Genomic DNA, 142,225 nt, shown 5'->3' with positions numbered 1-142,225 from the left:
CAGCAGGCAGGTGTGTTTTAAGGTGTGACATGGTGCTGAAGATAAGCAATAAAAGAAAAGATTGGACTTCCAACCAAGAGTCTAAAGCCCTGTAAACACCATTAACTGGTGAAACAAAAGCCATTACCAAATTCAAAGAAAGATAAAGGTACGGGCACTTGCAGTCGTGCTGTACAGAATGTATCGACAGAGTAAGGATGGATTTGTTGTCAGTCATAATGTTTGAAGACATGAAGTTTACATTCTTCAGTTAAAAGTTGAAAACCACTGTTTATTTTGGATAAATTGTATACATTAGTGGCAATGCAGAAACTTTGCATGGCAAAAAACACACTGTGGCTGGTAACGTGTGCACAAACTACATGTGTACAACGTGTGCAAATCTAATGTCATAATTAGACAGCTTAGAGTTTCTGACTGTTCCCAAAATGGATCATGAAGTATTTCTTAATTTCCCACAGTGTTCTGCACTTTTAATTCTTACCTCTGTGTACTCTTGTTCTGGTGACATAAAGTCTCATTAAAAGAAAGATTTTTTTTCTTAAACTGAAGCCTTTTTTTCAGCATGAAAAACACGTTTTGTTTTGGGTTAGTCATTTGGAACTGCATTTTTAAGTTTGCATGTATGTGTGTGAGACCACGAATGAAAAGAAAGATTCTCTGAATAAAAAACAAAGTGTTACTTTTAATTACACTTTTTTTTAAAGAGGCACACAAACTGCACTGAAGAAAATAAAGTATAGGGAGAAGCACAAACAAGGCATCAAATAGCACCAAATAATCAGAAAGAAATGCAGTTATAAACAGGCACACTCACACATCAGGATGATTGGAATGCAGCTCATTTAGCCAATACACACACTTGAAAACACAAGGCTTTTGTAGCTGCTTCCAATAGCCCTTACTGTCATGAAAATGTGTTGTGGCACAACAGTAGTCCATTGTAATTGAAGCTGGTAACTGTCCAATGTGTCTTGGAAGGCTATTACAATCAGAGGGGTGTTTGTGTGTATCTGTGGGTCACTGTTCCCACATCAGGTCCTGCTCAGCAGCATTTTGATTTCCCTGTTGAAATCACCAGCTGTACCTGCTGAGCAGAACACACTCACACACACTTTGTGTTTAATTGTAATGGGATGTTTTGTGAGTCACAAAACACTCTCTGTCTATTCCTCAATCGCAACTGAAATGAAGGTTGTTGGTCTGTGAAAAGAATCTTTGTTGCGTGTATTTTTTTTCTCTTGCTGCTTAACATGACTTCACCCTTTACATTTTTTTTATCTACAATATTTTTTTTTACCACTGTAATATACTAATCTTTATGATACATCCCTTCATAGTCTTATGCAGCCCAGACTCACAAGAAAATATGTGAAAGGTATCTGCATTTCAAAAAAGCTGTCTGTCTGTAAAAACAAAGAGCATAGTTGTGGTATATATACATATATATATATATATCTTGACATGACATTCAGTTGTCTTAGAAGCAGAGACTTTCAGTAAACATGTAGCAAATCATCAATACCTTATCCATAGTTTTTGATGTACAAAGAAAACGACATTGTCCCTTTAACTAAGTGGATACGACAAATTGAACTGATGATTTGTTCTGTTTTTCAAAACAGACTTCTTTCAAAAATTTCTTGACCACTTGCTCTACCTTATCTCTTTTTTTTTTTAACTGCATTTTATTGATCCAGTTGACTAATTTCCACAATAGAAAGACAGACCCTCGGGCCATTGATAAAGCTAAAACCTTTGCTTGAGATACCCTGACCTTTAGGGGAGAAACACCAAAGATGAAGAGAATTAGGGAAGGTACCATGTTTTTCTCTAAAAGTCACAACAGGGCCTAAAAATGTTTGTTTTTTTTCCGAAAATTACTTAGCCTACAGTGGATGGACCTTGATGGTATTATTCGCGTTGGGCTAATATTAGGATATACAATCCCAATTCCAAAAAAGTTTGGACATTGTAAAAAATGGGAATTGAAACAAAATACAGCGACTTGCAAATCTCACCAACCAAAATGTGTTATTCACTGTAGGACATAGAAACAACAAAACTGTCAGGTCGTAGCAAAAGGGGTCTTTCATTAATAATATCATTATTACTGTTGTTGTAACTGTCCACCAACCTGTAAAAGGTAAACTGTCTCCTATTGTTGTTATTATTAACGAGTTTTAGGGTAAAATATTCTCCCATCCAGATGATGCCTTTTTCAGGGAGAGTCTTGTATAGTTCAGCTAAACAAGGCTAAACCATATTCTGAATCTATTCCAATATTCATAGTAGAAGAGACATTTGGCACATCATGACATCGTCTGACCTCCAGAAGAATTTAAGGTTGTAAACATCTTCATGTGAAAAGTAAAACAAAATCAAATAAAACAGCCAAGGAGCAAGAAAAAGAAAAAAACTCACTGCCAGCTGCTTCATTTGCCTATGTAATGTCAGAATCTGATATATTTCAGTATTCCTCACCAGGCCATACAAACTCCCTTACTTTATTGGCTTGTTCATTTGGTATTGTAGCTGTTACGTAAAACCTGAAGCTGAAGTAGTCAGGCATTACACCTGGATCCTGTTTAAGCCCTGCAGTTTGTTTCTGCCTGAGTTACTTAGCTTTGTCTTTGTTTCTTTTTCCCAACAGATGGATCCAAAATGCAACAGGACACAATAGAAGAGATGGGAGAAGGAGAGAAGAGAAGAGGAACAGAGGCAGGAGTACTAAGAGTAAAAGAAGGAAGAGCTTAGTAGACAAAGAAAGAGAGAAGAGGACAGCAGAGCTGCCTTGAGGAAACAGAGGCAGAAAGGCAAGAAAAGAGCTCAGCTTGTTTATAACACCCTGCAGCTATTGTTAACGGGGAGTTTCAGCTGCCTTAGGTATGATTTTACATGCTCTAGCAAGTCAGTGCATCTTCAGGGTGTGTGTGACTATGAACAATCACTCCTGGTTGAATAGGGTTAAGAGACCTTGCAATTATTGTGCATTTACTGTACATTCTCAGCATGCATTCTCAGCATGCATTCTTGCATGCATTCTTGCATGCGGTAACGCAAAGGCTTATGTCTGTTATTGAGTTTTGCTGAGTTTTACATCACTGAGGAGCATCTGTCCAGTATTATATCCACCTTAACCTATGTTAAAGGTCATGTTGTAGAAGCTAGTCACTAGCACATCACAGGACTAACATAGAGACAAACATCATGAACACTCACACCTACAGCCAATGTACAGTCACCACTTAGCGTGCCTGTACATGTCTTTTAAATGTGTTGGAACCACCTGCAGAAAATTTATCTAAAATTCTAGTAAAAACTTTTTAAAGATTCCATACAGAGCTTTGCAACAGGACGTCACACTACCATTAAGTTTGGTGCTTGATGGGTATGAGGCGCAGTAATTTAAAGCATTGTTACTGACATTGGTATGCCAGCATAAAAAGCTGGTTGATTTAGTTTTGAATTTAGATGTTTATCTGCATCGACAGTACATTTAAATTGGAGAACAGACTGATGTTGTCCGTAGACCATCAAGATAAAAAAAAAAAAAAAAAAAAAAACAGACATTACCTTTAGGAGGTTATATGCTGCTTTCAGTTTACTCAAAAAGTTATGTACTCAAAACTCTAAAAGGTTTTACAGACGTTGGAGTGACATCTTTTACATGATGGAAAGTCATTTCATCATTAAAGATGACATATTATGTAAAAATCTAGTTTTTTCTATGCTTGAGAGGAGATATTTGGATGTTAGTCTGTACCAACTTAAAAACACAACCCGTGGCCTTGTCTTTTATGCCCCCAAGGTTTGAAAATGTTTTAAGCAACAAGCCATTCAGACTTTCATTATAAATAACTGTTTTTCATTAAGTTCCCCCCACCATCTCTGCTAAGCCTTGACCTCTGAGCTCCACCCATTTTGCGCCACTTGAGGCGAGGGGGCTTCACTCCCTTCCACCTTGATCTCAGGCCCTAAAAACAGCCTGGTCTCAGAGGTGTTTCAGAAGGGGTGAGAGAAGTGCTACTCTCCATAAACCAACAGCTATTTTCACCAAAGCCAGTGTCATACATTTCAGTGGGACCCAGGAAATTGTGTCAGTTTGTTAAAAAAAAAGGGCATGATGTGCCACCTTGAATGCTGAAATGTAGATTGCGCCAGTGTTAAATTGGTATATCTAATGTATTGATGTATTTGAACAAAACATTCATAGCCTTTGCTCCCATAAATCTTCTGTTTGGCCTGCTGTCGGCAAACTTGAAATAGTCATTGTTGTTGTGTAAGGTTGCTTTGATCAATTTAGCATCAATGCCAACTTAAAACCACTATTAAAGGAAGTTTTATTTCATGAGGTCCTGGAAGTGTTATTGCTACTTTTATTACTTTTCGTCTGCTGCAATCCCCTGTGTGTTGAATGGGATTGACCCCTTACACACTTTCTGAATATACAGCTGCTGGAGTTTTTGCTGAAACAGTGCGATGACAACACAGCACTCCTGTTCCGACTCAACAATAGGCTACCACTGAAATGGAGAATTGATTTGAAACTAAACTTTTTTTTTTTTTTAATGGTCCCGATGGACTGGTTCCACAATGCATTACTGCCTGTTCATTCCACATCTTGCTTATAGGTCGCTGACTCTTCAGTCGCTCACTGTTGCCTCAAAACCAATGGAAACCCGTTTTTTTCTCTGTTACAGCCCATTCAATTGTCTTTCATCCTTTATAAAGTTTAATCCCACCACTGACAACATTACATCAGCCTAAAAGACCCACCTGTTGCTTTTCTTCCTTTTAGTTTAGCCTGAGGTTTCCTCGTGGTAAGGTTTTCTCTCAGTATATTTTAATATCTTCGACTGTGTTTTTATCTGTTTTTACTTTGATCTTGTCTTCATTATTTATTCATCATCATCTGATTTCTCTTGTAATATTCCCCATAAGTATAGTATATATTTCTTTTATTAATCTATTTCATCTTGGCTTTATCTTGTTCACGTTGACATTTTTTCTGTCAGCTTTGATGGAAGAGTATTTTATCGACTCCCTTTGTCTTTGTCTACATAAGATAAAGTGATTAGACTTATTTTTCTGTAGGAAATTTAGATCGTTTTGGACTAAGTGATACTGGTATGAATGGTGATTGTTTTACATACTAACTTATCTTTTCTGCTCTTTAATTAGCATATCTTCATTTATTGTCATAGCAGCTGTCAAAAAACATACATAAAAAAACACAATATGAAAAAAGGCATTTACTTTTCAAACCCACATAACCTTGATTTAATCTGACAGTTCCAGCAGATACATTATAGCCTAAAAATCCCCATCCTGCGTGTGTGCAACACAACCTTCAGCATAACAGTTTACCAGCGTAATAAAGCATCTGCTGATGTTACCTCTCAGAGCTGAGAGATAGTGCTGTCACGAAGCACCTTCCCTGACAATCAGACCCAGGATAGAGGTGTCAAGTGTGTGTAAATTAATCATGATGTGCTCAGATATCTCATGGTATATTTGTGTGGTATTACACATGCTAAAGGCTTGACAACAACAAGAATGGCAGAGCTCTTTGCAATGTCGCATATTAGCTGCTCTCGGAGTCAAAGAGACGAGCGAACAGAAAATCATACTTTAAAAGTGAGTGAAGTGGTACCTTATGTCCCGTGTGAGCTGTTTGGCTCAGAGTTCATATCGCGTCAGGTTTTTGCGCTCCAATAGCAATTTGGGTAATTATAAGACTCCACCAGGTCTTCTTTTGGAAACAGACACATTGACAGCTAATGAATATCTCCAGAATGAATATCTCTTTCTTTTTCCTATGACTTTTTTGTTCTCACGGTCTCTTTCCGCCCATTTTTTCAATCTTTTTCATTTACTAGCTTGTTCAAAAGCACAATAAGCAAAGCTTTGATCAACATAAAAAAGTCAGATACTGGGGTTTTTAAATATGCATTTTGCTACCACTCTAGCAGCTTTTATCAACTCTTTTCCATTACCTTTTTCTACCTGTCTAAGTGATTGTTTGCCATTCCTCCTACATTTTTGTCTATTGTCTGACTGATGCCTTTTCTACTTGCTCTTCTACCTGCCTCAGCTTGATTCCCTGTGCTTGTGATGTCTCTTGATCCCCTGTGCTGTGGCAGACATCAGAGGAGCCAGAGTTAAAAGGAACGAAATCAATGGGTCACCCCCCATGACAATTATAGATTCGGCATTGTCACGATTGGCTTCTGAACTGTCATAAAACAAAGGGGCATCAAGGCAACAGAGAAAAAGAGGCAGGCAGAGAAGGAGACAGTGATAGTCTCACATTATCCAAACAGAAAATGTTCTCTTCATCAACAAAGTTTTGTATTTATAAATGCAGAGTTGTAATTATTAATCTTTCTAAATATACTCTTGATGTCTCCAGTCACCAGTAATGTTTGTTTTTCTGATGAAGACACTATTCTATTCTTCCTCCAAGAAATGAAACGGAAACATTTTTAAGGAAGCAAAGACAAGATACCAGACATCATTGTTTATGCAACAAAATCTGATTTTGATTATGAGCTTGGAAATTCATTCTTGACCTTTTAAATTTCAGTTTGATGAATCGCAATCATCAATGTAACCACAGCTCAATGATGCATAATCATTCGCTCAGTGTGCTCTTTTCATTAATTAACAGTGACAATCACAGTGTAAGGCAGAGTGAGAACTTGCATGTTCCTCAACTTTTACATGGCATTAAAGCTGATGAGTCATCGTATAAAAAAGAGAAATATTGTGCCTCGATCTGTTCACAGATATGACCTTTAACAGCTTTTTTTCCTCTCTTTATTTTATCAAGGGGCTCAAACCTTGAGCTACTTTTATTTTTCAAAAAACATGTATTAGAAATGATGAAAGTAATGCAAAGTAATTAAAAAAAAAAAACACTTTGTGCACCACTCATCAACATGACCACCTATCAAATATTGAGTTGGCCCTCCTCACACAACCAAAAGACAGAGGACAAAGAAAATCCGATGGGGTCTTGATGATAGCAAGATATTAGCAATAGATCTTTTATTCTGTTTAGGTAAATGTCAAATGGTCATGGTATTATTTGTAAAAATAACATCCTGGTTGAATGCCAGGATGCAAGTTTTCCCAACAGAACATTGCATTTTAACCAAATGCTCAGACTTGGAATCTTTTTCTTTTTCATGTCTAACCTGTCACGCCTGCAGTTTAAGTCCTACCCAAGCACAGAATTGAGAGGTAAATGTAAAAAAGAAGACAGAAAAGTTTGACGCTGACAACTCTTGTTGCAATATTTATGAGAAAGGAATTTGAAAGCTTGAAATCCAGGCCCCTGCAGTAGTGTCTGCTTTCATTTGCAGCAAGACTGCAGCCAGCTGAATAAATTGAACCCTCAGTGGACATTGAAACTAATTAAGCAATCAACATGTTCAAATTATAAAGAAATAGGACAAATTGTTGATGGAGATTGGATGAAAGTTTTGGTTGGGATTTGTTTAGCATTTCTTCTGCCATTAGCTAACACTCAGACACAGCAGTGCAACTGTATTTGCTATGCCCTGGTGGAGGATTGACAGGCTGGTAGTCTTAGAAGATGGATTGAGCAGAGCAGGAAATAAGGGCGAGTTTTACATTTTGTGATGTAGGTTTTTCTAAAAATAATGCTCATATTCAGAACTTTGGACTTAGATTACATTTTTATTTGTACTGTGAGACTTAAATTCTGAAAAGATATAGATTAGTACTGGTACTGAATTCTAAAAGGACGTACCACAGTCAGTCTGTACACATGATTTTGCCAATCACTATAAAACTGCTTCACAGCAAGGAAAGCTCCTTCTCTGAAGGAGGAGCTAAAAAGGAGTTCTATGAACCACACTGTGGACACAAACAAGGAGGACTTCCTCTGATAGTTATTTAATCTATGAAAAGGCTCATGTGGTATGAAAGCACCTTATAACTATTGTGATTACAGGGTCACAGGACTGAATGCTTATTGTATCGTTTTTCCTCTGAAAACAAATCCTGATGTTTGTGGGTGTTAGTGGGTTTCATAGCTGATACAGCAGCCTTCTAACACTATGAAGTCTAGTTTCTTGAATGCTTTGCAAGAGTTCAAGTACTTAACAGCTGGTGAAGGATGTGGTTTCTTTCTGTTTGTTGTCTGACCGATTGTCAGTTTGGCACCATGAGGATCGATGACTAATCTGCAAGACATTGTCTAATCAAACACACACACGCACTCACTCCAAAGCATGGACTCACTGCATCACACACACCATAATTGTCATTGATTACGTTTGGATACCTGCCCATCCTGCCACTGATTAATACCGTGGCACAAATAGCTGTAGGTTCCCTTGTTGCACAAACCTCCAACATATCAAAATACTCCAGCATCTGCTATGTTGTCATTCTATCTGACTCTTTGGCACTGAGATATTCTGATTATGCAACAATGTAATAAAGCAGTTATAATCCCTGAGAGAGCGAGAGACACATAGAGATGGGGACAGAAAGGGAAAAGAATGGAATTTATCCTCCATTAAGATGCAAGTAGCTCCAGCTCTTTTGGGAGTACAAATATGTGGGAGAGGCAGAGAGACAAGAAGGAGGAGGAGACTAACTAATGAAGAAATTAAATGAGAGGACAGGAGAAGATGGGCTGCTTGCACTGATCAAAGTGTGAATATTCGCAGCACTCTCCTCTCCAAGATTAAATTCTAATAACTCTCAACAGCTGCTCAGTGAGCTCGCTAACCCTCATTACCGCAATGTTCTACATGTGTACCACTTTAGGAATACAGAGTTCAACAGGAGGAAATGAAAGCGGCACCTTCAGTGATTCCTGCAGGAAAACTAAAAACATTATTGCAAATATTTTGTTACTTCTTTCAGGTCCTTTATTAACTCAACAATAATTAGCTATCCCATATCAAGTGATTATTTAGCTGTTATTGAAAGTGATGCAAATCTGTCAGCGCCATCTCTTTGTGAATTAGAATGTTCACTCAGTAATGTGACTGACTGGTTTTGAGCTGCATCTGAAAGTTGATTATAAAACTCTATGAACTGCATGCAGTTTTATTTCTTAATATTTCTACAAAGTCAGTCTTTTGCTGTAAAAACTGTCATTTAACCAATCAGTGACGACATTTTAACATTTTGATCTCACGCTCTAAGGAAATGTTTCCAATCTATGGAAACATTGAGCCAACAGAAAAACAATCTTGGGCTCTTGCTTCATACTCGGGCTGTCATTATATCTGATTTTCACTACTCGCTGCGTCATTAACAGAAAATTCAAAAAGTGAAAATTGCCATTGGACTAATTTCATTTTTGAAAGGGAAAAGTTTTTAGTTTTTTTAGTTTTTATTTTTTTATTTTTTTTGTCTCCATTTTTGGCAACTGAATACACTCAAAATAGAGGATGTGCAGCACTTTTAAAAACTATACAGTCCTCTTTTTGAAAATGTTATACTTCATCAGCTGAGATTAAATCACATTAATTAACATCAAGACAATAGTGATGTTTAAAAAAATGTATTATCACGATTAAAACCAACATCTGTATATTTTGACTCCCCTTCAAACTGTAAGTATCAAGTAAGGCTTCTGCATACTGAATCATAACTACACTTGACTGTTTCAAGAAAATGTATATTAATAACTAGAAAATATTTTATCTTAACCACTCGATCTCACTGTTACAGAGAACAAATCTGATTCTTTCATACCGCACACTCATACCGTAACTCCAAAATAATTCTTAATCTTATAGTTATTGATAGGCATATGCATTGGAAAATGTTTAAGGTAGCAGAACAGTTAAAGTTGAAATTGCAGCTTTCTTTCAGAAGCATCTTAGTTTTGTATGTATAAACAGCTGTTAAAGCACACTACTGTATTAGGGAACATGAAAAATAGAGAGTTGCTCAGATTGTAAATGTATCATTATACATGGGGTTGTTTATATCTAGCCCTTTTCATACTGGATAAAAAGTGAACACCCTCCAACAAAGGAGTCAATCAACCATTTTCAAAGGCTTTGCCTCCATTTGGGAAAACCTGTAAAACCTAATAACATTATTAGGGGTAAATCTGAACATAATCAACTCCAGAATGTACAACACCACTACTCACAATTACCTCAGTAATATATCGCTATTATAACAGCGCCAACAAAAGCATATTACAGGTCAGTTGGATTGGACTGCAATTTTAATGATTACTGAGCAGAAATAAACAGCTCAGCTGGGAAGGGGGTGCTCTTAAAAGGCCAATGTTGAGGGAGATTCAAACATTAAAGTGAGCTGTGAAATCCAAAAAAAGCTTTGTGGGTCTTTGGTGTCGACTCATCGGTGGTGATCATCAGCAAACTCCCACGAATAAGCAATGTTTCAACACGATCATATTTTGCTTTCTCTATTGCATGCTTGAGATCACAGCAGATCACACCAACTATATCAGTGCTTAATCAGAATTTGTCACAGGGTCCTGATGTGCAGAATCACCATAAAACATTATTAGCACTAAAAGAGTGGGGCAGGTGGGGAGAGTGTGTCACACAACTGCATTCTGGAGAAAAGACCAGGTTTTATACGAGCAGCAGAGTGAGACACAGTGTGGCTGAAATAGATGGCTATGGCTAAACTTTCATCATTAGGGGAACAGGAGTCTAAAACAAAAGTAAAAGGTCAAAAATTGAGGTTAAAAACATTTCACAGAAGCATTTTAGATATTATCTTTATTCACCATATGACTCTCAGTCATTTTATCTAACTGAATTTGCTACTGTTTATCGTGCTGCTAGCTAAGACTGTGACAAGTATCCTGAGTGCATAATGGGTACAAAGCAAATGATGTGAACGTGCTTGTATGTGTGTCAGGAATGCAGGGAGTACTGCTTTTTTGTTTGTTGTAAGACTGGCAGTCAGGCACCATAAGAACTGACGGTTAATCAGTGCATCACTTCCTAATGGACTAAAATCTACACACAAATACACAAGGCACACTCACACAAGCACAGCAAGGAGCATAATTGCCTGTGATTGCATTTGGATACCCATCCACACCCGTGCTGATTGGCTGCATGACACTAACAGAGAAAGAACTGTGGAGTGAACAAGGTGGGGAGACAGAAAGACAGAGAGTGTGAGCGAGGAAGACTTATTAGATGGCACAGTTGTCCACATATTGTCATTCATGAGAAGTTTAAAGCAATTAAAGTGAGTTTGAGACCACTAAACAGCTGATATATTCACTGTGGACGTATTAACACAGTTTCTGCCAGATTTAAAGCAGAAAGCATTCATTTCATTTCACATACTTTTTGGTAGATAGACTCAAACATATAAATTGAATTCAACTGAACTAACAGTTTGTTAAAGAATAAAGAATCAATAACTATTAGTTATTAACTATCTTTAAAATTGAAAAAAAAATTAATAAAAGAGAGAGTAATTAGAAAAAGTTATTCCCATGGACAGGAATGATGCCCTGTAATGTTCTTTGTTGCAGCAGAGCTGAAGAAGTCTCTGACTGAACACCCTCAGATGTTTTAAGGCATTGTTCTTCTTCTTTGCACAGCGAGCTCCAGGGTCTTCAGAGAAGTTCACAGCACAGACACAGCCTTCTTTATCAGTTAGCTTTAACAGATGGCTGCAAAGCAGATTGCACTCTTCACCACAGACTTATAGAGAATATGCAGCATTTTCTCACCAACTATGAAGGATCAAAGCTTCTTTGAGAGGTAGAGTCCGCTCTGTCCCTTTTTGTAAAGAGTATCAGAGTTGCATTCCACTTCAGTCTGTAGTCCAGTTGATCTCCCAGGTATCTGCAGTCTTCCAGCACTTCAACTTCTTTCCCTGGATAGAAATAATGTTTGGCTTATTCCTGGTCTTCCTTAAATCCACAATCATCTCCTTTGCCTTGTTTACATTCAAGCTAAGGTGATTGTTCCCAACCCATGCCACAAAGTGGTCAACCAGTTCCCGGTACAAAGCCTGTACCCCTTTTTAACGTGCAGGCTAAACATTGTATATTTTGTATTAGCTCTCATAAGTTTTTTGTTGTCTGAAGTGAACCACTTGCGTTGCCTAAATTAAACCAAATAATGAGTGAGATCAAACCAGAAAAATCAATGGTGTCACACTGGACTAACATTGTCTAAGGCATTCTCACAAGGAAGTCTGACAGTGGAGAGCCGCTGGACTTATCACCCTCTCACCCCTCCTGTCCCTTAAAGTATATTTATCATGCATCAACAAAGCATCCTTACACCCTGCATTTGACTTTGCCATTCCTGGAACATCACAGCATGAGCTCTGTGATGTTCTCGGAGATGCCACAATCATAGACAACTGGTTTCAACCAGCATCTTTCTTCTGTATTTTTGGGTTTTTGGGCTGAACTGTTTGAATGTGAGTGACCGAGGGTGAGGATGGAAGGGGGACTGGGCAACTGAGCGAGTCCTGTTTATGTAGAATTTCAGAGTCCCACGGATTTAGTTAATTGAGCAGCTCTTGGCCCTTCGTAACTTCAGTAAACCTACTAAGTCTGCTATTGAGACAACTTTCTATGCTTAGCTCAATAACAGCCATCAGACCATGAAATACTCCATTGCCAAATTCTAAAGTGCATCCCCAACATAGCTAACAAATCGAAGCAGAATAGCAATGAGCTTCAGTGAAAGGCCACAATCACTGAGCTGAAACACTGTCTAGAGAGACACATTTATTGGAGGTTTATATACATTTTTTCATTTAAATAGTAGCTAAAATTAAACTCTTAGTGTGAACCCCCTGCAAGCCACACCACACTTTTATTCATTTATTTTATGCCTGTGTCAACAATAAAGCTCATGTACTACCCCAAGAATCTCTTCCCCAGTATGGTTTCATGTACAGTTGATACAAGCTATAGTTACAGCTCAACAGCCATTTGATGAGATCACCTTCCTTGTCCCAATGCACATGCACAGAAGGAGAATTAAGTGATTGACGAACATGATGACTGATGACACAACACTGTGGACACAAATTTTCAATCACAATTTCTTTTAAGCTATCTGTTTAAGGAAGGAGAAAAAAACATGTGAATGAGAGTAGCTTTATTGGAAATCTAGCTGCATTAATGTTATGATAATAATGATAAACTTAAGAGCAGGAACAGAGCACCTAGGCCCATTTCAATCCAGTTTTAGCAGAGACGTACAGAAGTGATTTGATCTCTAACCACGTTATCACGGTGTGTGTCCAGTTTAAAGAGCTTTGATCTCGTACAATTTTAGCTGGAGTAGCACAATAATTGTTTTATTTTTTTCTTATGCTATGTAGACCTACTTACTGTCTCTGCAAGGTTAACCTGGATGCAGAGAGGCACAACTTAAACAGTTTAAATGTTCCTGTTGATGTCCATTCACATCAGTATTGAAAATAAAACCAAATAAAAATCAAGTTCAGTTTATTTTCAGCAAGAAAAAAATACTAATTCTGGCAAATCATGGCAGTGCTGACCTTTGAGGAGACTGAGAACTATAGAGAACAAAAAGAGGGAAGCGCCATTGAAGCTGATCCTTTATCAAAGTATAAATTTTACCATGAAAGTGCAGTGGATGGTGTAAATATGTCTTTGAACTAATTGACCCATGAACAACTGCAGCCAGCTTGCCAATTTCGAGATGTTTCTCTCCTCTTTAAAAGCTCTTTAACTAAATTATGTACAATGTTAGGAGCAAAGAGGCCACAATGACAAATAACACTGCACGGACTGAAATAAAACTGAAAAGCTTTTGCTTGGCTGGCGTTTATCATCTTTCTGTCTAGGTTCTCAGTTGCAGTAAGTTCCATTCTGGATTCCATTCCTCAGCATGCTCACCTGGAGAATGATGACATGTTTCCATAGTCAAAAAACAGCACTGCGTGTAAATTCTGCCTTTTTATATATATTTTTTTATCTTTTCTTTATTTGACTGAAGATACTGTTGACAGTTGCATCACAAATGAATGTTGCAGGCAATCAGGCTGTCATAAGCACCCAAATTAAATCACCAATCAGGCCCAGGAGGTTTATTTTTTAATGCGCAAGGCGTATTGAAATGTATCATTATAGCTGATTTATAACTAATGATCATTAATAAGCAGATCCTGCAGCCAGCAACTCTGTAAACATTTTTCACTGCAGTCCCTCTCAGTTGATACCATGAAAAAACTGAAGATGTCTCGCTCTTTCAGTTTATGCAGATGGTGAGAAGCAGGAGATTGAATGAATGAGAAGGAGGGAGGGCAGAGAGGAAATGGGAGAAAATGGAAGTGGGAGACATAAAGATGAGTGGAGGAAGGGAAACGGTGAAGATGTGGAGGTGAGGGCGAGTGAGCACAGTGGGAGTGACAGGCTTAATGTGTGCATGAGTGACAACCATGTACATGTATTGACAGTGTGATTAGGGAGCAGAGAAGATGGGGCTGAAATTGCTTTTTAAGCGGAGCTCCTAAATACTGGAAACGGATGGTGGAAATGGATGGAAATAGGAAAATTATCAAACCAAACCAAAATACTGATTGTAGGAGGGAGAAAGTAAGAGGAGTTGAGTGGGGATGAATGTGAGTAATGGTAAAGAAACATTGCCTTAGATCTCAGGTACTTTTCAAAACACCAGCATGTGTCACTGTACTGACAAGCTTAGCTGTCCCTGGTGAGCATGCACAGCTGTTTCTCAGGATCCCTGAAATACACATTATCACCAGCAGGTATCAAACATATAAGGTCATACAAATGACTGGTTTACTGGTTTGGTTCTATAGGTTCTATAGCTTTAAAAATGTATAATTTATATTGTTTCGAAATTGCTGCACTCAATCTATAAACATTGCAGCAGATGCATCAGTAACCTAATACTGTTCAAACACCCTTTAATACTCAAATGATCACAAGAAAAGAGTCTTGGTTGCCCTTTTCAGACATCCTTACTGGCATTCTGCTTTTCTGAATAGTTTTTCTGTAAAAATACGACTGCACAAGTCTGAACTGCATTTAGTCTGATTAACAGAAAAGCAACACTTAGAAAATCAGAAATAATTACCAAACAAAAACCATTGCTTTATCTGTGCAGACAAACACTAACCATCATTTTTGTGACACCCAACATGATTTGCAGATAGAGTAGGGCTCATTATCCTGGTGAATTACATAAATTAGCTAATGATGTCAAAGCCTAACATTAAGAAAAATAGTTCTGTGTGTATGCAGAAGCACAAAAAAAACCCCTGAAAAATATCCCTCCAGCTCCAGTCAATAGACTGCAACACTTTCATGAATTGCAAGGAGACAAAGTCATAATTTCACAAAGATCTACTTTTTTGGGGAAATCCCTTAGATCACATCATTAAATAAATACTAAAAATAAATGCTCCATGCCTGATCTGAATTCAGAAGGAGAAAAACTTTAGTTAACATTCTCTGCTATGTTTGTGGCATCTCCTCTCCGTCTGACACACTCACAGCAGACAGAAAAATATTTAAGAAAATAAGTTTAACAATCTTTAACGTGAAGAAAAGCTATCATTTCAAACCACTGCTAACCATCCCCATTATGTTTTACACAACCACAGCATGTTTGTTAGGCTAAAATGGTTTCTGATGGCTACAGGACTAATCTAATGAGACACTTTTCTGTCATAGAAATGTCTGAATGGCATGACATAAAAGGGACATACAGTTTATATCTGTATGACTAAATTATATCTCCTTCATAGATTAATTCAGTCATTATTGTTAGCTATCTGACATTGTCACTAATGGGGTACTATACAATTCAGTGTAATTTTTCAGCCACCATTGCTTGAGAATTGGTAGAAATGCTGCCAGTGTTGGTGTTCTCTTTGTTTGGCTCAGTCATTTACGTTCTTAATTTGGTCTTGATTCTATCTTATTCTATCTTCTTAAGTATTTACGCACTAGTTTACTTGGCTACTTAAAATTAAAAACATTCAGATTCTATGGCCAAATTCATATCCTTTAAAACCACTAATTTCCTTTTAATTTACAGTATCCAAGTTTAAAATTCCCATATCTACCACTACTGGTAGGCAGTGGGTTAACCACATGACATTAATGTACAGATGTATGGGCTAGAACAAATAAAAAAACATTTTTATCTTATTTTCATGAACGTTTTTTGTAAAAGTATTAAGTGAGATCCACTTTGTCTAGGGCTCCATTTCAGTAGTTTTCATAAATTCTCACTAATTGTTGGCCAACACTAAACTAGAATACTTGCCATGAGCAGTATTAATCTCCAAAAAATATTTTCTTCATGTTTACAGCATTTTGGGCAACTTGTTGGCAGTGGGGTGTTTGAAGCATCTTAAACTTATTCTTGGCAATATGGATTTTTTTTTTCATCACTTTCGACTAGTTTCTGGCAGTGCTGCAACTGTTATTGGGCAGTGTAAGGCCACGCTAATAGAAAGTGGTTGCATGCCAGTTTTGGCACCACGTCACATATCGACAGAGCAGTGGACACTTTCTCAACTCCAAATCCTTGCTGCAGGACTTTTTCTGGCGGAGAGATTTGACTTTCCAAGCAAGACAGACACGCACATAGCCACACAAGCACGAACAACGCACAGACCCACATACGCATACACACATGCTTGCACTTGTAAGGACACAAATGTGTTTGCAGAGAGAACAAATGTGGCACAGACTTAGAGGGGGTGGGTGGTTTAGGTGTGAACATGTAAATGACAGGCGTATGGGCAAGAATAACCAGCCGGCATGTCCCTCTGTTTTCTTCCATCATGTCCATGAATCAAAGATTGACAAGTGTGCCTTACACCCATGCAGATTGATTTAGTCAAAGAGAAATGATGTGCCTAATTTAGACCTTTTAGATCCTTCAGTTAGTCACATAGTGATAAACTTTAACCATTCATCTGCGCCACAGACACTTGTTATCATTAACCTCCTCTAAATTTGATGGATAGACACTATGGATACTTGCACTGTGACACTTAGTGTATTTTATTTCCTGTGTTTTAGTTGACCATTCCTCTGTTGTTTATGATGCAAACATCATAGCTGTTAGCTAATTCAACTGAGACTATTCTTCGGTGGCTGACGTAGCAGTTAAAGGAACTTGTAACTACATTAAGTTGGCTTTGAGGTTTTGAAAACTGGACGTCACTTTTATTTTGGCGTCATAAATGAAAAGCGAATACTTTATGGGAGGCCAAATAGGTATTTTTCTACTACGTACTCTGGCAAATCTGTCAATGATAGGTAACTGCTTGTCCTTTCTTTTAACACACTGCAATCTGATTCTAAAAGGCTTTGTGCCACTGTCCATATGAACGCTCGAGTGCCAAGGCAACACATCAGTCAGTGACTGGTATGAAACTGGTTTAGTTGGGTGGAACTTATTGTAATCAGTTCAAATCAAATTAAATGTTTTCCATTCGACAGTGTACTTTAACAGCACTCTCTGCCTCCTGTGCACTGCACTGGAAATGTCAGCAGAGAACTTCACATTAGAATATTCCTATTTTGGGAACACCCTTAAACAGCACCAACAAGCACAGCATTCTCTTTATGCAGTTATACTGGTCACCTATTCACCGGAGACATCTGGTCCTGCTGCTGTCATAATTTCAGCACCAAAAGTTGATGTTATCTTTTCCACAACTAGGCTAGCCAAACCAACATAAACTTAACTTGCTAGTCGTACTAGCTACTTGCTAGTTTCAATGTCAGTGATACTTGCTTTTCTAAATATACAAGATCATTTTTATAGGGTCGTTTATGCACACATCCATCCAGTGATGTTTGTAAGAAAAAAAGAATCATATATTGTTCAGTTTGTCAATACACAGTTCAGTCTTTCCTTTGGATTGATTTGCAGTCCACTTCCCAGGGAACTGCCAAATCAGAATACAGTAACAGCCTTTATTTTCAAACATGGACTTATTTTAGCTCTGCATCTTACATTTAATGTGTTTAGTGGTTCATTTCTTCAATTTTGTGTAAACCCATTTTCAACCACATGCTGCTTTATGTTTCAAAGCCAATCAAGCCAACTTTACCCCTTTTTTCCATGCAAATGCATTAGTGTTGAAGATATAATAAATGTAACCTTATCCTGATATCTAAAACAAGTGGTTAACCTCATATGGTCCAAATTTATGTCCCAACAGTGGAGCTGAGTTCCCAGAATGTGGGTGTGTACCCACACTCACAAACACACACACACACACACACACACACACATATTTCATCCTCCTGCCAGAAATCACATCTTTACAACAGACTCAGTTGTGTGCCGGTTCTCAAAACCATTTTAACATTCCTGCCTCACTGAAAGCTAATGAAGTGGCTTAAACGTGATCTTTCATGCTGGGGTGCCTCATCTCAGATGCACAGTCCAGACAAAATAGGAAGATCAGTCCAGATGACAAACATTTTTGACCACGCTGGTTGAGCTGTCAGGGGCATACAGACATCTCTCCTTTTTAGAGATTAGTCTTATGGAAGAAATAGAAAAGTGGGAAGAGGGAGGAAATTGTCTTTTAATGAATGTCTTTATGCTGTGTTTGTAAAATGACTTAGTAAAGTAGTACAGTGAGAACAACTATATAATTTCAACAGCATAACAACTGAAATGATTAGATTCAGCAAGGCGAGGTTAGAATTTAATTATTAATCAGACTATCATAACCAATACCACTGGATCCTGTTCAAATTTATATGCACTTAACAAGTGAACTTGCCATCTGATGATCTAATCTTGTCCAAAATATTTTTAAAAACAAGTATTCTAAGTTTACAGACTTGTACATTTATTTGTGTTTTGTCCTAGTGGGTCACTTTTAAGACTTTTCCCCCTTTGTGTTCACACTTACTTTGTGTTTTGGAAAAGGCAGTAAGTAAGATCAACTTTAAACCTTACTTACTGCTTGGTTAGGGTTTGGAACTGGTGACTGAGTTAGCAGGTTTGACAAGCAATCTCAATTTACCATCAGAATTCTGCCACCAACAAAACACTGTGCTAATTGACTATCTATAGTGCTCATTGCATTTACTGTAAATGTCAAGGGTTCAAACTTTAAATATTTGGACTGAGAACGATGAAAAAAGCAGGACGAGATATATTCTCTGAGTTCTCAGATAACAGAAAACTGTGTTATCAATCACCCAGCCAAACATAAAAGATTAGAATAATAGCTGAGGATTTAATACTAGGTTATGAGGCCAGAAGAAAATAAGCAGTGCTTTCTATTCTAAGATGCTGGTGATACTGGGGATATGTTGGCTCATGATACTGACTGACAAACCTCAGATGAGCTCAAATTAATTGTTCTAACTGGGCAAACAGAACTGAATGTGTTAATGTTCCAGTTGTAGTCTATGGTACCATTTAAACTTAATTTCAAGTCTGTTATATTTGTATGTGCCAAATCACAATACATGTTATCTCAAAGCACTTCAGTGTTACAGTCCAATTCAAGCCAATAACAATCCAATATACCAGCAACCGTAAATTGTAAATAATCAATGGTTCACTCCTAAATAGCACCTTTTTTACCTGAGGTAGCTTCAAAAAAGTGCTTTAAAATCTGTTTCCTATTTACCAATTTACGGACATACTGTAGAGACACCAAACAGAACAAAACATTAAACTGGGCAAAGGCAGAAAACTTAACAAGACTGATGTGGAGGAAAGGGTGTAAATCTAAAAACAGGGAAGAAAGTCAAGCAGGAGCAAAACATGTTGTTTGGACAAGAATCTGTCAAAGAATAAAGATGATTGGGTTTAGGTTATGCTGACATCAGTAATCACAAATGAACAGATGGTGGCAGTCAACTCAGACCAGGGGTGAAGCAAACAAGGCAGAAAGCAAAGAGGGAACGAAGGAAGGCAGGTTCAAAATGAAACAGGAACTGAGGAGAACAAGACAAACAACAAGCCAAAAGATCAAATCTAAACAAACAACCACAACCAGAGACTTTGAAACAGAGACTTTGAAACACACTCGTACAGTATTTTGTATGCACATTTTTTTCTCCATCAGTCCTACACACCAATGAGCACACAACATGAGATTCAGTGTCTTGCCACATCAACCTGTGGCAGGGTTGGGGACTGAACCCCAAACCATCTGATTAGTGAATAACCATTCTGCCACCTAAGCACACAGGGCAGCTTACACTCAGTAATGGGCATGTCCTGCTGCTGATGCAGTAATAAATGTCTGCACACTGTGAGGATGAATCTCTGTGATCACTGTGATCTCTGAATGTGTGAAACAACCAGGTGAAAAGATGGACTGTAAAAAGCCAGGTGTTACGTCTGTAACTACATTTTTCTGAGTTGCATATTCCTGTTGCATTTCTGCTATTTGTTGCGTGGCCCTTCAACATCCACTGTGCTGTATTTCCAGTTGTTAGACTCTGAGATGAAATAGTTAGCTATTGCATTCCTGTATTTATGACATCAGAGTGTTAGGGTTTGGGTCTTATCGAATACATCCCGTCTTGCCCGAGTGATGATCTGAAATACAAAGACTGGCAGTTACCGTATCTAGGATGGCGTATTCTCTGTATGACTCACTAAATCCATCACATGACTTTTAGAAACATTTAAAATGCCTCTCTTTCAGTGCAGGACTGTGATGGATCAGATTAGCCATGATCTGACATTTCCAAATTAAATCCAAAATGCAGTAGATGTTACGGAGAGATTTTCTGGAGGGGAAGTAAAGAGCAAGTTCGAGATGAAAAGAGAGATGAATATAAAGTGTGTGAGAAAGAAAAGCAATGAGAGATTCAGGTAAAGCACAGGGGGGGAAAAATGCTTAAGTGCGGAAATTAAAAAGACAAATAGTCAAAGGGAAAACGGAGAAAGTTATATAAAAGTGCTTTAAGGAGCTTCTCGCTCATATGATAATCATCATTCAATTTGATTGGCTGACAGATAGAAGGTCAAAAAGGCAACTACTCATAATTGCGCCTTCCGGCTCAGCCCGACTGCGCCGTTTTAGGCACTAGGTATCGTGTGTGTGTGGCGTTGTACTTCTGTCTTTGTGAGGACCAATTTCAATTATAAACCTTTCGAATGAAGACATTGGAACTCATCACATTTTGGTGTTTGGGTTCAGGCAAAGGTTAGGTAAATGCAAGCACTGAGAAACAAAAGTATTTATTTATGTGATAGAGAGGGACAGTCCACTACATAGAGACAGAGAAAGAGATTAGATTAAGTCCATTTAAGCTGTAGTTGACATTACCATGTCAGAGATTATTATACAGGAGGTCAATTCTTGGGTAACTGCAAATATACTTGCAAAACAAATTTCAGTGTCTGTGTGATACCACCTTTATGGTATGTAGATTTTATGTTCAGTATACATTGTGATTCATATGAATGGAATGACCCATAGCTGTCCATAAGAGGATTGTACTGTAGCGAGATGATCAATTACACACTTCACCTTTTAGTGGTTGTTATGTTGTGGCTTTATTACATGAACATCTCACGGTTACTGCTACTTGATGAATAGTTGACCCAACATAAGTTCAGCTGAAGTGAACTTTAAAAGTTAACTTTACGAGTTCAGTGTGTTTTGTTTTGTGCCACTTTCATATCAGCTTTTCATGCCCAGTTTGTGTCACGTGACTTCACAAGTCGAAACAGTTAGTTCTTTATCCAGATAACATTTGGGACAAAGAAAAAAATGGATTGGTCAATTTATTAGTGGAAAAAGAACAATTTCTTGGAATAAGCTGTGAAATATGTAAGAAAAACACCAAACACAAATAGAGCATTCTGCAGTGGGAGTCTGTGTATATAACAATGACACAAAAGAAATATGATATCCTGTTATATCTACTTGGTCTTCTGAAATATAGCCTTTTTTCATCATGTTCATCACTCCATTTTCCTCTACTAATGTTCTGAATAATATGCAGGAAACAAGTGAGTCTCGTGTGTTACTGATAACAACAATGTTAAGCAGCAGTTTCCTCTGGTGACTTATTACCAGCTGCAGCGGTGTGAGAGTTGGTTTGTGTGAGAGAAATCTTCTGCTCATCTGAAGAGGCAAATGAAGACTCAGAGTAAGACAAATACCTGATGACGGCCAAACTGATGGGAAAGTACATCTTTACGCTCACTTCATAGTTTTTAGTTTGTTCGCGCGCAAACGTGTCATCACAGCAAAAATGTTGTCCAGAAATAACAGGGTTTAGCAGAACCTTCCACAACAGTGGATTTAAGTGCTTTTGTTGGTAAGTATTTGTCTGTGTGAAATTTTGTTGATGTTTCACATGTGTGCTGGTTGTGGTCATGAAACTGAAATCAAAATGATGAGATCAGCACATTTGATTAAAGATGGCTGCAGATATATTCATATTAGGTATTTGTATCGTGTGCATAGGTACATATAATTATTGGTTTTCATACTGTATACATGTGGAAGTGTATGTGTGTCATCGTGGTAAAATGCGGTCAGAGACTACAGTAAATGTTGCAAAGCCAATTTTGAGTTCTTTGGCTGGTGCTTACATGTCTGTCTGTCTGTCTCTGGCCAGGATTTGCCAACATAACTGCATCTTATGGAGTCATAGATCTTGTGATGATGTTGAAAGACGGTTTGTAAATGTTTTTAAAAACAGCACAATGATGTTTCAACTCAAATGATCTCAAAGCACAGTTGTCCTAATTCTCATTAAGATTATATCTGTGAGGAGAAAAAACTGAAAAAAACAGTTAAATAACATGTAGTTAATGACTTTTTCTTTGATACGGTACATATAACTTCTTCAACAACTGTTTTCAAATGAAAAGCAGCAGGTGTTTAAATCTCAGGCATTGGTTTTGGTCTTTGAAAAATGCATTTCTCTTATTATGCACCTTGAAAAGACACAGCAGTGCGGTGGAATCCAGGAGGAACCAAAGCATGAAGTATTGTGAGTATACTGACTTCAGCAAACAGAAGCATTTGAATATTTTTGTTTAATTTAAAAAAAGATATGCTGACAGGATGCAGGAACAAGACATGGTTTTCTCTCCATTTCCAGTTTCAGTAGGATCATTTTTATGCGAAAAAGATTTTAACTTTTACAAAAGCTTAATGCTTTCCTCAAGTCTCCAACAGTTTATTTAAAGCACTTTGAGAAGAAAATGGCACAAGTGGCACAAATGGCACAAATGGCACTGCATGTGCGTGTGTGTTTGGCTTGGAGAGAGGAGAGGCGCAGGTGGTGGGTTGCAGGCATTGGAGGCCTTTGGAGGCTGTGTTCAAACCAACAGGGACAAAAAGAAGAACATTTTTACCTCTGCTTTTTCTGTTTGTTTGTTTTTTTTTTATCTTGTTGCTGCTTTCTCTGTTTATCATACTCTTCCTCCGCTCATTTTTCCCCCCAACATCTGCTTTATATGCTGTTTCCCTCTCTCGCTCTCCACACAAACGCTGTCTCTGTTGCGTATCTCTATCTCCATCTAGTGCCAGTTTTTGTGAAAGTCAGTTTACAGTCTCATTCAGATAGTGATCTGAACATTTTTAAACTTACGTAAAAACAGTAACAGTAAATTATTTTTTCATCAGGCAGGATCTTCAACTGTCAAGCATCTTAAAATCAGTGTTGTATAGCTTTGTGATAGTGATCATTTTCCTGAAAGTGAAAAGTTATAAATTGATCATAAGCTACACCTATGCAAAGCTCAATGATCTGGGCCTGCTGTCATAAGTACCTTTTAATGTCTGTGATAACAAGGTTTTTACACATTTTAGCTACAAGTTGTCTAAAACCTTGATGCTATTTAAAATACCCTGCCAGTGTTCCATGCCACTATTGTTATTTCATATCATCTTCAACCCTGTTTTTATCACAGCAAACAGGTTCAACAACTGTTAAACTCACATTTCTTACATTTTCTTCTTTTTTTAAAAACTTTCAATTTAAAATACTTAAAGCTATTGAGCGTAATTATTCTTATTTTTTGTTGTTGTTGTTTTTACTCAAAACTATAATGACACAAAAAGGATGATCAAGAGAAAATTGAAAGAAAAAGAATGCAAATCAGTGTAATAAGTAATAACTTAAGGTGTAAAAACCTGAGCTGAGGTTGTTGGTGGCACACGGACAGTACATCAGTTTTACTGCAGGATAAGCACAGGAGGGATAGCATTAATGACTTGGCTTGTTCTCTTCAGTGTTCCAGTAAATCATAAATATCAGCTAGAAACCACAATAGCTGGACCGGCCCTAAATTGAATTTAGCCATTATCAATACACAACGAAAGCAAGAAACAAAAGGAACAAAATCACTTCAAATGAAAACTGGAACTGGAGCAACCAGACAAGAAACAAGTGTGTTTTTCTTGTTGGAAAAACCTCAGTCAATCTTTAAGCATCAATCTTATGGACATGATTAAGGAGCAAAGTGCATAATGCAACATAAAAACACCCTCACAAGATGAAATATCTTGTCAGACAAGAATATGATGGTATGATTTTAGATATTCCATCTTTCTTGAATTTCATTCTTTTGTGGTGTGTGCCTGTGCATTTCCTGGGGTCAAGTTGAATAGTCAAAAAACATTTAAAGATTTTTTTTTTAAAAACATTATCTTCTGCAACGTCTTTCCCAGGCTCTTTTCTTTGACCTCAATGAAAAACATCATGGGGTTGTGGAAAGATGGTAGGAAAAATTCCTCAGGACTTAAGAACCACACTTACACTAAGCTGCGATGTGGGTCTGCTGCACTGAAACTAAAGCTGTTCAATAAATATTCAACAAGGAGTGCTTTAGATGCCACAATCTTATCATCAACTCATCACGCACTGTCACTTGGTCAGGAGCTCTTTGTGTTGCTGTTGACTAAAGAGGGTACAGCCAAAGAGTCACTTTTGGACTTTATTTTCCCAAGCAGGCAACTTAGTAGTTCCCAGTTGTGTTAACCGTGACAATGTGGACAATGTCTGTTGTGCTTTTTGTATTCTAACACTTAACCATGATGTTTTCCAACCCCGAGTGTGTACTTTAATGCCTACTGAGGTCGTAGGTTCACATAGGTAGTAGGAAGTAAGAAAATCAAAATTACAGCTTGAAGTGAGAATAAAGACCACAAATAGAAACTGAAAATCAGCAGTCTCAAGCTTGGAGTTGGGTGTCTGTCACCCCCCTCCCCTCTAACACCCTTGTTCTGTGTTAATAGTTGACACCTCAGCACTATGTAGTATTTTTTTCCCGTCACTGTTTGCCATTACAGGAGCAGATGCATCACTGCTGCAGAAGAATGACTGGTTTTTAGAACTGAAGCAAGGAGCTGAGAATGTGTCATTCAAGCACTACTATGCTACAGTTTTACAGAATGCTGTTACTTGTATATTCCATAAACTTTTATGGCACCCAACTTTTTTTTCCTTTCTTTTTCTGAGTGTGTTGCTGGCATCTGATTTTGAACTGCAAGTAAGTTGGGCAGTGAAGACACTTTTGTTGTATTTCTGACTGTTAGATAAAGGTTCAAACACATTAACTAGTTACAGATTTATGTTTTTTTCGTTGCCTTTAAGAAAATTCCCCAACTCGGTTTCGGTTGAGGTTATTATGTCTGAATGAGGATTTAAGTTCAAGAACAACAAGGCTTACCATTTTAAAAGCTTTGCATTAAGACTGGATGCAGAGTGGGTCAAGGGGCTAAAACTTGTTTATCAAGTTTGGCTTATCCAAGGATCAAACTAATTGAACTGTCAGACCCCCAGGCAGAAAATTCTGAGGCCTTAACACAGAGCAAGATTTCAGAGAGATTTTCTGGAAGGAGCTAGGCTGACTGCATCCCAGTACTGAAATGTCAAAAAACAAGAGTAATTGTGGATAATTTATTACAGAATGGTGAAATTATGTTCATCTTCTGATTGGAATAATGTCCTCTCTTTTTAAAAGATATGTGGATCACGTAAGGATGCATAAAACATCAGCAATAAATACAGAAAAACAATAAGTTAAACCCCAACATTATTAAAAGAAATTCTAGATTAAAGATGATTTCTCCACTGCTCTTAATTCCTTTTCTTTGTCTTCTCTTCCCAACTTCCCTTTCTTCCACCTCACCACCCTTGTTTTCTCCACATCTCTTCTCTCAGTTCCCCAACTTGCTCTCCTTCCTCTTTATCCCTCCCTTGCTTTCGTTTCCTCTCTCTCCCTTCTTACTCATTGTCTTGTTTTTCTCCCTCCACCTCCACTGTCAGCCATGGGCAGTCTCCCTCCCTTAGCTGTGATGCCGTTTTAGATTCACCGCAGACAGTGTTAGAGCAGATAAGACTCTCGTCTTCCACTATCAGAGTCTCTGTGTGTGTGTGTGTCTGTGCATCACCTGAATGCCCCAGGACTCCCCAATTCGTCGAGGCATGTGTGTATTTTTGTGTTGCTGTGTCAGGTGCTTGCCCATGGGTTTTTTTCCAAAGTACACGCATGTACATGTATGCATATGTGTCTGTCTGTCCAGCATCTAATTGCTGTTTTTAAGTTGCTTCAGACCTGTGGATCCAGATTCTGTTGACCCGTGACCCCTCTAAACAAGGCAATATCCACTTGTGAGTAATTCTCTTTCAGCTCCACTGGGCTAAATTTCTCCCATATTTTACTGTCATTATTGGTCTGTCACTCATCCCAGACTGAAATATCTCAACAACTCTTGGGTGGCAATGATAAGACTTTGTAAACACGTGTGGTGCCCAAGAGAATGAGAGTTTCAAAAATGGAACTTTCTGTGTTTTTTACTGATGTCTATCAAGAACAATTGGAAAGCTTGTCATGACATTTGGTGCACACATTGTCTAAAACCCTGCATTGGATCCAGAATCTAATTTTTTAGTTATAACCTTGCCTATTTGATAACATTCCCTGATGACTTTTTTATTCAACGTGTTAAATCATAACATGGTAAATCATTAGAGAATGTGTAGTTGACATGCATCAGTTTGTTTAGACGTCTTATTGCTTTCTCGCTTGCTCTGCAGGTGTCTTTTCTGAGTACAAACCCTGAATTTTAACTTGAGGATGCAAAGGTGTTTTATGATCAAAACTGTGGGATCAGCCTCCAAAATCATATTTCATTCACTCCTCATAACAAATGCTAAATTAATTTCCCCCTGTAAGTTAGACAAAACATGTTTCTAATAGGTTTCAAGATTAAAATGCATTGTTATTTTTAGAAAAAGAAAAAACACTGTTGACTGTATTTTGGAGTGTAATAGTTATATTACATGGCACAAATGGCACAAATGGCACTCATTATTATAACTATTATATATAGTAAAAAGAGGAGTCAGATTTAGTTTGGGATCAGATTTTTTGGCAAAAATACCGGCTTATTAATTAAAAAATCATGCATTCAGAGCACAATTCAATCACTCCTGGTTAGGTCAATCTTCTGTGTCTGTTCTCTTTCGGTTAATGTGAAAAAAGATCAGAGGAAAGTCTTCAAGCCTCCTCAGCAAGCCCATGTGAGGGTCGCAAAACCTCTGGTTGGAAACAAGAGTTTAGACATTAGTGTGTCTCTAAATTGTGCCAAAAGTTAAAAAGCTTGGAAAGTCTGAGTCTTGTTTCAACAAAACAATGTTCTTGAGGAGAAAATTAGGTCAACAATGAAATACTTTTGGTTCTACTTGGTTATAGGAAAGATCAGTAATGTGCCAAGAGAGCCCTGACCTTCATTTATTAAACACCTTTGTGATGAAGGGGCCAGACCACGTCAATTCACCAACACTACTCATATTTTAAATACCTGGAGCCAGATACAATAATCTTGTTGAAATAATTTCCATGTCTATCTACAGATTCATACCAACTCAGTCAAAAATGAAGAGTCAAGATGATGGCTGTTTTAGACTTTTTTTTCTTGTTTTTTCCCCCCACGCTCCGTAACTCTTAATGTCATAGAGAGGGCTCAACTTCCTTTGTAGACTTCAGACCAAACTTTTATCAATTCAGCGGATGTTTATATCATTAATGATTTTGCTCCCCATTACTACCTTAAGGTGTTTCATGGGACTGAGGTGGAGGTTTTATGGTGAACACAGGAAATGTCCACTCAAGATTTACAACACTCACATGCATAATCTTGATTTAAAAAAAGAAGAATAAAAACAATAAAAGTTATTCAGATACAAGACATACCTCAATTACGGCAGCTCTTTCTGTTATCTATTGATTTTGAATGAGTGGGTTTGTAAGAAACTTAAAAACTTAAATCACGTCATTTATGACCTGATACAATCTGTGACTATTTTGTGGCAAATGTCCCAGTAACATGTAACATGTAACTGTAACATAATCCCCCTAAAATGCAGACATTTGCTTAATGCAGAGGGTTTTGAATGTTAAAAATAAAGATTATAGAGCTAATACACCTCTGGTTTAGTCTTGACCAAAATGTTCTTTTAGTTTCACAAAAGTCAGTAATTGTTCCAAAGCTATGAGACTGCATTTAAAATGGTAAGCCTTGTTGCTGCATTCTATATTAAAGATATGTTGTGTTTGTCCCCTCCTCCGTGTCAGTGCTGTGTTGTAATTCGTGCAGCTTGTATACCACAGTTGCAGTGGTCGCGTGTAGGAGAGGTTTTGGGTTTCCTTGCAAGCCAAGGGACTCATTCAGTGTGAAGATGCTGCCTTCCTGGTGGCCTTTTAATCTCATACTTCAGAGTTACAGTATAATATTGACTTTTGTGTGTATATGATTAAATATCTCATAAGATAAATAAATAATCAATCATCCTCAACCCATCTATCTGTATCAACAGCTTGCAGTTGGTTCTAAAAGAAAACAAATACAGTAGTGAAATAATATACATTTGCTTGAAGGTGCTTTTAGTGATGTTACTATTATAGAAATCGTACTGTATATTTGATAGTAATGCACCAAATAGCATCAAGAGTCAAAACAAAACATTTGAATGTCATAATAATAGGTTTGTGGTTCACTACAGAAACGAATTTCATTTGTTCTATCAAATTGCATATGTCTCAGTCTTTCAAACTTCCTAACATGTTGTTATCGTTTCAGATATCACATGGAAAATTATCCATTCAAGTATTAAAATCTGGCAGATGCTCATTATATTCCATTATTATCTTTTACATGGAACGTTTAATGGCTGCTAGATTGGCAAGGTGCTGAGTTTATACATGGCACATACCTGCTCGAAATGCTTTTCTGTGAACTGAAATACTTTCTCTAAAGGCCTACTGGTGAAAAGGTTAAACAAAATTGACGTAGAATTTAAAATATTTTTTCCCTTCTCAATTTATTTCTTAAAGAGGAACCAAATCAATTAGAACAAATAGATATTCGGATACTTGGACACATACAAATGGAAGTTGTCGATATTTCCTACAGTTCCCAAATGCAGCATGAGTACAGTGGGAGAGGCTGGTTTATTGACTCTGTCTGAGCTGCGGCTACCCTGTTGTAACCACCAGTAAAGTAGCACTCTGTCAGAGTTTAAGCAGTTCAGCTGACAACATGTCAATTACGTGGCTGTCGTTATGCGTATAGCCAGTGTTGTACTTTAAGAATATGTCCATTTGCAAACGCATTTTGTGTTATCGGGCCAGTTTCTAACCAAGCCTAGATTTAGCTAGCAGTAGCTTGAGTTAGAAGATTGACAAGATAAACGGTCGAAGTTCCTCCGGAGTGAGATGGCTAATGCTAGGCTGACCAGAGGTAGCTTTTGTAGCAAGTCGGCTGACTAAAACATGTAAATATTAATATTTCCACAAGGACCGTAGATAAATCGCACTTCATCCAGTCACCTATCGAGGAGTCAGTCATTAAAACGTCAAGCAGCAGCGTCTGGCTGCAGCTGAAACGGTCTTTGGTCCTGGCTGCACCGCTGGCCTTAGAAGTTAGCAGAAGGCTATCTAGCCGCACGCCTGGCTCATCTACCAGAGTAAGTATTTACACTCATTAAATATTTCATTGACAGCTTTTATCCAGTTTACCGTGGAAAGTGTACAACTTAAAACCCATAAACTTGGGGTCGCTCCCAAATGAAATATTTGCATATTCAATTCACACATTGTCAAATGTTAAACGTAAATTGGTGGGTGTGTGAGGTTGCTAGCTTTAAGTTATTATCTATTGGAGCTATAGCTAGCCATAGCACTCAAGACCAGGGCCCTGATTAGAGTATTCTGCAGCTAAGTTTGTAATATTTGACCTGATGTCCCAAATGTTAGCGTTGATTTGGGAGCATGTTACTCGACATAGAAACCATTGAGTGAGTTTTAAGCCCTCCATACCAACAGATAGCCTCTTGAAAGTATAGCAGTGTAAAACTACTCCAGTCCAGCATGAAATACTCTAGTTTAGTAAAGGTATAAAGGTTTTAGTGTCACAATGTTCATAAAGCATGAAACCACTATTCGGTCCCTCTGAGAGACTGATTACAGTTTCAGATTACTCATAGTGATGGACTGTGTTACCATAAGAACTGAATGGTACACATCTGAATATGGCACATGTTTGGAGTAGTGACTTGACTACACACTACTCCTTGTAAGTGTTAAGAATCCAAGTATTTTGAAACCACAGGTTTAAGATGTGTTCTGCAAAAAAAGTGAAAGTAACTGTTTTTTCTTCTAGAAAGTAAGGGTAGAACAAAAAACACAAAAGTGTAAATGTATGTCGGTAGATAATTCCCTATTAAAGCTGCTTTTATTCTCACATGTTGCTGTCTCTCTTGTGAAATGGCTAAACGCTTCAGAAATTGTGATTGAACTTCAACTTTTTTATCTTGTTAAAAAAAACACAGATATGACACGAACCAAATGTTGACTCGAACATTCTGACAGATGTGCGTTGCAGGATGGGGCCTTGTCGTAGATCTTTCCTGTTTTTTTTTAACAGTTACCACTGATATTTTGAGTCGGACTGCTTGTTCGCTATGTCATTGAGTTGGTATGTCACTCTTAGCTCTAGGGCAGGATGCATTATCATCCTGAAAAATGACCTCAGCATCACCAAACCTCCATTCAACTGGTGAAATGAGTCCACCTTTGCTTTTGCTGTAGAGGTAATGACTGCTTGTTTTCTTCAGGCAGCCATTTAAATGTTTGACATTAAACATTTGACCTTCACCAAGGAAAAGTCCCATCATCATCTCATTGTCCCATACAGATTGCTGATTCATCACTGAAAATAACTTCCATTCAATAATCCACAGTCCACGGCAGCTCCTCTTTAGCCCGCCTGTAACCTTGTGTTCGTCTGTGTTTGGCTTTTCTGGATGTAAATGCCATTTCCTTCTGCTGGTTTTGTACAGAACAGCACAAACACTGACTCCTGTTTTTGTTTGCTTGTTTTTCATTCTTCCGTTGTGCATTTTCTAATTTTCAAGGCGTGTTTCCTGATACTTTCTCGTCTTGCTTAGTCGACCTTTTATGTTTATTTTAGACTCCGTAGTAGACTTGTTGTCTGGAAACAGCCGACATTTTTTGTCACATTTCGAGTCGAATTTGTTTTCTTGCCTTTCGTAATCCTTTTCACTTTTTCCACTGACGGCTCACTTCTTTGGTAACAACAGCTCCTTAAGCTCTGCGTGCATGCTTTTTGAGCTGCACCATCATTTGCTTATGTGGGTTTGTGCAGGTGTTTGTTTTAGAAATACAAATTATGAGGTGATTCCATGTTTTTTCCTCCACCTCATCTGAAAAAAATATGCAAGAAATTGCGAGAATTTCATAAAGAAATCTTTTGGCAAGCCAGGATGTTCAATGGTTAAACAAAATTGTTTTGTGTGGCATTAGTGCTTTACATTTTTACAAAGTATAAAAGAGGCTTATTCCATAACTTACTGGCGGTTCAGTTCACTGTGTAGGTACTAAAAAGAATATTTGAAAAACCGATAAAGGTACATTATGTGATGAGTCTGTTTAAATGTTAAATATTTAAATCTGGGAAGTTTTGCAAACTTTTTTTTTTAGCCTGTTTTATTTCTAAAGATGGCTTTGCACATACATTGCAGTCTTTTCGGAGATGTTTCAGAGGGGGTAACAATCCAAGTGTCCTCAACGTGGAGCCCTACGTCATAGCCTGACGTGCACCTCCAAAAAATTCTATATAAATAAATTCTATATATCGCATTGATGCGGACCGTAAGGGCTGTGATTGGTCCGCTCAGAAGGTCAATTCCGGCAGTTGCTTTCTCCGGTCTTAATGACTGTACACGGCGAAGAAGCTCGTCAAATCGGCCCGTTGACATTCGAAAATACCGAAAGTGCATTTGTTGATCCAGGTGCTTCAGTGGGTGAACCAGTGTTATAAATTCACCGTTCCCAGTCTCGACCGGTCGTACAGACCACCTCCACAAACATCTTCTGTCGCCAGCGCTTCAAGCTCCAACTGCAAATATAGCTGCTCCACCTCGGTTGCCATTGTTTACTGTTGTTAACTGTGGCTGGAAGAAAAACTAAGGATTTGGCTATAACCCCTGAAACCACATAAACACACAGCAACTTTGAATGCTCAATGAAGGCGTCTCGTCTGCGCCATCGACGTGACGGAGAAGCATAAACTAAGCTTAAGACAGTCGGTGAATGTAGCAGTTAATATTCTCAAGCATTTACTGCAAGTGTGTGTGAGTGCAGGCTTATAAGAAGTCACTCTTCATACTACTTTTCTTTTTTTATTTTGTCATGGTCTGCTGCTTCCTCTGCGCTACAGACACCATGTACATTTTTTTTTTGTTTGTTTTTTTTTGCATTTCTAGCCGCGAGAGCACGTCTAGATCAGAAAATCTTCCACTGTGAAGCACGTGTGAGGAGCGGCTATGGACAAAGTTTTGACCAAATTGTCCATGTTATCCTGAAAATCCCATGAAAATTTCACGTGTGAAAACATCTTAAGAGAAGTTGCTGCGTGCCCTAGTTACATATGAAAATGCAAGCGCACCCATAAATAATGTGGCCTGTGAATTGGATTATTGGTGAAAGAAAAACGTTGAGGACCTTCTCTGTACATGGGGCTCCACATCAGTCAGATGAGCTTACGAGTGCCCCAAGATAATGATGAATGAAAAAAAACAAAAACCTTTGAAACTTAACAGAATAACATCACATGTGTGTGTTAGAAAAATATCATGAGGATATACTATCAGAAAAGAAGTACTGTGTGCAAGAATGTTTGACGGTGTTGGAAGATTAAAGCTGAGCTACAAGAGGCCTCCTATCTTGTTAGTTTAACGCTGTGTCCTGAAGAAGGCCTTCTATCTTTGCTCGTTCTATCCTCTATATGAACCTTGATCTTCTGAACAAAGACGTCTTACGTGATGTTATGATATTAACTACTCAGTACTCCTCTAACATAATGATATGAGGGAGACAGGAATGTCTCATGACCTTATGTGGCTAATGCTTCAGTAGTAGAAAGTATAAGCGTGTGGCTAATGTTTTGCTACTAGAAAGCATAAAAAGCAGAAGTATCATTTTCAAATTTGGACAACTCGGTGCCAGCTTTGTGATATGTTGTGCAGACTTGTCTCCTCTCTGCAAGCTTAAACCTTTGTGTTAACGGAGTCCAGTGACCCTGTGTCTCATTGGGAGAATTTTCTTAATAGTGTGTGTTTGTTATATGATTTATAACCATCACTCATGGAATTAGATTTACAGATTTTATAACCTTTTTCCATACAATGGCTCCTCTGTACAGCAGCTTTATGTAACGCTTTGTTACAGTATGCAACGGTTCATACCATGTTCCGTGATCACAATATTTAGGTTGATGTGAGGGTGAAGTACAGCTATCATTCATACTGACATTTTGCTTTTTATTTCCTTACATGTGGCTGATGACCTCCCTGCCAGCTATGGACACTGTGACTGACTCATGCCCTGCAGTGCACCAGAATGGGACCGCCCATCGGGAATCTCCAGACACAAGACCTGCCACTGCTGTTTTGAGGCTTCATTACTATCGCAGCAGCCAGGAAGCAGCTGACTCAAGCTTTCTCAGCTACCCACCTGGGGATTATGTGGCTGAAGAGCTGTGTATAGATGCAGCAAAGGCATGCAGTGAGTACTCAGACTATAGAAATCTGCATGAAGCAGCCCCAATTGTGCCGTTAATTCTAACTTTTAAGCATATTTCTCCAAATAAAGTTATTGCTTTTACCATTTGTCTAACTTTCTTTAATGTGTAAGGCAAATGGTTTTTATATTTGCTGAGGTGTGTTTTATTTATTTATTTAGTCATTGTAAATGTGACATAACTAATTCACGGCAGGGCAGTGTGGGAGTGAGTATCCAGACTCGCCTGCATGTTATGTGTTTAATGGCAAACCACAACACAGCTTAGAACATCTTTATTGACTCACCTGTGTGGGTACTAAAAACAAATAGTATGTGCCGATCTGTAGTCTCTTGCAGTACGTGGTATATTGTGGTCTCTTTTGTCACTTGACTCGTTATAAGCTTTCAGAATGTCATGTGGTTTCTCATTCTTTGAATACTGCAGGTATATCCCCCATGTACTGCAGCCTTTTTGGTCTCTTCCGAGAGCAAGACCGCATATGGTTTTCACCCAACCACATCTTCCAGCTTGATGAATCAGCATCAGAAGATGTGTATTTCAGAATACGGTAGCGTGCATTATTTGCATCAGCTTATACCCTTGAATATTTAGTTTTCCAGATTCAAATTTGAATATCATTGGTATTCTGTTTTCTTTGATACTCATTACCACAGGTATTACTTCCCTGGGTGGTACAGTAGTGGCGCATCCAGGGCTTATCGGTATGGAGTCCAAAAAGGGTCAGAAAGCCCCGTCCTTGATGACTTTGTCATGTCCTACCTCTTTTCTCAGGTAAGCACCATCCACATAACACTGTTTTTGTTACTTAACCTGGTAAGAAATGGACTCTTTCTTTGTGGCAGTTTGGTATGTTGCCTTGAAGCCAACTGTTGTAACATCAGAAAACCAGCAGTTTATATCCTTAAAGTGCCATGTCAGCAGTTTCATTTAGTAGAGCTTCTGGTTTTAAGCACTGCTCAGATGCTTAGATATTGATATATAAGAAACTATAACAATTATAAGTTTGTATTTTTGTTTTTTCTTGTGTTGTGAACTCAATTTCTATGCAAACAAGTGAAACGGGTACTTTGAGTTAGTACAGTTGCAGAGGGGGGGAGCTCAGTCCCTGTTATAAATGTCGCTGCTTGCATACAGCAATACTCCTCAGTGTGCACAGAAGTTGAATGTGTAAGCAAAATCAAACCACCTCTCCTTTGTGTGGTCTCAAAGACTTCCCCTGTGCTGCCATTCTCCAAATACGTCAATGGTTCCTTTCTTTGTCTTTGACAGTGAAAACTGTCACACAGATTTTTCCTCATACAAAAATAGTACACCGAGTATGTGAGGCAGGCTCAGTAACTGACATGACAAAGCAGGAAGCTTCTCTGCACCCTCAAGACTTTGGAATGACCCAGGAGTGTTGTGTAAACTGACAGAATTCTAACAAATGCAGATTTTTGCTTAATACCCACTAAGAGTCTAATACATATGTAATTCACACACATGGCTGTGACATCCATGTGCACAGATGGAATATCTGTGCCCCCCCCCCCCCCCCCCCAAGTCTGTGTGCACAGTTTACAAGTGTGTGGGCACGGATTTGTATGTTGGATTTCAGTACAGCTGCAGGGAAGTGGTTGTAAAAGGATTCTCTCTTACCAATCAATGGTCTGCACTGTTTTCATGTCACTATTAAGTATGAGCTCAGCGTGCTTCGGACTTTGTCGAAGATAGTACTACGTAACGTAACTGGTACCAGGAAGAAAGTATGAAGGAGAGTTGAGTCGACTTAATGGACAAAGGCCAAAAGTCCTCTGTGGGTTTTTTATTTTTTTTATGAATGTTTTTAGATATTGTCCTTTTTTCCCATATATGTATAATAGTGTAACTCACTCTAGTAATGAGACTGAAGTTGACATCTGCATGAACTGAGGGATTATGTGGAATTAGGCCTGTGTGAATCTACTCTGTCTTGGGAAAAGCCTGAATAGCAATAGATTTTAGCATTTTGGTTTCTCTCTTGGCTTCTTATTTGTCCGTGTGATTCTGGTCTAAGACACTTTACTAATTATGAAATAAAACAGCTCAGAACAGGAAGAGAGAAGCAAGATCATAAGAGCTGTGTATGACTCCTATCAAGGAGCGGGCGGGGTGGGGGGTGGGGATTAAAAGAAACAGATTGACCACAATGCAAATAGATATATTGTTGGTGCATGTGGCTCCACTAACTAAAGTCAGAAATAAGCCTGGAGTTGACCTCTTCATGAACTGAGGGATTATGTGTATTTATGCCTGTGCAAATCTGCCCTGGCAGCTTGGGAAAAGCCTAAAAGCGAGAAGGGAAGCAGTGCTCGGGTAGTCATTTAAGCACAATGTGTTTGCAGCCATTAAGCCAGTCCACATGCTTGCATTCACTCTGGGCAGATGTTGTTCTTACTTTTGAAAGGATTCGTTGGAATTCCTTCAATCTAATCAGGGGCTGAGGCTCTGTGTTTGAGATAAAAGCTGGCTATTGTTTCTTGCACGGGCTTTGTCTCTGCATTTGGAGTTTACCCAACGCCAGCAGTAATAAATTTAAAGCTTTCTTCTTTCTTTTTTTTTAGTACAGTGATAACTGATAGAATTTGTGCCTCAATTCTATTGAAAATGTCTGTCTTCCTTTACCTTCGATGCACAACAACAAAAATATGTCAGTTCAAGGATAAATAATATCACAAAATATGCTGTGAAATGATATAAAGGGTTTAATTTCCGTGCCTGTGCCTTATACTCATTGCATGATCAAACCAAAGCAAAAATGAATGAATAAATGGATGCCATGAAAAAACAAGATCCAATGTAACCTTGCAGTTTTGATCTGTTTAGTGTGTAAACTGACTTATTCAAGTCAAAACAAGAGTTGCAAACCTGACGTCAGATGGACGTCAGGTTTGTGAGGAAGGAAGGTCGTTGGGTGCTTAGTTGTTGTGAACACCCATTCTGCATCATCACTCCTGTATGAACCTGCAGGGGAGTATGAAAACAAAGTTTGCTCCAGTGACTGTAAGCAAGCCGTGTAGTACCTACTCCAAGTTGTTATTTATCCATGCTTGAGTTCACAAAGAGTTTAGGAAAATGGCGAGGAAGTGAGTTTATCTGTCTATCTTCATGAGACACAAAGAGGGATAAGTTGAGTCTGTAAGGACTGTAGCATGATGACTCCTTGATCAATAATTAAATTTTAATCTCATTTCAATCTATCAGGTGTTACACATAGGCAGTTGACCATGACTAAGCCATGCCATAGTTTTCTCAAAAACAAATGAAAGAAAATGTTGTGTGTGTGTTGTAGTTCAGATAGGAAGGGTTTTTCATGCTTGACAATTGAAAAATACCAGGTACAAACACATTACTTAACTGTGGGCCTGCTAAAATATTTCATCCTATGCAAAGAATTCAGAAATTGGTATAATTCACATGTGAGTGCAAGGTTTAATGGATATTCTTCCAAATTATATTAAAAGATGGATGAACATAATTACGCTGACAGGCCCGTTCACATGCATCTGCTTAAAGTGTGATCGGAAGGGTTCATGTGTTGTAACAACCACATTTCTGTCTGCAGTGGAGGAGTGACTTTGTGACTGGCTTGGTGAAGATTTCCAACTCCCATGAGACACAGGAAGAGTGCCTTGGTATGGCTGTGCTGGACATGACGAGAACAGCGAAGGAGAGACAGATGTCCCCTCTGGATATCTACCACACTATAAGGTACTTAAACAATAAGCTACTATTCATTTGAGTTGTTGAAAATGATCTGAAATAAGCACTAATGATTGTTTAGAAAGGATACCAAAAGAATGCTTAGTAAGTGTTTTAAATGTATACTATTTTATTTTGCACAAAGATGTTCAGAAGGGCCCGTGGTTCTCATTGTGAGAATGTCACAATATGAGATTTTCAATAGAGTTGAGTTGCATTACGCTGATACAAATATCATCTGACTCTCTTCTAGTTACAAGTCCTTTTTGCCTAAAGACATGAGAGCTCAGATCCAGGACTGCAATTTCTTGACACGAAAGCGAATCCGCTTCCGTTTCAAGCGCTTCATCCAGCAGTTCAGTCAGTGTCGGACAACCGTCCGCGATCTTAAGCTCAAGTATCTCATCAGCATTGAGTCACTGGAAAAAGCCTTCTACACAGAGACCTTCCAGGTCAGAGACCCGGCCAGTGGACAGCTCATCATCCTGGTTGCGGCTGACGCTGGAATACAGTGGTGTCGAGAGAAATTGAAAGATTCTGACCAGGTTTGTATCCATCATTAGATTATTGTTGTCCATCTGTACATCATACTGTTAAACTGACTTTTGCTTAGAGCAATATGACACGAGTGCTTCACCGTGAGCCTTCATTTCCTACATCAGAAACATGCAAAAACCAAATGCCTATAATGTCACCCAAAGAAGCTTCACATATTGACATAAGAGAGTTATTTGAGTTGAACACAATACAAAACAGCCCAAAGCATGTGCAAATTCTTAGAATAAAATCGTTATGACTATTACACCTCCAGTTACTGTTGTTTTGTTAAGAGAAATGTTATCTAAGTAGAAGTATGATTTTTATGTCCTTGTCCAGGAGCTGCAGACTTTGTGTGACTTCCACGATATCACCGACGTCAGCATCAAACAAGCCAGCAAAGAGGGCGCTGCAGAGAGCCGGATAGTCACCATCAACAAACAAGATGGCAAAAATCTGGTGATTTCTCCATATAGGCGTCTTTCTGCCTCACTTGTCATCAAACAAACCCTGAAACCTCAGATTTCTTCCTTGTCTGACAAAATTCTGTGGATGTTGGCTGTTCTATGCTTCTTATATTTCAGGAGCTGGAGTTCCCCAGCCTGTCTGAGGCTCTCTCCTTTGTTTCTCTCATTGATGGCTACTATCGACTGACCACAGATGCACATCACTACCTTTGTAAAGAAGTGGCACCTCCTAGACTTGTGGAGACCATCTCTGCTCATTGCCATGGCCCCATTTCGTAAGTAAAGAGAACTGGGTCCAGATTTTCTAATCCATTGGAGTTTCTTGGTTCTTCTATCAGTGCTGACAGGTGCTCGCACTGATTTGGAAATCGACCATTTAAAACACGCAGGACTCTCAAGTTTTCTTTGAATGTGAGACTTCAACTTTTTACACGCTTTCATGCCACAAAATTCCTTCTTTTTTTTTAACACTGTGAAAAGCAAATTCCAAACTTGTAATGCTGTTGCAAATGCTGTTGGAAAAAGGCACTGCAAGTGTTGCCAACTATGTGATATACACATCCACCAGATTGAGATCTCACCCCCACAGCAGGAACACCTCGCTCTGCCTCTCCCAAATGTAGCTGTGCCTGTGAACTGTGTGAGACATCCTGTTGGTTCAGACTTTCTCTCTGGGACACCATAGTACGCCTAAATGTAGCCACAGTCTTTATTCTTTTTTTCTCTGATGACAGGGATTGTGATGTATGCTGTTTATCAAAGCTGAATCGCAGTTTTCCAACATTCTCTGAGTCATTTTGTGTCAATTAACCTCTTTTCAGTAAAAATTTCATATCCGTTTTGCAGCCAGATTGTATTGATATCCTCTAAATGTGAGCACAGAGAGAACCAAACATCTCAAAGCCTGGACTCTTGTACCCTCGACACATGTGCTACGCTTCAGCAGCATAATTCTGTAACCAACAGCAGATATCCTGCATTGTGATCAAATTAGCATCTCATTGGCAGTTATTTTGATGCTGAAAACCCTATGTAGTATGCTTCCTCGGTTTCTTCATTCCACATGAACATGTGTTTGAGAAAACTGTTGCTTGTTTTGGACAGATGCAGATGACAAAGGAGAGGAGATTATGTGTGCCATCTTGAGTTACTTGTTCTTGTTCACAACAGATTTATCTCTTACTGACCAATGGGGGGGGATAGAGCGGTTGTCTTCCAATCAGGAGGTTGGTGGTTTGATCCCTGGCTTCTCAAGTCCACATGTTGGTGTCCTTTGGCAAGACACTGAATCCCACTTTGCCCGGTGTGTCAGTGTTTGTAGGATAAAGAAAAAGGAATGTGGCTTGCAGTGTAAAAGTGCCTTGAGTGGTCTATAAAACAAAGCGATTCCTATTTAGATCCATTCCATTTGACCATCAAATCGGTGATTCGGTGTCTTGACTCAGTTGGAAAGCAGCTCTGACTAAGTTTGACAGCTCTGACAGTGTGTTGCAGCTCAAAAAAGACCAGGTTGATGGATGTTTGACTTTCCTGACAGCCGATTGTTGGCTTGACGTATGACGTCCTCTACACAAGTGGAGAATGGAGAGCGTGTAGGCATGTTATGTTGAACTGACTGCAGGCAGCATTACATCAAAAAGTCTGCTAGCAAGAGCATCTCTCTCTGTCCGACAGTTTTGTTTTTTTTGGGTTCTTTTTCCTTGCTCGAGTCTCATCTACAAACTATAAAATGTCTTAATGTGCAAAGTGAGCCTCCTTATTCAAGTTGTATCATCTGATTATAGTTATTACCAGAACTGTGTCAAATTTGGAATGCTTAGGACTATTAGACACTGTGATTTGAATTATTTCAATCCAGTAGATAAGAACTGGATAAGGCTTCCATGCAGTAAGAAACTCTTTAAATCTCTTTAAATGATGATGTTAGTAAAACAGATACAGAAATGCAAGATAGTCCAGTATAGCTGTGTTAGATGTGTTTTGTTCTCATTTCATCTGCCTGTTTTTTTGGGTTTTTTTTGTTTGTTTGTCTTGTTGAGGATCCATTGACCTCGACAGGAAAAGCACAGCCCTCTTCCAGAAACCAATCAGCAGATGTATGTTAATTGCAGTTTAGCAACAGACTCTGAAACAGCTTCTTTGGACAGGGCTAAAACAAGGTGTACACCCAGAGTGAACCATCTGTGTGGCATTTTGAGCTTAAACTTGAAATGCACATTCTGCAGACATGTGCAGCTTGCAATAAGTAAGTGCAAACAAAAGCAACAGGGTCCAGTATCGGACATTTAAGTAAAGAATCTCAGTGTTTCATTCACTTCTGTCCTTGGCAAGCACATGAATGCATGCAGTTACTGTTTTTTTAAGGTGGTACTGTTTTGTGACTCCACTAATTGTTTAAATTATTTTGTTGCAGAATGGAGTTTGCTGCGAACCGACTTCAAAAGTGTGGAAACAAGCGCGGGTTGTACATTTTGAGATGTAGCCCCAAAGACTTCGACAAATATTTTCTGACTTTCCCAGTTGAGGTGGGTAACATTTAAGGACTGATGGTTAATTTGACCTTGTTTACTGATATGACTGAGAGTTTAAACATTAGAGGGCTTCTTTCCGTTGACTTTACCAAGTCACCATTATTGCTTTCATGTATAGTTAAGCATTTTTAAGGAGCTTTTTGTTTCATTCCCTGTTTAACTAAAGCCTTTTTTACACTGATCATAACTCTGCAGCACATCTGGGTTTATATCGGCTCCGGCTCAGTGCCACATCAATGGGAATACAGCTCCTGGGTGCACATGTTAATTTTCAATGAATACACTTTTGCCGGGGCTTCAAATTGTGGGCATATAGATTATTTTTTTCTTTGCTGAAACACTAGATATATTACTGAAATGTCTGGCTCCTGTTCTGACCGCAACAACTGACAAAAAACAAATTAGATCATTTCTTTATTTATTTTTTAATCATGACTGCGAGACAGCTGGCAGTTCACTTAGGCCCACTGTGTGGGGCTGACATCTGCGGCCCTGTCAACAATGATAAACAAGCCTAATTATTTGAGAAAGTCATGCTTATCAAACCTTGTTGTCTAACACAGCCAGTAGGCAGAATAACCACTTGGGGGTGTGTGAACTGTGCTATCCCACTGGGCCTTGCTCTTCATAGGCCAACATGAGTGATCAGATCTATATCTGAAACTTAGGACATAAACACATTAGACATGTGTCATGATTTGGTGATCCTTAAAGGGAATGTTCGAAAGGGAGAAATTAAAGAGATGATATCTTTCCCCACTGTGAGATTGTGTTCAAGGTCCAAGGTATTCCACGTCCTCAACGTGTAGGTCCACATGTAGGTCCATCTCACATGATGTCTTTGTTAAATGCACATCACCTTACGTCACACTTAAAACCTTACCGAAGTGCAGTGTAAATAGTGGCATTCCATTTTATGCATTTCCAACGCAGTGCTTTAGTTTCTGCGTGAAGAGGATTTTGGCTTTGCATGATATTTGCCTTAAGGGATTGCATCTGCTCGTTAAATTAGTTGTAAAGAGTGCTTGTATCCACGAGGGAGGCTGTTTTAAAACTAATCAGTCAGCTGTTTGCACAGGTGAAGATTATGGTATTTTTAAGGATCCTTTTTGTTATTGTGATCATTTCATTTACAAGTCTGCAATCCCTTTTTCAAAACTTTTTCCTTTTTGTCGTTGGATTATTTAGTGTATGTCCTCTGCATAGAGAAAAAAAGAATCTGTTTAAATTGTTGGGACATAAAAAAAAATAGAAAAAAGGCAAAGGGGGGTGACTTCTTTTGCAAACCTCTCTTCCCCCCCAGACCACCATAGATTTGAGCTTTTTAACTGAGCGCTGATAAAAGCCCGAGTGATCCCTCTTCTCTTTAGTACAGACAACGCTGTGTCCATGATTTCTCTCGTGTTTTGCCTCAGTCCACTTTAACGAGCAATGGCTCAGAGAAGATGACTGTTTTTGGATCATGTTCACATATGGCTTCTATCTAGCATGATAGAGCTTCAACCTGCATTTATAGATGGCTCTGTGAATTGTGTTCACAGACAGTGATTTCTGAAACTATTCCTTAAGCTTATGCAGTTTCCATGACAGAAAAATAACAATTTTCATTGCCCAAGGAGCCAATGATCACAGGCATCTAATACTGGTTTTCGCCCATGTACTTTGCACACATATGTGTCTTCAGATTGTCTTAAGCTTTTGAGAATATCATGTCCTGTTCATATTTCATAATTCATATTTTTCACGAGTAGTAAAATGTCTCACCCGTTGTTTTTGTTGAGTTTACCCATGTTTAGAAAACCAGTTTAAACACTGTACATGCTGTAAGGGTCACTCTCAAAATGAGACTTGGTGTTGATGTGTTCCTGTCATTTATCTCTATCGAACCCAAATGATTTGCATTTTCACTGTCTGAACTCTTCCTCGTGTCTTCAAGGTGTATGATGCTGTGGATTACAAGCATTGCCAGATAACCAGGTCTGCAGCTGGAGAGTTTAACCTTAGTGGAACAAAAAGGAACTTCAGCACCCTGCAGGAACTACTCAGCTGCTACCAAAAGGAAACCGTGCGTTCAGACAGCATCGTTTTCCAATTCACGAAGTGCTGTCCTCCTCAGTCCAAAGGTAAAACCAATGCCCTTAGTACACACTAACTGCAGTATGTCTGTGCTACCACTAGATGAAAATGCAGAAAGGGTGGACATTTGATTAAACATCTAGAAAGTCTATGAACTAAACAAATGATGAACTGATAATGTTCCCTGTCCTGGGAAACATTGCATTTTTATGTTTATGCATTAATTGGCAGACGCTTTATCCAAAGCGACTTACACTGGTAGGCGGGTAGGGTAAGGAGGTAGTACCTTTCATGCAGGGGATTTGAACCCACATGAAAGATGGCAATCTTACCACTACACTATCCTATGTTAGTGGGTTGTCAAATATATTATATATATTGGAGCAGTCGTTAGTATATGTAGGTGGCCCGCCCAACAAGTATGAACGTTGTGTGAGGAAACCCTGCAATGATCAAATATGTTTTTGGTAACAAAAAGCCATCCTTGTATTTTGTCATAATATGCTTGTGTTTTCTAACCTTGTAGGCAGAGAATAACAAAAAAGCCATCCTTGTATTTTGTCATAATATGCTTGTGTTTTCTGACCTTGTAGGCAGAGAATAACACATCTGCAGTGCTGATAGTACAAGCTGTTTATGTGTGTAATGAAATCTGTCTGTTTTCTATGTGCAGTCGAAGCCTGGTCAACATTTTTATCTAGTGAAATGCTTTAGGTTATGCCTTCAAGGAGTCTGCAGAAGTGGCTATGTTGTTACAGGATTCACTGTTTAACATGATGCTGCTGCATGAACATGGCAGCATTAAGCCTGCAGTGTGACAGTTGCACTATATTACCAACAGTAGTCACTCACCCATCCAAATAATTAAATTCAGGTGTTCCAATCACTTCCATGGCCACAGGTGTATAAATTCAAGCACTTGGCATACAGACTTCTTCTACAAACATTTGTGAAAGACTGGGTCGCTCTCAGGAGCTCGGTTAATTCCAGCGTGGTACCGTGATAGGATCCCACCTGTGCAACAAGTCCAGTCGTGAAATTTCTTTGCTACTAAATATTCCAGTCAGCTGTCACCAAGTGCAATGCAAAGCGTCAGATGCAGTAGTGCATAGCATGCCGTTACTGGACTCTAGAGCAGTGGAGACACGTTCTCTGGAGTGATGAATCGCGCTTCTCCATCTGGCAATCTGATGGGCGAGTCTAGGTTTGGCGATTGACGTTATAGTCTGAGTGTTCCTGGGGCTGCCCAGTGATATGCTTATAAGTTTCAAGCGACTCATTTTTTAAGAGCTGCTTAAATACTTGGCTATTGTTTTGTTTTAGCTGTTACATTTTTCATTACATTTAATGGCAAGCAGTAGACCACAACTAATTGTATTCACCTGCTAAGAAACGTTTGCCCCACCCCCACCCCACCCAAAGAATGCATCAGCTGACCTGCAAACTAATGCTAATGCAATCTAGTTCTATTCATGTACACAGAACTCAGTTTGTATGTTGGCCAGTCACTAATAGTGACCTGCTGAGAAAAACAACCCGTGGGATCCAAACTAGCTGTCAGGATGACTCGGATGTGTCCTTGCCTTCTTTCATCATTTTACCAGAAGTGATTTCCACAGAAAGTGATGAGGAAATAGTGCACAGCTTCTCCAGGCCCTGACTCATCCTCAGCTTTCACACTCCGCTCTCCGTTAAATCCTGTTTTTTCTTTTGCAACAAAAAGGTTGAAGAAAATGTCTTTCAAATCTGGGATTGTTTTCTTTCTGCCAACAGAAAAGTCCTGCCTCCTCGTGTGCAGAAGCAACAAAGGTTCAGAAGTGCCTCTGTCTCCATCACTGCGACACAACGTCAGTCAGATGGTGTTTCACAAGATCAGGAAAGAAGACCTGGAATTTGTAAGCTTGGTTTGCTTGTTCAGATTGATGACACCTGTGTGCTCATTTATTCACTCCTTACATATACCTTCATTAAGTTCTGGATTGTACAGAACAAGATTATTCTAACATTATTATATACTGTATATAGGGATGTTTTATGTGTGTGATGTAGTGTGCAGCAAAATTGAAATACGGTATTCACTCGTTCAAAATGGGAGTCTGGCCTTCATGCAACTGTGATCTACCTTTCAGATGGAGAGTCTCGGTCAAGGGACTTTTACAAAGATCTTCAAAGGGGTCCGAAAGGAGCTCGGAGACTATGGATGTATGCACCAAACAGATGTCGTCATGAAAGTTTTGGACCTGGCACACAGAAATTACTCTGAGGTTTGTGGTTCTAAGTTAGGCACTGGCTCTGAACCAGCTCTGGAACCACTTTGATTGAATAACCTCTAAGGGGCTTCTATAAACTGCTGCTGCTCCGGCTGTACATAAAAAGAAAAGAGAGGGTGCTTTCTTCTGTGATTATAAGAACTAAGAAAGAGTTAATTTGGTCTGAAATGTATCTAATGACATTGTTGATATGTCACAATGGAAGTGTCATGACAGCATTACATAGCCTTATTGCTTTTAAATAATCTATTAGCTGTAATTGAATAAGTTTTTTGATGAAAAGGTGTTATTTGCAGAGAGATGTATGTGAAAAGTCACTGCTGCTGAATGTGTGAAAGTTGGATTAGCTGGTGTGCAGAAGTATCAAATTGGATGTCGTTGGATTATTTGCTTCACATCCATTTTTGTGTCCACTTTGTCCTATAAATGTCTCAGATTGCAGTAAATTAATTCAAATGAACAAAAGATGGTATTAGAAAAGTGATACTTGAGCTCATCCTGCCAGAGTCACATGTTGTCACCCTCTGGTCTTGGCACAACTCGGACCCACACAAAACAAGCAGTTATGGCCCTTTAATCAGCCTGTCGTTTTTTCCTTTTCATAGAATGTTGAGATAATTAAGTTGTCTCTCTCTATCTTGTCTTACAGTCTTTCTTTGAAGCAGCCAGCATGATGAGCCAGTTGTCCCATAAGCACCTGATCCTTAACTATGGCGTTTGTGTCTGTGGAGAAGAGAGTAAGTCTGCTTCAGAGAGATGTACAGCCATGTTTTGTAACTGTAAGCTTACTGTGTGATCCTGTACAGGGCATATTCATTTTGCAAACATGTGCAGTTGTAATTGGGGTCTCCTGATGCCCACCGTGCCTCACTGGAATCTTGACCATCCTCTATAGCCCAAAGCTGAAAGCAGCGATCAGTTTGTGAGTGCATTGTGGTTATTCTTAGAAGGATTACAACACCTTTCACTCGTGTCTCCTTCACCTTTTGAGACTTCTGCTGCTGCACAATGTGCTGTGGGCATCTGCCTCAGCTGCTCCTCTTTACTGTTACTCTTTTACTTTTAATGTAATGTAGCAGTTAATTATTCAATTTTATCTTCTCTATAACAGAACATTTTACAGCTAATTTTTTTTTTTTTTATAAACCTTAAGAGTGAACTCCACCGTGTATATTCTGCTTTGAGACATCGATTGCAGAGTTCTCAAGGGGCAACTCTTGGTATGTTACAGTATATTAGCTGTACTATTTCTTTTTTTCTTCTAATAAAAGAAGGAAACTGATATTGGTTGAATTCACTGAAACTAAATTACAAACTGGACCAGAAATAGTTAAAGACGTGAAGTGTTTGCTGAAACAGGACCTTAACCATAAGGCAATCTCCTGGAGATTGTTTCCCAAATATGATGCATAAAAACAGAAACACGGCTCGTATTGATATTTCACATTATGCAGCACGGCATTGTATTTCAAGCTTTGTGTTGTAATCTCAAAACGTTTGAGGCGATTAATTTTGAATGTGAAACATTTCCGTTGCAGACATCATGGTGCAGGAGTATGTGAAGTTTGGCTCACTGGACATCTACCTGAAGAAGAACAAGAACTCCATCAACATTCTGTGGAAGCTTGAAGTGGCGAAGCAGCTGGCTTGGGCCATGAACTTTCTGGTACAAATCCATACTCCAGAGTCATTGGCCAGTCCCTTGCAAAGTTTTGATGAATGTCCCCGTCTGTGTTGTATATCTATGTATGCGCTTTGGCCTCGTTAGAGTTGACACATTTAATTGAACATGTAAATTTTAATGAAAAGAAGGAAACTGTGGGGAGTCTGATTTATTTTTCAGTGTTGAAAAGCGATTGATAAGTCTCCTTCCTTTTGTACCTGCAGGAAGAAAAGCATCTTGTTCATGGGAACGTGTGTGCCAAGAATGTTCTGCTGATAAGAGAAGAGGACCGGAAGGCTGGAAACCCCCCGTTCATCAAACTCAGTGACCCCGGTATCAGCATCACTGTCCTGCCCAAAGAAAGTGAGTTTATGTCTAAGCTCACCTGAATAGTTCTAATCCTCTCTGATCAGCGGTAGCTTCCTACTTCACCAGAGAGGAGATGAGATGGATTATTTTGACTTTGTGTTGTGCTTAGATGAATAAGCAAATAAAAAAATTAGTCATAAAACACTGAGCTGTTGAACAAGGATCAATTATTTCTCATCAACAGTTGTCTTTTTGTAATTTAAACATTACCTGAAATTAACAACTGTGATATGTCAAATGTTTTTGTTTGCAATCAGTCCTGGTTGAGAGGATCCCTTGGGTGCCCCCTGAATACATCAAGGAGCCTGTCAAACTGAGCCTCGCAGCAGACAAGTGGAGCTTTGGAACTACATTATGGGAAATCTGCAGTGGTGGGGAGAAACCTCTCGCAACTCTGGATAACTCTAAGGTAGCTTGATATAACCTAAAAGATATCCTGTATCACAGTATATATATATTCAGTATTTGAAGCTGTCAACACTGTCTAAAGTATTGTGTGAGTGTGTTTTAAAAATTGTAAAAGATCAATTCGGGATGTGAATCCCTGTGTCTCACAGTTCTGCCGAGTTAACTGTGGATCCGCTTTCATATGTTGAATTTTTAGTCAGACACTGTATGTCTGAGAAGAAGTAGAATCACTGTCAGTCTCCCAATAACAAGATCATGATGATTGTTGACCTCAGGAAACATGGCTTTATTTGAAAAAGAAAGTTTTGCAGGTGTCTGATCTTGAACTTGAATTAAGTAAGTTAACTACCTAAACTTAACATGTCACAAGTGGAGGCGCAAAAGCCAACACTTTAGGTAAGCTGTAAATGAACACAAGAGAAAAAAGGCTTTGTTGCAAGATCTTACATGGCACAGTAAAAGTATCTTCTAAATCTGATCAACATGTGTGAGCGTGTCAGCAGTTTTTTCTCTACACTGACTGGGGCAACGTTATGTCTCTCTCTCTCTCTCTCTCTCTCGCTCTCGCTCTCGCTCTCGCTCTCGCTCTCGCTCTCGCTCTCTCTCGCTCTCTCTCTCTCTCTCTCTCATCCCGCCCCATCATCGGCAGCAGGGTCTTGTTGATGGACTGTCATATAAATTTACAACCACGCTCTTACATTAATCTTGAATCATGCTTCACAGAAAATCCAGTTCTACGAGGATCACCAGCACCTCCCTGCGCCAAAGTGGACCGAACTAGCTAATCTGATTACCAGCTGCATGGACTACGAGCCCACATTCAGGCCCACCTTCCGAGCAGTTATCCGTGACCTCCACAGCCTCTTCACACCAGGTATGTGTATACCTCTCACCATACAAATTCACCTTGTGTTTAAGGTCATGAACCCAAAACTTGTAGAACCTCAAATATCTTCAAACACAGCCAGCAGAATTATCTGCAGAATTGTAATGTGGGCTTCTGGAACATGTTGTTTATTCATGTTTTCAAGAAATGTTTTCCCTCTGGAAGTGAGTATATTCACTGTATGAATTGCTTGTCTTTGTGACCAGTACAAATGCTTGATTTAGCCTAGAGGAGTCATCATTTATTTCGAAATGCCACAACAGGTTTGTTCAGTAGATGTTGACTTTAGTTCTCTGAGCAGATAGTGGTTTAACAGATACATTTGTTCTATCGCTTTGATAATTACAGTAATTATCCCCTTATGTTCCTAGACTATGAGTTGATTATGGACAGCGACATCCTTCCAAACAGGACTGGTGGCTCTGGCTGGACAACCGGAGGTTTTGAGAATCAGGAGCCAGCTCAGTTTGAAGAGAGACACCTCATATTCTTACAACTGCTGGGAAAGGTAGGAAGTGGGCAGGATTAAAAATAAAGGGTTGATGACATGTATGATGTGCATCAAACAGGGTATTGAAACAGAGGAATAGTAAGTGTTACAATGAAAATTAGCTCATCGTATCCTTATTAGTGAGCTTTCGCTGTGCTGTTTTCTCGTTATTATCAGAAGGAAAATGTCACTTAGAAATAGAACGTGACGTGTCCTCATCTTCATATTAGTCTGTTTCTGACAACGTTTCTTTGTGTTTTCAAAAGAAGGAATAGATAGAAAAGTGCAAAGTCAAACGATGAAGGCTCACTTATGTTCTTGTCTTCAAGGGAAACTTTGGCAGCGTGGAGATGTGTCGTTATGACCCGCTTCAGGACAACACGGGAGAGGTTGTGGCTGTGAAGAAGCTCCAGCACAGCACTGCGGAGCACATACGAGACTTTGAGCGGGAGATTGAGATTCTAAAATCTCTCCAGCATGAGAACATTGTCAAGTACAAGGGTGTTTGTTACAGCGCAGGTATGTCTTACATTTTAAAGGCTGAATCTTATTCTGCATCCTCAAATCCTCTTTCACACAGTCGACTATTTACCTCCATTTATGTCATTACTGCCTAAAGAGGCAGTGTGATACTGTAGATTTAAAGGGGACAGGAGGTTACAGGAATTTTAAAGCACTCTTCAGATTGCATAATAGTATGAGAGACATAAGCAGGCAGTCATGAGCAGTCAGCAAACTCACCATCGACTCAAAGTACTCCTGAAAAGAAAGGGATATCTCCATCAGAGGGAATTACCTGCAGTCTGATAAACTTTGATTCTTTTATGTTGGGGTTTGGTGGCAGCAAACACCTGTACCACAGTTGCGTAGAACAGCAGTTTCTGTATTTATGTCAACTTCCAGACAAAGTAAAAGAGAAATGGTAAAAACAGTGTTTTCAGTTCAGCTCAGGAATGAACCGCATTGTGTGTGAAACTACACTCATATAAACTTTAACTTGTGGTGTCCAGCAGCAGCTCAAGTGGGAACCAGTTCAGACAGTGTAAGGGTATAATACTGACAGACTATAGCTCATTCTGTTTCATACTGGGGGGCTGCACATGGTGTGGTGGTCGCCTCACAGTGAGAGGGTTCCAGGTTTGATTCCCGGCTGGGGCCTTTCTGTGTGGAGTTTGCATGTTCTCTCCGTGCATACGTGGGTTCTCTCGGGGTACTCTGGCTTCCTCCCACCATCCAAAAGCATGCATGTTAGGTTAATTGATGTCTCTAAATTGTCCCTAGGAGTGAGTGTGAGCGTGTGTGTGTGGTTGTTTGTCTCTGTGTGGCCCTGTGATGGACTGGTGACCTGACCAGGGTGGACCCTCCCTCTCTGGGCGAGAGGCTGGGATAGGCTCCAGCACCCCCCCCCCCGCGACCCTACAGTTGGATTAATCATGGTTCATTTTGGTCCACTTGTTTTCAGATTGGCCCCCACAACAATGGGAGGATTTTTTTGCAAAGTTGTTGAGGTGTGACTGCATGCCAATGTCAGGTGCAAGGGCCCCAAAGCAGAATTCTTCTTCTGAGGGACACAGGGAAGCTCAGAGATTCACCTTTAAAGATGAAAAGAGATGGGCTTGGATCTGCTAAGTGGGGGAGAATGGTTCAATGTGGAAGTTGTCCTGTGCTTTGGCATGATGTGCTACTAGAGGACTCTGTATTGCAACATAAAATGAATTGGAAATTACTTCACAAAGAAGAAGAAAGTAGATATTCTAAATAAGATGGTTCAATGTGTTTGTGAGTGTTTTCTTTTTGTTTTTTTCTTTCAGGGCGACGAAATCTTCGTCTCATCATGGAATATCTTCCCTTCGGAAGTCTGCGTGATTACCTCATGAAAAATAAGGAGAGGATTGACCACAAAAAGCTCGTCCATTATGCCTCTCAGATCTGCAAGGTACCGCAGCCTGTCCGGCATCATGAAATACCATCTGGAGTGAAATGATTTATTTATTTTTTTCATGTCTGCAAAGGGAATGGAGTACCTGTCAAGTAAGCGATATATCCACAGAGACCTGGCAACGCGGAATATCCTAGTTGAGAGTGAGCTGAGAGTGAAGATTGGCGATTTTGGCCTCACCAAAGTTCTTCCTCAGGACAAAGAGTACTACATGGTCAAAGAGCCTGGCGAGAGCCCAATATTCTGGTCAGAATTTTTCCATATTCAAACCTTCCATCCATATATGGTATTGCAAGAATATTGCTTGCTGTAATGATTAATCCTATTTCTAATGGACTTTATCAGTGTGGGTTTATTAACTGAAGTGACTGTTTTCCAAACTGAAAGACAGAACCTTGGTAGTCCTTTAAGGAAATTTTGCACAAAAGCTACTATTAAATGCAGCAAGCACATAATTTACGACTGGCAGTTACTTGATCATTATTAGATAACAGCCAGCTATTGTTTTATGCTTGTTTTTGTTATATTGCTTTGTGACTCGAGCTGAGATCCCTGCAGCATATGACCACCTCAGGGAAGCAGAGCTGGTATATTCAGTCACATGTGTGTTTTGTAGGTATGCTCCAGAGTCGCTGACTGAGAGCAAGTTCTCTGTGGCGTCAGATGTCTGGAGCTTTGGAGTTGTGCTTTATGAGCTCTTCACCCACAGCGACAAGAACTGCAGCCCTCCTGCAGTAAGTAATGAAATGCATTCAGATGCACATGCTGGCTTTTACTGCTTAATTTAATTTCACTGCTTTTGTGATAATAAAACACTGAGGAAATTACTTAAAAAATTTAAAAGCAACGCAGGAGTGAACAGAAAGCCGAGTGGTTGGGGTTTGTCTGCATGTCATTCGCCGGCTCTCCTTCCCAGTAAATCTTATGAAAAATTGAGTTATCATTTAAAAGCTGAAATCTTTTAAACGAACGGAAAAAAGGGAGTTCAAGAACTATTGTTGCACCCAGTTCAAATAGGTCAGACACAGTAATGCGACACTTGCTCTCAAAGAAGAATGATCATCATCCTTGACGTGTAACAGATTTGAACGAACAAAAAAAATTGTTATTCCATTCACGCTATAAGTCGTGTGTTTAAGTAAGTTTTAAAGGTTGGTACACACTCAGAAAACAAACCAATTGAATCCTTTCCCATTGCCAGTGTTTCTGCGCTTACCCTCAATATTTTAGAGGCCACACTTTACTCAGAATCTGTCCTCTTGCAAAGGTAATTCAACTAGTTTGTCTATTTTTAATTGGACCATTAACTTCAGTCCTGCACTCAGGGCTTAGAGTGAGCTGCCAGCTGTCTTGCAGAAAGGATAAAAAATTGATAATTTTGTTGTTCAGAGCCTCCGCATGAGACATTATGGTGAGTATTGTGCAGTATTGTGTAGCCCGGACTGTAGTACCTTTTATTTAAAAAAAAAAAAAACAGTCATTGATCACCTTCTTCATCTTCCTCCTGCGCACTATAAACCATCAAAGTCATCTTTCTTCGGTGTCCGAACTGAACAGACTCAGAACTTCCTCACTTCAGTCTCTTTGTTGTCGCTCTCACAATCTCATCTCAGATTGATCGCGTTCAATTTAAAAGCTGCATCATCTGCATTTCTTCGTTTGTTTTCCATGTCGAGGGTGAGTACAAATGACCGATTTACTATAATTTAGCAGTGTAAGTGTGTTTGATTTATCGTACAATTTCACTGGAGCACTGTGAACTATTGGTTAATTTTATTGGTCTAATGTTAAGAATTAAAAAAAATAAAATGAAACAGAAACTGACTCATAACAAAGTGGTTTAATAGATGGTCATTTCTAACTCCTCATTATAACCTTCAAGCTGAATCTATAAATCTGTGTTAAAGGTATTCAAACCTGCAGGGGTGAGGCGCAAAGATTTGGAGAGAACTACAATTTACTGCCTGCGTTCTCCTCTCTGTGTCTCTAATTCTTGTGGGTTTGTAATAGTGGGGAAAGAATCATGCAAATAACTTGGCAGTCAACTCTTTCTCAGAAACAGACCTCTTTTAAAGTTGCTGGTGGCAATTGGCACGCCAAATGATTGATTGGTACAAAATCTGCAGCTGTGCAGGGGTGGTTACAAGACAGTTGGAAATAACTTAAGAAGCGAACCTGGATTTATCTCCAGCTGTGTAAGTGGAAATTCACCCAGTGTTGCTCTGTATCCTGAATTAGACCGTCACCGTTGGCAATATGAATTATGCAAAATATACGTCTGGTCTTGCAGTGGGGATGAAATTTTGCTTCACCGTTTCTTTAAACTATTTTTGCCCTCAACAAAATGCACATTTCAGTGAATGCCGGGTTGTTACTATTTGTTATCGCCCTCAAATAAAAGAACGTCATTTCAAAAGTCGTCTAACTTGGAACACCCTCTTCTTTGCATGTTTTTCCCCCTTCCTCGCCGTATTTTCTGTCTCCTCTCAGTCTGTCAGAAAATTCCTTCCAAAAAATCCTTATCTGAAAATGTGTGCAGTTTGTTGGTATAGCTCTTTATGGAATGACTGCACAGACTATGTTTGTACAGTTTGTAGAAGAAGAGTAGGAATCTCCATAGGAAAGAAGACGCGTCTAAATCCTTGAATCCCTGAGCAAACACATTAAGCAGAAATTTGTCTTGTCAATTCAGTTCAATTCCATTTTATTTATGTAGCGCCAAATTACAACAAATGTCATCTCATGTCAGTGTACATAATATTTGAATTTGTTTTTGGCATCAGTTCACAATTATTCATGTTCTGTAGAATGAAGAGACGAGCCCTGACACATGAACCATGACAACAGTTAAAAGATTGTTTGACTGCCTCAGGGACTGCACCCCCTTACTTGAACCGTCCTTACTAGCAATGTTCACTTGAATGCTTGATGTAAATACTTGGGTGTCTCTCACTTCACCGTGTACGTTTCCGGCTGAACATCTTCATCCAGGGAAGCGTGATTCACTTCGCTTGACGTGTAAAAGAAAATGGCAGCTGGAATTACAAGCTTCTTTCAGAGAGGCACTCCCTTTATAATCTGACAATAACTGTCTTCATATCATTAACACACACCCAGTGCACTTGTTGGAAACTGTTTCATCAGGGAACAAGTCTTAAGTCAAGTCACAATATCAATAGAAATTAAATTACATAACTCACAGAGCTCTCTCATCATTTGCTGGTGGTCACAAATAAAACTTACCTTTTTCACATCAGCTGACCAAATGAGCATTAAACGTGCAAAAAAAAATCATTTTGAACAACCGCCACTTGCTGGCGTTTTGTTCAGCAAAATGCAGCATGTTTGTTCGCTTGCTATGATCCTTTTATGAAAAACGGCTGCGTTATGAGAACACCAAGGGAATGGAAAAGCTTCACAGCAGAAGGGGGATTGTGAGCAGATGAGATTGTCCCGGGGCTGCTGAAGGCTCTGGATACTGTGGGGCTGTTTTAGCTCACATGCTTCTTCAATGGTGGTCCCCCTTTTTTAAAAGCACCAACAGGAGAGTGAGCTCCAACTGTCAGGGGCCCCACTACTCGCTCTTCCTTGGAGAGTTTCTCTTCAGGGTGTTTGAAAATTAGTCAGACACTCCTTGCATGCCTCAGATTCAGTAGTGAGCAGTGAGGTTTTCGTCCAGGTCGTGGAGCAGACCACATCTTTACCTTCACGGAGCAGCTGAGGGGGTCATTGTTTTTCCTTGAGTTAATAGAAGTTAATGTAATCCTACTAAGCCCTCAGACAGAGTAAAGGAAAAGTCCAACGTGGACTATTTAACAAGCTTAAACATGTGGGAAAATGTTCCACCACCACTGCATGTTGATGCCCATTGTTACGGTGACATGATGTGCTGTTGAGTGAAAACTGTGACTCAATAAAGACTGTTAGAAAGCATTTCTCTAACTTCAATCTTGCACTAATTGCAAATGTCACGCACACCATGTCATCCCGGCACTCTCGCAGGCATGTCTGAATGAAGCGAGAGGGACATTCCTGGAAAGGGAACCAGGATGTGAATCTTGTGTTAACACCCCAACAGAAGTACTAATGTTACTGACCTTATGTGTGAAAATGCTTTTTGAATGTTCCCCATCTCACATGCATGGTCAATAATTGTGTGCATGCAGTGGCTCTGTGTCACAGAAGAGTGAGTAAAGAACATTCATGTAAAAGGGATTACTATCTGACAGACGTGTATATAATAATGCTTTAAAGGAAACTAAATATTCATTTCTAGGCACAAGCTGATACCATTTCCTGAGGTCTTGATAAAATGTCTGTGACATGCAGATGAGCGCTGCCTGTTTTGCTTTGTGCTTGTCTCAGCTGTTGCATATTTACATGTCATTAAGTGCTGTTCATGTACCCTTGTGTCACAATTTTCTTGCACTCTGTCAACCTTGTGGAGTGTCTTCCATACCAGTCTTTCACTTCACTGTAACCATTGTCTGGGTCTCTGTCCTATTCTCCTGCTCAGGTTTTTATGTCAATGATGGGCAACGACAAGCAGGGGCAGCTGATTGTCTATCACCTCGTTGAGCTCCTGAAATCAGGCAGCAGGCTGCCTCAACCCCTGGAGTGCCCTACAGAGGTAGGAACAGCTAATCTTTTTGTCCTTCTAAAGTCCATGGCATTGTCTGTGATTGACTGTTCACACAGCGCTGACTTGCTTTCATACTGTCAAAACAACTTTGTAAAACCAAAATCATGATCAAACAAAATTATGAGGTGAAACCTCACATCATATTGCTAAAAGTATTCACTCACCCATCCAAATATAAAAAATTCAGGTGTTCCAATCACTTCCGTGGCCACAATTGTATCAGTTCAAGCACCTAGTCATACAGACTGCTTCTACAAACATTTGTAAAATATGGGTCGCTCTCAGGAGCTCAATGAATTCATACCATGATAGGATGCCACCTGTGCAACAAGTCCAGTCGTGAAATTTCCCGCTACTAGTCAATCGCTACAGACCTCCAAACTTCATGTGACCTTCAGATTAGCTCAAGAACAGTGTGTGGAGAGCTTCATGGAATGGGTTTCCATGGGTTCCAGAGCAGCTGCATCCAAGCCATACATCACCAAGTGCAATGCAAAGCGTCGGATTCAGTAGTGTAAAGCACGCCGTTACTGGACTCTAGAGCAGTGGAGACGCGTTCTCTGGAGTGACGAATCACGATTCTCCAGTTGGCAATCTGATGGACCAGTCTGGGTTTGTTGGTTGCCAGGAGAACAGTATTGGTCTGACTGCATTGTGCCAAGTGTAAAGTTTGGTGGAGGGGGTATGCGCACCAAGCAAGGTCCATAAAGACATGGATGGGGGAGTTTGGTGTGGAAGAACATGACTGGTCTGCACAGAGTCCTGACCTCAACCTGATCGAACACGTTTGGGATGAATTAGAGCAGAGACTGTGAGCCAGGCCTTCTGGTCCAACATCAGTGTCTGACCTCACAAATGCGCTTCTGGAAGAATTGTCATAAATTCCCATTAAAAACACTCTTAACCTTGTGGAAAGGTTGCCCAGAAGAGTTGAAAGTGTTATAGCTGCAAAGGGTGGGTCGACTTCATCTTAAACCCTATGGATTAAGACTGGGATGTCACTTAAGTTCATGTGCGTAAAAGCAGATGAGTTGATACTTTTGGCAAAATTATGTATCTCTTTACAATAGTTTGGCTGTCACTTTTGTGGTGTACAGCAGCTGCACCCTTGTCAAACAAGTTTACTCATGTTTTCTTGAAGGCTTAAACTTAAAAGCCTTTCTAACCACCAGGAATGAGAAAAATTTAGTTGCCGTCGCTGAAGTATTCATCAGCTAAAAAGTGCTTCTGACAAGGGCTGTGTTTTGTTGCTCTTCGGAGGCCAGGATGTGACTGTAAATGTTTCCAGATTATATCGAGTCCAGGCCAGTGCAGTAAAATTTAATGAAGGTTTCTTTTGGCCTCATTGCTCTAAACATTTTTTCGCCTTCTACCTTTCAGTTACATGAGATCATGGAGGAGTGCTGGGATAAAGACCCCACCTTGCGTCCTTCTTTCAAGGAGCTGGCCCTGCGCATCGACCTGTTCAGAGACAGCAAGGAGTTTTAAAATCGCCCAAAGTGCCATGCTCCTCTTCAATCAAGACACTCGGGATTGTTGTTTGCTCCCATTGTGGCAAAGGGAAAAAAGGCAAAAGCAAAATCCCTCTTCTACGAGGTGCCCGCATTATGAAAAGCAGCATGCCTGGAAAGATTGGTGGTTTGAAATGAAGTTTTGCTCAAGAACTGTTGCTGAGGTGCCTTTCAGCCAGGCACTTTTCTATTGCAGGTTTGTGGAAATGTTTGGCTGGTCAAACTGTTGAAAGCGATGGTGCTGATGGAGAGAAAATGTTTGGTCAAAGTTTTAGAAGAAGACTGGAAGAGTTTATAGTGACTGTGACAAGACTGTTGCTAGAACAAGTTGTGTGTGTGTGTGTGTGTGTGTGCGTGCGCTGTGTGTGTGTGTGTGTGTGTATTTTGTTCATACAGCTAGCTGGGCTAGCTCTTGCCACCCCTTTGTGCTGTCAGCTGAAATGAAAATGGACTATATTACTGCAGTATTTTTGTGTACATATGTGCAGAAATTTTATAATTTTATAAAATTAAAATATGGTGAATACTATATTTGAAATACCAGCAAGATGTTGTTGTAAATTAAGTACATATGAAGGTGATTCTAAAAATCTGTCTTTGTTTTCAATGTGAGAGGTGGTGTGAAAATTAAAGAACATATCTGTGAAACAAATTGTTGTGGCGCATCGCTTTGAACTTCCTCGTAACGTTATAAGTCCAAATGCTGCTGACACGGAAACCCTCAAAACTAAGTAGTGCTTTTAAATCCCAAAGCATCTGTCTTTACTTAATCCAGGAGTTTTACCTGGTAAACGGAGAGCTTTTTTTCTTTTTCAAAAAGGAGCATAACGACCTGTCATCGCAATTTGTCAAAAGTGCTCCTGAAGATTTTGACATCTCTTGTGCCTTTACAAATGCCTTGAGCTTGTCCTACAGTCAAGAGAAAAGGACATGGCACACCCTCTTTCAATTTTAAGGTTTTAAGACAATTCATCTCGTCCGTCACAAAATTAGGCAAATTAGCCTCAGATGAGCAACATGACATATTACATCATCATTATTAATTTAACGATGGGGGGGGGTTGTAGTACACCCTCACTGCTGAATGAAGTAGTACCCAGGCACTGCTGAGCATGAGCACTTGATTAATGAGCAAGTGTGAGCATCTCTCCAAGTTTTCCCAGTTAGATGGTCTGGAACATGTCGAGGAGGAACACATCAGCTACGATCATAGACGAGCAGTTCTCGCTGCCCGTTAATCTGGGAGGGGTTATAAGGCCTTTTCTAAACAGTTTTCAAGTCCATCATTCTACAGTGAGACTGATTCCTCACAAGTGTGAAACATTGAAGGCAGCCGTCAGTCTTCCCTGGTGTGAACATCCCAGCATCTTCACCACGAGGCCAGACTGCGATGCTGAGAGAAACTGCAAAAAGAAACCCAGGAGCAACATCTCAGGACTCCACAGGCCTCAGTTAGCATGTGAAATGTTAATGTTCAGGACAGCAGAGTTAAAAAAAGACTGAACAGGTATGGCTTGTTTGGAAGGCTTGTCTGGAGAAAGCCTCTTCTCTCCATAAAGAACATGGCAGCACAGCTTGGTTTGTTGTTACGCTCGGAAACACAACAGAACTTCTGGAGCAATGTCCTTTTTGAAAGATGTTTGGTGATAATGCACAGCAACATGTTTGGAGAAAACCAAACGCATTGGCAATAATTGGCACCTACGCCTTGTCGAACACAGTGGGGGAAGGTTGATGATTTTGGCTTGTTTCCACCCTTAGGAGCTGGGCACCTTGGAGTTTTCAAGTCAAACACAAACTCTTCTGTATACCAAAGTGCTCAGGTTAAATCTGTCTGACAGCTAAAGCTTGGTTGAATTTGGTTTGTGGAATAGGACAGCGACCCCAAGCTCAGCGTCAAACCTTTAACAGAGTGTCTGGAAAAAGGAAGGAATCCAAAGTTCAGACTTAAACCTTATTCATATGCTGTGGTGGGAATTTAAGAGAGCTGTGCACAAACAAATGCTGCAAACCACAATGAACAGAGGCAACACTATAGATCCCAAATTCCTTCACAAGTATGTAAGAGACAGATAACATCATGGAGAAAACATCAAGCTATTGCTGCCAGAGGTGGTTTTTATAAGGTACTGAATCATAGGGTGTACCGCCTTTTGGCCAAGTTCCTACTTGACAAAATAAAAACAAATTTTAAAATTATTTCGTGTCATGTTTTTCATCTGTGGTTGTATTGAACCTTTTTTTTTTTTTTTTATTTAATCAACGTTCAAGAAAACTAGACTGTTGTAGGCTTCTGAGCTAGACACGCATTTAGTCAAGTAAATGATGCAGGTATACATGGTCTTTCTTACCATTTTGGTTTAAAATGGAAGCGCAATTTATGTATTTAGAAGCCCATTTCCACATATTAAAGTCATACGTAAAATAATTCCGTTGATTTATTTAAATCTATTTGTCAAATATATACGTGAAAGCTTTTCGTAGATGAATCCGCGCTCACATTTATGCACAAACTTAAATCAATGACGCTATGTTTTGTGCCCCGGATGTCCTTTAGCTCAAACTTTTCCGCAAACAAATTGCTCGTTGCTGCTCTAATCGAGTGTAATGATTGTGTTCTACAGCATTTGTTCAATTAAGATAATACATTAGCTCAGTCTTAAGACGTAAAACGCTCTCGGCATAGTGGCATTGCGATGAGGTTACCGTAAAAATCCAAAGAGAAGCGCACAACAGTTACGGGCGGTGGCGGAATATTTGACTGCGCGGATGCATCCTCGCCTCAGTACGAGGTGTGCTGGCGGAGCACTACTGTTCCTACTGTACTGAAAGAGGACATCAGGAGTTGGACTGACTGCGACGGGAAGAAAATGTAAGCTTGAAATTTCATCTTTTTCTTTTTTCCCTTCTCTTCTTCAAACATTTTGAAAAGTTTTTTGTTGTTTTTTTTTTTTTCAATTATGCGTTTCGTCGGTTTTAAGATTTGTATTAAAAATTCGTACGCGATGTAACCAAAATAAATTGCTGTTCAAACTTTACGTGAAATTTACACTTTCATTTGCTCAAGAGATTTAAGGGGGAGTCGAGGTTTTGGCTTTTTAGGTGTTGTATTGAGCTGTTTAATGTCAGTATATCTCAACAGTCTGGGCAGGGTTACAGGGTCTCTGTTTAACTGGACACAGCACTGTCAGGCACAGGGAGAGCCAATCTTCATTTTGGTTTCTTGAATTACAAACATACGGGAGCATTTGGGTAAACCTGGACACATGGACACTGTTTGACAGTTGCTCTGCATTTGTGCATTTTTAGAGGTGCATTTTCATGAGTCCTACTCACATGGGGGGAGGGTTATTGCAACTGCCTCCCAGTACAGGCTGGAGAACAGCCTGCTGAGCTGTTGAAGATGAAGTCCAGAAGAGCTGGACCTCCTGATGGGGGTTACGGTTGGGTGGTGGTCACATCAGCCTTTTTCACCATGGGTCTTACCGCCGCTGTCCTCAAAAATTACGGACACTTCTTTCTGGAAATCCAGAGCCACTTTGGAGTCCTGACCAGCACTACCTCCTGGGTTACATCCACAACAATTGCCATGTTTCACATCGGAGGTAAAGTCTGTCATCTGCCTTTAATTTCTTGTCCGTGTGAAAGCTGAGGTCCTTTTGTAGTGCTTTGTTTTTTGTCTGTCCGCAGCTCCAGTAGCCAGTGCTCTGACCTTGCGGTTCTCTCAGAGAGTGGTGATGGTGGTCGGAGGCCTGCTGTGCACTTTGGGCTTGTTGTTGGCATCTCTGGACCTCAGTCTGCCTTGGCTCTACCTCACCATGGGCTTCCTGGAAGGTAACACACTCAGGATACACTCAGAAGCTTGGGAAGCGTTTCCGTTTTTTATGACATTCTCTCTCGGGTGCGACGGAGTTGGTCACTCTTTGTGGAGTCACCTTTTTCTGGGACAGAAAGGAGAAAAGAAAAACTTTGCTCAGATTCCAAAACTTAGATTCTTTGTACTCCATCCAAACATGTTTTGTTTAGCTGTTTTTTGTTTTGTTTTGTTTTGTTTAACAAGTGAAAGAAACTGCCAAAGAACAGATTTGACTAACTGCAGAAAATGCTGAAATAGCTTGATACACATGTGCAGAGAATTAAAAAAATCACTCAGCCTGGTTCCCTTTTTTCTAGTGAATGTGGGGAAATCCCATCTGTACTTTTGAGGCAGAGATGATGCATTCGGCCCTTGTCTATTTCTTAAACCACATTTTGGGCAGCATAATGAGCTCATGTTCTTTGTCTGCCATGTACAGCATTTTGCAAAGTAAATTCCAGCACGCAGCACAGTCTCTGGAGTTTTTCTTAAGAAAAAGTGAGCTGGTTAACAAAACGGGACTCCCACCTGTTTAGTTATCAAAGGTAAAGGTAACCGCAGTTTAATACAGAGTAAGAAGCAAAAAAAACCACGTAAAAACAAAACATGGCTGTTGGATTTAATTTCATATTCTTGAGGAAACTGGTTTTACACTTGTTGAAGACAACTCCTGTAATGATTAGTAGAATATATGTTTTTTTATTGTTATTATCATGGTGGACCTGAAAGGCCAGAGTGACAGTTTTCATCCTCTTTTTCCTCTTTTTTTCAGGAACAGGCATTTCCTTCTCATGGATCCCCGCCATGAGTATGGTGAGCCACTACTTTGCACGATGGCGTCCCATTGCCTATGCCATTGCCAGCTCAGGGGAGTGTGTCTTTGCTGTCGTATTCAGTCCCTTCTTCAAGTGGCTCATTGAGGTGTACAGCTGGCAGGGTGCTTTACTCCTCATTGGGGGCCTTCAGTTGAACATCTGCGTGTGCGGTGCGCTCATGAGACCCCTGGAGACGAGCCACAGGACAACAGAAGAAAGCAAAGCCAGTCCAGAGGATGATGCCGCTGCGCTCCCATCTGAAAGGAAGATGATCTTCCAGTGTTCCCTCCTGAAAAAGCCTGAACTACTTCTCTATATCCTGTTTGCAATCTTTGCAGCTGCAGGGTTTTTCATCCCCACTCTCTTTCTGGTTCCCTTCGCCAACAGTTTGGGAATTGATGAGTACTGGCCAGCCTTCATCCTGTCAGTGCTGGCAGTAGCAGACCTGGTAGGGAGGTTGTTCTGCGGGTGGTTAGCCAACATGAGGTTTCTCAGGAACCTGCAGCTGCTCTGCATCGTGGCCACTCTGCTCGGGGTCATCTTACTCCTGTTCCCCGTCAGCCACAACTACTGGGCCATCCTGATCTTTGCCTCACTCTACGGCTTCCTGTTCGGCTGCGTGGTGGCCATACATGTCACCTGTATCGTGGACATTGTGACCCTGGAGGGATTCGACAGTGGTCTGGGCCTCTTTATGCTGTTCAGGAGCATCGGAGGCTTCATCGGTCCACCTGCAGGAGGTGAGAAGTTGCTGTGGCTCTTTCTTGTGTCTTTGCTTTGACTGATGGAAGCTATGACTTTCTTCTATTCTGGCCTGAATATAGTTTATATAGAATAGTTATTTGACTACTGACGATAACTGGCAGCATCAGATATATCTAATAATTTATTTTGTTTTAGTCAGGATCAGGTTTACCAAAAGAAGACCCATTCATACATTTTACCCCTGCATTTATTTGATCGGGAAGCTTTGAGTTGGAGTCCTCTATAGGTGGCACCAAATTACAAAAGATTTACCTTAAAACTTGCCTGGAAGTTATTAAGGAATTATAGGCCAATACAGTACAGTCAAAACTTTTTTTTTCCAACATTTTTATTGGAAAATATCTGAAAAGAAAGAAAAATGGATTTGACCTTTAATGTCTGACATTTGCTACAACGGAGAGTACAACCGTTGCAGCCCTTGACACGCACTCCGGAGAGGAAAGATTGACAGCAGTTTCAGCTGACATAAAGAAAATGGGTTTAACTCCTCACGAGCCATTTAACTAAACCTGACCATTATGTCCATTATTCATGCAAGACTGACCTCCCAGTGTGCATAGTTCTCCTTTATGCACGGCAGAAGCTCCACACGCTGCTGCGGGATTTGAGAGATAGACTTTGTGTGAGTCACATGGACAAGAGGAAAAGCCCATGTGACTCTGCACGTGGATGACAAGCTGTCATCACTTTAAAGGGCCCTCAGAGGAACCTCACTTTATATCATGATGTAGCATTTTAGCAGTTCAGTGTCCCTTTGTTGGTTCTTCAAATCAGTCCAAAGAGAAGCCTCTGAGAATAATAGGATGAGTTATCATGATGTCAGGTAGAAAAGTCCATTTCCTCCTCTTTATTCATATGAAAGTAGGTAATACATTGCTTTTAATTAACTGTTACCATGCCTATGGTAAACATTATACCTAAGCTTTGAACTCGAGCTCAGTACTTGAACTAAAGTAAAAACTCAGAATTCCAACTGCTCGCTTAAACAAAGTGCAGATCTCTCTTCACGCAGGTCTTTTGACCTATAGATATTTAAATCTGACAAGCAGTACTTGTACATAAATTCTTTTACAAGAATGACTGTCATCTTTGTTGTTCATGTCAAACAGTACAGTGTTGCCAGGTGGATGCTGCACTCCCATAGGCCTATGTTTAGAGAAGGAAATGTCCCATCACCAGCAGGTTTGGCTTACATCTTCGCATCAGAAGCCACCAAATTCAGCCTAAAGATTTCTGACACTGTTCAGACAGGACAGATACGCCAGTGTGCACAGCTCTGGTCTTCAAGCTCCTGTTGTAGTTTGATAGATCGACTTTGTCGGCCATAAAACCCACATGACACTGCATGGGGATTATGAACCGAAGCTGGCATCGCATCAAAGGGCCCTCAAAACATCATCAGTTGGGATCATCGTAAAACAGGAATTAATCTTTGTCAACTCTGACTGATATTTCAGTTCTGATGGCATTTATCCCAATGAAAAGGACAAAAAGTCAAGTGAAATATTCTTATTCTCTAATGAGTGCTGAATCACCAGTGAAATAGTTGTTGATGTGCTAAAGCAAGCTGGTTAGCGTGATTCATATTCTAACTGTTGATCATCATTACAAGCTTCTTGGCAAACAGCACTTTCTGCTGACCAGCAGTAAATTGATTTGAGGCAGGGGGCTTCATCTTATTCACAGCCCAATATTTTTTCCCAATATTGATCTGTTAATGCGATTGGTCAAACGATATTTATCCCAGGTTCTCAGGTTTCGCGCGGGTTGGAGTCCAGAAGGTGTACAATATCTGTCAGCAGACAGCGAACGTTGGGTCCCTGACTTTCAGTCTTAATTTGTCAACGGTAGAAGAAGTATCCAGAAGCTGAAGTACTAATCCAACACTGAACAAATACTTCTGTGGAAGTTGTCCCTGTGACGCCTACACTGCTACATTAACACCATCGCATTATGTGCGCAATCATGTAAAAGTAAGGAGAAAAGATTTTGCTGTTTTTAGATGGAGGCGGGGCTCCATTTCTCAAATTGAAAGTCATCGATTTTGAGGATATTTGTTCAGTTTGAAAGTCGGAAAATTGTCTCTCTTGCGTTTCTCTGAGACACATCACAGTGTTCGTGTCGTACAAAGAGAAATGATTTTAAAAAGTATGAAGCCAAGCATTTAAGCTGGACCTCTGAGTAAGAAGCCTGCTTCAGTTCTGTAGTTTGGTGCTGAGCTTAACTCAAAGAAATAAAGAAGATTATGGTATTGCAAGTGCAGCAGTCTCAGCAAAAAGCTTGTTTTCATGGATGACGACCGGGGGGGTCTCTCTACTTATCTTAAACAGAAGGAACAGTATTTTCTCTTTGTTACTGATCTGAAGGATAAACAACCAAAAAAATGCTGTTTTTCTGGCTTTTGCTCCAGTGATCAGCGCTTCATCTCACACAAAGTTCCTCTTGTTCTTTGCCTTTGCTTATTGAATCATCTGTGACAGGAGGCGTGTGTTATGGTACATTGACGTTAGTTTTTGGGGGTGAAACTATGCGGGATTTTGTGACCATGAGGCCTTGGACGAGGAGAGCTCCAACACTTACAAGAACCATCTGATTGTTGTGATGGCAAATGGAGTTTTGTAATGAAATGCTTTTTTTTTTTTTGCTCAGAAGAACAAAAAAATATTTCAATGGTTCACATTTGTCACCCGTTTTTCTCTTGTAATTTCCCACCTGGAGAAATCCCTGGAAGAGTTCCTGTTTTTACCTGTTTTTAAACCCATGCTCCAGATATCGCACCAGTATAAATAATTGTGGGCTTCACTGTAAATTACAGTAAATTAAAGCAAATATTTTTGCATACCTCAGCTTTGGCTGCAGACCACACTGCTCATTCATTCCTCCCATTCTCGTGAATACCACGAGGGAATTTCTTCAAGTCTGACACAAGGATTCACTTTTTCTCAGTTGACTGAGCTGTTGGTGAGTAGTGATCTTGAAGGAGTCTCAATGGTAATAGACCTTTTGGAGGAAGCAGATGTTATGTAAATAATGTTTTTCCTGTCACATAGGTGCCAGGTAGTCTGAGTATTTTGCCTCCAGAGCTCAATCTACAGGAAGAGAGAGCATGCTTATCATTATGCTTTAAGCATAGACAAAGTGATGGAGCAAAGCATTCTGTTTACATCTTGGGTTAAACACCCTGGGGACAGAAGTGCCTCTCCTGCTATGCTGTTTTTCTACATCTGTTTCGCAGACTGCGTGAGTACATCTGATCCCTCTTTATTTAGCCACGGTCTCACAAATTTCCTTAAAAATTGCTCAGTGAGCTTTTATTATCATCACAACATTCCACGCAAATCTAATGATAAAGTAATGTTTTGGGGTTTTTTTCTATTATTTCCTAAATGTAATCGTGTCATCAGAGCATTCTGCAAAAACCATCCTCTGGCAGTTGTTCGGAGATTTAATCTAATGATGATTCGGGCGGATGAACTTTTAATCAAGCAGAAGAGATCCATCCGTTTTCCATACCCACTGAATTCAGTTGAGTCCAAGTCACGGGGGCACTGGAGCAACCACTGCACACTCACACTCACTCCTAGGGTTCATTTAGAGTCACCGTTTAACCTGACATGCATGATTTTTGGAGGGTGGGAGGTAGCTGGAGGACCTGGAGAAAACGCCCAACGCACACATGGGGAGAACATGCAAACTGCACACAGAAAGAACCCAGCCGGGATTCAGGTAGGAAGAAATGTTGCGGTGTAAATGCAGGGAAAAGGTTGACCTGCAAAATCCCATAATATCCCACATGGATGATTAATTATGCTCATTTGCTGTCTGTGTGCCTGCCAAATCCATTTCCTAGATGTTGAAGCAAAGACTCGGTAATTAAAATGACATAAACTTAACATGCCAGAAGTTGTTTTGAATTTAACTGACCGAACTTCCTCATATTTGTTTTGGAGGTGTGACAAGAGACTGAAAGCGTTACAAAGTGTTACATAATGTGGTGAAAAAAAGAGCCCAGACCAAACCTGTATCAACAGAAAGTAAAAACAGAAAGTAAAAATGAAGAATTTTCCTGAGCAGGCTAACTTACAGAAATGAGGTTGTAGAAGGAAACCACAGATTTGGTGGACCAGACGAAATGAGGAACGCTTCTCCAAAGTTTAGGAGCCCGGTTACCTAAGCAGGTGTCTCTGGCCTGGTGTTTTGGTGCTGTTTGACCCGTTTCCTGTCTTCTCAACCCACAGCCAGTCCTGTGTCTGGATCCGCTGGCAGTTTCTTCCCGTTAAAACAGAGCCTTACTCTCCATTGTCACATTGTGCATGCTCAGGACAGCCAAAGGAATCAAAGAGATGATTGGATTTGAATTCATTTCTTTCATTTGGATAATTCTGACTGTATCTTTAAAGAGCCTAGAGATTGCTTTTGTGATTTGGTGCTATGGAGATAAAACTGAACTGAATAGGAGGCCTTGCTGTGAAGCTGCACGGTGCAGAAAGAGGCCAACCACTGGAATAGGGCCTCAGCAGAGCGCCTTATGTATAAGTAATGAAACAAATAAAAGTCATTTTTAGGAACTAGAACGTGATCATTTTCTCTTATAAGAGTTGAAACATTTGAAACTATCCCCCCACCCAAACAAGCACAGGGTAGCTGAAGGGGCACGGATCATCTCCGGCACAGGGTGTGATTTTTCTGTTTCTTTTTCTCCAGGCTGGCTAGTGGACCAGACAAGTGACTACGGCTCTGCCTTCTACCTCTCAGGCTTCTGCCTCATTTCTTCAGCAGTGTTTGTCCTCCTGGTGGACTGCCTGATTCAGAGGAAAAAAGCTGTGGAGGATGAAGTGTATCCGGTGGCCAACCAACAAGAGGACCTGGAAACAGGAAAAGCCCAATGAAACACACTTATGTAAGAATTTTCACTTGAACTCGATGTGCAGTTAACCTGCAAGCAGCTGGATGATTTGGGCTAGTTTTATTTGTGGGGCAGGTTTAGGTCACTGAGTGCATATTTTTTAAGTGGTGCTCAGTAAGCTTGTATAATTTTCTGTATTTCTGCATAAATATACCCTAAAACTTCATCAGATGTTTGCACGACTAAAAGTAGGTCAGGTGACTGCATTATCCGATATTGCATATCTATGAATCGGGGGGGGGGGGGGGGGGGGGGGGGGGGGTGACCTGATTGAGCAACAGTAACATTTCTGATCATCACATCCTGTTTAAATCTTAGCTTAAAGGAGGTTTAGGCCATTCCTCAGTGCAGAACATCTTAATTTCTTGCTTTTTGTTCCATTTCCTCACATGAACTGCTCCCTCCTGCGTCCTTCTACATCTTTATAGGAATTTATCTGCTTCAAAATATTTTTGACTCGATTTTACAGTCGTCGTTCTGCTCCACGACCAAGTTTCTTTCTTTACCAACAAAGAAGCCTCACTTAAAGCTGTTCCTTATTAGGCCAAAAATGTACCTGGAATCTTCTCCTTCTAACAGAAGCTCCTGCACAAGACTGATATTCATTGAACCGTTTGTGACACACCGACGTCTCACTGCACTACAACTAACAGAAACTCAATGAGTCAGAGGGTGAACTTGGTCTGTTTGATGCTCATTGTGAAATACCCAATGTTCAACACAAACTTTGGGTAAATAGGCTTGAAAAGATGGAAGGGGAAGGCTTATTTGCTGCAAAGGTTAAAGTGGAGATATGTTGACACAATATAGTTATCATATTATATATTAGTTATCATGTGTTTTTTTTCTCCAAATGTCAGGCTTCTCATTTAAAAGAAAAGTAACGTTTTGGTCTCATCTGTCTCACAAACCTGAAAATCTGCTCATGCGTCCTACATCTGCAGGATGACAGTAAATTCAAACTGTTTCTAATTGGCTTCCATTATGCATCTCTTTTCTTCAAATCCAAATCAAGCTCTTATGTTTTCGCTGCATCATATTTGCTGCTATCAAGGACTGAGTGTGTTGTTCAGGCACGCCCAACTCTCCCCCTATAGCAACAACAGACAACCTCAGGAACAGGTAATCCCAAAAATCAGTCTCTTAGGACAAATGGAGCCAGTTCTACAACTAAAACCACAACGGGAATGTGTTCTCAAGTCAAAAGCTGGTAAAAGTGCGAGATGCAAAGACGAACCCCAAAGCTTTGAACAAACCTGCCGCTGCAGACACATCGCTGTGACAAACCTGCTGCTGAGGATCAATAAGCTGAGAATGAGCTGACACTAAATGGAGTTGAAAGAAAAAGGGCTCGATTTCACCACCAACAAATCCCATGAAATGATTTAAAGCAGTGAGGTGTTAGTCAGGAACTCGTGCCCCAAACCCAGTGGTTCCCACTGAAACTGTACATCTTCGGTTTCCTTAAACAGGTGGAAACCATAAATATTTGTACTATTTCAAGCTGCCAAACTGTTGGAGTTTGAACTGCCACAGAGTGATGTGTAGCGTTTGAACTTTAATGTTCATCGTAAAGTCATGTCACCGACTGTTTGGCTGTCTTCTGCTCTGATGACGAAACTGTATCAGACTTTAGGAATGTTGGTTTGGATCCTTTTTATGAAATGTGTCGACACTGAGATTTATCTGTTACCTGTGTTGCTCCAGCATCATTGCTCAGGTTGTTCGTAGTCTAAACTTTCTGTGATATCTAAGAGTCATAGTGCAGTTTCATCATTCATATTCATTTTCATTTTTATTCATTTTTGCCTTCCTTTGCCGTAGAGATTTAAAGAAGTCTTAAAGAAACACAAGTAAGTTGTATTTCTATCAATTAAAACAAAAGAACTGTCTTAAATCTGTTGAAGATGACTTGATTTCTGTAGAACTTTTCTTGTACATTTTAGTGTCACTCAAAGCTGACACTAATTCAGTTTTCAGCATTCACAGCTTTTGGCTTCCTTTTGCACACGTCTGTGTGCACCTAAACTTCAGTAATGCAGTTTGAATGTCTCTGTTTATGAACTGTTTTCACAAGTTGCAGCAGTGTATTATCTCTGAAAATAAACTGAAAATAAACCTGGCGTCCGATCTTTGACTTTTCTGAATATTGCAGCCTGCAGCCTCCAGGATGTGGACACTTGGAGTGTGGCATGTGCAATGCAAGTTGCTGTTGTCAGAAGTGGTTTTATGCAGCCAGCTTAGCCGGTTTCACGTTGCCGACGGTGTTGAGGTCTAATATTTATCAATGTTGACAAGAGGGAAATTCATCTGCAGCTGTGGAATTATTTTGTTTGTTATCTCTTCGAGTAGGGCTGCAGGGAGTGTGGGTTCCAGGAAAGAGGGTTCCAGGTTCGATCCCCGGCTGGGGCCGTTCTGTGTGGAGTTTGCATGTTCTCTCTGTGTGTGCGTGGGTTCGCTCCGGGTACTCCGGCTTCCTCCCACCGTCCAAAAACATGCATGTTAGGTTAAATTGTCCTTGGAGTGAGTGAGCGTGTGTGGTTGTTTGTCTCATTTGTCTCTGTGTGGCCCTGTGATGGACTGGCGACCTGTCCAGGGTGCACCCCGCCTCTCGCCCGATGACAGCTGGGATAGGCTCCAGCCCCCCCGTGACCCGACCGACGGATTCAGCGGGTATAGAAAATGGATGGATGGATCTCTTCAAGTACAACGCCACAAACGCAGCACATTTTATTTAGTGAATACTCTCAACTCATGATTCATCCTTTCATACAGTCAAGGACGCAATCTGGCTTTTGACCTGAGAGCCAATGAGCTGGACGGTTCCTCTATTCTTTAGGCGTAACATCCTTGATTTTTTTTATATATATATCTGTGCTTGAGACCATATCTTTAGGTATCAGAAGGCACTGCCAACTCAAAACCTCAACTCTGACATTTTGTTTTGGGTTCCATATATCTGATACATCAGAAACTTTATCCAGCCTCCTTCACGACATCGACACCAAGCTTCGACTTCAGCTGATGCTGCATTCACTGTACCTCAGAAGTGGCAAGTTCAAACTCTTTTGCCCTTGCTTTATAGTTCCAATAACAAAAAGACATAAAACAATCTATTAAGGCTTTACCAGTGCTTTAGTTCATGTTTTGTATCCTGATGAGGTCATCTGACTTCCAAATGACCGTCTTTGATGGTCTCAATTGTGTTATTAACCAGCCAGCGGCCACAACCAGATCAGTAACTTACTAACTATCCGTTGTTGTTGCGTTTGTCCCACAAAAAAAAAAAAAAAAAAAACACATTCAAGTACTTTTTTCAGTGTGAAGTGTGGTCTGAGCTCTCAGAAAGTTGTAGTACTGTATTAGCTCACCAGGTGGCAGTGTTGCCCGACCTCTTATTTTACCTGCAGTGCATCTGTGTTCACACAGTACATGTACACACTTTAGAACAAATGTGTTTAATACAGACATTTTTGTCCTACAGAGAAAACAGTTTAGATTAGAAAACAGTTCATTTAGAATTAGGACTACTGTCTAGGTTTACGAACAATACTCACTGAAACAGTTTCAAATAACAAATGCATATTAACAAAAGCCTACAGGAACTATGACTTTCATATTTGTGAGGAATCCAGGGGACAAAAAGGAAAGGATAGGCAGCTATTTTACAGATGTGGGGGAGGGGGGTGTCACTGGCACAAAGGTCATTTGATAGATGTTGGGAGTAAATAAAATTAACTGCACTTGACTCAAAGGGCGGGTGTGTTGTGGAGCAGCTCTGTGTGGGAGGGTGCACATATTTTTGCAGGAAAAGAAAGCAAAAAGTTGCACCTTTTGGTCCGTTTGAATAGTTCAAGTTGGGGTGAGCTCAGTCCCAATACCCACCTCTCAGACAGCGACAGACATCCGGGAAACGCTGTGCGTGTTGGCGGCTCTCCTGCAGCCTAAGAGTGTGCGCTTCTTGCACTGCTGCAGGTTTTGTTTGAGAGGGTTAACCACACTTTGCTGGGTGCTACAATTTCCAACTTTCTATTAACATCCCTGGAATAAACATTGTCATACCACATCCTATCACTTACTCTTAACCATCTGAAATAGGAGCATCACGTCACAGAGAATCCAAATGATTCTTCGGGCTGATCTGTTTTCACCAAGTAGCATTTTTATCACAGTTACACAGAGCTCAGGTTTTAAGTCTTTGAGGTTTTAGTGCTTTGAGTGCAGGCGGGACATTGGGACAGAGCTGTAGGTTGCGTCTATGAGGATGCTATCTTCTCCTCGTATGGAGACTCGTAGACATCCATGGGTGGGCAGGTGCACACGAGGTGCTGGTCGCCGTAGATGTCGTCGATCCTCGAGATGGTCGGCCAGAATTTCGTCTCGGGCTTTATGAAGGGCTGCGAGGCAAGAAGAAAAACTTCTTAAACAGACTGCTTTAAAATCCCTTTTTGATGTTGGGGATTTCTTCTCATAAAGTGAGATGGATGACTTTCTATAAAGTTGTAAGACTCGTTTAGCTGGTAGATACACTCTCTGAGATGCCTTCCAGTTTTCTGAAGCTGTTCCTGAATGGAACAACATTCCATGCTTAGTTATGGGCTGAAGTGTCTGAGGCTAAATTTAATTAATTTTCAGCTGAAAAAACAAAAAATACACCCTGAGTTTTAGCTTTTGAGGAGCAGAGACCTTGTGAATGTCATATGAAAACTAAATAAGACATTTAGCTGCATCATATTTGGTAAAAGAGAACAAACTGACATTTTATGATGATAAGATAATCCACACACTACTCGATGTGCGTTTGTTTTCTTTGATTTGAAACGTAAGCGATATCTGCCAACGGACATGCAACAGACCGTTAGATGTGCATATATTTTATTTGGGTGTTGATTGATAATCACATTTGTTATTTGCAGCCCCCATTTGCAACACTTTCTTAGTCTTTCAGTTTACGGCTGAAGCTTTTTTTTTTTTTTTTTTAACGGTCATGGTCATCTACTATGAACTGTAAGCAGTGTGTTTCTGCAAAGATATTTCAGCTACAGTTTTTGAAAAGTAATGAACAGTAATAGTAAATAAAAAAAAAAAAAAAGCAAATAGGACAAAAGTAAATGGCAACAAAAGACTGCAGGTTGACCACATCGGGACTTCATTCTTTTTTTCCCTCCTTTCTTCAGCATCCAGTTTGAGTGGGCCTGTACTTTAAGATCATACAGTGCTCATAAGGAAACAGTTGAAATAACAGTAAATGTTCAACATGGCTGTTTAGCAGCTTCTGAACAAATTGTCTACAGGAATTGTCGTTACTGGTTTTTGTTCCAAGTTTGTTAACTTGTTTTAAAGACGTTCTTCAAACCAAACGGAGCTGTGCTTGTGAAATGATAATCAAAGAATTTGTGAGTGATACCTGAACGTATCCGCTCAAATCTCACAGACAGACCAAAAAACAAACTGAACTGATGAGCGAATAATGACTCAGAAAGTCATGCGAGGGTGCCAGTGAGCGCATAACATCATTACACCTCTCTTGTTCCTGCTATCGCATGTCAAAATGTCTGCTGTGAAATAAGAAGAGTAACATGAGCCTTATCTGTAATTGTCTGAGCACATGTCACACTTCTTGCTTTTCACCACTGGAGGGCAACAGAGTCCAAGGAGTTTTTACCTAAAGCTGCTAGACACTACTGAACAGAAGGGTTAAACTACAGTTTGTGTTGCATTTAGGTTGATGGCAGCAGAGTCGGTAAGAGGAGCTGGTCTGAGTAAATGACAGATTTATAGTCAGCATGTAGGGTCCTGGATGTGAGGACACTCACCATTGGAAAAGCAGCGTACTCCCTGGAGTACGGCCTGTCCCAGTTTGAGGAAGAAATGCATGCCAGAGAGTGAGGGGCCATCTGCACACAGAACAGCAGACATATGCAGGCATTAGGATCCAAGATGGCAGCCAACAGGCTACATGTCACAGAATTACATATCAGTCACAGCAATGCATTTGTTCATCTCATAGCAATCAAGTTAGCGGTGTACCTTAAGCGGGTTGATGCGGGAGTCCATCCTTCCCTCCTCGATGTCAGCGATCTCCTGTCGGATACCGAGCAGGGCGTCGCAGAACCGGTCCATCTCAGCCTTGTCCTCCGACTCTGTGGGCTCAATCATGAGCGTGCCGGGCACCGGCCATGACATGGTGGGTGCGTGGAAACCTAAACGCCAATATACAGTAAGGTTCTACCACATGCTGCGCAGCGGAGTTCCTGTTACAGGCGAAAAGGAACGTGTTTTAGTTCCACCTACCGTAATCCTGCAGCCTCTTTGCCACGTCGACAGCCTCGATATTAGCCGTCTTCTTGAAGGGCCTCACATCCAGAATGAACTCATGAGCAACAAAACCTGCTCAAAACAAAACAGGATTTTTCTTAACCATGAAGTTATGCGTCCTAAAAACCGACACATTTGTTAGTAGAAACAGCACTTTACCTTTCCTGCCTCTGAAGAGGACTTTATAGTGGCCTTCCAGCCTCTTGGCCATGTAGTTGGCATTAAGGATGGCCATCTCTGTCGCGTGAATGAGTCCCTTGGATCCCATCATCTAAACGAAGGGGGCAGAGAGTAACGTCAGACTTTTTTTCCACCATTTTTTTATTTTTTTTTAAATGACACATCTCCGTTAGAAAAAGGGCATGACATCACTGAATCATTTTCACAACTTGAGGGTTGTTGTCAGTGAGCTGATGTGTTTTTCAGTCAGAATGGCACTCAGTACTACAGAAAGCGCTTCCTAAATCTCTGCTCTGGAACCAGATCAGAACCTTTCCGTGTTCTCCGACACGCGAGCGTCACTGACGACCTGTGCTGACCTTGATGTAAGCCCATGAGATTGGAAGGATGGCGCTGGAGCCCCAGGGAGCAGCGCTGATGGTGCCCAGCGAGCTGCTGCTGTTGACCGACTGCATGGCGACCACGGGGTGGCTCGGCAGAAAAGGAGCGAGGTGGGATTTCCTGTACAAAAAACACATGAGAAGATCCAGTAAAATTCAGTGTTTATAGACTGTAATTTCACCGATTATGAAAACAGTAAAACTATTTTTTTTGTACTTACACTCCGATCGGGCCCATTCCAGGTCCTCCTCCGCCGTGAGGGATGCAGAAGGTTTTGTGCAGGTTCAGGTGAGACACGTCAGAGCCGTAATCTCCAGGGCGACACAAGCCCACCTGAGGCACAGGGAAAGGGCAAACATGGAAGGCTTTTGTGTTATACATTTGTGACTTATTAACATTGCATTCATGTGTACTTTCAAAGTTTTTTTATTTTTGCAGTTTCTAACTACAACTCTTTTCTGTCCTTGATATTTATAATTGGCCAGCTGCTGCATATGATGATGATGTCAGAGTATCAGGCCCACATACAGGAAATTATGAGGGTTATTTCCATCATATTTAAGATGGTGTTGAGAATATTGTATATTATGCAATATTGCCAAAAAATGCAATGAAATGTTGAAACTCTTGGATAAATAAATGTCAGTGCAATTGTAGCATTAAAAAATTATCTAAAAATGTTAAAAGGATTTAACCAGTATGCGTCATAGAAGAGTCAAAGACACAAATAGATACTGTAATCTTACAGAAAAACATTGGAATAGCAATCAAATAGTGCAGATGGTAGCATAAAAGCTATCATCTGCATCCTGCACAGACCAACAGTTATACATTCACACACATCTACCGACCCTCGCTGCTACTCTCCAGTAACAACATTCTCACCTGGGCGTTCATGTTGGCGCCGTCCAGGTACACCTGGCCGCCGTTTTTATGGATGAGGTCACACACGTCTCCTATATTTTCCTCAAAGACGCCAAATGTGGAGGGGTAGGTGATCATCATGGCTGCCAGGCTCGCCTTGTGTTTGTCCACCTGGAGGAAATTGATCGTTTTATTAATAAGATCAAATTTAACAAGACTGACAAACTACTCGATACTCACTGATCCCGATTTATTTTAATGATCGTATGTGCAATAGTGTTTTACGAAGATTTAAGAACAGCAATATAAAGAAATACTGGTTTGCCTGCCAGTGACAAGGTTCAGTTAATAGCAATCTGTATACAGAATCAAAATACTTAAGCTTACATGTAGTCATCTTTACAACTTGATACAGCAACCCCAAATTAAAACAAGCCTGGTTACTCTACAACATTATCCTGCTCTTCTTACCAGGGCCTTGAGGTGCGCAAGGTCGATGTTGCCATCTTTGTCCACCTCCACCACCTGAACCTTCATGCCCGCCATCTGAGCGCTTGCTGGGTTGGTGCCGTGGGCAGATTTGGGGATTAGACAGACCTAGGCGTTCCCAACAGAAAGGGAACACAAAGAGCATGGATGAGCCGCAGAGATCATCTTTAATATGAGCCGACTGTGGCATAACCTCGAGGCAGATGATGATTTTATTCAGTCCAAAAGGTAGAATTGCCAGATGTGTATGAGAGGCAGGGACAGCCAAAATATAATTCATTCAAAATAGAAAGCATGTTAGCAAGCGGGGGCATGAGCTCCTAAGATGTAATACTGTAAAATCAAGTATTAAACACATTTTAATAGTATAAAAAAGAGCAAGGCTTTTTTTTTCCTTTTAGAGCTCAGTATGAAGAAATACTGTAGTTAGTTTTGACCTGCCAAGCATCCACCTCTGGTACTAATGAGTAACCACTAATTGATTTTATCCCTTATTAGGATGACACTTCAGGCATTTTGCAACTTCACGCAGGAAAAGTGGGGCAGCTAGACCTGCGGGTCGGCCAACGCTGACATCTGACCAACTGTGAAAGTCTTAAACATCCAAATATGGAATCTTGAAAGCAGGTAGCCTATAGCTGGATCTTGTTGCTCTTAGCCCATTTGTTTGCACAGTTGACAGTTTGGACCTTGACTGTTACCAGGTATCAGCCCCACTATCTAAGATGTACTTATGAGGAAGCAATTAAAAACAAAGGCCATTATACTGCGAGAGAAAACTTCTGGAGTCAGCCATTCTTTAATCTGAGGTGGGAGTCTTATCTCCGCTTGTCCTCGAGCTACTATCACTCAGCATGTCAGGATATTGAAGGAATTTTTAACAAGCATATCTAAAACATCTGTTACGTCAAAGCGACCTGTTGTAGCAGCGAAGAATAAACCCAACCGTCAGAAGCTCAAACTGGTAGAAGTTACAGTGTGGCTTGCACACTAATGCCCTTTATTAACCTCCCTCAGTAGAGATCAGTGAGTCAGCATAATCTAAAAAACTAGTGGTGATAAATCATCTGTGCATATCAACCATGTTAAGCTTTAAACGGTTTCACTTTTTTTTCAGATCTCCAGACCAGCTGAGGAATCATTTTCCATTTATCTTGAGCCACGGGTTTACACACATTGGTCTCTTAAATGTCTCTGTTTTGGCTAGAGAACAGTGCAAATGATGACGTTAAGAGTGACGCTCAAATTCTTGCTTAGATTAAGATGGGACAAGAGATATTGCTTTCATGTCTGCGAGTTGAATGCTACGCAGAAGACAGGAATGATTAGCTTATCTCAGGGTATCCTGGCTCCGTCTAAAGAAATCAAAATCCTGCCAACTGCCAACCCATGAAATCCAAATATTTGAGCAAGACCTTTTCATCTGCACAAAACCAAACAAGAGCAGGACTTGATCTTTCTATGTTTCTGAAAAGCCACTAGTTTTCTCGATGTGTATTGTGTGCAGGTCTGTGTTGGCCCTGTGATGGATTAGAGGTCTGTCCGGGGTGTACCCTGCCTCTTAGCCAAAAGGTATCTGGGTTAGGTGCCAGCCCTCCCAATTAATCCAATTTGTGTTGGCCATGCCAAAGGGTATCAAATCTACACATTAACTTGCACATACTGAGGATATTTTTGTCAGACTGCAGACTAATTAGACCCTTATTTATTTCCACATTACACAAGCACACTTACACTTCTTGAGCTCTCCCCCTTTGAGTTCAGGTAGGCTTTTATGGCTGCCAGGCCAGCATATTCTCCTTGAGCGCCACTGTAAAACAAGGCAAACATACCGCGGTCATGCATCCTTCACATACGAACTTAACCTCTTCATAGTCCAAAGAACAGTCTACAGACATTACCAAAAGAGGAGAGACAGACAGGATGAAAAGCTAGCTGCACGATAAGTCTCTTTACCAATGCTGCTGATAACAGCAGAGGTGGGTGTGCAGAGGTGGTTTCAGGTGACACCTGAAATACATGCAACAGGTCGTTCCTGGCCCTGAATTTTTGGATACTTGCTGAAAGTCTAAAAAAAATAATAATCTGAATTAAGGGTCTCCTTTCTTCCCCCTGTATCCTAGGCCAAATCTGTAAATCACTGTCATGTGAGCTGTTCCTGTACGAGTCCAAAAGTCTGAGCAGTTCCGTTTAGAACTCTTGCAAAAGCATAAATGATTAGAAATATATTGAATGACTTATTTAACAGTGAGTACGGTTGGAGGACTATTTAACACGCCTTATTTCAGGGACGATTTTGCCCTCAGTATGATACACGTTGGCCCCTTTCTAACTTTTTTTTTTTCCAGATTTCTTTGCTTATATTTTTTCATGAAATAAATGAAACCTCTCACTTTCAACATTTGATATGTTTTCATGTTTTGTACAAAATCAAATATTGGTATATGGTTGGAGGAGATTTGCAAATCACTGCATTCTGTTTTTATTCTCAACTCTTCGCGATTTGGGGTAATGAGCCCACTTTATAATTCTCTGCATACAACTCCCCAAGTAGTCAGTTGGGATTAGTGATTGACTGAGTTGGAACTCAGAATTTGACAAGTTGTGCGTTTTAACTGGGACGTCATCAAAAACAAAAAAACCCTAGTGGGCATCAGTGATATTGCACCTTGAGGCATTTTCCCAATACCTTCAGTTTCAGACTCACTGGTGATATTCAGCTGTCATATATCGTGTTTTGGAAAAGATTTGTTTTTATAAAACATCCATCTATAACCATCCCTTATTGGCTAGCTTCAACTAATCAGATCTATGAAGTGGAGCGAGTTGCTGAGCATGTTGGTTATAAAAAGCTTTTGTCAAAGCCAGTTTGGTGAATAAACCATCTTTACCAGCATTGATTTTGCTCTTCTTTCAAAGGATGAAATACTCCCCATGTCTGGTATTACCGTATGTTTTTTTTATCATTATTCAAGAAGCCCCCATTGTTGATGTCACATCTTAAACGTGCCCTCTACGAGATTCAAATCAGCTCGTCTTGGACACCAACGCCAGGGAGGATGGATGTAGCAAAACAAGAAGGTAAGCTGACTTGCAAGGTAAAGAAATGGATGTAATATGATCCTCTTTGGGTCAAAATGGTGTAATATCAAACCAAATTTGGCTTCCCCCGACCAATTATGCTAGCATAGATTTAACCAGTTATATTTTATCAACTAAAAGCAAAGTTTGTTCAGAACTAAATGTCAGAAATGAAGAGCTAATTGGTTTAAAATTACTATATGATGTAGGGCAGCAGTTAAAAGGAGAAGTGTAGTGTCAAAGGTTGGTAAATATGTGCCTTTGTTGCAATAGAATCTGGGTATTCGGGTTCGTGGTCTCACCTGTTTGGCTGGAAGGAGATCTTGTCATAGCCCGTCAACTCGCAGAGGTCTTTCTCCAGCTGCCTGAAAAGTTTCTGATAGCCTTCTGCTTGATCCAGGGGCACGAAGGGGTGGATGTTGGCAAACTCTCTCCAGGTGATGGGCTGAAAGAGGAGACAGCAGTGAGCTAGAGAACTCCACTTTCCAATATCTCATCATGTTAAACTTAACTCATAAAAGAGCTGCTTGGCAAGAATTACTGTTAGAGTAGTTGGCCCGTTGTCATGAAGAGGATTTAAAAGTGCTAAAAGACTATGATCAAATACAACTACAGGTTCAAAAAAATAAAAAAGAATAAATTCCACTTGTGTGAGAATTTCCAGACAAACTGATGAACTTACCATGAGCTCTGATGAACTGTTAAGCTTCATGGTGCAGGAGCCCTGGGGAGGAGAAAAACAATTTACTCCCACTTTACTTCAGTTTATAGCATAATAATCTCAGCTGTTTGCAAATCAAAGCATGTCGCTCAGATATATTGGAACTAACCAGTGGTATCATGCTGTGCACCAGGGAGATGTCTTTGTTCTCCAGGCGCTTCATGTATCGCACAATGTTGGTTTCAGAGTGGTAACTGAAGAAGAAGAAGATAAACCAAACACAGAGCACACGTTTTAACCTAGCTCCTCTCATTCTGGGACACCAAAATTCTATGTAACAGAATTTAAATCTAGCAAATGCTTTACTGGGTTGGTTGAATAAGCATTTTTTACCAAAGCAGGTGTCGATGATCATGTCAAAGAATAAACAGTACTTGAACATTAGAAGTCTTGATAAGAGGACTGGCTTTATGGCACTAATAAAGATTAAGTGTTCCACTTATAGAAACAAAGAGAAACACATGTTGACCCTTCACAGCCCTATTTTAGCATCTACAGAAGAAGATATTAGAACCGCAGGGATAGTTAAAAATCACTTAACACTTGCTTTAACCGCTTTAATACCTGTACTGGCGTAGGAGGAGCAGCCGTGAATGATGCCAAACAACAAAAAGCTGAATTTTAACACCTCGGACATCTCATAGAAACCAGTGACCGTACCAAGTTATAGCACATCGTTATTGTGTGCAGCAGTGTTGAAAATAAACTGAGAACCAACCTGTTGAAGACCTGGTGTGTGAGGAACTTGCTCGTCCTTTTGAAAGGACTTCCCATGATCCCCTTCACCCGCTCACCCATCTTTTCTGCAATCAACTCCTGGAAATTTCAATAGAAATTACCTTCAATCTATGAAGCAACTGTAAGTCACAATGATTTAGACACAAGGGGGGGGGGCATTAAATTACGACAGAAATTACTGCAAGTATCAACGTACAGCTGAAGACTCGCAGCCAAAGACCCAGAGCAAGTCATCCAAGTCCCTCTCAGTCACCGTCTCGTCCAAAGACACGCCAAGCTGGTTGTTCAGAGTCAAGAACAGACATTTATTTTTATTTAAAGAAAAAAAAAAAAAAGACATCTTTGCTGTTCTTAAGTCTTCTCCCAAAACACAAAGCAGAATAATTACAAAACATGGTTGCAATTGTGGCTAATTGGTGACAGTTAGTTCTGTCATGTTTCAATATATCTGAAACTAATTCCACATTCATCTATATAGAAGATAAATTAGCCTGATTTTTATTTGTCACACCACCCTCTAAAAGTTGCCTAAATATGTTTTCCTGCATATCCAACAGCAGGATTGTAAATCTAATCTTGCCGGGGGAAATCAGACTTTTGAATCTGTAACACGCCACCCCGTTGACTCATGCGTTAGGACTAATCAGTCCAGTGAGGACCGCGGGACTAATGCCAGCTAATGATTAGCCATTCAGTGCCACGAGCAGGACAATCAGCACTGCAAAGCACATTCAATTGGTTTCAAATGATTAGTTACGAAAGACTAAATTCAGTTTGATAAGTATTACTTTTGAATATTTTATCTATAGAGGACATGCATAATTTATTCTGAGGTTAGTTACTTTGGTTTTATAGTTTATAGATACGCAGAGTTTTTAAGTGACAAAACCTCTTCTTCTTTTTTTTTTATTAACATTTTCACCCCGTTTATACAATACGAAGTTTGGACATCAAAGGCAAGTCACGTCTTGAAAGTTCTTGAAAGACTTTTTTACACTGTTAGCCGTCTTTGCAGTCTAAAGGTGTTTAACCTCAGTGACTGAATCCGCCGAAATGCAGTGTTTTCAAAGAACATCATACTGACCACTCCCTCAGAGTACACTCGCAGGTTTAGCTGCCTCTGCACAGCTCTCTCCAAGATGTCTTTGGCGGCCACGCTACAGTTTATTTTTAGCGTGTCAAAGAACATGTCGCTGTGCAGCCGGTGTCCTGCTCTCTTCAGACCTGAAACGGAGAGTAGGAGGAACTGTTTAATGCGCATTTGGGATGGTGAGATTGGTCAGAATTATTTACCAAAAATTACCCAATATTCTATATCCATGGGTTGCCAAAAGTGTGTGAACCTGTATCTTCCAGAATGTGGTGTGAACCCCCTCCCTATTTGTCTACTTTAGTGGACTGAGTGAAAAACCAACAATGTTTCAGTTATTCTTTATGTAAAAATATAGAAAATACTGCCGCTGTAGATCTAACCTTGATTAACATCTCTTTTTATTCATTGAATAATGAACATCCCATAATGGCAGTTTCTCAGACTGAATTCTATTCAAATTTAGAAGAAGAAAAAAAAATATATGCAAAATTTTACCCTCAGCGAGGATCAGGGCAGCGTTGTGTGTCCTCTCAGCAATGTGTTTAACTCCCTGGGGACCATGATACAGAGCGTACATGGCGGCCATGTTTGCAAGCAGAGCCTAAGGGGATAAAGAGAAAATGGAATGGAAGGGGGAAAAAATAGGTAATTTACATGTAAAACTAAACAGGAGCTACACGACTGACAGTCCAAACTCCATTCATTGTTTCTCAAACATTCATTAACCACACAAATGAACAAGATGTGAACAAAATGGTCTTACCTGTGCAGTGCAAATATTGCTGGTTGCCTTGTCCCTGCGGATGTGTTGCTCTCTGGTCTGCAGAGCGAGGCGATACACTTCCTTACCGGCTGCATCCCTGAAACATCCAAACATCTTTTTTCTAAGTTTCCTCCCATGGGTTTAATTCTTACTCCGTGACAAAAAAAAGTTGCCATTCTGATCCACAGTTTCGTCTAACCTGGTCACTCCCACCATTCTGCCAGGCATCATCCGGACCAGGTTGTCCCTCACTGCAAAGAAGGCAGCATGTGGACCCCCGTAGCAGAGAGGAACCCCAAACCTCTGGGAGCTGCCCAAAGCGATGTCAACACCAAATTCTCCAGGGGGACGCAGCACGCAGAGGGCGAGCAGGTCACTGGCACAGCAAGCCAGGGCCTGCAAGATGGAAAGAAAGAAAATGGACAACTGTGGTGAATTATGTCGTTCATTAACTGCATATTCTGACTACAAACAGATGAGTAGCAATGTATTCATTAAGAGTTACTTCCTCTGTCCAGTTATAGGATGGGACCCGAATGATGACCCCCTTTTCTTTTCTTTTTTTTGCACCTGCTTTTCAACACAGTTGATGCCAACATTCATTTTACCATTTTCCTCTCTGTATTCTGTTTTTATTGTGTATTTCTTGTATTTTCATTTGATGTTTTTAATCTCTAGACTGTGCAGCACTTTGGGGAGCCTCGGAGGTTGTAAAGGTGTTATATAAATAAATGTGACCTTGATAAAGACACACTATTACCCAATGAAGATAATAAATCAAACTGTGTGCATGCGCCAATGTTAAATCTCCAATACATGCTATAGATCCCATTTTTCTTAGTAAGCCATCTTTTCTTATTTCACATCTTTGTTACTACATGCAGACTTGCTTAAAAGCTTGTCAGACTTGTACCTGGTGGGGGTCAAAGGTCTCTTACCCCTCCTTTGTGAGCCCGGTCAACGAGGGCGGTGAAGTCTTCCACTCTGCCATCAGTGTCTGGATACTGAAAGAGAACGCCACTCACATCCTTCCCGCTGAAGTCCATCTCATGAGGCAGCTTTAGTTCCGTTTTGACTCCAATGTAGCTGAAAACAGTGAAAACATGATGTTCATCAGATGTAGCAGGAATAAAGTGTACACAGTGATGCAAACACGGAGCACTTCAATATTGCACCACAGTGCAACGGACGCTTCATTTCACAGTTGCAGTACATATCGCAGTTTTATTTCGCATTTTCTGTTCACACACATGATTTTAAGAGGAGCTTGAGAGCATGCATGAGTTGTGTGCGTTTGTGATACATACTTGGCTCTGGTCTGTACTACAGCAATGGTTTGGGGATGGCAGCGCGGGTCAATGAAGAAGGTTCTTTTTTTGTTCTGTCTGCAAGAAGGAAACGACACAGATAACTGAGGAATCTGCAGATAACATTCTGAGCATCAAAGATTGCTGTGCAACTTGGGGCTTTTGTTTGCGATCAGCAGCTGGGTGTAAATACCTGTGGCAGAGCTGCATGGCCTCAGCAGCCGCTGTTCCTTCGTCGAGCAATGAGGCGTTGGACACTGGCATACCCGTGATGTCACAGATCATGGTCTGATAGTTGAGGAGAGACTCCAGGCGACCCTGGGAGACCTCGGGCTGGTAGGGCGTGTACTGAGTCACCCTGAGGACAAAAAACAACAATGAATCAACAGAACCAGTTTGGACACGAGGACAATAGCCCAAAGTCGATACTATTCAAGGAAGCGGGACGGGGCAGAGGAATACATTGTATGTCTCCTCAGGTCCAGCCTGTACGTTCAGAAAAAACATGTGCAGGGGTGGCTGATTTGGATTTGTGTGAAAGAAAATCAAGGCTGGAGAGATGCACATCATCCGTTCTCACGAGTCTTTTAGAGTCAAGTCACAAGGCCTCCAATTAAAGGCACGGTACTCAGCACCAGGGTAATGAGTAACCCAAACTATTAAATAAACATGACTGATTATCTGTGATGGCATCACAAGAATCCAGCTCACACCACTGGAACGTTTCCGTGAGGTTTTTGCGGGTGTATGAGGGCACTCACCAGCCTGCGTTCTCCAGCAGATTACGCTGGATGGGTGGCGGAACGGAGCAGTTGTAGTAACCCATCCCGATGTAAGACCTCCAGACTTTGTTCTTTGATGCAATCTTCTGCAGAGCCTCCAGAACCTCATTTTCACCTGCAAAAGAAAGTTTTTATTTTTTCATTTAACATGAGTTATTGTGCTATAAGTGGCGGTTGTGTAACTTCCTGTTGATTCGTATTTTCTAACAACAGCCAGCATAGAAGAGCGATAATTTGTGCAGCGGTGCATCTCATCACTTGTTTTCTGAACTTTAAATCATCTTTGAATTAAAAAGTAGAACAGTAGAGTTTACAGTCACGCAAGATTTCTGATGTTCTGATGAACAGCACCGTGCCTCTCATGTGAGAAGCTGAGCGGATCACAGGATAAAGACAGAGTGGCGTGCGGCCAGTCGGAGGTGCTGGCACAGCTGGAGAAGCAACAATTTAGCTTTTAAACCAAGTTATTTCGGTCCAATCTAACATACAAGAACCGCTCTTCCACAAAGACAAAGCCCAAATGTTTTCTCTCCTGATGTTTCGCTTCATTATCAGTGCTGTAAGGCAGCTCTGCCAGTGCACAACCAGCCCCTGAGATTCTTCTGGCTTTTCTGGCTGCCTAGCAACCCCAAGGAATTGACAATACCGCCCGTCTTTACCAAGAGCACTGACTACTCCTGTGTTCAAAAAAGAAAGATACCTCTAGTCCTCGGTGGCGAGAGAGAGTATAGCCAGTGTACAAGCGGATATTTACAGCTTCTTCAAAAGGCAGACGGGGCACACAGAACTCTGAGAGTCTTCATAAGCGGCCTATTTACCAAAAGCATTACAAAAATGTAAAGTTTGAGGGATAGCCTGTACATTTAGAGTGAACGGTCTGTGTAGTTTCTTTACTTTTTATTTTGTGAGTTTGTTTTAAGAAGAAGGACTGCTTTCCCATGGTCCCAGAGTTCTGCAGGCCAGCAAAAAAAGCCTGATTCAGAACCATCCAGGAGGTCTATTGTTGAAGAGAGAATCCCTCCCTGGCTTTGCAAACTGAAGCCCTTCAAAGCTGAACAAGCAGAAAACCAGCACAGCCTCCAGTTTATTCCTTCAGCATGGCCTGCTGCATTATGAAACCTGACAGAGTCGGAGGAGGGGCCAACATAAGGGCAGATAAGAGTGACTGGGGTCAGAGAAAAACTACAAAAGGTGCCCGATTGATCAGTAAATTCTTATCGACTTTTCTTTTTCAAAGTTTCTTTCTTTTAGTCATCTCTGTTGTGTTTGAATAAACCGGAATCAATAAAGCTTCTGCAAAAGCATTCAGTCAGTATCAAGAGCATATTATTATAATTCCACAAAATATGAAGAAAGTCTGCGCTTTGGTTGCATGTTAATTCAGTGTAGATTGTGATTCATTACCATTAAACAGAAAAATTATCTTAAAACCGTATCATAAGAGTGTAAATGCTTTAACTGAAGCATGACCCCTGAGTGCATCAGTGCATCCTGGATTCCTGCAGTTCCCTTTATCCAGCGAGCGTCTCACTACCACTTCATGCAATTGTATCACAAAAAAACAAAAAACAAAAGAAAGCTCTTGAGTTGAGGAACCCTAATTCATAATTACTTCAAAACATACATTTGTATGCATAAAAGACCTAAACACAGAGACAAAAAAAAGTTGACTTTTATGTTACTAAAATCCAAACCTCATCACATATCAGTTTATTCACTTTATTAAGTCACTTAAGAAGTAAATTAATTAACATTCTTTAAGTTTTTGATAATGATCTGACAACATACGCAACCAGAATTCATGATACACCCCACATTAAAGCCTCATGAGTAGAACATTACTCTCTAATAGGATGTGAACCTTTAAAACGTGTTACCAAAAACTCAACTATTTTTGACTTCAGTCATAATAAATATTTTTTTTCCTGGGGGGTTTTAGGCCCTTACTCAGACAAACAAGCCGTTTATCTCCACCTGAGGCTTTACAACCTAATGAGGCATTGTTCATCATTTCCAGAAGACTGTGGCCCTGGTTAATAAGTGAAGAGATTAAATATTGTGTTGATCGTGAAAATAAACATGCATTGAACCACACAACATTGCCAGGCAAATGTGGTGACTTACACATGATCATAATCAGTAAAAAGGGAATACAGCTAATTGTGTTTAAACGGAAGCCTGATTGCTTTTGAATGCTTTATTTGCAACAACATGACAGCAGAAATAGTGTTTTCATATGCAAAAAGTGTATCATTTGCATATGAAAACAGTTTGTTTTTGCATTCAGTCGTCATTTATTCCTCTTACAATGGAAGCATCTTAAAGAATTTGGCAAAAGCCATTTACTGTCATTGTGTGCTGGCCCTGCTCATTCAACCGTTTTCCTCTTAAATCAGCCCAAAGAATCTCATGGAAAAGGAATAATGCTGAATTGTATATTAAAACACACACACACACACACATCCAGGCCAATCTCATGCAAAACATCTCTGAAGTCACCTTATTAGGAACCCCCTCGGCTGTGATGTAATGTGAGCGCTGCAACCAGATTGAACTGGAGCTAAAGGCTAAACTTCACACTCCAGTTGCCATCCTATGAGCATCGGCTTCCCATCAGGAGATTGGTGCCGCTCGCCGAGTTTCGCGAAAACAACTCCAAATATGTTCAAAGGAAGACTTAACAGGGGAGAGCGCTCCACGGCGCACAATAGAGGTGCAACCTACATTTCAGCCACTCACTTGGCTTCATTAAAACGCCTTACATCAGGGGGGAGATATCCGTGCAGACTAACGGCTACTGAGTGGGATACAAGAAAAAAAATGTTTTAAAAAGTCTGGTTTAAAAGCATCCAATTATTATGTGTGAAATCGGGTTTGGTGCCATTTCACCGAGGAGGACCGCGCGGCTTTGCCAGCGTGCAGATGTAAAAGTTGCACGATTTTACGGTTAGGTGACAAAAGTGTTGGACCAAAATGAAGCCAAACTTACAGATTGGATCATCCATCTTCAAACTCCGCTGCATACAGATGGAGGCTGGAACTGTGTTTTCGATCAACTGGTCGACTGTCTGTGAACAAAATGCATTTCCACTGATTAAAAGCGTCAACAAATCGTACGGGCTTAGGGGCTAAATCTACATTTGGCCCTATGGAAACTCGCAGCGATAAAAACGAAAGCGTGCCTTTGCGCCCATTTTGAGGGAGATGAGCTGTAGAGCTTACCTCGAGTCCCAGAACATCCAGCATTTCTCTCTTCTCCCTCTCACCTGGACCGATGTGCCTCTCTGCAAAATCATCATGTCTGGGCAGAATTCTGTCTATCTGTCTGGAGGAGACAGGTGCCGACGTCCTCAGACCCCGGGCCGCTGTTGTTAGGGACGCTGAGCTGAGTCTGGTCCTACACTGAAGTTTCCAAACCACGCGGCTCTTATCGCTCAGACGCCTGCACTGTGCGCTGGGATTCACCGACTTGGCCAAAAGGACCTTCCAGGACTTGGCGCAGCTCTGCATCTCTGATTCGCTTTGCGAGACAAGTCTCCCTACACCAGATAAGCCTTCTCGTCCCTTCGCTCGGAAGTTATTCCCTCCACTGAGATCCTTGCTGGGGGATACTACCAACTCGTTTAAACTGCAGAGTTTATACAATTGAACAGTTGCACAAGAGCGAACCAATCAGCGCGGAGATGCTGCGTGACGCAGTGTCGAGCCCAGATGAAACAGCTGCTAAACTTTCTCACGTGCCGCACTTCCATTGACCAAAAGAAGGAATAAGTGAGGTGATAAACCTCAGTGATGGTTCAGCAGCCAGTTTCAAAGTCCCAGGTGTGACCGGACTTTAACCAACGGCGCGATGTGCCCTCTGATAATATGTGAGGGCGCCACGGTTAAAAAGTGTCCTATGAGCAATGAGAATGCTAGCAAGATTTAACCCCACCTGCCATCGAAGTAGCTGATGTTTAACATTGTCTAGTCCCATTTTCCAGAACAAAAAACAGTAATGTACAGCACTGTGAGGACATGTTTAGCTTTATTTCCTTAAATTCTACTTTCAGTGGGCCAGACTTTCTACATCTCCTTTAAAGTAATCTTGAGGAACCGCTCCTCAGGTTTTCTGACAGTTTTTGCAAAGTTTTTCTTTAGACACTGGCCGCTATTTTTTCCCTCCGTTTTCAGTCCAGTCCTTGTACCTGACATTTCACGAGGAATGTGCTTACTAAGTCTCTTAACTCCGGGGAATGATTTAGTCACAAAATAGACACATTACTCAAGGGATGAACCCACATTGTGTCTACACATAATTTAGCAAATAATCCATTTCAAATCGTATATTTGGGCACTTTGTTTCGAGCAGCCTGTTGTTAAGATGCATTGTTTGTTCCCATTTCTTTCGCTGTATTTCCAAAAAATATCAAAGATAACACAAAGTTTGACAGCCATTTAACAAAAAAACAACGTGGTGGTTCTAAATGAGCTCTTAGCTGAATACTTGGCATATTTCAACCTGGTGTGCAGTGTGTCCTTGAAAGATTTAGACACATGGAGGCATGGAGATGCATCTGGACCTTTTGGCTGATCCATCTGCTGTTTACTGAGGCCTCATCAGAAATGGTCTCCATGGAAGGGCGGCTGTCACTAAGTCATTCATAAGGAAGGGAAACAGGGAGAAAAGGCTGAGCTATGCCAAATGACACAAGAAGTGGACTGAAAATCAGTGGCAACAGGTCTTATGAAGGGATGAATCCTCCCCAGAGGCCAGACCTCAGCATCATTGAAGCACTGTGGGATCTATATCTAATTGTCCTGGCAACACACAGAGAAATGATGGGTGGCTCAGAACTTTTGCACAGTACTGTATGAAATGAAAACATAAAGCCATACCAACTTGGATTTGCCTGTATTTAAATTCTTTCTTTCTATTGTTACTTGTGCAGTGCCATGAGTTATGGCTCATTGCAAACAGGCAGTCCTGCACTATAGGAGTACAGAATATATTCAGAAGCAAAAGCAAATGAGCCAGTTTTTTATAATATACATATTTTTTAAAAATGTCCACTGTTCTTGAGCACAAACAAGGAAAAGTTTCCATAAAGTAAAAAAAAAAAAAATTTTTGGCACATGAATAAGTGGCTGTTGATCCTTTGGCACAAAAAAAACGGCGTTTAGAAACTTTCCTGCATCTGCCTGTTGATACTGTTAACCACTTTGTCATCAGCTTGTGTTTAAATTGTGTTAAAGCTGTGTTTGGGCAGAACTCATTGTGAGCTAGTTTAAAACAGCCGTAACACATTTCACTCCTAAATATCTTGATGATTATATGATTTCACGATGATGATGATCTCAGGATTTGAGCCAGAACACCTCAATGAAAGAATGTTCCCACAAAAGTACTTTAGTGGTGATAGAAGACTAGAAGAGACAAAACAGTTTGTAGGCAAATATAACTGGTGAGGAAGTTTAAAGACAGGAGAAATGTATTCATTTATTCATTTTCTTTGGTAATCTAATGGGGAAACATTACATTTGCTAGGTTTGAATCACTTGCATCACTTCACTGGTTAAACATTCCTGTTGAAACAAATTTTAAAGGTTGGCTGTTCAGTGCAGGGAACAAATATCACAGACCAGGATGTCGTTGCTTGGCCTCTATTTTTATCTTTCACCTTTCTGTCCTTTGCTTTCTTTACACTGATTACTGTTTTTTTCCCCCACAGTGTCAAGCAGCACAGCTTTACAACTGCATGTCATTTTGGAATGAGCCTGTATTACTCCAAAACAGTTAATTTTGCTGACTAAAAGCCTTGTGGGTGAATATGAAAAGGAAAATACATTTGATGTACGACTATGATAAGTATCATGGAAAAACACACACAGATGGACAACATGGAAACCAACTACTTTAGCTGATTGATTTGATTTGGAGGAATGAGAAAGATCAGTTCAGAAAAAAAAAACGGACTCCGTTTTGTTGCTATGGTTGGAGAAATATGGACTGACAAGAAGATAAAGGAAAACAAAAGAAATAACCGGTATCACAGCTCGGTACGAGAACACACAGAAGGAGCTGCTTTAATGCAAACAACAGATTGAATAGCAAAAACAGGCATCCTGGTGAGACAAATATTCTGACAGACTTTAATGAAACAGTTAGCACCAAACGTCTGCAATCGGACGCCCGTTATTCTGTCTGTGATACTCAGTCTGAAGTTCAGCTATGGGCTCGATCGGCTGGTTGTGGGAGCAACATCAGTTTTTAACGTACCAGTGTTTTTCTCTGCCGTTTGCGTTCACATTTTATTTTCTTGCTAAACGAGGACTTCTATCCTTAACTTACAGGTGGGTGTAATCAAACATTCATTTTCAGTTAAATTTGCTTCCTTGTATACTTTGCTTCACATGAGGTATAAAATAGCAATATTTCAAGAAAATCTAACATGTATGGTAACACCTGCATTTAGTGTACAATAGGTCATGTAATCAAGTGAAACATACTTATATTTTGATTTAGTGATATCTACTTTGAGCCAAATTAAAAGATAATTGTAGTTGGTTACACTTAAAGCTGTAACCATTTGATTTCTACTACATGAACATATTTGAAATAGTGACTTGGTATTCATCTTGTTTTGTGCCCCTTAAATAAAGTCCCACGTCATGGATTCAGGGAGTAAAATAGATGGCTTTCGAAAAAAACTTTTAATCTGAAAAATCTGCATGTCACTTTCTTGGTTTATTGTTTGGTCCCTGGTCAGGAAGTATGAGAAAATGGAACAAAAGGCACTTCACCTCTCTGACGTTATAAAACATTTGGTTTTGAACAATTCAACTACAGCTCCAGGATGGTTTTAGACTAAATCTGTTAACCCCTAAAAGTGGAGATGTTGCAACAAGCAATTCTTGTTATTTAAAAAAAAAAAAAAAATGACATTCGACCAACTGACTGAGTAATTGTGGCTCTGGCAGTCAACATGAATTCCTATCCCCATGTACCTGTTTGTTTCCATTGGGGGATGTGTCCTTGCGATTGTCACGATGGGCGGATACTGCGTGCTCCTGTTCACCTCCTGCTTTGTCTTTATTCTACTTGTGTGCTCCCTGGATCCCCGCTGTATCCATGCATGGACATTTAGTATCCAGATGTTGTGGCAAACCTTCTGGCATCTGTTTATACAGTACAAAGAATACTACCAGCGTGAGCCTGTCGACATCAGGTATTTATCTTGAATACGTTCATTGATCGCTCATCGATCCTTATTTGATATTGAATATGTGTAAAAGCCCATTGATTTCTTATGGTTGACAAAATGAGCAAATCCTTTATTTTTCCATGCGACAGAGCTTCATCATTAGATAAAATCTATCAAATTGACATTAGTGACCTGTGCTGTTGCGGGAATAAAATTCTGATCCATAGACTGATAGCCCATATCATCCTGTGTAACCGTTACTGCACATCAGTGCAAGACAGTGCATTCATTTGTTCACCTTAATAAGATGGACTTAACTTGAACATTGAAATGAATACAGCTTGCAAGCTCCTCCCCTTCCCTGGATTAAAACACAAAATAATTTAAATTTACCTGAGTGCACAAAGTATATTTTTCTCTCACCCTCTGAAGTTCTACAGCAGCTGTTCCGAAGCTCTCAACCAGTGTTTTTCATCAGCAGACTTGATTTGACTGACTCTGTACTTCTGTGTTGTCTAAACTGTGAGAAGTTTTTCATGATAAGACTGAAAGCTCTACAAAAGCTATGAAATGGTCCTGGATTTGAGAATGCTTTATTCGTGCTAAAGGACAAACTCTGAACCTAATGGGTCGGATTTCTTTGTGCTCTACACTCTGCGTTAAAACCTAAAATGCGCTCTTGCACTTTCAGATTGTTCTTGGCTGTGTCCTCGTTGATGCTGCTCACTCAGAGAATCACCTCAGTGTCCATGGACCTTGAGGAGAAAAGCGTTATACTCCCATGGAACGCTTCATCCAGAAGGAGGGCATGTGTGATGCTACTCCCTCTCTTCAGCTACACCCTCAGTTTCACAACTCTGCTGGGCAGTCCTTTGTGTTCCTATAGCAGGTTTGTTTCCCTAATGGAGGAAATCAGCCTCAGTCCTCCACCCAGTCCACTCTGTGTGGTCTTGCTAAAGCAGGTTCAGGTGTTACTGCTGGAGTGGGTTAGATGCTGTCTTATCTGTTTTCTGAAACATAACGCCCATGATGACATCCTGTGGATTTGGTGCTTTGCGCTGCTTTTTAGGATACAGTATTACTCTCACTGGAAGATCAGTGAAGGCCTCAACAATGCAGCAGGGCTCGGCTTTCAGGAGAATTCATCAGGAGACTCTGCAGAATGGAGGGGACTCTCCGATGGAGATTTTTGGAGCACAGAGGCTTCGAGCCGTATTTCAGAATTCACCCGTCGATGGAATAAAACGACGGCCTTATGGCTGCGTAGACTGGTTTATAAAAGGTGCAAACATTTCCTGTTGTTCATGTCCTTTAGTTTTTCACTGTGGTGGCATGGTTTACACCTAGGTCACTTTGTGGGGTTTTTAACCTGGGCAGGAACAGTGAAAGCGGACTATCATACACACAGGTACGTGTGCTCAAAATCCAAACCAACATGGAGGAAACTCTACACTTTTCTAAGCTGGATAAACACCCAAATGATTGTTACTTGCATTGTTATAACAGTGGAGCTGAGAAATATGACTGGTTTGAGACTTTTGTCTTCAACAGTTATTGGTGTGTTTCCTCTCGTTAATCTAATTCTGCTCTTTATTTTACTAAAAGTCAAGTAGTGCTGCAAGAATTGATCAGAGAAAAGTTGTAATCAAACAAAGCTTGGTTACCAGTAACACCAAATAGGATTACGTCGACTACTTGTCTTTAGTGTGCTAACGAAATGTTATTTCTCTGCTGTTCTTTTGGTAACATACCTGGATTTCTGGGAAAAAAAATAATAAATAATTTTCTAAAATTTGAGTTTTTCTGGACAGGAATTGCTTTAAGTGATGGTTTAGTTTCTGAACAAGTTGAGTGTAAATAAAAACATAACACTGTGGTTTGTGAATCATTGGAAAACCTGTATTTAATTGACATTAGTAGATGAAAAGACAACACATTCATGTGTTAAACTGATTTCTTTTAATGATACTTCAAATCTATGGATATTATAAATCTGTAGACAATCTATAGTCATTATGAACTGAGTAATCATCTGGATGGCAGCTTTTAGCTGCTATTCTGCAGAGCATACCCACTTTTACCAAGCCTCTCTGAAACACCACCAACAGCGTTTTCTGGCACACGAAACTCAAGCATGATGGATGTTCATTTCTCTTCCAGTATAAAAAGACAGAGAGCCAAAGTAAACCAGTGACTCGTGACGAAAGACCCAGATAGTTTTTTCAAATTAATTCTGGGCCAAAACAATGCAATAAGGCCAGAGGAGGGAAACATTCATCAGATAGCAGTGGATTTATACTGCCCTCTGTTGGTAAAAAAAATCAATTCAATTAAAACATAACATTTTAGGACCAAAGAAAACCAATAAATATATTAAATTCCATTTGCTGTGCACTGGCTGTCTCCCTTATCTGAAGGAGTCTTCATTTTGCAGTGAAGTCTCCCTCGATTCTTTCCACAAATTACCGGCAACAATGCCTAAAAATAACAAGAGTCCAAGGTTTCTGTTTGAGATAAATTCCCTCCAGCAGTCCTCTGCTTTGTTGATGTCCACTTTGTAAATCTAAGAAAGTAGGAAAAAGTTAAAAAAAAGTTATGGAAAACCCATGTTTTCAAATTACTGAACTGGTGAGATATTTGGCAGCGAGCATGCTGGTTACAAAATACAATGCCACGCTCCTCACCTGGTGTGCCAGGTGAATGGCCACAGTGGTCAGTGCAGCGTAGTAAGGGAGAGTCTGTCCAGCGTTGACCCCAGCTACGACCAGTCCTGACATCATGGCCACTGTGAAACCACTCAGCCAAGGTTTGGTTTGCTCCTGGAACTTGAGTGCGGTGGATTTGACTCCTACCTTTATGTCGTCCTCTTTATCCTGATTTTTAGAAAAAGATGAGGCAGTTAAGATACAACCACCAGACTTTTATTAATCTTATGTCTACTCTCACAGTTACAGAAAATGACAAAAGCTGAAAAATACAACCTGTGGACTATAATCATTAGAAGTTAAAGGGATGGTTTGCATCTTGAAGCCTGTGATATCAACCTACAGCTCATATCGGGTGCATATCTGTCTTAAAAAAAGACTTCAATAAACAAAAGTCAACTTAGTGTGCTACATATAGTTTAGTTTTGCAAGTTTACCCAGTGTCCGGTGTAAATTAAGTGCTTTCAAAACTGTTTTATATCGATACATTTCAGATTACGACATAGTAAAGCTGACTTTAAATGTACATATTAACCACTTGGACTAAGGATCACTTTTTTTTCCATCCTGCTGCTCCATTGCTGCTTTAATCCACTGCATTTTAATGTCATTTTGCTTTTCACTCATTGAGGAACTCATTCTACATTTGTGCCTTTATAGTTTTTACTCTTTGCTCTGTTACACTTACCCTGAGTTACACGTCTGGTTCTGGGTAAACAAAGATGAGTTGAGTGATGGCTAATGTGACCCAAGATTTTAAATAATAACAGACAGCATCCTTTAGGGCAAGACGGCCTTACAATACTCATATGAAACAGAACAGAGACAACTACTCCACCTGATGAGCATATATTGTGTCATATATCAGCGTCCACATCACTCCCGAGAAATACAGCGGGAGGCACACAGACCAATCACAAGAGCCCTTTATAGCAGACCAGCCGAGCAAAGCGCCCCAGTTGAAAGTAAGACCTAAAAAAGAAAAGGAACAGAGAGAAGTAAGACCAACATTAACTGTGTTGATGGGAGAAAGGTGAACTTCAGATGCAGAACACAACAGATTCATTACAAACAGCACATACCCAACGCAAGCTGCGGCCAATAAGTGATCCTCTTCATCAGCGGGTAAGTGATGACAAGAGCTAATGAGGACGCACCCAGAGCAATGCTGTCGGGGGGAGGGGGGTATGAACACAATGTAAGTATCTCATCTACAGGTTTTGGGGTAAAGAAAAGTCTTAGAAATGGCAGTGTTATCCACACGGAGACCCAGTAGTTTCTGTCAGGCATAAACACTTGATTATTACGGTCTGCTGTAATGGCTGTGCTGGACTACTGTGGGAGGGTCCGGAGGGTGCACTTCCTCAGAGGACTCAAAACTTTCCATGCGAGACGGGAGGTAATGCAGCTTTGCAGTAAGGTAATGCAGTAAAGGAAAGGCTCTTATGCTAAAGAATCACAGTTTGGTTTGGCAATTTGACAGTACAGTAAAAAGCTAAGATCAACTGACTTACACAGAAATCCATAAATATTGTGTGAGTCAGCCAACACAATCTTAAGGGTATTTTTCAACAAATCATATTTACACAATCTGAGACACAAAGTTCACTTCAAGTACAGCCTCTCCCATCAGGCCTGCAATGTTCCTCAGAGCAGACACCCTACAGCCCAAAAATATGACGATGGTGTTGCTGTCCTTTAGTTCTTGTTGGTCACAGATCATTGGTTTATATGGCGCAAAGTGCGCCAACTTTAAGAGGGGCGTGTGGACTTTATGAATATATGATTTGTCGTGTTCCAGCAGCGATTTTTATACTGCAGACACTGATGTCCAAGGCAAATTTGCAGTTCAGAAATTAAATCTCGATCGTGTTTTTTTATGCAAGTAAACTGAAATAAAAGCTTAATGGAACACAGAACCTCAGAGTACACACACATCTTGCGATTACCTGTAGTAGTTGAGACACAAAAGAACTCCAAGCGCAAGAGAGAGCTGCCCTCCAAGGAAAACAAGCGCCTGCATTCGGGATACCTCCCCTGATGCAATGGGTCGAGAGGCTGTCCTGGCCACCTGTGCAAAAAAATAAATAAATAAATCAACACTTCCAATGAAACAGCATTGAAAATATAAAATGAGAGTGTATTTTTTTTTGCTGTTACGCAGCAAATAGTCAAGTATTTTTGACTGCGATTGAGTAATGATGTTACAAATTTGCAGTTATTATGACGACATAAACACTGTATTTAAGACTTAAATTTGCATGACTGGGAAAGATCTTGTAGTAAGTGTAATCATCTAAACAGCCCAAAACTTACTCAAAAGTGCATACGAGCTCTGATACCACCAGATAAAGATAAAACTACAAAGTGTTGACATCAAATGTAACAATTAACTAATCCAAAACTCAACAAAATATGTAATTTCCCCCTTTTTTCTTTTTTGTAGACAGCTGCCTGTTGGTCTCATATACCTGTTTGTCAAAGTCTTTATCCCACATGTCATTAATGGTGCAGCCGGCCCCCCTCATCAGCAGAGCACCTGTACCAAACAGAGCAAGCATCCCCAAATCTGGAAGGTATCCAGGCTCTGCAGCTAGGGCAATGCTCCACGTGCACGGCAGGTACAGCAGCCATGTCCCTGTGAAACAAATACAAGAAAATTCAACAAAGGATAAACGTTCAAAGAAAAACAGAAGGCGTGATAACTTTATCCAGCAATTTCTAAAAAGGCCTTCTATTCATTCCAAACAAAAAATACAGCCAGAGTGGTTGTTTTGTAACAACACCCTAATTATTTAAGGTTTAAAACTTACAGAGTCTTTGAAACATCTGTTTAATGGAAGTAAAAGACAAACACCAGTTCTGGCCCTTAAAAACTAAACATTCAAACTACACAGCATGCGTTTTCATATTTCCGTAAAGTTCCTTAGATGGAAAGATACGACTTCGATTAAGAATGAAAGTACAAACCAATAGGTTTATCAAGCCTCATCAGTCGGAGGTATGGTTGGATTTGAACTGGTGCTGAGTTCACAATAGCAGCAGCTGACAGACTGAAAGACCTTCTTCCATTATACTGTGCTACTCGTATTCTTACAGAATGGTTAGGGTTACGGGTCTGGCTGTAAAACCGTCTTCTCAACACACTGGACTCTAAGTGGGAGCTATTTATATTCGTCGTTGTTTCGTTTTGAATGAAGCAGCTTGACAGGGTAGACATGCAGGGATGACAGGTTACACAGCGACCACTCTTCAAGGCGGTCAGAGTTAACCATCTGGTCAGCTTGGCGCAGAGCATAGCGTCTCTTTTATCTCACACGAGCATTTACTTTTACTACGGCTCAAATTATTATTATTTTTTTTTTAAAACTTGAAGGAAAGAAAAAAGTGTGTCATAACGATACAATGGAGCCTTCAAGCTGTTATAGTCCGTCCAGTATTTATGCTCCGGAGGAAACAACTTCTGCAAGCGGAACCAATCAAAATAGTTTCACATATAGTTCAATGACACATTCAAACCGTCTGGAAGAATTATAAAGCTGCATTATAAAGCTGGTTACTGCACATTTAGAAACAACTGTGATAGCAAATAAAAAAAAAATCAATAAAGGAGCCAGCTGTCTTTCGTGAAACACATTTGCAATTCATATTTAGCTAAGCATGAAGATTCTGAATTTGATATATATATATATATATGATAAAATAAAAAACCATAACAAATAAAATGATTTAAAAAAACTGGGTGCCTGGGTAACGTTAAGCTTTGACGAAAAGCCAAATACCACTCGGACATTACCGTAATTTCCTGCCACTGCTAGTGTTTAGACATTAAACTGGTATGCCACCCTCCTATAACATTCTTGACTCGGGGCCCCTCAGTTATCCCCGACCCCCCTCCTTTCTCACGGTCTGCCATCTTGTCTGCAGCCAGGTAATATATTTATGCTGAAGCTATTTCTAGTTAAACATTTAGAGCAGACAACATGAAAATATCCACGGGCGTTTACAATGTATAAGACCATGAGGACACGACGGTTGCATAGGTGTCATTCAAGAAATGCACATATAAAAATGTGATGTTGGCACGCTTTAGCAAAAAGACTCACGTACGTGAGAGCGTAAAAGTATATCAGAAAGTGCATACAGTGTTCATAAGAATAAAAAATCTATTTAATTTGATAAAGGCGATTGGTTTTGGGTAGAAAAAAAAATTCTAAATCACTACACTGAGAGAGAATACAAACCACTGTGGGTGGCAGTGTAGAAACAACGTTAATGCCAAGTGCGGTTAATCCCCCGAAGAAGAAGACGTGCAATAGCGGGCGCGGGAGGGGGTTTTGGGGATGTTTTAGTCGAAGGAAAAATGGCGGAAACGTGTGGACTGCCCATGTTATCACCAGCAGCGATTCAAAACACTGCCTCTTAACACGCACCCTGAGTTTTTTGTTCATGCGTGAGTACATCATTTCTGTGCAGCGAGTGTCCAAACTTCTAATATCTGTCCACTTTATTATGTTTGAAGAGGCTTTAACGGTTTATTCACTTTAGAGATGTTTTCGCCTCCTTCCCGTTGAACGTGCGAGGCTCAAAGTTAAATCAAAATGTTGGAACAGTTTCCTCTGCTGACACTTTATTTTTTTTCCATGATAAACGAGGAAAGCATTACTTCCTTGTTGAGTCTGACATTGGTGGAGTAGTTTAAAAGGTTACCAAAGATTTGCTGAAGCTGTATGCATAATAAACTGTGCCTTCAATCTTCTAGGAATGTCAGAGCTGTGTCTTTATGCTCGGCAACAGAATAAGGAGTGAAAGATGCAAAGTGGTATGTAAATTACTGATAGCTACTTATCCCATATTTGATTTGCTTTGCCGACTATTTTTCATTACAATGTATTTTTCTCATGCATTAGATCCAAGACAGTTTTCTGCCACGGGACACAACAAAGTCAGCCATCAATCAGTCTCTCAAGAATCCCTTGTCAAATCCTTTGATTGTAACAAATGTACACTGATTTTTAAATCCAAAGTGTACCTCTTTGAGCATCTCAGCAAGGTGCATGGCTTGGATGTAGATGCTGCTCTCAGAGGGGCTGGCTTGAAATACGCCGAGTCCAACAAAGCCAATTCTGGTAACAGCAGTAGGACTTCGGGAAAACATTGGAAATGTCAGCACTGTGATTTTAACACGTGTAGTCAGGAGGTTTTTAGCAAACACGAGTGTGAGAAAACTGAAAATAGCAACCTCATTGGCACTTTATTAATCTCTGAAAACCCGGACACCAAAATAACCATCTTTGCAACAAATCGAGACAATGAAGCTGTGGAAGCAGAGGAGATGCCCTCAGTCCTTTCTGTTATGCCTACCCCAGAAACTGAATGTACATTTAACCTAAAGGATCTGAAAACGTACAAGAGGCCATCGCAAACCAACATCAAGTACTTTGCAGCAGCAGCATCTACATCGATTGAGGAGCCCCATGCAAAGTTTGTAGATGACACTGAAAGGACCCTGATTTTGAATGAAACTTCCTCAAGCTGCAGCCCCAACAGGAGTGATGCGTTTGAAGTCACTGCAAAGTCTGGCATTGACATCGCTGATCGAAGTGCAGATTTGTTCTTTCAAAATGACCGCCTTTTGGTTGCTGACCTAACACCAAAGCCTAAAGAACTTGGCAAAGAAGCAGCTAAAAATTACATTAGTAAGAGGACGAAAAATGAAGGTTCAGAAGGCCCTCCTGCTAAAAAGGCAAAATCTAAAATTGACCTGACACAGGTTACAGAGAGAGACGGCTTCAGTAAACAACCTTCAACCAGCCCAGAGTTTTCATTTGAAGTTAGTGAGGATGAAGAGGAAAGGCAGGTTAATCCTGTTAATGGAGACCAACAAACCTTTAGAGTTTATTACTGTAAGCACTGTGATTACAGCAATCTGAGTTTCAGACATGTGGCCTCTCATTATCAAAATTACCATCCTTACATCAGATATAATGCTGTCTACATTCACGACTGGAAAGATCAGAGTGCAACGTTTCGCTGCCTGGAATGTCCTGTTGAGTTTTTAAGTGCAGTTGACCTCAAGTGGCATTATACGGAAAAGCATCCGGAGGCTCCAGATGTATTCAAGATGAAATCAAGGGAGCTCAACTTGGCTTTTAAATGCTTTGAATGTCCATTCACCACCAAGGAGTTGAAGGACTTGAGACGGCATTACAAGGAGAGGCATTCAGCACATAGAAGGGACAATGCTTTGTTGTTCTGTCAGTATTCTGTGACTGAATGCCAGAGGGAATCATTACAGCTAAAAAAATGTGAGAAGGTGACCAGGCCAGAGAGATCTGGAGAGATTTCCCCTGAGAGAGCCGGCACACCTTATAAGGAAGCCAAAAATCCACCCTCACCTGGAGATCTCACCTCCAAAGGACCAGAAGTGGCTTTGCACAAATGCAACAACTGTGAGTTTATGCATAAGTCAGCTGTAGTTATGCACGTTCACTACCAAAAGAAACACCCAGATGAAGCAGTGACGATAGACAAAATCAAACAGTTGGCTCATGTCACGTCATGTCCAACATCTAACATGACACCTGAAAAAGAGTCCTCAAAAAAAGCTAAAGACGACACCGAGCTGTCTCAACAAAAAAAGGTTTCATTTTCTGTGCCTAAGCAGGTACCGGAGGAGTATCCCAGAAAAAAGAAAGTGGAATCTGCAGAAGATCAAAGCCCAAAGAAGAGGATGCCAAGAACACCTCAAAGGGAACTGCCAAATGAAATGTTTTATTGCCGGTGCTGCAATTACACGAGCACGACCGTCAAAAGTGTTGTTGGCCATCACTGTGCGAAGCATTCCAAGATTGGCACGATAACCGCGAACGAAATCAAATTATACAGCGCTGACGTACATGAAAAACGTAAGCGTCAAAGTCATTCTGACTATAGTGAGCACGTTGAATTGTGTAGTGACACAGAAATTGAGTGCGATGCTGCAGATCTCTCTCTGACAGGAATTAACCCTTACGCACATGCAGAAAAACTGTTTTACTGCCAGATGTGCAACTTTGCAAATCCATCTGTCCAAGGTGTGATTAATCATCAAGCCAGCGTGCACAGATCCATTAAGTCCAACCAGGAGTGCGTTCTTGACTACACAGCCATTGTCCTCGATCAGATAAAAAAGTCTAAATCTCATGCAAAGGGTTCCAGGTCCTTTTCTCATCTACCTCTTCCTCTTATTAATGAAGGTGAAGAAAAAATGTTTTTCTGCCACTTGTGCAACTATAGACAAAGCACTATCACCATGGTGATGCGTCATTACTCCAAAAGACATCATGGATTTGGTGGTAAGGCCTCTCATATCCGTCAATACACCTCTCTGGTTCACAAACAGGAGCAGAAGTCGCCCCTAAAGACAGTTATGAACCAAGATGTCAACCAGGACCCACTGGAGAAATCAGAGAAAAGAAATGAAAAAGCAAAGAAACTCACTGAGTCTTCCTCAGGTTCGGCTCCAACGTCCGTTTGCGTCTCACAAACGCAGATGAGCTTCCCGTGCTATAAATGTCATTACAGTGCTCCGTTTTTATTTCTTTTGAACAGACATTTGTGGAAAATGCACCGGTCAAAACGTTCAGTTACGGATGTTTTACGGATGTTTTTTCGACAGGGGTTGATACAATCAGGGTATCACTGTCAATGGTGTGTGTTCAGCCATGAAAAAGCAGCAGTGGTCTTTAAGCACTTCCAGGAGCAACACCCTGGGAAAAAATCAAGCCTTGAGTATGTAAGTACTCGGTTATACGTCGGCCCAGACGCAGTGCCTCGTAAAAGGAAGAGAGCTAAACTAAAGTCCGCTCCTCAGGTTGATGGTAGTTTGGCAACGCAAAGATCAGGACAAACCGAAAGTGACCATACTGTTCATCCTGGATCTGTGGAAGAAGATTGCTCTGATGTCCTGAGTGACAAGAGAGCAAGTGCAAAAAGCCAGGTGGAAGACCTTGACAAAATGCCTGGCTTATTTGAATCTTTTCAAGTGCCTCTTGACGATATTGATGAAACAACGTCAGATTGCACAATATTAAAGTGCCCTTCCTGCCCTGCAACTTTTAACACCAAGCATGGTCTCTCTGTTCACCGCGGAATGAGGCACCTTGAGCTTGTAGATGTGGAAGAGGAGCGAAAACGACAAGTGCAAATCCAGACTCGTGTGCACATCTTTAAGTGTCCTTATTGCACCTACGTCAATACCAGTTATCAGGGAGTTCTCACTCATTGCCGAATGAAACATGCCACCTTCAGTCCCAGGGCAGACGGTCTTTACGTGGAGATTACGCAACTGGAATATCAGAACAAAATCATGGCTGGTGACATTTTGAGGTTTAGTGGATACATGTGCAAGATTTGCTCACACATCTGTGCAACGGTGGATAAACTGAAAGTGCACTGCCAGAGGGACCATAACAAGAATATGCCAAGCACAGAGCTGAGCAGGCCCCCTTCAGCTCTGAAACAATCAGCTGTTTGTAGATTACAGCTAATGAAAGCCCACAGCATTCACGGATCTGTATCTAAGGCTTCCTTTTTAAGCAAGAAGGTTCATGCTGCAGTGAAGTGCCAGCACTGTTCTTACAGTTGCAACACAAAATTTGCACTCATGCAGCACATGTACATTCAGCACAAGGATGTTATCCCAAAGGATTGCATTTACAAGTGCGTCGTGTGTTCCCAACTGTTGTTCAGTAAAAGGCGTCTGGGACGCCATTATGCTAAGAGACATGGAAAAGGCGCATATTTGAAATACTATGTGGCAGTATACATGGTTCCCAAAAAGCCGACACATAGGAATCCATCAGGTCAACAAGAAATCGGTGACTCAACAGAAGACCGCAAAGTACTAACATACAAGTGTCCACGCTGTCCGTATGTGAATGCTCGCCATCATGGAACGCTCACTCACTGCCAGATGAAGCATCCAGCCCTTGTGATAAGAGCGGATGAACTTGAAACAGTTGAAATACGCGTTGCCAACTTTGTCGGATGCTCACGGGGGAGAGGTTCCAATGAAAGAGGGTACATGTGCAAAAGATGTCCACAAATTTACGCGTCATTGATGAAACAGGCGGTCCACTCTCGAAGTGAACATAGCAAGAGGGCAGTTTCTGACCTTCCAACAGTGGAGACAAAACAACTTGTTAAAAGTTCAGTATTGGAGGCTGCGTCCTCAAAAAACGAAACGGCAGAAGTAATCCTCACAGAAGCAGAGCCCAGTTTGTGTACTGCTGAGATGGGTCAGTCAAACTCGGCGTCCGCAGAGAAAAAGAAGATTTTGTACAAGTGCCAAATCTGTTCCTACACAGTGCTCCATCGAAAATCCCTGCGTTGCCATTACAAATCAACTCACAGATTGGACGGAGTTGCTGCATACAAGCTGATGGAGAAGTACAACATGCGTAAACGCAGCTACCTGGCCCAGTGTGCTGGTTATGAGAAAATTGGAAATGTGAAATGTAAGCAGTGTCCAGATTTAATGTTTGACTCTTCTCAGTCGCTGATTGGCCATTATAATACCTTTCATCGCTTGGATTGCAAGTCAGACTTCACAGTGATTTCACTTGGGGCGAAGAAGAGTAGTAGAACAGGAGTTTTCAAGTGCATACACTGTTCAACACGGTTAAATGGAACTAGAATGCTGTACCATCACCTGGATCGCCACAAATCAAGCATGATGAAGATGGCAGAGGAAAAGGCATCGCATGACAGTAAATCAGAGCCCAAATGCTTCCAGGTAAGTGGTCATTTACACATACTTTTAATCTTTGTGAGCTACAAAACGAGCAGCAGTTGGCGTTCTTACCCTCGTTTAATTTTTCAGATCAAGAAGCAAGATGAAGTGCCCACGTTTGAAAGCCTGGAGGAGCTCGCCCAGTGGAATGTGACGTCAGTGGAGACCGTCGCTTTGCCGTCAAGTCCTCGGTCGTCACCTTCAAAAGCCTACGATATTGAACCAGATGTGGAAGTTAAAGACGACGGCCATGCTTGTAAACTGTGTCCGAGGACATTTATGTCACTGACGGGTCTGCGTTCACATGAGCGAAGCCATGCAGCCCTGGCAGCCATCAAGAAATTTAACAATCAGCCCATGTCAGGGTTGAAGCACAAGTAAGACATCCTAACTGTAACCCCAATTAACAGGCGAGGCAGTTAGCATTTAAAGATTTTATACAGTTGGTTCCTACTTTGTCCTCTCCAGTACAATCTATTGAGATGTGTGACTTAAAGAAGATATCAAAAGAAGTTTGTTTTTAGCTATAGTGCCCGTTATCACAGCTTTGGTAATTCCGTGGAAATTATACTAATTTGTTTGTCTTAAATTTCCACATTCGACTTACTAAAATTGTGTCTTCCTTAATATTTTTCCCTCCATTTTCTCACCAGCATCAACAAGTATGTCCTTCACAAACCTGGGACTCGGAAGCCTTTCCTTTGTGGCTGCTGCTCTTATCGGACGACTCTCATGGGATTTTGGAGGTGTCACTTTCTCAAAAACCATCAAGGTCAGAAATCCGTTTTTTTTTTTTAGATTAGATATGTGAGTGCAATCTACGGAATGTTTTTGCTTTGACTGTGCGTAAGACTGTGCGTAAGATTTTATTGAGTTGTCAGTAAATCTACAATGCCCCATCGGGATTTTAAAGCAGAGCTCGGACTCTTGGCTTGAAATTTCAAACTTGCACATCCTTTCCCTTCTTTGTCTGCTGTGCTTCAGCTCAGCCTCCATAGATCCTCTCTGCAGATGAGACCTATAAATGTTGAAGTTATTATCTGTGTGACTTTGGTCAGATTCTGCTTTCAGGAGTATCACGGCTTAATAGACACCTTTCAAAAACACTGAAAGTTTCCATCACACCATCCTGTGTAACCAGTCGTTTTTATGCCCCATAAAACAGAAAAAACACGGGAAACCATGTGCTGCATAACATTCCTCTGCACCCTTCCAGTTGGTGTGAACACAAACTCGTCTGTTTGGGCTGTTGGACATTATGTCTTGCAGAGAGAGACCCAGGCTAACATGCAAGATGTGCTTGCCTGCAGTCGTGCACGTCAGAGCTGGGTTTAAGAAAAAGAAAACATCGTTCATGAAATACATTGAAGCGTTTTTTTTGGCATTGTAAGCATCAGGAATCCCGTTGCGCATTGAGCAACCTGCAGGGTCTGTGGGGAAGGGGGAAGCTCGACTAAACCAAAGCAAAAATATTTGATAATGTATGTTTCCAAAAAATTAATTTGATTTATTTATTTATTCAAATTACTTTTATAAAAAACCTCACCTACAGCCAAGCCATATTTGTACCGAAACTGATTTATTTGAATCCCTTTTGAATCGAGTCGCGATCGATCAGATTTATTGTCAATATTTTGAATTGGAATTGAAGCGATACCGAGCCCCAATACGATAGGATTTTACATGTATTGGAGCACCGCTCATCGGCCTTTGCGAAACTCTAGCTAATGCCGTCTTGACATAAATTGTTTGCAACCAGCTGCAAGAGTTTGTGCGCCTCGTAGACTAACTTTAACACGGAGGCAGAGAACGTTACCGCAGCACAGAAAGGAGATTTGCCCAGATCTGAGATGCTGAGCATCTCGCAGAAAACACAAAGGCCGTTTTGAGAGATTTCATGTGACAGTGTTTCCCCTCTTATCGTCCATGTTCATTCTGCTGCTGAATGAACAGATGTCATCCAGAAGGACGATGCTATGGCCAACTTCGAAGGTGAAATCGCTCACAGGGTCGACAGCAAGCCTTCAGATGCATCAGAGAAGATCAATTCTTTGCCTGAGCTTGATGAAGAACCTGAAGACAGTGAGGGCAAGTCTCTCCTCTTGTGTTCTGTCTTAAAATACACTGTCATCTGTTAACATTGCACTTAGTGGCCATACTAACAGCTTGTGGCACTCCTCACAGAATCGCTGTATTCGGAGCCCCCCGATGTGCAGCGGCAGTTGAATCACTACAGCTTGATGTCACAGAGTAACGCCAAATCTTGCGAGAATGTGCCAGAATCAACTTCCTCTAAAAGCAGCCTGCTTCACTGTGAGATCTGCAATTTCACCAGCGAACACCTGTCAAGCATCCGGCGGCACTACCTGAACCGCCATGGAAAGAAGATCCTCAGGTGTAAAGACTGCAGCTTTTTCACTGGTCTACAGTAAGTTGCAGCCACAGAGCACATTCCAACGAACGATTCTTCTCCCTCATTCTTTGGATTTTTGAGGGCACCCCTTTACTACAAGTTAATATGTTATATAGAGAATGGCAGGGTATTTTGAAGTTGGGTAGTAAGCGTTGAATTTCATTATGGAAAGAAAGTTTAACATAATTTCCAAGTAAATTTGTTAGTCAATGATAACCTATTGAACAGTGTGTTATTGTAGCTCGTTGTGAACTGACGTGTGGACATAAACGTGCACAAGTTTATACCTGTGATGTTAGCCCAGCAGTTGGGATCATGTTTGATTATAATAAAACAATTTCCACTCACATCTGCCTTCAATAGGAGAACCCTGGAGATGCACATGGAGACAGGCCACTTCACCTGCCAGTCTGAACCCACTCACCAGAAGGACCTCCGCTGCCCCTTTTGTCTTTATCAAACCAAGAACAAGAACAACATGATAGATCACATCGTCTTACATCGTGGTGCGTCAGACGCTCGACAGGATCCGGTGTCCCACCCTTATTGGACGTTCCTGTCTGTCATCCTTTGCTGACTCTGTTTCTTTCTCTTGACTTTTAGAGGAGCGTCTTGTGCCAGTGCAGGTCCGTCGGCCAAAACTGTCACGCTACCTACAAGGCATTGTCTTTCGCTGTCACAGATGCACTTTTACGAGCGGAAGTGCTGAAAACCTGAATTCGCACATGATGAAGCATGAAGACATAAAACCTTATAAGTGCCGACTGTGCTACTTCGACTGCACTCGGCTGTGCGACTTGGAAGCACACCTGAGTGATAAGCATCAGGTGAGAATTTTTTTTTCTTTTCTTGAAAGCCTTTTGTACAACCCTGAATTCCTCCAGGTTATCAGTTATCCTCTTTGGAAATAAAGAGGACTGTGTCTTTTCAGTCAGAAAAAGGTTACTGTGGTTCAGACTCCCATCGTTATGCCAGAGTGGTGACAATTGGACATTGGCAGTATGTTGCTTTTACTCTTTCGACCAGATGGGAGACCAAAAATTAGGTTTTTTTAGGTTTTTTACTCTGATAACCTGACATAGTATCCGTCCGATGCTGTTTGTCATGTCATATCTGCAGTAACTTGTTGCACTGTGGGGTACTTGCCTTTGAATTCAACAATGTAAATGAATCCCCAGTCGTTCTTAGACCATTGGAAAGTGGACATTACAGGTTCAGCTCAATGCTTCCTGAGCCCATGTTAATATTTCCTACAGTGGAAATGATCTCTTGTAGTATGAATGCAATATTTACTATTCGTTTTTTTTATTTTTGTGCAGGTTTTGAGGAATCATGAGCTTGTGGGTCAGGTGTGCCTCAATCAGCTAGAAGCAAGAACTGATATTTCTGAAGAAGATGATGAACACAACAATGGCGGAGAAGATGTAGAAACCGAGGAATATGTCATGGATAGTGATGACGTTCAAGTTAAGAACCTGGCAGAGAGTGACATCAGAGAGGAAACGACTGCCCACGTCATACCAGAAGAGGAGAAGAAAGAGCAGGATGAGAGTGAGGAAAGCCCTGCTGAGAGCGCATCTTTAGACATTCAGAATGACAAAGCAAAATCAAACGGTACTGGCCATAAGGGGCATGAGCTAGACCCACAAATGCAGGCAGGGATCGAAGCTTTGCCTGAACCTGCAAGAGAACGAAAGGTAATTGGCAAAGGTGATATTGCACATATCTTAAATGAGAACTGCACCGGTGCAAAGGAGAAGGAGCAGACAAATGAGAACCAAGACAAATTTGGACACGAACACAAAAATAAGGCAGTGAAGGGGAGCTTAACAACACATTTCAAAATGTCTAAAAACACACAGACCCACATGCTACATCAGAAGACTCTTCGTTATAAAACTCTGAACACTGACAAAAGCAAAGAAACTGACATAAAGCAGCATAAGTTATTGTTGGACGAGGGTGGCAGCGTGCAGCAAATGCACAAAGGGGCAGATCAGGAGAGGGCACCTCAAATGGAGCAGAACCCTAAGGCTCACAATGCTGAAAGTCTAAGTGATAAGCAATCATTAGATAAAGATGGCAGCATCACTTATGACCAAAAGCCCAAAAATCAAACTGACACAAACTCTACTTCAGCCTTAGCAAAGATGAATAACGCACAGGCAAACAACACTAAGGCTCAAGGGCATTTCACATTTGAAAGGCATTTACTGACTTTTCCACAAAATGTGCAACTTATGTTAAGTCACAAGGAAAATTCGGGGGTCTCATTCACTAACTATACACAGGAAAAAGCAAACTGTGAAGGGACGCCAGAGCCTTGTGCTAAAATGCCAACACTTGAGAATGAACTTCTCGGGGAGGAACTGAACAGCGTCGAAATTTGCAAGGTGAAAGGGGAGATTGATCATCGAGAGCGGAAGCAGGACGGAGACGATGAGCCAATCGTAGAGAACGACAGGGCCCCACGCAAGGATCAGGTTACTCTCCATGGGAAAGAAGGTAAGGATAAATTATTTTGCTGCTTTCCATTTGCTTTGGAAGTCAGAATTGGTGTTGACATCAAAACCAAGCTGACAGCGTTCCAGGTGGAAGTCAGAAAACCAGTAGGATTTGTTCACAGTTGTGTTCACTGACCAAGTTATCACTCATTATGCGCATCCAAACATTGAAGAATGTTTACTGAGATTAAGTGGATGGTGATATGTGTGAGCGGTTTGAGACAAACTGACGGACGTGCTACGAAGCTACTTGTTACTGTCGCCATCACCACTTCTTCAGCTAAAGAATAAATGTATTAAAGCTATAAATCGGCATTTCACACAAATATAGAATAATAATGAAAAAATATGAAGGGATGACAGCTCTGAATATACAAATTGAAACAAGAGCTCATATGTGAAAGACTACTGAGTTAAAGAAAAACAGAACAACCTGTTATAGCATTTGCTTGAAAAACTATAAAGATGTTATCTTAAGAATTAAGGGTTTAATCATTTCAGCTCTTCCTTATGTCCTCTAATCTGTTTGATTCCTTTCCTTTTGATGCTAATTTTGCTCGTTTTCCAGGTGTTTTCACAGCCACGGACGGAGCTGCTGAAGTCCCACGTGCGGAGAAAAAGATTGCCTGTGAGTTTTGTGGTCGAAACTTTGTGGACTCGTCTGTACTGAAGCACCACGTCATGCGTCACGGAATGTAACATTTTTTTCTTCACGTTGTGGATGATTAGGGCGGCTTCCACTAAGTTGTGTGAGAAGCTGTTTTATTTTGATGAACTGTTCACTGTCTTTCTTACCAGTTTGTTGCAAATAAACGTTTCATGTTTTGTCAATTTTAAACCTTTTCTAAATATTTGCTGCCTTACATAGAATTTAATTTGATGAAATCAATAAATAAAGGGTGTATCATACGTAACCCGTTGTAAGTAAGATCCTATTTAGATTTTTTTTTAGAGTTAACTGTTATGCAAATAGGTTTTTTTCATCCATGCATTCTTTTGAAAGTTGTAAAACTTCCAAAAGTCAATTTTCTGTGAACTATTGTTGCATAAAAAACTTAATCTGTTTAACTTCAGTGTCGGATGGTGTTATACTCCTGTGCTACCTTCAATTGTTGTTGGATGTTCGAACTTCATGCAATGTTTACGTTACAGTTTTTTTTTTTTCATGGAAGGTATCAGTATTTACTTTGGTACTAATGCCGTAATAAAATTGTTTTATGATTTCTTTGATTTTCAATGGAGTTTACTGCACTGCAACAACATTATTCATATGTATTTTTGCTGTTGCTGTTGATACTGTAGGCTTGACGGGCAGTATAAGTTTATTTTTTGGAGAGCTAAGTAGCAGGCGTGACATGATGTGGTTAAGCGTTATTCTAACTTTAAACAAATAATTATAGACAAAATACAAGTAGATCATTATGGGATTACAAAATTAAAGCTTGAAATAAAACGGTGTTGGTGAGGTAAACAAAAAAAGTATTCTCAGAGTTTACACAAACTGACCAAATAAAGTGGGCACGGTTCGTGTTCAGAGACTCAAAAGATTAACACGTATCTATGGCTTAGAGATCAAATATTTATTAGTATCAGTGTTAACTTGTCTCATTGTTATTCTAGGTGTAATTCTAGTGCTCGGTTGGCCAAATTAGCGGTCTACTTTAATGAAGGCGTAATATTTTAACAAGCTAAAAAGTTTAATTGATGGTCATATCAATACGTTGTTCAGTGTGGTTAATGTCAGCCAGTACAGTGTCAAGTTAAAACGCGCCATTTTTGTTTGTTCGACTTTGCTTTTAGCAGATTTATTATGAGTCTCCCAACGGAGGCAATGGAGATGGACATCGGAAAAGATTTTCAGAATGATAACCGTGAATCTGAAACTAAAAATTTTGCCTATGACGAGCCTGTCGAATGTGAAACACAAAATTACGAGCTGATGAGACTCCCTGAAAGCAGCGGCCTCAAGTGTGATTTGATTACGACACGCTGTTGTCGTCCAAATGTAAGAGGACACCGCTTCCTGGTGTGGACTCATTATAATGGACATATGAGGCGGAGAAGGTAGAAGTGATCGAGTCCTCTGTGTGTGATCTGCTGCTACGACTTCACCCCTCTGCCCAAGTACTGTAAGTAAAGCCGCTGATCGTGATTCTGTTTGCTTGGTCGAAAATTCTGAAAAGAGGAGGACGAGGTGATGCTTATACATTTTTGTCAGTCTAGCCTGATCGATAATTAACTCAGTGAAAGGATTTCTGTTTTAGAAAATGTGATTTATTATAATTGCAGATGTTAGATTTACTAAATATTTGCAAATGTCATGGTGACTGCACAGGAATGAGGAGTCCATGCAGACAGGGAGGGCTGGCTTTGGGCATGTACAGGAGTTGTTTCCTTCTTCCTTGATTACCACATTTTCTCTGCCTCTTTCCTGATAACTTACTGTAAGGAGGTAAATGGAAAGTTTGTCATTAGTAATACATTTTCCGACATGTGTATGCATACTTTTAGAAACATTTATCTGTTTACGTTTATTAGAAGAGAGGGAACTTTCCACACCGCATATTTTTACCTTGCTTTGAGTATATACATGTATTGATGTTCATAATATTATACTTGCTTCTTGGTTATAATATCCAGATGAGCCCACAAAAAAACTCTTGAGTGTCTTTTTAAACATGTGGGATCAATGAAACTTTATTTACATGGCACTTTGTGCTTTACAGGAGCTTAACAGGTGAGACACACTAGAAAACGATGAATGAAGGCAATATGAAATCATCCAAATAATAACAATCCATAGAATAGTTAGTAAGTAACGGTAGATTATAAAAAAGGTTAAAAGTAACAGTTAAAAATAGAAGAAAATAGATAAGCTATTATTTTGAAAAAGTTCCCAAGTTGATGTTCATGTTATAAGAATGTATTAAGGTAGTAAGACCAAAGTATTAAACGGGTATATATAAAGTAAACATAATGATATATATGTCTTGAGATGTTTTTGGAATAGAGCTGTAGATAAAAAAAAATTAAAAAAAGGTTACTGTGTATAAAGCGGTCAAAGGTAATTTTTGTAGCTAACGCTCCCGTGCGTTTATTCAGATACTGTTTTGAATGCAGGATTTTGTTACAATTTGGCATTTCTCCATTGTCACGACAGTAATTTTACTTATCTGAATCTGTCTTCCATTACTGCATTTTCAGCAGCAGAAACAAGATGCCAACAAGCCCAGGCTGTTAGCCCAGTTAGATTAATCATGTTTAAATGCACATGTTGAGCTTTGTTTGTTCAGGACTTTATGTATATACTTTTCGCTATCATTTTCTCGAAAGTAACCAACATTTAGGCTAACTGGAAATAACTATAAAAGGTACTACTAAATAATAGGAAAAGTTCAGTTGCAGATACTGTAATTCCATGTAATTAAAAGCATAAAATATGTTATTAATCAATATTTATCTTTTGAATATAAATATATGATTTCCATGAATACAGACCTGTAACTGTGCTGTTTGTCAAAGGCTTTACTTGTTTTCAATACAATGAGTCATTTCATTATTTTTATGGTTTTGCTGATTTTCTCACACGTACTCTGTGCACTATATTCAGCTGGAGGAATGTCAGCTGTGAAAAATTCTTCAGATGATGGAGGCTCCTTCTCATCCAGGGTCATTGGCATTGTGTTTTTCATCCTGCTTTTGGACCTGCTTGGATTTACTCTGATTCTACCTCTGCTGCCTTCCATTTTGGACCACTATGCACAAACAGGGGTTGGTAGATTGTTGAAATGTATTATACCACAGACAGATAAAGACACAATAAGGACAAGTGCATCATATGATAAACATATTGTTTTTAAAGAAATGTAGTTCTTCATTAATAATAAAATAATAATAAAAGAAAACACCATAGAGAGAGTTAAAATTAGGATAAACTCATAGAGAAAGGGTTTTTTATGAAGCGATTGAATAGATTAATCAAGTCACTTTGACCGGTTCTGACATATGGATGTCAAAATGTAACCTACCTGTAGTTTGTTCCCAAAAAAGAATTTAACCATTTTTCAGTTCAGTGGGAGTCCCTGAACAGGCAGTGTTTAGACTGTGATGTTCCTTGAACAAAGGGAGTTTTGTGAGAAAAATCTCCTCACAACCAGCTCATCTGTAATTAGATTAGTTGGTGGGGGGAGTTCTCATGCTGACTCATGCTGAACTGGCCTTCTTACTGGAGTAGCAAACGACTCTGTGTCACGTTTTTATTTTCATGTTTCTTTCCCTCTTGGACAGGATGGCACATATCAGTCCTTGCAGACTGTTGTGGACTGGTTCAGGGAAGTTCTTGGAATTCCTATGGAAAAGAAATACAACACTGTTCTGTTTGGAGGTATGTTGGATTTGCATGGAGACTTCATGAACCTTGAGGAGAAGCAGGGATAATTCTGGGTTTAATGCTCTGTAACTTGCCTTTCAGGTCTGATTGGATCGCTTTTTTCTTTGCTGCAGTTCCTGTCATCCCCTTTAACAGGGGCTCTATCAGACCGTCATGGCAGACGACCCCTGCTTATTCTTACCACAGTCAGTACAAGTTTACAATATAGACCTCAGTATTTGTTCACATTTGATAAAAAGATGAACCTTATAATGATGAAAATATTTCCTGTTAATCATGAAGTTGTTTCCTTGTCATATTCCACTTGTGCTGCTTGCAATTATTCAGGTCTAATTGGGTTCCTTCTGTTTCAGTTAGGGGTGATGTCTTCCTATGCGGTCTGGGCTGTTTCCCGGAGCTTCAGCATGTTTCTTTTGTTTCGGGTAATTGGGGGCATTTGTAAGGGCAACGTCAGCCTCTGCACTGCCATCATAGCTGACTTGCCTTGTCCAAAAGCCCGGAACAGAGGAATGGTAAGCATAGTCTTTTTGTATTTTTGAAGCTGAATACCTTAAAACACCCTAAAAGCGATTAGATGTGTAGTCGTAAAGATCATGGGGTCTTTTGGGATTACTGCAGCTGAGAACTTCCCATTTTTTAACACAAGTTATCCAGTTTGTGCCTTTGTCACGCGTTTCGCTAAATGTCTTCCAAATAGGAGGCAAAGAATATAATCTATGCAATTTCATTTTAACTAGGCAATGATCGGTGTTGCCTTCTCTTTGGGGTTCACTGTTGGACCTTTGATGGGTGCCTTCTTCGCCATCAGCTCCAGAACAACAGAAAATGTTTTCTACCAAATTCCAGCTTTGCTGGCCTTTGTCTTCAGTGCTGCCGATCTGCTCTTTATTTGGCTTATGCTCCCAGAGACATTAACGGACATAAAGGTAAGTTTGTGGAAGCACTCCTTGTGCAACAAACACAAACATACAGTGGCAGGAGATTTAAAGTCCTCATGAAAATAAAACTGATGGTTAAATGTTTTCGTACTGTCCATCTGTATTCAATCCAGTGCTTCTCGAACGTCAAATTTCAGCAAAGCTGAATTCACGTGGTGGTTGCTGAGGCTGACCAATCAAAGCAAAGTGGGCATTTTTGGGAGGGGAAAAGCCTCTTTAACTTCTGTTTAACAAGAAATGTTTAGAAATACAGGAAGAAATAGCACCCCACAACTGTTTCATGGAATTAACATGAATTAGAATAGAAGAGCAAAATGTGTTATATCATAAATATTATAAAGAAAAGTACTCCATATCACAAAATTGGCTCATAAGAACAATAATGATACTGTGAAAGCCAGTAGAATATTAGCTCAACATTTAGACTGAAAACCAGGAGAAACAGTTAGCCCAGCTCTATCTAAACCTCTAACTGTAACCCATGCTAAATGTAGCATAACTGTGGTGTCAATGGTGGGTCATTTCTTACCCAATAACTTCTTGGACTCTTATAGTAAAGACAATTTTCCAGGAAGTTGCTGGTGTTGGCTAACAATGCATGCAACCCCATGCAACTACAGAGAAGCCAGATTGTTTGTAACTGCTTCCAGTATCTATGCTAAGCTAACAAGCTCGGGAGCAAAGTGGACAATAACACAGAATGTGTTAATGAAGAAGATGTCACGCAAGTCACGCTGTCTTTTTTTCAAGTTTACATAAAACCCATAAACACAGCTCTCTTTGGCTGTTTCACACCCACTCAAACATGATCCAAACAATACTCCCTACTCAGGCAGAGGAGCACGTGTTAACTGGCCTGCCCTGTAGTGAAATACATTGTTAGAAGCGTTCTACAAGTAAAATGCTTGTAGGTCTTCAAAATGTTTTTTTTTTATCTAAAGGATAACACAAGAAAAAACATGCACACATTACTTAATTTCTGTGGTGGATTTGATAAAAAGTTTAAGAGGGAACACTTAGAACATCAAGTGACTGCAAAACCTTTATATCTGGCATTATCAATGTTCAGTCAGAGAGATTGAGAACATCTTGCTTTGTTCCAGGCTTCATCTTCCGGGTGTACGGATTCCCGTGACCTCCTCAACCCGCTGTCTTTGTTTCATTTTACAGCTGTTACCAGGACAAAAGACCCACCTTCAAAAGAAAGTGAGTACTGGATTACCATGCAAGTCAGAAGCTTACACCCTACTTACCCATTTATAAAACACGAGTGGACTTTAGCACACTGATAATAAGTGGGGCTGTGTTTTTACAGAAATGCAGAAGCTCCGAGTGTTGGGCCTGGTTTATTTCTGCTACCTCTTCCTGTTCTCCGGTCTAGAGTTTACTCTGAGTTTTCTGACTCACCAGCGCTTCCAGTTTACAAGGTATGGACTTAAAGATAAAGCAAAGTACTTTATCAGTCAGTGTAAGAAAACTTGGACTGCAACATTAGATTTTTTTCTCTCTCTCTCAACAGCATGCAGCAAGGAAAGATGTTTTTCTTCATTGGTGTTATCATGGCTTTAATCCAGGGGGGTTATGCTCGAAGAATCAAACCTGGGAAACATATCAGGGCTGTTCGTATGGTAAAAGCACCATCTGTCGATATGAATAAAAAAAACTTATATTCCGCAATTATGTTTCTGGTGCAAGTGGGATAAGATGAACCAGTGTAGAAACATCAACTTCACTGAAACGTTTCTTTATTCTTTTTAGGCAATCTTAACATTGATCCCAGCATTTATCCTCATTGGGTTATCATGGAATATAGCAATGCTTTACATTGGTCTGGCATTATACGCATATGGTGAGTCAACTTTGCTTTTAATGTTTGTACAATCCTTTTTTGTATCCCACAATGTGTGAATACATTAAAAAGTATTTGATATACAGTGTCTAAACTTCAGGAATTATAAGTGACAGAAGAGAAGACACTCACACTGTCATGTCATGTTTTGTGTTTTTGACTGTCATGTCTTGATTATAGTTTTGTTTTCAGGTTTCTGTTTAGTCATTAGTTTTTGCTACGTTTTCCCCAGTCACTCTTGCCACGTCATTAGGTTAATCCATGTCACCTGTGTTTGTTCACAGCTGCACACCATCCCCAATCATCTCACCACAGTATTATATACAGTGTTTCCAGGTTCCCTCAGGTTCATTGCAAAATCCTCACTGACATTGATGCACCGTCATTTCTGTCCATGGTTTGTCACGTCAGGTTTTTGCCTCATGTTTATTCATAGAAACAGCCATAGCCAGGTTTTGTTTTTTGTCCACACCGGCTGTGACACACCGTGCTACCCCTTATTTTTTTTAGATCGCCAGGAAAATGGGATGTAGGTACAGTGATTTTGAAACATGAGCAAAGATGATGGAAAAGCTGTAAATAAGGCTTGAAATGGTCTGAGCATCTTTGTTCTTCATCACAGCCTGAACCCTCTTAAACAAGCTTTCTGTCATTTCTTTAAGTAGTCTTCAGGAATAGTTCTTCAGGCTTCTTGAAGGACATCCCAAAGCTCTTCTTTGGATGTTGGCTGCCTTTTGTTCCGTTCTCTGTCAACATGATCCCACACTGCTTCAGTAATGTCGAGGTTTGGGCTCATGCCTCCATAAGATCTGTTGCCACTGATTTTCAGTCCACTTCTTGTGTCATTTGGCATAGCTCAGCCTTCTCTCCCTGTTTCCCTTCCTTAAGAATGGCTTCTTGACAGCCACCCTTCACATGGGGACCATATCTGCTGTAGCTTTTTAGACCTTCACCTTTGTCTGTTGTCCTCCAGTTTTCTCAAAAGAATTTCAAGGACAGACTGCACACCATGCTGAGATAAACGGTGTTATCTTTGGCATTCTTCACTGTGAATGCAACAAAATGGAACAAATGCTGTGTCTGCATTGATACAATTTGAAATTGGTTCTTTGCTAAGTTTCTTGCTACGTTTAGATACAACAGTGGTTCATCTCTTCAGTTCGGTCCCTGTTTATACTTTGATGATTCATAGGTTAGAGTCAAGTGGCTATACAAACAAAAACAAAACATTGCTCTAAAATGGTTCTGTATGGAGACTGGACTGAAATTGTGTTTAAAAGTATTAAATGTCTAAAGAATAATCCTGAAAGACCTTCAGAATATCTGGAGAAATGTTGCTCAAGACTATTTTACAAGAATGTTAAGCTGCTCTGAAGAAAAATATGAAAAAACAAGCTTTTGTATTATACTATATGTTCATGGCAAGAGAACAAATACTCGTGATAAAGAAGCTTGTATCTATGAGTTATAAAAACATGAACTCTATCAACCGATGATGTTTGCATTACTCATTTAGTGTTTTGCTTTTATAATCTGGTCGTTATACAGTCATTTGAATGATGTAATTACCACTTATGACTACAGAGGGCGCCGTTGCTACTGCACAGAAGATAAAACAAGCAAGTCCTGCAAATATGATAAATGACAAAATTCTGATATAAAGAAAATTAAGAAAAGGTCTCTACTTAGAGGCTTTCAAAAGACTTCTTATTTGAATCTGGAAGATAGTGGAACATAATGGAATCATGATGGAAATGAATAAACAATGAAACAGTAATGAGAGAGTTTGGCTGCGTCACAATTTTAAATATATATATTTTTAAACCTCCCAAGTCCATTTCATTTACTAACTTATTATTGGTATCTCAGGAGACATCTTCACTAAATGGAAATTAGATTGAAAGTTATAAGCAACATAAGCAGGAACAAATATGATACAATTTAATTTGAAAAAACTACTGGAGCATGAAATGTGTCTACATGAAAATGATGTATTCACTTATATTCTGTGTTCACATCTCTGTTTTTGCAGCGGCTGCACTTGTAGTGCCCTGCCTGTCAACAGTCGTTTCAGACCACGGTGAGCCTCCCTTTAATATCTCACAGATGACACAGTTTTGGTTTTGCTGTAATGTGTGACATGTTCGTATGTTTGATGTGTGTCATTGATTATCGACTGTGGATCTTCCTCCAGGTTCAGCCAGTCAGAAAGGCACTGTTATGGGGATCCTGCGGAGTTTGGGCTCCCTGGCCAGAGCACTCGGACCGGTTGTGTCATCATCAGGTGAGGAAGTCGTGATAATAAAATCATGACCACCTCCAGCTTTTTAGAGTGGAGTTGAACTTAATATCATGGCTGCTAAAAGTTTCAGCTGATATGCTCAAACTCTGTTTGCATCTTCTTTTATATCTACCATTGTGTTTACTTCACAGTTTATTGGATTGCAGGAGCTCAAACCTGTTATCTCATAACATCAGCCTCTTTTGTGGTACCCCTTGTTCTCCTGAGCAAAATCAGGTGGCTAAAGGAGGAATGAGCGACACGAAGACTTGGGAAGACTTTTTAAAAGACTTTTGATGCCTTTATGAATGTTGTTTACATGTTTACATCTCCTGGGAGAGGAAGCACTGATCACATTTTCACTCAGCGGTGATGAAATTGTTATTCCCTGTGCTACTGGCCAAAGATAATCATGTAAGAAGACAGTGTATGTGCCAAAACAGAGGACTTGGTACAGAAGATTTTATTCTGCAAGTGAGAAATGAACGGATATGATGCTGTTTATTTGCACATTTAGATCTGTACACGTTACACAGTGAACGAATGAGACATTTTTCCCTGTGGAACTTAAATCTTATTTTATATCAAGTATTTTTTAACACTCACTCAGATTTAGTATTTAACAAAGCAGCATTTTATTTTTGCTGTGACTTTTAAGGTGTTGGATATCCTATTTTCTCCTAAATAAAGTGAACAAATTAATCTGCCTAGTACCTACAAGTAATAATAAAATTGCAAAAAGAAAAAGAAACCATCAACTCATTTTGAATTGTAAATTTAGTATTTTCATTGTATACTATTCAGTATTCTGTCTATGGTATATTCCCATAGGAATTTGTCTGCACAATGTGTTACTACTTTCTTTTTTTCCCTAAAGATGTAAGCTTGTGTTTGAATGGTAAAATAATGTTTTTAATATAGGTCATATCACAGCAATATACAAAACTTCTACATCTACAGTAAATGATTATATAACATCAATAACGCTAATAACAGCTAATACACTAAAACTCAAAAAGGTTTAAACCTACATGATAAGTAGGTTTTGATTCTATAGTACTTTTTTTCCCCTAAAATAAATTTATCCTAAAGTAAAAATGATCTTTAGGTCCTTATTGTAATTATTTAAGGACAATTGTCACTGGACAAATACTACCATGAGGGCCCTTATATACAAGAAAATGTATATAGAAAGTGAATGGATGGATTTAGTGTTACTCTATATGGGAATACAAAGTTAATTTATCAGATAGAAGGTATCAAGACATTATGCAGGGGTTTATTTATTGCTTTTAACATGCAAATTTGATCTTACTGAATATGAGTTACAGTTGCAGATCCGGCCATGTTTATTATTATCTTTTTATCTTTTCAGTTTTTCAGTTTAAGCTTGACAGCGTTGTCGTTTCCGTTAAACTGTCCTACCAGTAGGGGTCGCAGTTGGCCCGTTCTTCGCACACAACGTAAACAACAGCCGTTTAAATCAACTAGCTCCTCCATGCTACGCTATCAAACAGGTTGCTTAACCTAGCCACCGACGCAGTGTTGGCGTAGATGCATGTCGCACCGTGGTAATGAGGAGTTTGACAACACCTGGAAGTTCAAGCGAACGACCGAAGATGTGACCGCATCTAAGAAAAAAACTGAAGATGGATAAGGTAGTGGACAAGAAGTCACGTAGAGGCTCCTTTTAAGGCTAGCTAGCAAGCTAGCTCACGGTAATGCATGTGCTAAGCACTAGCTAAGCAAAGTTGAACTGTTGCAGACATGCCTAGAAGACGGTAATAGGTTAAGTTTTGGCTTCGTTTTCACGAACAAACTAAGCTGTAAGTTACACAGATATTTGTAGAGTCACCATTTGAACTGGCAACCCAAAGGTTAATATGGTGACAGGTTAGCTATTTCTCAGCCTGAGAACTGGGACTCGATTTTGTTTAAGTAAGCGGAATAAAGTGTAAAGAAAGTGTTAAGCTTGAAGCTCAGTTCGAGTTTACGCGATTTTACTTTAATTTCCGTCCACTATATGATTGCCAAAGGTCAAATACAAGCACTCTGTGAATAATACTTTCCCTAGGAGAGCAAACTCACATCTGCTGTCCCGGAGTTTGACCATAAACATCAGAGGACACCGAAAAGAGGGGCTTCTGGTCCGCACACAGCCTCAAATCCTCCTCTGGTGTTGCCAAATCCTCATTTATCCGACCAGATTTTAAGAAGGTATGAATATAAAAGCAATCGCAATTTTCCTTTGGCCAAAGTTGTCAGCCCCTTGACTACTGACCTGGTTATTCATCTACAATTGTTTACAAATGCCTGAAAATTTGTAAGGAACTGGTCAGATGTGAGCCTGACACCAGCAGGAAAAGGTGGAGATGTGTCAAGGAGCCATGGCTACAGAAGCAGCCGCCCTGTGAGAGAGACCAGTGCCGATTTCCCACAGAGAGACAGGTGCATACGGGATCCGCCACCAAAGGTTGGTTTCAGTAAAGTAACGGCAAACAATAATGTAAATGAACTCCGTTCACTGGGCGAATTGCACTGACTTTTAGCCATAATTGCAGACATCCAAAAGCAACAATGACTCTCGGGGCAAAATCATGGGTAAGAACTCAGTGGAGGCACCGAAAAAAGGTAGTTATGATACCTCAGGAAATGTTATCGTTCTCATGAATGACCTCTGAACTAGTGGATCAAAGTTTTTGCCTGAAGTTTGTATCTAAAATCAATTTTTATAACACACTTAAAGTAATTAAGTTTGCTTTTGTCTGTCACAAATTGACCTCAGGTTTTAGAGGTGCCAGGTCAGCGCCGAACTCTGCGAGGACGTCAATGCCAGTGGAGTCCAACTTGGCTACGTTCGAAGTGAAGATGGCTGATTTTCCCGAGTTGGCTGGAGTTTCGCTGAGCAAAGCAACTGTTCCTGTAGTTCAGAAAGATTGCTGGGGTCCAAGTCCTCTGTCCACAAGCCCCCAATCACCAATTCTGGCATCTTCCTTTCGGGTAAAATATCACACACTGTTCTGCAGTTATGAAAGACCCAGTACAAGGGACAGATGATAAAGAATGAATAAAAAATAAATATCTTTTACTATCATAATAATTATGTGGTCTAAAAAGAAAAGTTCTAATTTTTTCGGGACCTTTGTGAAATTTGGTCCATTATTTATATAAATAATGATAGATATGCCTTCACTTATTTTTCATTTAATCGAACAGGCCGGCAGGAGGAGATCCCCCCGACGGCATGATTCCCCACAAGATGCCCATGATGCGAAGCCAGACACCTCTGTTTTCCCAGCAGGTGGGCTCAAACTTCTTGTGATCGGTCTTTGGATGACGACAGTGTCAAAGATTTTTAAATTTTTCTTCACTCATCGATCATCTTTTGTTTTTTTGTGAATAGCTCAGCCAGTGGTGACGTCGTGGGCCAATATCGCTTCTCAGCCTCCCAAAAAAACATTCCCTACAGACAGGACAAACTGTAACGATGCCAAACAGGTATGATTAGAGTTTTGTGTAGATTACTAGCCCAAACAAAAATGTGAATTAAGTTAAGTGAATGTAGCTCTTTTTAAAGGTCCACTTTTACCAAGTATTTCCTTCGTCGGGATGATCTCAGATCTTGTCATGTCCTTACCTCTGATTTGACTTCTGCCGTAATATGGTCCAGTCATCAATTTAAGATTTTACAGGCTGTAAGAACAGTAATTGTCCATATTTTCAAATATAACATTGCCTGTCAGTGAACTTTCTTTCTAACACTGCAGGCAAAGTCATTTTGAATCTTTTTGTATCTATGGGGGAACTTTTCAAACCCCAAATCTCATCAACATGGATTCCAGTCCAGTTTACTCATTTTTATTATTATTATTCAAATGATATTTAGTTATGATGAGGGAAGGCGTTGTCCTAAAGGTTTTTCTTTTAGATATACATTTATTTTCGGGCTGTATTATATCTGATCAGATGGAGGACATGGCTGCGCAGATGGAAGAAGGAGCCCCTGGAAAGAAAAAACGGAAGAAAAAGAAGAAGAAGAAAAATGGTGTTGAAGGTGCAGAAGCTGAGCCAGAGGATCTACAAGTTCCTCAAGAGCCTCCAAAATTTGAGGTATATTAAAAAAAAAATATATAAAAAATCCCCCCTCCATTTTTATTTCTATAGGAAAAATGTTTTTAGTCTTTTTTAAAAAAAAAATTCTTAAAGGATGAAGAGGAATTTCCTGGCTTGGCTGTTGCTGGGACCGATAAGCTAATAACCAGCAGCAATACAAAGCTATGCAGTAAGGTAAATCTCACCGTTTATGTGTCATATATGCAGCGAGTCAAAAATTACGCCAGCATTGAGCTTTACGTGACAAGGTAATCATGTTTTTTCTTTTTAAGGGAAACCAAAGAGAAGGAGGTCAGCATCAGTCTGCTGACCCGAACAAGGAAAAGTCACCTGCTGGGAAAACTCAGCACACAGAAACGACTAAAAAAGGACAGGTTTGTATTTATTGCCTGTTGAAATGGAGTCTTTACATCATTCTTATGCAAAATGGCACTAAATTAGTCTGTTTTTTTTCTCGAATATGTGATTTTGTCTCTTGATCACCTGATTTCTAGAAAGCTGAGAAAGTCTCTGGGAAAAAGAGCAAGGCTCCCGTCCAGCTGGACATCGGAAACATGTTGGCTACTCTGGAAAAGAAGCAACAGTCTCAGAAAGCCAAGCAGGATGCCAAGCCGGTCATTCTGTCAGGTTGGTTTTAGTCAGCATCTTGGTCTCTGTCCTCACTGAGCTTGACACACATTTTTTAAAGTACAGGACATAGAAACCTGGTCAAGATATCCTCTTTGTTTTCTTCTCTGCAGTTGGGGGAGGACTTCCTGTTGTCCCAAAGCAACCGTTGGCCCAGAAGAAGCTGCACTGGCAGCAGGATAAGATTGCGCACAATCCGCTGGACTCAACCAGCCCTTTGGTCAAGAAAGGCAAGCAAAGAGAGGTGCCCAAGGCCAAGAAACCAACTCCTCTTAAGAAAGCAAGTGGCTTTACTCGCTCTTGAATAAAGATGCATACACTAGATTTGGTGAACAATTCATTACAAAAGTGCTGCCTTGTCTTTAGAGCTTAATTTCTGTTGGTTCTTCAGGTCATTTTGAAAGAAAGAGAAGAGAGGAAACAGAAACGTTTGTTAGATGAGAGAGGATTACTCCCTGAAAACGAGTCCCTACTCTCTCATTGTGCTGCACAGGAGCAGTGTGATGCAGATGCTGCAGGTCTGTGCCAACATGTATAACAGTATGAGTAACCTAATGTCAAATTCGACTGATTTTAATCATGTATTTGTCCAACTGAAATTCAGATGAGAAGGAGATTCCAAATGAGGAATTTAATGATGAGCTGGAGCTCAATAGTCCACTCATAGGAGAGGGGGATGAAGAGGCTGACAAAGATGAGACCGAACAGCAAGCCGTCACCCCCCCAGCCAATGCACCCAAAATACACAGCCGGAAGTTCAGAGAGTAAATCTGCCCGCTTCCCCGCTCACCCAGTCATGACACAACACATTTCCATGAGTGAGAAATGAAAAACAAGCTCTCTCACAGACGTAACTTCTTCTCATATGTGTGTGTGTGTCTCAGCTACTGCAACCAGATGTTGAGGAAGGACGTGGATGAGTGTGTGACGACCCTGCTGAAGGAGCTGGTTCGTTTCCAGGACCGTCTGTACCAGAAGGACCCCATGAAAGCCCGCATGAAGAGGCGGCTCGTGATGGGCCTTCGAGAAGTCCTGAAGCACCTCAAGCTCAAGAAGGTCAAATGCGTCATCATCTCGCCAAACTGTGAACGCATCCAGTCCAAAGGTACTGTTGGACCGGTATGCAGTATCTGGGAAGTCATTCTATGAAGAAATAGAATAAATAACTCTTTTAATAGATGTATTTATTTCTCTGTTGGTTCCCCAGTGCATTTTCTCACCCTGTCTATTTCCCAAGCCCATTTATTTCCATGTTTTCTTTTTACATTTCCTTGTTTCCATTTTTACATTTCCTTGTTTCCATTTTTACATTTCCTTGTTTCCATTTTTACATTTCCTTGTTTCCATTTTTCCATTTCCATATGCCTTTCTGCCTCGTTATGCAAATTAGGGGGCGGTCTTTCAAAGGTCTGTAATGGGCTCAGCTGCTCATCTATTGGTCGATTATTGAGCTTAGGGCACAAAACCAAAGCTAAGATACTGATGGCTTGTTAATTTAAAGACTGAAATGGTTTGTTTTCTTTTAGTCACTGATTGGTCTGCTGAAAATCTAGCAGGTGTTTATAAAGTTTGAACAAAAATGTTGGCTGCGTGACTGACTGCAAATTAAACTAGCTGCTAACCCTGCGAGCCTTCCTCCTTCCTGGTCTCTGTGGCTGTGTTGTCATGAAACAGGCCCCCCATGACACGCTGAAAGACAGTTTCAGTCCTTTGTTTAAACTGATGTACAAATTACCAACTGAACTATCAACCATCAAAAGTGTTCTTGCTCTTATTCTCTTCAAAGCCCAGAGTTGCAGTAGCACTTATGTCCAGTTTGTGCTCGTTTGTTTTCAGTTTTCATTTTGTTGCGATGCGGGTGGGGGCACCCGCCCTGAGGTAAATGGCTTTTCTTTTTTTTTGCGTGTGTTGATTTTCAGCCAACCAATCATCGGGGCAGAAATTGTTACCCCTGGTAACTAGGAAAATGGAAGGTAAACTTGTTCCGGCGGGAGGCTGTGACACTCTGAGAGGAGTGCAACTTAAAACAGGCCTGAAACTGGGATCCTCTGAACATTAGACCGAGCACTTGCATAAGACTGTGGTAGTCATTGTACCGCTTAAGACAGATTGGATTTAAAATTATATTTAACATTTAATAAAGAATTCTGTCTATAGTGACTGTCAAAACCTTTGTTAAACTGTTCCTTCGGTCCTTAAAAGGCATGCAGACGGCATTCTTATAACTGTCTGCCCTGGAGCATTTTAGTATAGTCAGGTTTTGATGTGAAAGTAGCTGTTTGTTTGAAATTACCTAGATGGAGGGAAAACATTATAGCGGAATACCCTGCGTGATAAATGTTAAAGTACAAACTAAAACTCAGAATGGTTAAAGCTGCGTGCTGATGGAAAATATCCCCTCTGCAGGTGGTCTGGATGAGGCCCTCCAGACTATCATCGACACGTGCCGTGAACAGAGCGTACCGTTCGTGTTTGCACTTTCAAGAAAGGTTTTGGGACGCTGTGTCAACAAGGCTGTGCCCGTCAGCCTGGTGGGCATCTTCAACTACGACGGTGCACAGGTCAGGGTTAAGTTCACCGAACTCGCACAGAATAAGATCAGACCCAGTGTGTTATTGTAGAGGATCATTGCAGATATCTACAGTTACAGTTTTAAAACCATCTTAAACCCTCTGTGCCCACAGGACTACTATCACAAAATGATCGAGTTGTCATCTGAGGCCAGGAGAGCCTACGAGGTGATGGTGTCAAGCCTGGAGCAGAGTGGCCAGCCAGATACAGAGCTGGAACCAAATGCAGAGGAACTGGAGAAGAACAGCCTGGCTGAGGAACCTAATCCTGGTCCCAACGCCTCAGAGGAACCGGAGTATAGTAAGTTACTTCTCTGTGTACACGTTCACCCTGGTGGGGACACCAGTTCTTTCTGTCGATTGGTCATTAAAGGCAAAATGCTTTTTTGGTGTTGCCAATTCAAGTGTTTTACTTTAGAGAAGAGAAGCTTTGAAGTAATGTCCCCTAAAATAATCACATCTCTGTTTACCTCTCAGTGAAAATCTGGAAGAAGATGTTGGAGAACCAATGCAACCACGCATTTCTGAACTTTGCGGAGCAGTTGAACTCCATGCACTTGGACAGTGAATGTACAGAAAACACTGAGGAGGAGAACAGTTGATGATGGAAAAGCCTTCTGTGCCTAAAAAAAAAACAAAAAAACAGGAAGAAATTGAATGATTGCAAACTGGGGACCATAACCACTCGGGATTTGGATAATTAACCACTTTCCTTATAGTTGCTGTGAGTTATTAAATTCTTATCCTTGCTACTGGCTTGAATAATTTAGCTGAGGAAATCAAGCGAATAGGAATTTTCATCATGTTGTCTGTGACTCAGCCTGCAGGATGTGAAGATGTGAAGCTTGTTGTAGTAAACAGCCAATTAAGGAGTTTAACATGGGATTTTTGAGCTAGTTGTTGCTTCTTTTTTTTTAAATTTCATAATTTATGTAAGAGATTTTTGAGGCATTTCTTTTTAGTTTTTGCCATTATTTAACAGTGGAGAGATGATAATAAATGAGGTGTGACTGGAGAGATGTTATGCAACGGCAGGATAGACTGAGATATGGTTTTGATCAGGTGAAGTAAGGAAGCGTCGTGCTTTGTAAACGTATAAAGCGCGGAAGTTCAGAAATGAGTTGAGAAACTCAAACGTCCCACACATGCGTGACAATGTGACTTAAGTCAATGCTGGTGATTCATCTTATTTTTTTTAAAATCGCAAGTTGTTGTTTTTGTTAGTATAGAGGAAATAAAGATAGAGAAACTTTTTTTTTTTGTACTTTTAAGAAATGCACTCATTTTGACTCTTATTTTGAGAATCTGAACACAGCACACTCTAATTATCTGTTTTTCTTGTTGTGTCACAGACTGAGTTACATGACAGGCTGCTCAGGACTGCTATGTAGCATGAGATTAAAATCGGTACTTCTGATTAAAGTTACACACATTCTTTCTGTGTGTGTGAACGTTCATATACTTTCCACACAAACGTTGTTTACACATTCTCTTTCATCTTTTCAACGTGTTTTTTTTCCGGTACACTAAAGGAAGCCCTTTACATAAGCCTCCATCTCTTCAAATAAGAAAGTAAATCCCTGTTTGGCTTTTTTTGTCTGACCTGACAGCAGTTTTACATAATGTTTACCTGGAAATAAGAATAAAGAACCTGAAAATACTCTTAAGAAACGTTTACCAGCTGATGCGGCCTCTTTTGGTCTACGTAGTAAAGAGAAAGTGTAAAATATAGGACAGTTTACAGTAGTTTGAAGCGCCAGGGGACAATCATGTGAGAAGAAGCAATAAAGGATGAAATCTGCAAAGAAGAGAAGGTGTGTGTCTATGGCTTATAAAAGTTTAAAAGGAAGAGAACTTAAGTTTAGGGAAACAATGTGTGATTTATTTGAAGAGAAAATTCAGAATCTTAATTGCAGCATAAAGATTGTTATTGGTTGTTCGCTTCAAATCAGGTTCTTACACGATAAAGTTGATCATTTACTGTATGTGTGTGCGACTCGATGTTTTAATGGGAGACGTGGACATGTTGCTACAGGAAACGCAGCGGACGTGGTTTTTCTTTTCCACTTCAATGTTTAGAAAGCATTAATGTTGAAATGTAACACGAATGTAAAAGGTGTGTTGTTGCAGCACCATAAAACCGTCTGAATTTAGAAGTGCATTAAGTGTGTATTTGACACAGAGTAGGTAAGTTCTTGTACTGCTTAGATATATTTTTAATTGAGCTCTTATAATTATTATTTTTTGTTTTACAGAAAATTAAGATCAGGAGAGATTTTATTCATTTGTCTCAGGCAAGAAATCAAAGTGTTTAAATAAAGAGGAGAAATGCTATATTATTTAAAGTGAGTGGATCTTGAATGTTCACAAAGGGCACTCCAATGTCCCAGTGGGAGGGGGCTGAGTAGCTTCTTATTTTTGTCATTTTAAATGTCTGCCAGTGGATGTGACAGAGAACCAACACGTTTTTGATCTTGATAAACGTGTCAACAACTTCCATGTTCAGTGTTTCTTGATTTTCTTGAGGGGAAAAATCTTGCAGGGGTATTTTTTAAATAAAAATCTAGTACAAGGGAAAACAATGAATAAAGAATAGAAGAACACAAACATGCTAAATGCAGCATTTCATCTGGATTGAATCATTTTTGTTTCTTATGCAGCTGCTTATCTTAAATAAAAATTAATGGGTTTACGATTTCTCTTAAATTCCTTTTACAGTTGGATTCATAGCAGTATATGTATTGTATGTAAAATGCTTCATTCTGAATTAGGGATACTCTAAATTATTGACCAAAATGGTAATAATTTACAGATACTTTGAACTGGGCTTAATAACCGTACCACTGTGCTGCATCTCCTCTTCATTTGATATCATTGTGACCTGTTTCTGGACTCTTAAAAAAAAAAACAATTAAAAAAAACAGGATTTCTGGGCAGGGGCCTTTGCCCACAACAATGTGTCACATGTTTTTGAGGCTAAATGAGGCTATTGAAAACTTTATTTTAAAACAGAAGAATTCAGTTTCAAGGTTTGGATAACTTGCATATAAATCTGTTCTGTTTTTTTTTTGTTTTGTTTTTTTGGAAAAGGAGGATATCATTTATCAGCCATTTCCTTGAATATACAGAATTTCACATTTAAAAAAAAAAAAGAAAAGTAATGATAGCTTCAAAAATTAAACTTGCATTTGTAAAATGAACATTCTTTTATGGTGCCCTGCAATATAAAACAAATAGTCCATTGATCAACTACAAATGTTTGTATGAGCAGCAAGTTTTTATTCGTGATTTGGATGGAATAAACGCATCATCAACTAGAAGGTACAAAGTTGCTCGATGTTTAAATTAGAGTATTGAGTAATGAGTGCCACCACATTGGCAAAGTTTGCACTCTGCTGCTGTGTGTCATGACTGAAAATTAAATTAAAGAAAACAGCAGTGCAGTTGCTGTCTTGTGCACACGTCTCAGATAAATTAGACAGACCTGGATTTTCCACAGCCTGGGGCATAAAATAACACAATGCAAAGCCGTTATTTAATAACGTTATTACCAACAACTGTTTAAAGGACAAAGATTTCTTTCTTTTTTTTCAGTGAAATGACTGACATACCTGTAAGTAATGTCATCCAGAAGAACTGTGTTCGAATGAGATTTACGACTCAATTTACGAACAGTTCTGCCAGGCTGTATCGAACTTCCATGCTTTGATCTGGATGGTGCTACAGCTGCTGTGTAGCTGGTGTACAAAACATCGAGTTCAACATCTACACTATGCCAAGGAGCACTGAAACATTTACTAATTAGAACTACACACAGGGCAGTGCTGAGGTGGAGAGGTGCAATTAGTATTGCAGGAGGTTACTTTTGACCTGATGTTGGTCTCCCACCAAAGCCGTTACTATTAACCCCGTAGACATCTTGAATGTCCATGTATGTCCCAGTTTCACAACAATCCCTTTAGTGCATGTTAAAAAAGTGCAGATATTACACCTGGGAACCACGAATCTCTGGACAAAAAAATTGTGCAAAACCATCAGGAACATGGTGTTCCACTTTCACCATATTTGTGAAAACCAAACAACCAACCAATAGCTAAATTAGAGATTTAACTCTGTGGCATCAGTGGTACATCCTCTGGCACCCATGAATGTATGTGTTAAATGGCATTACAATCCATCTAATTATAAAAGCAAAAAAAAAACTAACTATTGTCAGCTGTTTCATATAACTCAGCAGTTCCTCATGAGAGAATTCTGATGTCATCACTTCACAGAAAACTTAGGAACAGAATCTACGTATCCGTTACCAATGAGCTCCGTGCACATTCCTTTGCTGCATTCAGTCACATGAGGCTTTTTTGGTTTCTGAGCGCTCCACTCTGAGCTGTGGTTATTCTTTTCCTTAGACAAAGAATCATCTGATTCATTGTGTTTCTGCAGGAAAACCATGTTGTCACTGTTCACCTCTTTGACCCTGCTGTAGTCCTGTGGCATGTTCTCCTCCCAACTCGGAATGTCAGAGCCTAAAGGGACGTTCTCTTTCTCGAGGATGAGGATATTCTCACCGCTCACCTCTGACACTCTGCTGTAGTCCTCTAGCATCTTCTCATGTCTCTGGATATCCACATAGCCAGTGTTTGCCAGGGGTTGGATGGTGTTCTCAGAAGCTGCTGTGTGCTGGACTGCTGCCTCTTTATTTACAAAGTTTACACTCGGACACTGTTGCTTCTCTGTAGTCAGCCCGAGGGGCTTTGAGTTCAATAAGGTGTCCAAGTGATCCATTTTATCCTTGCTGTCCTCAGCTTTTTGACAGTCACTTGGAGTTGACTCTTTACATTGGATTGCAGAATCTAATTGGAAACCAGCAGGAATAATCAGGCTTTTCTTCCTCTTTTCAGATGAGTAGGGTTGTGATAACAGCCATTCGCTACTGTCAGACACAATGAGATAGTCCTCGTCCTGGTTCATCCACACCGCAGTGGGAGGAAAGTTCTGGAGGCCATTCAGAGCATTAACAACCTCCTCAGATCGCCCATTCTGGAAGGGTCAAATTGGTACATTCTTAAAAGAGCCAAAGAGATATTTTTAACATGCTCTGGAGAAACAATAAACATGTAGTGCTACCTTGAGAAGTTGAACATCAACTCCTCTTATCTTCGGACCAGGAACAGGGGGCAGAAGCCATTGCTTCACACTGGGTAACAACAGGAACAACTGTGTCAGATCTGTATTTAACCCACTTACAAAGAGTTGAAGAGATGTATACTTACTGTCTTTATCAGATACTTACGATTTCCTTTTCATGACCAAGACACACAGAGTTGTCAACAATGGAATTAAAGACAAGGTGGAGCCCAGTATCCAAGAAGGTTTTTCATTTTCAACATCTAGATTAAAAAGAGGCATTTTCATCAACAGTTGCCAACTTTCTATAAAGCCTGAGTGTGAGCGAAGAGACTCTGACACTTACAGTTGGGGATTTTCACAAAGGTGGTGTTGCTCCACTCGCTCCAGGAGCTGTGGTCGATTGTGCAGCGCACTTGAACCATATGTACTGCACCAGGTTCAATGTTGTACCGGTTGAAAGAGGTCTCTGTACCTGAATTGTGATACTGGATAAAAAATAAGAAGCATGCTGTAAAATCAGCTAATCACCAAACAAGCTGAATCAGTGCATCCCTTGTTCTATAAAGTTTAAATGACACCTTCTGAGATGCTTTAGTTGAATCCAGAGCCAGATTTCTCCATAAATGATGGCCCTGTTTCTAAGAAGCCCTGAGAAAATCACTCAGAAAGTAATTTATGTTTAATGGACCAACTAATTATTACTACTTCTAGAAAAAATATGTATCATTGAGATTTAACAGTTATACTGCTGAATTTTTCCTCTGCGTTGCCATTGCCCTTTCAGTTTCCTCTCCTTATGTCTCAGTTCCTCATACTTGCAATGTGAGCAGAAGGTGCAAAGAAAAGACACACAGAGAGAAATGACATTGTTGCTTTGCTGCAGTATTTTTCAACTGTCCTTCAGTTACATATCAAGTGGGACAGAGTCGGAGCATCTGTCCATTATTTTCTCACAGTCCACTGCTGTATTCTAAGATTCTAAGACATTAGAGGAGCATTAAAAGCTCTTGACTAATATATGTTCGCTTTCAAATTCCATTGCTAACTTTATTAAACATTAAACATTGTAAAAACCCCTGAGCATGCTCGCTTATAGCCTCTCCTGCCACCTCTATCAGTCTCTATCTTATATTATTAAAACACAAGCTGGGAAGTAACATCAGTGTGGCACCACATTGTCATAAACAAAATGTATTTTTAGTTGATATTTTAGCAATTTTGATTATATCTCTACACACAAATTGTTGCCGCACAATGAATAAAAAGTGCAGCAGTCATCAGAGGAGAAATCTTTTTGTTACAGTAGCTGAAAAGAATCAGATTAAAGCTGTAAATATTATCGACCATGCTTTGAAAGATACTGTTGATGTGCAAATGAACATTTGGTGAGGTTTTTTTTTTTAGAATCCATTTTTTAACGTAATGCTCACCTCCCAGTCTTCACTGTTTTCTTGTTTGACTCTCAGCTGATATTTGATGGTGACCCAGCCGGACCCGATCTTTGTGTTGTGGGGACGTTGCCAGCTGATATGGAGATACGGACTGCGGTCGCTCTCCTTCATCCACAATGTGACATTTTCAGGAGCGTCAGGCTTCACTGGTGAGAACAGACAGAACAAGAATACGATCTAAAGCAACACCATGTGAGGCTGAATTAGCAAACTATAGCGCTTTGTAAGTGCTAAATACAAAGGGCCCACAGTAGCAATCTGACTGTATTCTGTTCACCTTATTCTCTCTCTTAGGTTAGCTCATCTACATCCTAACATTTGCTCATTTGCACTGAAAGCAAAGTATAGTTTTATATCGAAAATGTTTGGAGTAGTTAGTATTAGTTTTGTTTGCCTCAGGAAAAAAAACAAAGCAATGGAGTGAGTAGAACTGCTTGTATAACCAAACAAAAGATGTGAAATTTGATCTGCAACGGTGCACATGTTTTACACTGAGCTCAAACCAGTTCTGCCTCATTCTGTTCAGGTTTTCAGCTGTGCTTTGTGCTTGTCACTCTGTACTTTTCCATTCTTCACTGAGCTCAAGATGGCAGTGCAGCCAATAAAACTGAGCCAATCATTAGCTCCATCGATACAGATAGTTCTTTGCTGTGTTGATTTCCACTTGGGACGAGACGAACATCCAGCAGACCTAAATCATTTCAAGTGTTTCCCTCTAATTTAGAGTCACAGTAAATAACAGCCAGCAAATCCAATCCAATCCAGTCTATGCAACCAAATGCAGGTCAGTGCTTTTATAGACATTGTATAGTTAACAAAGTAAAGCACCAAAGTCACAAGAGTCATATTCTATTAATCATAAACCAGATAAAACCCCTAAAGTTAGTGGATATTTGTCAATAAATTGCTGCACCTCCTTCCTGTTTTCCTGGCAGTATAAAAATAAATGAGAAGTAGATCAAGATTTTACCATAGTACTGTATAGTTACCTTCATTTCATTTTCTTATGCCTTCCCTCTCATTTTGTGCAGTTTAATTCATGCATCTCATCTAAATACTTTGGCAATCACAACTTACAAATTTTCATCACATCGATCTTTATGGGATCTGAGGATGTATTCCCGAGTGCATTGGAGGCCATCACTGTCAGATGATATTCTTCCCAGATGGTAGTGTGGGTCTTGTCAAAGAAACAGGAGTTCCTTCCCGCAGAGTGGTAGTCCGGACACTCAAAGATTCTGTTTGACCTGTAAACAGCCAAAACAAGATTTGTACTGACAAAGATAAGGGTGCAAACTGCTTGTTCCATATAGCTATCAGACATTTATAAAGTATATAAAAACAATTGTAAAACAAAACCGGGCTGTGGGCAGTAAATATATGTCTGCAGACATAGAAAGATTTTGACTGTTTGAGATGTTTTCTGAACAGCAAATATTTGGGTTTGAGTTAAGGTGAACAAGTGAAGTCACGGCATCACCGTTGTTGGTATTTTCCTGCCTTTGGGGATCATCAATCGGATAATTCCTCCTTGAACAGTCACAAACTGCAAATATTCACATTTTGCCCTCAGGGCAGAGCAGGTGAAGATGACCCAAGTGTTTGAACTGTGTAGGTGGACATGCACAACAGCAGATTTGTGCTCACTTCACTTAGCACAAAGGCCAGAACAAAAGACCTGGTAGTTTTCCACTTGCTGGTATAAAGCAACAAAAAACAAGTTTTACTCTCATTAGCTCTCGTTGTGGGTGATAAACTTATCTAAAACTCAATGGGCCATCTGTTGGCTTTGTAGCTAAGGCAAACACAACAGACAGTGATTAAAAGCCCAAAAGAGTCCAACTGAGGACATTTGTTGTGTGTCGCTCTTTTTTCCCCTCACTCTGTCTCTGCTGTGACCTGTTAAATTAGAGCAAAGTTCCTCCAAAAAGTTTTGAAAATTAATATTGAATAAAAACCAAAGCATAGGGAATGGACTGACTGGTCTTTCTCGTAGTATAGATGGTGTACAGTTGGCAGCCCTCCATCAGAGCCTGGTTTCCACCAGCAGGTAAATGTCTCCTTATCTGGTGACCTACAGCCAACCAGAACTGGTTTCCCTGGTGGAGATGTACCTGGCAACAAAATAGACAAAAAAAATCATCAGCAACAAATTCACAGTTTAACACCAGAGCAAAGAATTCTTTAGCGATTTAAAGAACTCACAAACGAGTTGGTTTATTCCCACAATATGAGTCACAGACATTTCTGTGTCCACCTGGGGATTCATTTAAATAGTGGCAACTAATAATAGTAAAAAATAGCTCTGAGCTGCAGCTGCTATTTTCTATGAGCAGTTTTTCAGAAATACTAGAGAAAATGGAGCGAAAATTTTAGCAGACTGCAGGCTCCAATGAAGGTCAGAGCAAGAAATATAAAGACCACTTTTGTGCTATGTCTTTAGAGGATTCCTCTAATCGCAATATAGTTATGTAATATAAAAAAGTAGGCTTTGTATTCCTTCGTTTCCACGTGAGCAGTTGGTATGTTGGTCCAGCCCCATTATGACACAAGGCTAGTTAAGGGAAAGACTATGCAGGTACTTCTCATGACACATTTAGTGCTAGTGACTGACCTCTGACAGTAAGTACCTGCTGGTTGTTCTGACTTTGGCTGCTGTTGTTCAGTTCATGTTGATATGGCTATGTCCAGTGCTAGTACTATTTCAACAAGCATAGCAAAAATCCCCACTCACACATATCTGCTGCATGTATGAAGGTACAGCCACTACTAACTAACTGTAACAGTCAGAATTATATCAAAATTCAGGGCTCCAGAGTTCAACCATTTTGGTCAAACCAAATGCAGTGCTGTCTGTTCCACACGTCCTAGATCTCAAAGCCTCAGCCAGGACCTTACAGCGTAACCTCCAATGTCCCGGGTAAGACAGCAAAATAAAGACTCAGCAGAGACTCTGAGCGAATCTCAGCGAATAGAAAAGGCCAAGTTATATAAGCATTTGGAAAAGACAAGTTATCCCAGTTTCCATTCAAAGGACAGGCAAAACATGACCGTGTTTTTGTAGTTTGTGCTTCAGTATTAAAATCTGAGATGTTGGAAATGCACAGTTTCTCAAAGAAACATGTCATCTGGCTTGACAATAGTCTGACCTACAAAGTCTGACCCCTCCCTCCCTTCAGCGTCACTCATCAGCAAACTGAAGCGGTGAGGATTCAGAGATGATAATAAAATATCAATGTTGCTTGCAAAACAATGAGATCGCATTCATCAAACTAAGTTGCAAATCGTCCTCATGTAAAATGGTGTGATTGAAAAAAATTAAACATTTACCTGCACCTCTATTCCTGTTTACAGTCATTTACATAACTACCACAAAGTATGGCGTATGACAAAATAATAACCCTTAAAATGTATCATTGTGGCACTAAAGGTAAAAAAAAAAAAACTGGGGCCAAAGACATAAGGTGCACTGGTGCCACCAATACAAAAGTTAGCCATGAAGCCATACGGCCACAGTTTCAGCTGAAATGTCTCAGTCTTCAACTGTATATACTTTCACCTGAAAGCCACAGCTGAGGGTGTGCTAACTCTTACTTGGCCACAGTCTGCAGCCATCTACAGCAACATATGATACTGTGTAATAATACAGTTCCATTTTTCTCCTTGAGGCAAAGGAAATGAGACTAATGAGAGTAATCCTAACAAAATAGCCAGAAATAGAAACACCTGTCACATGTGCTTACATACTGTAGATATAGAGGACTCTATTCGAGTCTCTTCTTATTCACCTTTTATGAAGCCGCATTCATAAAGCACCAGGCTATGTTCAGACTGAAACATTGTCAGCTCATCCAGTCAAATGTAGCCTCAAATCTAATCATACTTTTATTTTCTGCCTGTAGCTGTGCTCAGTTGGATGTTTGCTTTTGAGTTATACAAAAGGAAATAGATTGAATATCACTGAATATTGTGCCAAATAGCAGAGGAGTAAATGGCTCAGTATCAAATGAAAACATATGATTTACGTATTTTTTCAATGCACTGACGAAAGATATGCTGTCTGCAAAGATGTGAAATCAAATTTAGTCTCCTTGGAGGATAAATTCAATCTTAGTTTGAACTCAGTGTTGCCTAACTGTTAACCACCTCTACTTTTCTCTCATATGATCAGAGCATATCAGATAGTGATTTTGTTTTTTTCTACAATGTGAATTTTGTTTTCATAAATTGCCATTTTTCAACGCCTTGTGCACTGGAAAATTGCTCAAACTACCACTGAATGCATCCTTTGAGGGGACTAACCCTTTAGACAACACATTATTATCAAAAGATTATACATTTATGTGTTTTAACTTACCGTTGCACCGTAGAGCTGCAGACAGCAGCAAGAGCGTCATCAGCCCGCTCCTCATTCTGGCACAAACTGTCACACTCTCATACAGCGAAGTGACATCACCAACATGTGATCAATGAACTTGTATAATCTCGTGGCTTGGCTGCATGTCTTGTTTTCACCTAAAACAAGCCGATATGGAGGGAAAACAGCAGACAACACCAGTTACTGTTTGTACAGCTTCAGCTGACATATACTGGCCGCTTATAAACATCAGATGCTGCTGAAACATGAAGTTTTTTTGAAAATGCAAGAATTCATTTTGGATCTGACTGACTACATCAACTTTATTTACTGTCATCAGACAAGAAAGCTACTAAAGACTGTGACTGTTCTAAGTTAACAGGCGCACTGATGGTGAGGAATTACATAGGCTTCTCCATTTAAAACTAACTGCGAATAAGGCCGAGATATGTGTTGTTTTAAATTCAGTCCTAAACACTCACTGCTGTAAACTTAATTTGTGTCTGACTGCAGACTATTTTCATGAACTTCCTTATTTCTGAGAGCTCATCTTCACTCAGATCTCTAAACCGATAAAGACCACAGAAACGCAGACACTCCTGTCAGTGTGCTTATTTGCTTCAAAGCCCTGTCGTTCTTCCGCAGGTTTCTGCGCTCACTGTAACTGGGTAGGCTCAGAGGGAACACTCAACAGGCACTTTTTGGCAGGGAATAACTTTGGAATGCCTCATGCCTTTAGTCACTGGCGGAGGTATGGGGAAGCCTGACCAGCCGTATGTAATTTAGATGTTAGCCTTTTTCATAATTTCTGCTCCTCTTCTGCATAGCAAACACAGTGACAACAGGCTAAGTTTCATGCTACGACACCTGCTAAGACAAGTTTTAACAGGATCGCTCACTTGAACGAGGCGGGACCTGGATGAGGGTTATTTCCTTATTTCTCAAGAAGACAAACAGGACTATGTGCTATGCTAAAAAGTAAAGCTAACGTTATAAATATTCAGATTTACGGAATCTACTGTGGAAGAAAATAGTCTAATCTAATACTACTCATCCTTCTTTGAATAAAGAAGTGGCGGAAGCTGAGGAAAATTCCAGTTTAACATAAGAGTTTAACTGGAACGTCACATTATCTGAATCTGTACAAAATCTGAGAATATATCAGGATTATTGGCAGAATTCATGCTGAAATACAATCACTAAGGCAATAGTGTTTCCATGTTGTTCTATTAAAGACATCCCTGCAATTAAGCTTAGGCTTGTGATAATAGCAAACCTATTACATATGAACTGAAAATTTCAGGTTTGAAGTGCTACTTGGAAAAGAAATGAATGCCCATAATCTCTGTATAAGGTCCTTCTGTTAAGAGTTTTCTGTTTAGATGGCAATCATAAAAAATATTCTCACTAAAATTCAGTGTGGCAGAATGCTTACAATATGCCTATGCACTCTGACATAACTTACTTAGGATAATAAGCTGATCTAATGCATATCTTTACAGGGTATTACATTACATTGTCCTACTAAGAGTACATATTGTGCCAATTGAGTACACATGACACCTTTCTCAAAATATACTTTGAGATGTATTCCTGCTGCATGAAAGCACAAAAATAAAAGAGCAGCCTCTCTGTCCCAAATACAGGTTGTAGAGCTCACTTACCACCTCGGGAGACCTGCAGCATTGTGAATGATCCTCCTTTAAGTGGTGTTTACAGCCACACAGGAAAAACGAGCCTTCCTCAGACATTACATTGTCAAAGACAACCTCCTCACACCTGGCAACCGCTGCGCCTGACGACTCAGGTATGATCGGTTACGCGGAGGAAGAAAGGTGTCCTCGTAGTTTCCAGGGGGAGGTGCTTGTTGTCGTCACGATTTACCCACCTGAGTGCAGCCAGAGATCTCAGATGGGGCGAGATGCCTCACCTCAGCTTGATTTCTTCATATTAACAATGCAAATGCCTAAAACCTGCCTCAAAATTATGGTCTGTCACGGACACATGCAAAATACACGTGACAGCTAAGAAACTGGACCACCCTAAATGCCGCACACCTATTTATGGTCTTTGAATACATCATGACTCAAGTCAGGTTTGCGGAAACTTTAGGATGTGTGTTTTGACAGAAAATAAATAAATACATAAAAATCACTAGTGGAATGTAGCTAAACATGTATGCATGGTAACAGTCAAAAATATTGGTTGATAGCATCCAGCTAGCACTGACTGTGTCAGGATATTGGTCAGATCATGTTTTGTTTTACTTAGAAATAATATAGAGGTTATAAAAACAGATTTTTCATTACTGATGTTTCCTTATCAATTAAAATGATATATCAAAAGTTTAGCCAAAGTAAAATGTCAGAAAAATAAGAACCTTTGACAATTTTGCTTGAAAAGAAATGCACCATGGCCTCTTTAAGTTGCTGAGAAATGACCAAAGACAACTTAAAAATCGTTCACTTCAAAGCTTTGTCCTTTAAACTTTGTCCAACATGTCGCTTACCATCTAATGGCTAAGGATGAAGGATCAGCTATCGTAGCTTGCTAAGCTATTCTTTGACAGCTGTCCTGTCTTTAAATTCCTGTAATATTAGGTATCAGTGGAAAACTGGTGACCTGCTGTTTATCAGTAACTTTAAGTGTGGTAATGTTTTACAGCACACTACAAATATGGTCGTGAAACAGCAGGTGGTGGTCAAGGATGTTAATATCAAAGTGAAGTGTGTTGTTTTCGTAGTTCAGCTCAGTTCAGAACTGAAAAAGAAAAAAAACCACACCAATGATACTAAACTAAAAAAATTGTAATTTTACACATGGATTCATTTAAATCTTTTCTTATTTTTTTTTTTAGATTGTCAAGAGTAAAGGCAATCAGATCAGGTCAAAAGAAAAGAAATTCTGATGTTTGGTTGCATAGGTGTTTGATGACAGCGTGAAGTCTACAACACAAAGACATCCTGTCCAATAAGGCTTAAGCTCCAAATGATTCCAAATGGTATTTCATCTTATAGTAAATATGTTATTTCAAAATCAAACACAAGGATATTTGCTGTCTGGTTAAATAAAAGAAAAAAAAAAAAAAAAAAAAACCCTCTTAGATTTGCATTATTAAAAACAATAGGAGGAGCTCAAACTACAAAAGTCAGTACGTCTTTTCATTACTTCCAAAATCTGGGGAGATATTCTTTTGAGCTTCAAAAACATTTTTCTTTAAGCTGCTCTTTGCTGAAGGGGTTTGTGGTGCACTACATTTCTCTTCAAAATACCACTAGAAGCATTTCTTTGAATTCAAGTCAAGCAACATACTCTGCCAGGTCAAAATTCTCACTTTTTTCCATTAAAACCTCTTAGGTGAGTTGACCCATGAGCTTAAGATTCTTGTGGAATTCTTTTCTTCTGTCAGATTTCTGGAGACTTAAAGTAATCAGCCTTTTGGTTTACTCAGACGCACTCATGTTGCCATATTTAAATGCCATCCCCACCAAACACCAATATTCATACACCAAATTAATGACATCACACAGTAAACTATTGCTTCGAGTTACTGCTGCTGAGCACGCTTACAAGCTAATAAATCATACTTAGTTTTTTCACAGATTGCTTTTGCATTTTTTCATAAATAAAGAATTACACAGTACAATATGTAATATGTTTTTTTATGCTTTTATTCAAATAGAAAGTGTTTGAGGTGAAGGGGAAGAAGCTGTGTGTTTCTGTTCATTCTCTTCTTTAGAACCATACAATGCGCCAAACTGTTTGATTTTTTTCCTGCTGGCTTCTAAGCAGATTCCAGCAGCAATTATCTAAATAATATAACTGGAAACGCTGGCGTAGTTTTTAAAGTCATCAGAATGAAATAGTTTGTCCAATCTTTAGAAAACTAAAAGATTATTTTTTTAGATCCCTTAGAACTACTGGGACTTAGTTGTTGCCTTGTGTTGGTTCCCTCCATCTATTTCACATGCTGGAAACAAATATTTTTGCTAACATGCAGATCACAGATCGTCACAACAGTCCTCTGATGAGGACAGCCTCAAAGTGACATATTGTTATGAGCACGCTCCCATCTGGTACTGGACCTTGCTGTCTTCTCTGTTAGCAGTGTTATCATTTTAAGGAGCATCTTCAGTGGGGGGCTCACAGAAAAAAATAAGATCTCTGAGAAGATTCGCAGCAGCAGGTGTCATCTTCAGTAACTCGATAACGCAGTTGCTCATGCGGGGTTGTTATTCGTGGCCCAAAAGTTGCCGGGGAATGCTCAGACTTGTTTGTTTGATATGTTTGTCAAAAAAGTAAGCTTAGAACTGTGGGAGAAAACCTTTACAGTGACTGATTCCTCACAGAAGACGCTCCACGTGTTGCAAGTACAGTTTAAAAAAGGTGTGAAATTTGATCGATGACTGTCCATGTTTTTTTTTGTTTTAACCAGGCTCATACCAGCTCAGCCTTTGTTCTGTTCAGGTTTGTGCGTCGTGTCCATCTCTCTGTACTTTTCCATCTGTCACCAAGTTCAAACCTGGTTAATAAAACTGCCCATTTTAACTTGGTCGACACAGTAAAAGAAAATCAGCTGCGTTGGCTTCTTCTTGGACAGTATTTTCCTGCCTGTAAATTGTTTACTCTTTTCTGTACTTTTATATTTATTCTTGCTATGCGTGTGTGTGGACATGTATTCATGCACTGGTGTGCGTGCATCAGTGCAGGTGTGTTCGTGTGAGCATACACATATGGATATGTGTATATATGCATGTGAATCTGACAGTTTTCGATTCTCCATGATTGAGTTATTGAGGGCCACAGTTAATCATTGCCAAAATATCCTATTTATGTCCACTGTGACGGATAAAAAAACAAACAAAAAAAAAAGGATTGGCAGTGTACTGAAGCTTAGTTAATGTGACTGATTTACAAATTAAACTGTGCTGTGGGATTATGTTTATTTTTGTCAGCTGTGAGTACCTCTATTGGAAACAGGAAGCACCTCTGTGTTGGTCAATATCCATTCGAACATGCCAATATCTCTCCTATTTCTACATATTTTTGAAATTTTTATTTCAGTCAGGTGATATTGTTTTGCTTGATATAAAAAACCTCATTCGCACTCACCGATTCGCAGTTTCACCTTGCAAGTTAATTGGGATTGAATTTTGAGTATGAATGATATCCTGTCTGCGTGAATCAGTCTTTGCACTTTTATTAAAACGATTTCATAGGATGTTCAGTTCTGGTTCTACATAAAACTGAAGAATTTGCTGTAATATAAATA

At 40.1% G+C, this 142,225-nt stretch overlaps 9 protein-coding genes across 10 annotated transcripts; 6 read left to right on the top strand and 3 right to left on the bottom strand.

Moving 5' to 3' along the window:
- The first annotated feature begins 29,432 nt into the window (after window positions 1-29,432).
- Window positions 29,433-58,258, top strand: jak2b (Janus kinase 2b). Of its 2 annotated transcripts, XM_072387502.1 has the most exons (24): window positions 29,433-29,962; window positions 33,876-34,082; window positions 34,525-34,648; window positions 34,755-34,872; window positions 37,685-37,830; window positions 38,075-38,366; window positions 38,698-38,817; window positions 38,943-39,100; window positions 41,239-41,350; window positions 43,293-43,479; window positions 45,206-45,327; window positions 45,562-45,696; window positions 46,352-46,439; window positions 47,241-47,368; window positions 47,590-47,728; window positions 47,992-48,143; window positions 48,866-49,016; window positions 49,400-49,536; window positions 49,848-50,037; window positions 51,330-51,454; window positions 51,531-51,703; window positions 52,074-52,191; window positions 55,974-56,087; window positions 57,480-58,258. In XM_072387502.1, exons 2-24 carry the CDS (start codon window positions 33,878-33,880, stop codon window positions 57,585-57,587), a joined length of 3,342 nt encoding a protein of 1,113 aa, XP_072243603.1. In that variant the 5' UTR covers window positions 29,433-29,962; window positions 33,876-33,877; the 3' UTR covers window positions 57,588-58,258. The 2 variants fall into 2 exon arrangements, with proteins under 2 accessions (XP_072243603.1, XP_072243602.1); XM_072387501.1 differs by lacking the exon at window positions 29,433-29,962 and having other exon boundaries at window positions 33,859-34,082.
- A 2,183-nt stretch (window positions 58,259-60,441) lies between these two features.
- On the top strand, window positions 60,442-67,935 carry LOC140309102 (monocarboxylate transporter 13). The gene is made up of 5 exons (XM_072386931.1): window positions 60,442-60,482; window positions 60,979-61,215; window positions 61,301-61,444; window positions 62,239-63,021; window positions 67,751-67,935. Exons 2-5 carry the CDS (start codon window positions 61,014-61,016, stop codon window positions 67,933-67,935), a joined length of 1,314 nt encoding a protein of 437 aa, XP_072243032.1. The 5' UTR covers window positions 60,442-60,482; window positions 60,979-61,013.
- A 3,459-nt stretch (window positions 67,936-71,394) lies between these two features.
- On the bottom strand, window positions 71,395-88,400 carry gldc (glycine dehydrogenase (decarboxylating)). Its single transcript, XM_072387500.1, has 25 exons — window positions 87,892-88,400; window positions 87,659-87,737; window positions 84,649-84,784; window positions 84,081-84,245; window positions 83,888-83,965; window positions 83,519-83,666; window positions 82,780-82,976; window positions 82,581-82,677; window positions 82,313-82,418; window positions 81,809-81,948; window positions 80,921-81,001; window positions 80,705-80,802; window positions 80,096-80,180; window positions 79,948-79,989; window positions 79,568-79,710; window positions 77,919-77,994; window positions 76,167-76,292; window positions 75,717-75,866; window positions 75,052-75,164; window positions 74,810-74,951; window positions 74,430-74,541; window positions 74,247-74,342; window positions 73,983-74,155; window positions 73,769-73,849; window positions 71,395-72,349 (listed from the first exon to the last, which is right to left on the bottom strand). Exons 1-25 carry the CDS (start codon window positions 88,177-88,179, stop codon window positions 72,209-72,211), a joined length of 3,093 nt encoding a protein of 1,030 aa, XP_072243601.1. The 5' UTR covers window positions 88,180-88,400; the 3' UTR covers window positions 71,395-72,208.
- A 3,250-nt stretch (window positions 88,401-91,650) lies between these two features.
- On the top strand, window positions 91,651-93,617 carry mboat4 (membrane bound O-acyltransferase domain containing 4). Its single transcript, XM_072386853.1, has 2 exons — window positions 91,651-91,877; window positions 92,545-93,617. The coding sequence occupies exons 1-2, from the start codon at window positions 91,651-91,653 to the stop codon at window positions 93,464-93,466; spliced, it is 1,149 nt and encodes a 382-aa protein (XP_072242954.1). The 3' UTR covers window positions 93,467-93,617.
- Window positions 93,618-93,789: 172 nt separating this feature from the next.
- coq2 (coenzyme Q2 4-hydroxybenzoate polyprenyltransferase) lies at window positions 93,790-97,980 on the bottom strand. Its single transcript, XM_072387499.1, has 7 exons — window positions 97,529-97,980; window positions 97,030-97,196; window positions 96,508-96,629; window positions 95,641-95,726; window positions 95,397-95,530; window positions 94,538-94,726; window positions 93,790-94,416 (listed from the first exon to the last, which is right to left on the bottom strand). The coding sequence occupies exons 1-7, from the start codon at window positions 97,854-97,856 to the stop codon at window positions 94,261-94,263; spliced, it is 1,182 nt and encodes a 393-aa protein (XP_072243600.1). The 5' UTR covers window positions 97,857-97,980; the 3' UTR covers window positions 93,790-94,260.
- Window positions 97,981-98,918: 938 nt separating this feature from the next.
- Window positions 98,919-110,437, top strand: LOC140309577 (zinc finger protein 462-like). The gene is made up of 11 exons (XM_072387498.1): window positions 98,919-99,011; window positions 99,321-99,380; window positions 99,469-104,336; window positions 104,424-104,710; window positions 104,987-105,105; window positions 106,287-106,421; window positions 106,518-106,761; window positions 107,110-107,252; window positions 107,350-107,573; window positions 108,066-109,251; window positions 109,819-110,437. The coding sequence occupies exons 2-11, from the start codon at window positions 99,371-99,373 to the stop codon at window positions 109,947-109,949; spliced, it is 7,347 nt and encodes a 2,448-aa protein (XP_072243599.1). The 5' UTR covers window positions 98,919-99,011; window positions 99,321-99,370; the 3' UTR covers window positions 109,950-110,437.
- An 833-nt stretch (window positions 110,438-111,270) lies between these two features.
- On the top strand, window positions 111,271-119,440 carry mfsd10 (major facilitator superfamily domain containing 10). The gene is made up of 14 exons (XM_072387497.1): window positions 111,271-111,379; window positions 111,586-111,702; window positions 112,861-113,021; window positions 113,538-113,634; window positions 113,722-113,825; window positions 113,994-114,152; window positions 114,378-114,566; window positions 115,682-115,784; window positions 115,894-116,005; window positions 116,098-116,206; window positions 116,337-116,427; window positions 118,460-118,507; window positions 118,622-118,711; window positions 118,861-119,440. Exons 3-14 carry the CDS (start codon window positions 112,869-112,871, stop codon window positions 118,962-118,964), a joined length of 1,359 nt encoding a protein of 452 aa, XP_072243598.1. The 5' UTR covers window positions 111,271-111,379; window positions 111,586-111,702; window positions 112,861-112,868; the 3' UTR covers window positions 118,965-119,440.
- A 736-nt stretch (window positions 119,441-120,176) lies between these two features.
- On the top strand, window positions 120,177-128,629 carry secisbp2 (SECIS binding protein 2). Its single transcript, XM_072387503.1, has 18 exons — window positions 120,177-120,366; window positions 120,783-120,925; window positions 121,037-121,181; window positions 121,270-121,339; window positions 121,494-121,708; window positions 121,925-122,009; window positions 122,112-122,206; window positions 122,675-122,818; window positions 122,915-122,995; window positions 123,094-123,195; window positions 123,316-123,448; window positions 123,562-123,728; window positions 123,840-123,966; window positions 124,053-124,212; window positions 124,333-124,553; window positions 125,855-126,009; window positions 126,133-126,319; window positions 126,496-128,629. The coding sequence occupies exons 1-18, from the start codon at window positions 120,358-120,360 to the stop codon at window positions 126,618-126,620; spliced, it is 2,364 nt and encodes a 787-aa protein (XP_072243604.1). The 5' UTR covers window positions 120,177-120,357; the 3' UTR covers window positions 126,621-128,629.
- A 1,373-nt stretch (window positions 128,630-130,002) lies between these two features.
- On the bottom strand, window positions 130,003-138,777 carry prlrb (prolactin receptor b). Its single transcript, XM_072387504.1, has 9 exons — window positions 138,618-138,777; window positions 136,954-137,111; window positions 134,578-134,710; window positions 133,674-133,843; window positions 132,576-132,742; window positions 131,489-131,630; window positions 131,309-131,405; window positions 131,143-131,212; window positions 130,003-131,055 (listed from the first exon to the last, which is right to left on the bottom strand). The coding sequence occupies exons 2-9, from the start codon at window positions 137,006-137,008 to the stop codon at window positions 130,282-130,284; spliced, it is 1,608 nt and encodes a 535-aa protein (XP_072243605.1). The 5' UTR covers window positions 137,009-137,111; window positions 138,618-138,777; the 3' UTR covers window positions 130,003-130,281.
- Window positions 138,778-142,225: the final 3,448 nt, after the last annotated feature.

This window comes from Leuresthes tenuis, unplaced genomic scaffold, assembly GCF_036924035.1.
Source record: "Leuresthes tenuis unplaced genomic scaffold, fLeuTen1.0.hap1 SCAF_6, whole genome shotgun sequence".
NCBI classification, from domain to species: domain Eukaryota; kingdom Metazoa; phylum Chordata; class Actinopteri; order Atheriniformes; family Atherinopsidae; genus Leuresthes; species Leuresthes tenuis.
This window is presented reverse-complemented; position numbering and strand designations above follow the sequence as displayed.

Coding starts and splice junctions, on each gene's coding strand:
- jak2b (XM_072387501.1), top strand. CDS start 33,860: ATGACCTCCCTGCCAGCTATGGACACTGTGACTGACTCATGCCCTGCA. Junction 39,101..41,238: donor CATTGCCATGGCCCCATTTC/GTAAGTAAAGAG, acceptor ATTTTGTTGCAG/AATGGAGTTTGCTGCGAACC. Junction 49,537..49,847: donor TCTTACAACTGCTGGGAAAG/GTAGGAAGTGGG, acceptor CTTGTCTTCAAG/GGAAACTTTGGCAGCGTGGA.
- LOC140309102 (XM_072386931.1), top strand. CDS start 61,014: ATGAAGTCCAGAAGAGCTGGACCTCCTGATGGGGGTTACGGTTGGGTG. Junction 61,216..61,300: donor TGCCATGTTTCACATCGGAG/GTAAAGTCTGTC, acceptor GTCTGTCCGCAG/CTCCAGTAGCCAGTGCTCTG. Junction 61,445..62,238: donor CACCATGGGCTTCCTGGAAG/GTAACACACTCA, acceptor TCTTTTTTTCAG/GAACAGGCATTTCCTTCTCA.
- gldc (XM_072387500.1), bottom strand. CDS start 88,179: ATGCAGAGCTGCGCCAAGTCCTGGAAGGTCCTTTTGGCCAAGTCGGTG. Junction 82,419..82,580: donor GCAATATTTGCACTGCACAG/GTAAGACCATTT, acceptor TTATCCCCTTAG/GCTCTGCTTGCAAACATGGC. Junction 81,949..82,312: donor TGCCCTGATCCTCGCTGAGG/GTAAAATTTTGC, acceptor TCTCCGTTTCAG/GTCTGAAGAGAGCAGGACAC.
- mboat4 (XM_072386853.1), top strand. CDS start 91,651: ATGTACCTGTTTGTTTCCATTGGGGGATGTGTCCTTGCGATTGTCACG. Junction 91,878..92,544: donor CGTGAGCCTGTCGACATCAG/GTATTTATCTTG, acceptor TTGCACTTTCAG/ATTGTTCTTGGCTGTGTCCT.
- coq2 (XM_072387499.1), bottom strand. CDS start 97,856: ATGCTCTGCGCCAAGCTGACCAGATGGTTAACTCTGACCGCCTTGAAG. Junction 95,531..95,640: donor TTGGCCGCAGCTTGCGTTGG/GTATGTGCTGTT, acceptor TTTCTTTTTTAG/GTCTTACTTTCAACTGGGGC. Junction 94,417..94,537: donor CCATTCACCTGGCACACCAG/GTGAGGAGCGTG, acceptor CTACTTTCTTAG/ATTTACAAAGTGGACATCAA.
- LOC140309577 (XM_072387498.1), top strand. Junction 107,253..107,349: donor TCACATCGTCTTACATCGTG/GTGCGTCAGACG, acceptor CTTGACTTTTAG/AGGAGCGTCTTGTGCCAGTG. Junction 107,574..108,065: donor ACCTGAGTGATAAGCATCAG/GTGAGAATTTTT, acceptor ATTTTTGTGCAG/GTTTTGAGGAATCATGAGCT.
- mfsd10 (XM_072387497.1), top strand. CDS start 112,869: ATGTCAGCTGTGAAAAATTCTTCAGATGATGGAGGCTCCTTCTCATCC. Junction 113,826..113,993: donor CCCTGCTTATTCTTACCACA/GTCAGTACAAGT, acceptor CTTCTGTTTCAG/TTAGGGGTGATGTCTTCCTA. Junction 118,712..118,860: donor ACCGGTTGTGTCATCATCAG/GTGAGGAAGTCG, acceptor TTTACTTCACAG/TTTATTGGATTGCAGGAGCT.
- secisbp2 (XM_072387503.1), top strand. Junction 121,340..121,493: donor AGTGGAGGCACCGAAAAAAG/GTAGTTATGATA, acceptor AATTGACCTCAG/GTTTTAGAGGTGCCAGGTCA. Junction 121,709..121,924: donor TTCTGGCATCTTCCTTTCGG/GTAAAATATCAC, acceptor TTAATCGAACAG/GCCGGCAGGAGGAGATCCCC.
- prlrb (XM_072387504.1), bottom strand. CDS start 137,008: ATGAGGAGCGGGCTGATGACGCTCTTGCTGCTGTCTGCAGCTCTACGG. Junction 132,743..133,673: donor GATCGATGTGATGAAAATTT/GTAAGTTGTGAT, acceptor TGTTCTCACCAG/TGAAGCCTGACGCTCCTGAA. Junction 131,631..132,575: donor AAAACAGTGAAGACTGGGAG/GTGAGCATTACG, acceptor TTTTTTATCCAG/TATCACAATTCAGGTACAGA.